Source organism: Gossypium hirsutum, chromosome D12, assembly GCF_007990345.1.
Source record: "Gossypium hirsutum isolate 1008001.06 chromosome D12, Gossypium_hirsutum_v2.1, whole genome shotgun sequence".
NCBI classification, from domain to species: Eukaryota; Viridiplantae; Streptophyta; class Magnoliopsida; order Malvales; family Malvaceae; genus Gossypium; species Gossypium hirsutum.
The window spans coordinates 1,194,988-1,334,396 of record NC_053448.1 but is presented as its reverse complement, the minus strand read 5'-3'; the positions used below and the strand labels follow the sequence as shown (position 1 = coordinate 1,334,396).

At 32.3% G+C, this 139,409-nt stretch overlaps 11 protein-coding genes across 18 annotated transcripts; 2 read left to right on the top strand and 9 right to left on the bottom strand.

Annotated features, from left to right (window-relative positions):
* Positions 1–4,858: 4,858 nt before the first annotated feature.
* On the bottom strand, positions 4,859–6,281 carry LOC121224613 (desiccation-related protein PCC13-62). The gene is made up of 3 exons (XM_041108131.1): positions 5,903–6,281; positions 5,597–5,822; positions 4,859–5,508 (listed from the first exon to the last, which is right to left on the bottom strand). Exons 1-3 carry the CDS (start codon positions 6,220–6,222, stop codon positions 5,122–5,124), a joined length of 933 nt encoding a protein of 310 aa, XP_040964065.1. The 5' UTR covers positions 6,223–6,281; the 3' UTR covers positions 4,859–5,121.
* Positions 6,282–35,520: 29,239 nt separating this feature from the next.
* On the bottom strand, positions 35,521–37,605 carry LOC121224468 (desiccation-related protein PCC13-62). Its single transcript, XM_041107868.1, has 3 exons — positions 37,349–37,605; positions 35,979–36,214; positions 35,521–35,822 (listed from the first exon to the last, which is right to left on the bottom strand). Exons 1-3 carry the CDS (start codon positions 37,603–37,605, stop codon positions 35,521–35,523), a joined length of 795 nt encoding a protein of 264 aa, XP_040963802.1.
* Positions 37,606–59,240: 21,635 nt separating this feature from the next.
* LOC121224612 (desiccation-related protein PCC13-62) lies at positions 59,241–63,313 on the bottom strand. The gene is made up of 3 exons (XM_041108130.1): positions 62,940–63,313; positions 60,784–61,021; positions 59,241–59,735 (listed from the first exon to the last, which is right to left on the bottom strand). The coding sequence occupies exons 1-3, from the start codon at positions 63,260–63,262 to the stop codon at positions 59,361–59,363; spliced, it is 936 nt and encodes a 311-aa protein (XP_040964064.1). The 5' UTR covers positions 63,263–63,313; the 3' UTR covers positions 59,241–59,360.
* Positions 63,314–65,271: 1,958 nt separating this feature from the next.
* LOC121224611 (bifunctional protein FolD 2) lies at positions 65,272–67,372 on the bottom strand. Of its 2 annotated transcripts, XM_041108129.1 has the most exons (6): positions 67,161–67,372; positions 66,880–67,063; positions 66,576–66,733; positions 66,273–66,485; positions 65,641–65,872; positions 65,272–65,446 (listed from the first exon to the last, which is right to left on the bottom strand). In XM_041108129.1, the coding sequence occupies exons 1-5, from the start codon at positions 67,272–67,274 to the stop codon at positions 65,642–65,644; spliced, it is 900 nt and encodes a 299-aa protein (XP_040964063.1). In that variant the 5' UTR covers positions 67,275–67,372; the 3' UTR covers positions 65,272–65,446; position 65,641. The 2 variants fall into 2 exon arrangements, with proteins under 2 accessions (XP_040964063.1, XP_040964062.1); XM_041108128.1 differs by having other exon boundaries at positions 65,421–65,872.
* A 6,447-nt stretch (positions 67,373–73,819) lies between these two features.
* On the bottom strand, positions 73,820–75,380 carry LOC107944836 (heavy metal-associated isoprenylated plant protein 35). Its single transcript, XM_016878669.2, has 3 exons — positions 75,250–75,380; positions 75,061–75,136; positions 73,820–74,948 (listed from the first exon to the last, which is right to left on the bottom strand). The coding sequence occupies exons 1-3, from the start codon at positions 75,298–75,300 to the stop codon at positions 74,182–74,184; spliced, it is 894 nt and encodes a 297-aa protein (XP_016734158.2). The 5' UTR covers positions 75,301–75,380; the 3' UTR covers positions 73,820–74,181.
* A 5,420-nt stretch (positions 75,381–80,800) lies between these two features.
* LOC121224609 (dephospho-CoA kinase) lies at positions 80,801–84,983 on the bottom strand. Of its 7 annotated transcripts, XR_005922191.1 has the most exons (6): positions 84,608–84,983; positions 84,257–84,423; positions 84,032–84,177; positions 82,491–83,524; positions 81,697–81,778; positions 80,801–81,594 (listed from the first exon to the last, which is right to left on the bottom strand). XR_005922191.1 is itself a non-coding variant. In XM_041108125.1 (4 exons), the coding sequence occupies exons 1-4, from the start codon at positions 84,672–84,674 to the stop codon at positions 83,086–83,088; spliced, it is 819 nt and encodes a 272-aa protein (XP_040964059.1). In that variant the 5' UTR covers positions 84,675–84,983; the 3' UTR covers positions 80,801–83,085. The 7 variants fall into 7 exon arrangements, 2 of the variants coding, with proteins under 2 accessions (XP_040964059.1, XP_040964060.1); XR_005922190.1 differs by having other exon boundaries at positions 81,697–83,524; XR_005922189.1 differs by having other exon boundaries at positions 80,801–82,249.
* A 565-nt stretch (positions 84,984–85,548) lies between these two features.
* Positions 85,549–87,319, bottom strand: LOC121224610 (glutathione S-transferase F6). Its single transcript, XM_041108127.1, has 3 exons — positions 87,024–87,319; positions 86,875–86,923; positions 85,549–86,231 (listed from the first exon to the last, which is right to left on the bottom strand). The coding sequence occupies exons 1-3, from the start codon at positions 87,171–87,173 to the stop codon at positions 85,783–85,785; spliced, it is 648 nt and encodes a 215-aa protein (XP_040964061.1). The 5' UTR covers positions 87,174–87,319; the 3' UTR covers positions 85,549–85,782.
* Positions 87,320–102,144: 14,825 nt separating this feature from the next.
* LOC121224608 (autophagy-related protein 18a) lies at positions 102,145–105,188 on the bottom strand. The gene is made up of 4 exons (XM_041108124.1): positions 104,187–105,188; positions 103,750–103,948; positions 103,014–103,140; positions 102,145–102,417 (listed from the first exon to the last, which is right to left on the bottom strand). The coding sequence occupies exons 1-4, from the start codon at positions 105,027–105,029 to the stop codon at positions 102,327–102,329; spliced, it is 1,260 nt and encodes a 419-aa protein (XP_040964058.1). The 5' UTR covers positions 105,030–105,188; the 3' UTR covers positions 102,145–102,326.
* Positions 105,189–107,498: 2,310 nt separating this feature from the next.
* Positions 107,499–108,748, bottom strand: LOC121224607 (protein SRC2). Its single transcript, XM_041108123.1, has one exon. The coding sequence runs from the start codon at positions 108,495–108,497 to the stop codon at positions 107,640–107,642; it is 858 nt and encodes a 285-aa protein (XP_040964057.1). The 5' UTR covers positions 108,498–108,748; the 3' UTR covers positions 107,499–107,639.
* A 7,767-nt stretch (positions 108,749–116,515) lies between these two features.
* Positions 116,516–121,006, top strand: LOC107936824 (potassium transporter 5). Its single transcript, XM_041108122.1, has 6 exons — positions 116,516–116,801; positions 116,888–117,113; positions 118,724–118,972; positions 119,065–119,115; positions 119,187–119,870; positions 119,954–121,006. Exons 1-6 carry the CDS (start codon positions 116,610–116,612, stop codon positions 120,865–120,867), a joined length of 2,316 nt encoding a protein of 771 aa, XP_040964056.1. The 5' UTR covers positions 116,516–116,609; the 3' UTR covers positions 120,868–121,006.
* A 14,746-nt stretch (positions 121,007–135,752) lies between these two features.
* LOC107936818 (zinc finger protein GAI-ASSOCIATED FACTOR 1) lies at positions 135,753–138,437 on the top strand. Its single transcript, XM_016869590.2, has 3 exons — positions 135,753–136,451; positions 136,701–137,097; positions 137,178–138,437. The coding sequence occupies exons 1-3, from the start codon at positions 136,271–136,273 to the stop codon at positions 138,091–138,093; spliced, it is 1,494 nt and encodes a 497-aa protein (XP_016725079.1). The 5' UTR covers positions 135,753–136,270; the 3' UTR covers positions 138,094–138,437.
* Positions 138,438–139,409: the final 972 nt, after the last annotated feature.

Genomic DNA, 139,409 nt, shown 5'->3' with positions numbered 1-139,409 from the left:
AAAATAGTCACTAATGTTATCGAATTGTTGCATTTTTCTTACTCGATTTTTAACTTTTGTTAAAAAGTTAACGTTGCACCTTAATTCAAAGGGTTAATAGCTAATTTGGTTCTTGAACTATAATTAAAAAATCATTGTGATATTTTTAAAATTTTCTTAACAATAATTGAAAAAAAATAATAAAAAGGAGGGTTAAATTTATCATTTTACCAATTTAAAAAAGGACACATAACTTTTTGTTACTAACTTAACGGTTGCGTGACCAAAAAAGACAAAATTAAAAACGTGAGTGATCATTTTGTAATTTTTCATAATCGGGTGACTAAAAAGAAACTTATCAATAGTTAGCTGGCTACTGAAGTAGTTTACTTTATAACTAATTAGTATTAAAATAGTTAAAAAAATGATAAATATCAAATTTATACATGAATTTTGGTCCAATGTATACATAAATTTTAATTTCGTGCAATTATACATATGAAACTTGAACTGAGGTTCATATGTGCACATGAAACTTTGATTTTGATTCAATTGCATGCATTTAAAAATTGAATACATGCATTTATTTTTATATTGGATTAATATAATTGTTTGCGTATATAATATATCAATTTTTAATTTGTTTTGAAAGATAAACGATTCTATTAAACAAAAGAGATAATACAAGTCAACCCAAATAAATGGGATACGCGAAAGATAAATCACAACACAGTAAAGAAGATGATTCTATCTTGCATACATATCTCATATATATGCATCAATATATACATTTGCAGTCATATAATTATCATTATGCTTATCCATATAAAATAAAGCCAAAGTTTCCATGATTCCATCATAGAAAAATAAAAACAGCAACGGACTTTTGTTGCGGTTTCGGTTCACGTTTCTGTTGCCGCCTTCTTTTCGCCACCATTTTCTTGTCACCGATGCCATCGGCCACTGTCGGGCCGCCGTCAAGCTCCACTAGGTTGATTTTTTTGTCGTCTTTTTTTGGATTTTGCCGGGAAAGAATTAGGTTACAAAATTTCTATGTCCGTTTCTGGCTTACATATATTTTATTCTAAAATAATAAAATTAAAATCCTACGTGGAGATGATAGCCCATGGTCTAAAATATGCATGCCCGAAAAACAAATTAAATTACACATAAATTTCTAAGAATCACAATTTTGGTAAAATTACTTTATCATCCATAACAATAAAATAATTATAAACATTCATTCAAATACATTCCTCTAAACATGCGAATAATTACAAGAATGTCACATATTATCAAATATTAATCAAATAAGATGAAGAGAGAGATTCAATCTTGGTTTACACTATAAATGTAGCACAACCTAGAGTTCAGATACCAATTGTTTAAAAAATTTCAGTTTGAAAACAATTTTCTTGCAAAACGGAAAATTAAAATTTTGAAAACGACCTAGTTTGTGATATTTATAGCAATAAACCATAGATCAAAATTATATATGTGTTTTCAAATAAGTGAATCTTTGATGTTTTTCGGCTTTCAACCATACAATCTTCTCTGCTATTCACGTACCACAAATTGCTTTGAGTGTGGGCTCAAACTAATTGAATCAAAATACAAAACTAAAAAAAGTTTTCTTTCCTTTTTGGGGTGAAAACAAAAATTCTATCTTCTTTAATAGAAACCGACATAATTTTTATTTTGCAAAAATATATTTAATAGTTTAAAATAAATTCTCTATATTTTTCGGCAGAGTAACAAATATCTCTCAAAGTTTTGTGTATAGCTCTATCGGTGTCATCTATTTATAGGAGGAGAACGTAGAACCCTTGTTGAGTTATAATCGTTTATTTCAAATAGAAACATAACTTCCTACTTAGAGCGGAAGTATGGTGGATGACGTACCCTAATATTCCTACTAGGGTTGCGATCTGCCACAATTCGTGGCGGCAAATTATAGTCTTTTTGACACTTACCAAGCTTGTTTCCTAGCCTTTTATGTTTATTTATTGCATTTTTAGTTTTATTGGCTTAGATTTATTTTATTACAAAATAAGTATTTTTACGCATTTTTTGTTGTTTTAATGACTCATGAGGCAAACTTAGGCCTTGAGAATGACTAATAGGCTATTTGAGTGTGCAAAGTGTCATTTTAGGCCTAAAATCACAAAGGACGACAACCATGTCGCAACACAGGCATCCAGTGTCGCGACACCAAAGGTCGAAGCAAAAAAAAAATCCTAGAGCAAACCAGGCATTGATGTTGCAACACCAAAATTTGGTGTCGCGACACTGGCATGTTGCAACACCAAAACCCTGTGTTGCAATACAGCCTAGATGATATCATGATGTAGTGCTAACGTTAATAGCCATATTTTAGACAAATTTTCTTAGATTAATTTATTTCTTACTTACACTCAAAGTATCAAGGGTATTTTAGGCACCTAAAACCCTAATATTTTCCTATATAAACACCTTTATAACCTTATTAGAGGGGAGTCAACTTGGAGATACACTTTTTTCTTTAGTTTTTAGTTTTAATTTATTTTTATGTTCGCTTAGTCGAAACTTTTCCTCATTAAGAAAATGAGTTTGAAAGATAAACGTGTACTGGTCGATTAGTTTGGCAGTGGAGGCCGAAAGGTAATACTATCTAGTTAAGAGCAAATTCCTCATTAAAACCTGAGTTCTTCTATTAATTACAACCATTGAAGCAAGTTAATCTTCTAGCCATCAATCGAACATAGGCTAAAGCTCACATCATTAACACTAGGAATAGGAAATTCCATTAGGTTATTTTCGGTTAACTAATTTAATTAGTTTAATTAATCTTTTAATTTGGATTCACACTACGAACTTGTAAATAGATTAGATTAGTACTTATTTTCTGTAATTAATTTAATAATAAATTTCTCCAATTTGCAATCCCTTGGATACGATCCTCAGAATACTTAATAGTGTTCCGTTATAACACTTCTATATTACAATTTGATATGTTCGCTTGCAGATACCACACTTAATTATATATATAATTTGCACGATTTTTACTTTAAACGTTCACACGTTTGGAGGCGGTCAGGTTGTTGTCCCCTTCATGTTACATGAGAGGATTTTGGGTTTCTCTCATATCGGGTCCAATTACGATTACTTCTTGGATTTTTTGACCAAATACTTTGTAATATGGTCCAACCCGATTATGTTTTTCTATTTCCAAAAATAAAATTTAATATATTTATATTAAATCATTCTTAAGTAAAATTATGACGATTTTATCCCAGGTAAAATTTTTAAAAAAATATGTTTAATATTTCACCACTCAACATGTTCACTATAACCGAATGATTATTTTTTTATTTTTGGGCTTTAAAACAGCTCAAAAACATAAACTCGTTCTTCCGATCATTTCTGAGTAATCCATGTACATTTGCAAATTAATCATTTCTGATTTCTCATTTTCATTTCCATTTCCAGTTTGAGAAAACCGCACATTCATTTTCAAATTATTACATTTCTCTATTTTAGAGAAAACCATAATCATTTCTGAATGTTTCCTATTTCTCTATTTCAATTTGTTTCATTCATTTCGATTCAAACACACAATTCATTTATGGTTTCAACAAGTTAGTGGAGGGAACGATTGAACATATATAATTAGGGCTCAAATGATTTATAATTAAGTTCCAGTTGTCGCCTATTAATTATAAATTTATTTAATCATGAAGTCATTCCACTATAGTATCATAATTAAGTTCTCCCTAATGACATACCATTATGAAAACAACTACTTAATGCTCATCCAATGACCTTGTCATAAGTATGTTACCCTCATAGGATATTCTTGATCTCTTTGGGATGATATCCACTCTCCCAATTATATGATTCTATTTTATCTCATGGTAAACATTACATTTTTTTTCATGAAAAGTCAATTACTATTAAATAGTAATCTAGTCGTCCATCACAAAGACAAACAACTCGTGAACACATTTACTTTTCATCAACCATGTTTGAATTTCATTTTACTCATAATTTAATCTATTTTTTCATTTTAATATTGCACATATTTTATGTGTTATACAATTTTTTATAAATATAATATACACTAAACATGATTATCACATTAAAGTAACTTCATCGTCTATGAAAGATTGTTAGTGTTGCGAAAATAATAATATATAAGATGGAATATTAGTTATAATTTAGCTAGTGAGCTAGTAGAATTGATCACAGCCAAGGTTAAATCTAGTTCTATAGTTGGTATTATGATATTTTTAGATGAATTTTACTTTCTTATACGATTCAAAATCAATCCTATACGTATTTGAGAGGAGCTTGGATTCCTTTTGAAAAGGTTCTCGAAATGTTATTTTCTCATAATTGATGGGCATTTTAATAGGTTAATATTGTCTTCTGATTGGGTTGATGTTTTGCTTTTTGATTCCATTGAGAGCTCGAGTCAAAGGTGAATTCACATAACGAGAATACCTCATTAGATAGGAACATGCATGATGTACAAACCATCTACCAAGGGGATGCGTGTCGTGCTTTTGGCAAGGTTCATGCCCTCAGATGGAATGGTTTAAACTCTTGCCAATAGCGTGATATGTACATTCCCTAATTAGAAGGTGGCCCGTGTGTCACATACGGTCCAATCTAACAAGGAGCTCTCGCTTTGTGAACTCCATCTCCAACTCGACCTCTTGAAAGGGTTAAGAGTCAAAACCTAATCCGACCCAATGATAATGGTGACTTGTTGAGGGAACCATCAAACTCTAGAAGAAATTTGATCTTCCCTTAACGATATTTTTTAAACTTAGTTTAAACAATTTTACCTTTTAAATAAGAAATAATATATTAATCAATTGCACATATGACAAATTGATTCGATTAAAAATATTAATAGATTAATTCTTTTTAATAACTTATAATATTGCATATTAATATCATAATTCTTGCTCAACCACCATAGGAGGAAGGCTTACAACATAATCCCAAAGCTGTGTTATTGAATATTGTTCGAAGTTCGAACTAGCATATATCTTTCTATCTAGTGCATGGTTTTTTTTATACCATGCATGGTCTTATTTCCAAACTCTAAGCTAGCTTTCATGGGATGTTGTTGTGATGGCTAATGCTCCAAAGCTCTTAGGATAGTCGTAAGGGAACAATTACTAGTCGATAAAGTGTCCCATTGGGACCACTTGGGAAAATTCCACCGGGCCTGGTGGCGTTGCCAGTTCCATGTAAGATCCTCAACGTCTCCCTCTCAGTACGTCGGGGTGATAGGGAATTGACATCACCCGGTATGACGTTGGTGGTAGTTCGGTTCTCGGCTCCGAGTGGTAGTGGCACAATCAAACCTTCGTTTTTCACACCGCACAATCCCAGTAGGTTAACTGCTGTTGCAGTAGTGTTGGTGAAACTAGCTACTGTTATCGTATAAGGTGGCACCGTTATATTGACTATGGCGTTGAGTCGTGTTCGGAAATACCCATGTTGTGCTGCGGCATTGAGTCCGATTCCAGTTACCAGCTAAATAAGAAAAATGAAGGCAGCGATATGTGATATTTGCGAAATTTTAATTAAACCTCCAAAATTTAATACCAAGATTCGTAGTTACCTGCTGTTGAGGAATGCCGGCAATCGAAGGGATAACTTGAGCCAAATAGTATTGTATAAGAGAAGTAAGGGGTTCGGCGACCAGAAAAAATTGGGTTTGGCCTCCGTAAACATTGAATGGAGGAGTCAAAGCAGAGAGATTAAGAATATTGGCAAAAACTCCAGCGGTAAAATTCAACTGTGGCCTTGGGAGCGGAGCACGGAGCAATGTAACATTCACAATCGCCCTGCAAAAATAAAAAATAATTTAAAAGAAAATGTTTTTACAACATTGACTGCATTATGGAAAAATATGAAAGTATCGAACCTGAGATTCCCGACCAGAGCTAAGCCAAATTGCTGAACAACGGCACGGGTAGGGCTATCGAGAGTGGCAAGGGTGGCTCCGATGGGAACGGGACCTTGAACCAGACCTGGTGCTATATCCTCGATTCCAGTACCATTCGAAGAACGCAGAAAAAATTCTGCTACTTTTATGAGAAGGTTAACAAGGAATTCAATCCGTGCTAAGGTGGCAGCCGGTACGGGTCGGCACTGAGGTGGAACAACAGGAACAGTAGCCTTAATCACGGTGGATTGAAATGCTAGAAGTAGAAGAACAACATACAAACATGATCGGCTAGCCATTTTTGTTTGAATTATACTTAATCCAACTTGGTTATACGAGATTGAAGATGGGTTGTGATGATTATGAGCGGCATTGTTGGTCACCTTTTATAGAGGGGAAAATCTGGTATATCCCTTGATGCATGCGACGTAGAATAGATCACAAGTTGCGCTAATGTTAATTGCTTAACAAATGCCATGTACGACGATTCCGAGATCCCTAATCTAATTGTTCAATTATTATTATTACCACTAAAAAGGGAATCCATTTTTATACACAAATATTTTTCCAAAATGATTTGTTGCATAAAATTTAACTCTTATTATTGAATTAGCTACTTCAACTATTTTACTTATTATTGTTACTATTACCAAAAAAGGGAATCAATTTCAGTCTCTTGCATTTCTCCTTTTTCCTTCTAATGTATAATCTTATATAAAAATTTTAATTAATATGAAAATAATGATTAAATTATTTTAAATTTATATAGATACTCATTAATCGAAAGGAATAAATCAATATTTAATATTTCTAAACTTAATTAGTCTTTCAAATTTTTTTGTTCATATTAATTTTCGAATTTGGTTCTATGAAATAGTTTGGTCTTTCTTTTTGTTAGTGTTATATCGTTCATTGGCTTGTTTTTTTTTTTTTGGGTTAAGGGTACTGTAAAAAGTTTAATTGCCCTTTTTTTCAAAAAATATTTAAAAATAAAATATATAAACAGTAAAATTATACAAATTATAGGAAATCTATAAAAATAGATAAATTTTCAAATATATAAGAATTTATAAAAATTATACAATTTAATAAAATATAGAAAATTACAGAAATAAATAAAAGCTATTAAAATATAACAAACTATAGGAATTTAATAAATTTTATTAAAATTTGTAAAGAAATTTTAAAATTTATAAAAATCAAAACAAAATTATAAAAAAAATGAGTTTCTTTAAGTTTTTTAAATTAGGAAAAGCCTAAAAGATGCTTTATTGTCCAAAAATTACGTCCAAATTGAGCTATGAGAAATGAATGTCCAAATTCAGAATGACCTGAATGTTTTATTGTCCAGATTCATTTTAGATTTACGTTTTTAATTTCTTTTATATAATTCTTTAAAAACCAGATAATAATATGGCATTGTGTTTTAAAAAAGAGATTAACAGGTTTAATGGAATTTAAATTCAAGAATTGATGTGAAAAAAAAATCGAAACTAAATTAAGTTGATAAATTTAAAAATATTTTGAAAAGTGCAGAAAAGCATTTTTGTTAATGAATTATAAGAGGAGGATAAAATTGTAATAATAATGTGATTGATGTGACTCAAATCTACGATGAATACCTTAATTATTAAATTAACAAATAAAATTTTGATTTTGGGAAGAAAATTTTTGAAAATGGTAATTAAAACAAATCTTAAATATTACTTTTATGTCTAATCGAAACTTTTGAAAGGAGAAATGGTTGACTTCACCACTTGCACACTCAATTAATTACAAGTAAACGAGTATTTAAAAGCATTGAAAATCATTTCTAATATGACTGCCCGGTGGCGGAGAGGCCAAATTAGCCAAAATGCTTGTTAAGGTTAATCTAGTTACTAATTTTATGGATAAATTCCACGAATACTCACTTAACTGTTTGGTCATCTAATTTCATATATATTTTTTGATTTAGTCATTAGCATTATCGATATATGATATTTGGTGACTTTTTCGTTAAATCACTAACAAAATGTTGATGTGACTTTTTAGACATAGTAATAAATTTGGTCCTTTGATATTTACAAATTTTATCAAAATGTTGTTTCGGCAGTTCTTATGGGCAGTTTTGAGGGATATACTTTTATCAAATCAAGACTAAATTGACAGAATATGTAAAGTTAAAAAAAGTTAAATTTTTTGAATTCTTAGAATTATGACTAAATTTATAAAATTTAAAAATATTAGGGGCTAAATTTATTATTATGCCAATATAGAATGATGGCATCAGTATTATTTAACGATAAGTAACTAAACTATTAAATGTTGATGATATTAGTGACTAAATAAAAAAAATTAGAGTTGTGTAATCAAAATAGAAACATGCTAATAGTTAGGTGACTACTGGTATAGTTTACCTATTTTTTATAAGATAAAAACTGTATAAATAATCACCCAACTATAAAAAAAAATTTCATTTTAAGCATTCAAGAATAAATTTACAATTGAGACACTTACATTACAATTTTTATTTTCCATGTTATTAAGTAAAATCCATGTATTTATTATTCATAAAAAAATTATCATTTGCCTAAACTTTTAATTTAATTTAAATGAGGTAAAACCTTAAAAAAATTTGGGACATTTGCGCCTCTCGCAGGGGGTGGAAATGGCCACCATCGCCTCAGTCAACCACCAGGCCACCACCTCAAAGAACCCACAAAGGAAATGCAGATAAAAGAAGAGTTGGAAGAACTCTAGTTCCACTTCTAGTGTCTGTAGGAGCTGCGGGGTTATGCTGTTCTTGTATGTGCACAATTGTTCATTGAAATATCCAGATGTAGATGATGGTTGTTTGAGCCAGGTGGGTAGAAAAACTTGCAATATGTTGATGTCATTCTTATGGCAATCGAGTGGTTGTAATGATGCCGTGGTCCTTTTTTTCTTTCCATTTTCGTGGAAGCGCCGCCAATGGGGAGAGACCTCAAGTCTATGGTGGTTCTGTTGGGGGTTAAGTTGGTAGAGTTGTAGATATTGTGGAAGAGATAAGGAACAGCTTATAATGCTCAGAAACGATATTAACTTGATAACTCTTATAATAGTATACATCTATCTCATAAAAATTCAAAAAATATATAAAAAATAATTAAAATTTACATAAAAATTTAACATTTTAATCAGTTTCATCAAAAAAACAATAATTTATGTTTATAGGCATTTTATGATATAAGATGACAGTAGTTTTATTTAAAATAGTAAATAATTAATCATTAAACTAAAATATTCACGGCTTTTACGAAGCCGTAGGATACTAGATTGTAATTAATTGACATTTATGGCAATCGAGTGGTCCTTTTTTTCTAATTTCCATTATCGTGGAAGCACCACCAATGGGGAGAGACCTCCAGTCTATGGTAATTGGCCAGCGGTTTGTAAAGATGAAGCTAATTTTATTTGATCAAAGCAAAGGTTTTGGTTCTGTTGGGGTTAAGTTGGTAGAGTTGTAGACATTGTGGAAGAGAAGGAGAAGAAGAAGAAGAAGAAACAGCTTATAATGCTCGGAAAGGCCAATCTTTGTCAAAACGAGTGGCAAAATTTTCTAAACAAAAATATTCACGACTTCTATGAAGCCGTAGGATACTAGATAGTAATTAATTGACTTTAGATGCTTCTACTTTTTGATATAGAAAAGTCATTAATGTCGAAAGCTTAATATTGAGACAAAAAGGCATAATTTTAAACCATATTAATATACATATGGTACGTGGATTCTTCGGTTTGCAACGTCAGTTAAATAAGAATTTTAATATTAGCACAAACTAATTATTTAAACTAATTTTGATTAAGAATTGCTTTGTAACAATGTTGACCATTAAACATGGAAGAGAATTAGGTATATGACCAAACCATAAAGTTAAATACCACTCAAACCTATTACTGCATCTTTAATTAATTTGGAGCCACGAGTTAAAATTAAGAATAGATTTATAAATTATTTTAAAAATAATAATAAACATTAGAGAAATTATTAAATTGGCATTTCCTACCACATCAGTCATGATCCCATCGGATAATTTAATGTCACATAAACTTATTTTTCCATATCATTGTCAACTCATTTTTTTTATTAAAAAAATTCTTTCCAAAAGTTTTGCAGCATTCTCGTGGAGAAGAGCAGAATATATGAAATCACAATGTCCAGTACCTATTATTCGATTCAATTCTGAATAATCGTAAATTTTATCTTCTTTTTTATTCGGAAAATCCGAGTTATTATTCACTGAAAATCTAGAAATATATCTTCGTTCGTTCGGCAGAAAGATAATGAATTCTAACCTTTCTTCATTGTTTCCATTCATAAAATTTGTGTCTTCATGATTAAAAACTCAATTTTTACTTTGCAATTTTTTTAAACACCATTGTATTAACAGAACACCCATCAATACTAAATTGGTAACGATTCATCTTCGATACAAGTATTATATCCATTATCCATCTTATAAAAACAAATAAAAAGCATTTAACCATCACATCGATTTTGGATTTAAGTTCACCGAGCCATGATATGGTGTTTTCTGTCTGGTTTCGAAAACTGGAAAAAATAAAAATTACAGATAGTTAAGAAGCAAGGCAGTGAAGGTTGCAATGGCAATGGATGGTGATTCATGAAGGAAACAAATTGGGTATGTATGTATCTATCTTCCATAGCCAATTATTACCCTCTGTTAGAGTTGTGTGACCCAAATTCTAAGAGATTGCTTGCAAGTCAAGTTAAACAAAATATATCTTCTTTCTAGAAGATTTAGTATTTATGGGTATAATATATTTAGCTTTTATTAGCTTAATATATTTGACTTTGATTTAATTAGGTTTTTTCAACCTATAAATAGATGTAATCGAAACTCCTCTTGGAATTATTCAAATTCAACATAATGAATTTTCTTCTCCTCTGCCCGTGGTTTTTTCTCGAAGGGTTTCCACGTAAAAATCTGTGTGTTCTTTATTTTTATTTCTCTTTTCTTTGCGATATATTGTCATTACCGACGTTCTATTTTCACACCCTCTAAACTTAATATCCACAAAACCAATTAAAAATAAAACAAAGACAAGTGCACCTATCGATAAATAATATAGCTATGGTAAGCAAAGATATCGTTCCCACGAGGACTAAAAGTACTAGTAATTACCGTCTTTCTATTATTTAACTGACAAGTTAAAGTGATTGAATTAAACTAAAATTAACTAAATTAATTAACTAAGAACTCGACAAAGAACAAATCAAGAAAATAATCAAATAATAACCAAGAAGTGAAACAATACCCAAGAAAGAATCTATCTAGACTTCATCTGTAATTATCAATATGAATTAAACAATTTATTCACTTAATATCTTGATCCGTAGAAATTCCAAAATTATGCTAATATCTCTCTTCAAGACTAAAAACAATTGACTCTAGGTGGATTAATTAAAAAAGTTTCTAATTAAAACCCTTATTAACTAAAAAAATTATAATTAAGTCACTGAACTATTCAAAAGTTTTTATTTAAGTCATTGGGCTGTAAATATCTATGCTAATGGCTTTCTCTATTCGCATTGCCTGCACCATCGAAAGCTCTCTTTCTCCTTCTCTTCTACAATTCAATTTTTTTTCATGAATTAGGTTTGGATGCCATGGATCTGCAAACTAAAATTCAAACATTTTTTTCTCCGATCTTTGACACTAACCGTCAGATTGATTTGAATCTAAGTCATGTTATCTTACTTGTTGATGGGTACTGATCCACCATAACGATCATCAAATCGTTGCTTGGAACTCACTTGTGGAACTTTTATTTTTCTTAAGAAAAAACTTAACAGTCTAGTAACTTAAATTTTTTTGAATAGTTCAGTGATTTAAATTAAAACTTACCCATGGTCTAGTGACTAATGGTATAGTTTACCAAACATTTATTCCATTTCTTAAAGTTTAATAAAAAGCATCACGTTAAAATATACTCCAAGCCCATGTAATCTTCATGCATTTAGAATTTAGTCTCTTTACTTTTTTAGATTTAAAAACTCAGATCTAATTGTTAGCATCGTTAAAATTCTTTCATTAAATTTGATGGTGTGATATTTTGAAATAAGAAAAATACTCACTTAATAACAAAGACAAATCTAGAATTTTTTTTAGGGGGCAGAATTGAATAATAAATTTTTGAGAGATCAAAATATAATTTTATCATGTATTAATTTATGATTTCATCTTTTTAAAAAGGACTAAATAGATTTTTTTTTCATTTTTTGAGGGCCAAAGTGTAATTTTACTATAAATTAATTTTTAATTTAATCATTCATGAGGGGACTTAAAAAGCAATTTTTTCCTTTTTTTAGGAGGTCATGGCCTTGCCTACCCGGTCAGATTCGCCCCTACTTGATGCCATGTAACAAATAGAAAACATTGTAATGAACTTGGAAAGATAAGTAAAGGGATTATATTTCAAATGAATGAAGAGTATAGGGACTTGGAGCAAATATTAACCAAAGATTATGGAAAGTATAAAAGGGTCGGAACCTGAGATGGCCAACAGTAGCTAAACCAAGTTCCTCAATAACCCTACGGGCGGAGTTAGTGATATTGGCAAGGGTGGCTCCAATGGGGACAGGACCTTGGACCAGACCTGGTGATATACCATTGATTCCAACACCAACTGAAGCACGAAGAAAAAATTCTGCTTTATATATGAGCAAGTTCATAGAGAATAAGATCTTATCCTTGGAGGAAGCTGCTACTGGTCTGCATTGAGGTGTATGAATAACAGTATTGGCCATAATCATAGAGGATTGAAATGCAACAAGTAAAAGAAACGCATACGATAAGCACGATCGATTAGCCATTTTGTTTGAATTACTTAATAACCAGGCCTGCTTATGCGAATTTCAGACTGGGGTTGATGTTCATCAGCGGCTGTGTTAGTCTACTTCTATAGAGAGGAAGATGAGAGAAAATTCGATATCAATGCAAGCAATATAGCTAGGTTGCATGTACGTTGGGGCTAACATTAATTGCTTAATTAATTCTATACGAGTGGCATGTGCGTCATTAAATTATTTATCCTTAAATTCTTATTTAATTATTGATTTAAGGTAAAATTTATCCTTAAATTTTAATTTAGTTTTTATTTTTTTATTTATTAAATTTTGCCATCAATTTTTAAAAAAAGAGTCAAATTTAACCATCAACCTTTTAAATCCTTTCAAGAAGAGTTGAATTATTTTTTTACCGAAAATACTAACTAAAATGTTAAGATTTTAAACATAGCAGCTCACATGGCAATCCATGTGTACTTCATGTTTTTTTTTTAATTATAAATTTTTTATATATCCTTTTCTTTTTTAAAAATCAAGCATTAGTTATTTCTTGAGTATTTACAGACTAACAATCACAATTTATCTAAAGTTTTCCAAAAATATCAATAATTAAAGTAGGACCGACATCAGAGTCTCGAATTTAATTTTCATACAAGTCACTTTGTTATATTTTATATATTTTAATTTTCATACAAGTCACTTTTCTTTTTGTGTGTTTATACCCTTCTTTGGTTTTTCTTGGATGAATATTTTCATTTCTAAGTATAATTTGCTTTACTCATTTTGTAAATTTTTTTTGGTAATATTTTTATACTGAATTTTTTGAACTTTGTTATAAGTACGATGAAATGAAATAGGATCCAAGCTTCATTTATTTATTTAACTTTTTGTATGTATTTAGTAATATTTTACATTATTCAGCATAAAATTATCATTTTTATGCTTTTTCCCCCTTCTAAATGTCCTTATAAATGGGGTGTGTCCATAGGTGAATCTAGGCTATCTAATTTTTAAAAAAATTTTAAATTAGTAAAGGTAAAATTACACTTTGACCCTCAAATTATAAAAATTCGATTTAATCATTTAAAAAAAATAAATATATAGACTATAAAAAATTAAAATTTCATTCGGTTCTCTTAAAAGATTGTTCTGACTTCGCCCGTAACTGTGTATGTATGTTAAAGGAAAGAAACCTTACAACACGATAAACTGAACTTTTTTAAAGTTAGAAATGTGAATAATTTTACAAGTATATTATTACACTATAATTTATTTAATTCAACTTTAAAATGCTTTCCCTTTACCCATGTATCAATAATATTTTTAATTTATTTAATAGCTAATTAAATTTCTTTTTCTATATATTATATTACAAGGTTTAAGATCTAAAGTTGATGCGAAAAACTTAACTACAAACTCAAAATTGTGGCCTATTAGTCGGATGTTCACTTTCTCAAGTAAAATTTGAAATAGTTAGATAAATTTTGAATATTTTACATAATTTTTTATCGAAAAATATATATTGTACAAGCCCAAATTTGCTAGAGGGCCCAAATAACCCTTACAATGGCCCAAACCCAATAATCCAAACCCAATACAACACAGCCCAAACAAATTTAACCCTAAGCCCAAATGGCCCAAAAAAAAATTTTTAGGCCAATTTCCAGCTAAGGGAAAACCCTAGGTGCGTCGCACCTAGGTCTTCAGCCTCCAGCGCCGCAAGTCACGGCCACCTGCCCTTCTGACGTCGCTCCACCTGCTCCACCTGCAAGGAGAGAAACAAACACGCAACAAGGAGAAAAAGAAGCAGACAACACAAAACAAGAAAATATTAAATCTTTTTCTTTCTTTTGGTTCTTTCGCTATAAAAGCCGAACATAAAGAGAAAAGAGGGGATTTTTTTTCGGGAACAGTGGGCTTTTCTTTTCCTTTTGGTAGCATTTACAGAAATAAAAAGCAAAAAGTTTAAAGGTGATAAGCAGGGTTCTCTTTTATTTTCGATTTCTTCTTAGATATATATATTTTTTTTCTTTTTTGTTTATTTACTTATATACATATATAATATAAAGAGAAAAGTGTAAAAAAAATATATACCTTTTTTGAAGTTTTCCGGCCACCGTGTACGGTGGCCGGCGCGACGCCGTCAATGGCGGAAGATCGCCGGAACCCATGGCCGGTCTTGGGCCTGAGAGAGAAGGAGAGAGCTCTCTCTCTCTCTGTTTTTTTTAAAGATGAAACTGATTTGTTTTTTTTGGGTTTTTCTTATTATTTATACTAAACATGAAACGACGTCGTTTTGGTGGGGAGGATCCGCGCGTTGACCCGACCCAACCGCCTAGGATCCGCGTGTTTTCTAGCGCATGGGTAATTTGCGCACGCGGTCCTCCCTCTTTTGTGATGGTTTTCAATTTGGTCCAAGAACCATGCGCCTGGGCCTTGGCAGAACGGCACCATTTGGTTAACATGGGAATATTTCCCATTTGGCCCTTCTACTTTTCGCGTCCATCACAATTGGGTCCCTTTCTTTATTTATTTATTTTTGATTTCGCCCCAAATGTTGCTCTTTTATTATTCTAGTCCTTTTCTAAATTTTTTTTTACTTTTATTTTATTATTAAACCTATTATGTTATTTACTGTTATTATTATTATCCTCATATTTTGTTTATACTTATTATGTAAATTTTATATATATGCTTCATATTATATTATTATTATATAATTGCTTATATATGTATATAGGTATATGTATATGTATGTTTTTTTATATACAAAAATACTCTTTTTTTCATATGTGTATATTTATATATATATATATATGCTCTTACATATCCATTATATTTTCAAAATATATTGTTTATATTTTTTGTACTTTGTGATTTATATATATAATTACATATGTATTTATATATATTTGATGATGGTTTTACACGTATACATGTACGTGCATATATGCTTATGTATTTTCACGTCCAATAGTTTTAAATAAGGTGTACATGCGCATGCTTTTCATATTTTCATGCTTATATGTATACGTGTTTATGTATCTTTATAATTATATGATTTTGTTGATTTTGTTCATTTATTTATTTACATGTTTATTATTGTTTATTTTCTTACTTTAGTTTTTTATCGTTTGTTATTTCGCCCGTATAATTGTTTTTATTGTTTATTATTTTGCTTGTATCATTTTATTTACATTGTCATCATTATTATTATTTTGCATTCATTTTTACTCGGATTTATCAAAAACAAAAAAATCTAAAATAAAAGTAACACTCGGTATTTTAGATCTTCGAGAGAATCGAGCCCTAACGTATTGGGTTCCGATTTTCTTCGTTGAATTTAAATAATCGAGATTACTCTTTTAAAAATGATATAAAGCTCGTTATCAAGAATTCAATACGTTGTGTCCTAACGCATTGGATGTGACACGTTGTTTTCTCGAGACGAGGATTTTTCGAAATAAATGCAATATTCAATGTTTAATATTTTAAGAAATTGTGCCCTAACGTATTGGGTTGCGATTTCTTCACTTGATTTTAAACAATTGAATATTCTTTTAAACTTTATTACACGATTCTTTTAAACTCAAGTTTTAAATGATATCGGGAGTTAAGAAAAGATTGTGTCCTAACTTACTGGGCATGATCCCTTTCCTAAACCCGAGATAATAAAATATCTTTTTAAATAAATAAAATTTTGGCATTCATTCGCGTATCGGAAATTCGAGACATTGTGTCCTAACTTACTGGATATGATATTTTTTTTTCTCGATTAACGCGGAATGTGTCCCCTTTTCCCAAAATTTTCAACTTTTTAATACAAGGAACGTATTTTTAAATTTCTTTAAAGTTTTCAACTTTTCGACATTAAGACATTAAGTAATCAACTAAGGTACCAATTTTGGGCGTATCGAGGGTGCTAATCCTTCCTCGTGCGTAACCGACTCCCGAACCCGTTTTTCTGAATTTCGTGGATCAAACCTGTTGTTTTAATAAAATCAAACCGTTTATTAAAAATAACTACTTTTAGAGGTGATCCAATCACACCTCATAGAAAAGGATTGGTGGCGACTCCCGTTTCATTTTTCAAAATCCAAGTCGACCCCGTTTTCATCAAAAAATGGTGTCTACAGCTTGGCGACTCCACTGGGGACATAAGAGGGTCAAGCCACGTGGTGATTACTTTTTGTCTTTTGTCAAAAATTGAAAATTCGGTTTAAAATTACGATCCTTTCATCGCATTTTATCTGTCTTTATCATAATCATCATCATTGGGGTTTATAATTGCTCCGATTGTTTAAATTTTGGTATCTTTCCGCATTACATTGCATGACCGTTGGTCACACCTTTTTAAGTGGGAGTGAGAAACTACGCCTTCGTGAGGTTTTCACCTCCGCATGGGATAGTGAATCGCTTTTGGGATACATCCGTACCTATGTCTTCGTGAGATTTTCATCTCCGCATGGCCATAGGGAAATGTATCCCCCTGAATCGAACTTGGTCCGTATGAGCCTATAATGGGTGAGGATCGAGGAATTTGCTGGTTCAGGTACCCTACTTTAGAACCAAACCACATGTAATGAGCCATAGGAACCGACCTAGGTAGAGCTACTCCAAATTTTTAGTGCTTACCTAAATGAATGTTGTATTTATTTGTCGCTTATTTTAAATCTTATTCTGTGTTTAATGCTAATTTACTTTGTTTGTGATTGCATGGCATCTTCATTCTAAAAGAGGTGTCGATTTACATTCAGTTTCTCAGTAGAAAGCTTATCATGGAAAAGGGGTTTGTTGATAAAATAGAGGATAATGCGGCTGTGCGAATATGGGCTGAAACGACACAACGGGAGAAAGGCGATAGTCTTACAGAATGGTACGTGTGAGAATTGTGGGATTTTACCCGTATCAGTGTAATCCAGAATGACCTTCGAGAAATGAAAGAAGTCTGGGATCAATGGGATGTCGAGGCCAAGCAGCTGTTCTATTGTAACTACGGTGACCTACCTTATCTGCTTAGTGTCAAAGTGGACAAGTATTTATTCCGAGCCCTTGCTCAGTTCTGGAATCCTGCCTACAGTTGTTTCACTTTTGGGAAAGTAGATTTGACGCCTAATGTGGAGGAGTATACGACCTTGCTTCGGTGCCCAAAGATTCAAGTCGACAAGGCTTATTCCAGAGCTGCTTGTGTCCCTCCGTTGTTAAAGAAATTAATGAACATCACTGGGATGAGCGAGCAGTGGGTTGCTGCCCGGATCCAACAGAAAGGCGACAGTAAATGTGTTCCTTGGAAAAGTTTGCGAGATTTGGTGCTTGTACATCCTGACTTAAAGAAAAGGGTCGATGTCTTCGCTTTAGGTATCTATGGACTAGTGGTTTTCCCCAAAGCTTTAGGACACATAGACGAGGCTGTATCTGATTTGTTTGATCGGCTTAGTAAAGGGGTGACACCGGTTCCGGCAATACTCGCTGAAACTTTTAGATCCCTGAATGCGTGTCGAAAAGCAGGGGAGGGAAGGTTTATTGGATGCGCGCAGCTCTTATTGGCATGGTTCCATAGCCACTTCTGGAAGGTCGAAAAGGTCTCTTATCGGGTATTCTCCGATAGTTACTCCCCTCTAGGAGAATCGGTGGCCACACCCAGACGGGATGATATTTCAGAAGAAAAATGGATAGAGATACTCCAAAATCTCCAGGATGAAGATATTGAATGGAGGGCTCCTTGGTTAATTCCTGATGAGATATTGTACCGATGTGGAGGTTTTGACTGGGTTCCGCTGCTCGGGATATGGGGAGCTATCGGATATGCTCCTCTACTCGTATCAAGACAGTATAGATCACGACAATTTATACCAGCAACGCAGGGGTTGGCTTATAGTGATTTTTCCTATAGGGAGGACAATTACAAGAAGAAGGTTCGAGAAATATCTAGTGCCTGGAACCAGACTCATCGAATGAAGATCTTAGCCGTGGGTCCGACAATTACCCCCGAGTATGGTCAGTGGCGTGATCAAAGGATCAACGACAACATCCCGGCGTCAAATTCAGAAACTGCTCGATCTTTAGAGGAACACTTACAAGTTTTGCCTTCTGAGATAGAAATCATCAAACAAGAATTTGAAAAAAGGAGTTTAGAATTGGGGAAGAAGATAGAACAACTAGAAGAAGAAAAAATGCAGTTAGGACTGGATGTGGACATTCAAAGATTAGAGGCTGATAAATTGAGAAAAGGAAAGAACAAAGCAGAAGAAGATTTGGACAGCCTGAAGACAGATTACAACAAGTTGCGTAGGTCGGTAAGAGCTGCTGGCTTGGGTAAAACGCCAGAACAATGGCGACAAGAAATTCAGCAGGAAAAGATGAAAGCTAATCAATGGGAAAAGAAATTTCAGGATACTCGGGCTCGAGAAGTCGCATTGGGAAAGAGTCTACTAGTTTGCCAAGACGAGAAGACGGAGTTGAAGGTCCGGATAACTGAACTAGAAAGAACGCTTCACCAGTACTGTAATCGTAATGCTACGGTTGAATTAAGGGCGAGCTTAGACAAAATTGAAGAATTAAAAAGACAAATAGGAGGGCTAGAGAATGCATTGCAAAATAGTGAAATCCGGATAGAGCTTCTGGAAGAAAATAATGAGCAGTGGCAAAGACAATTCCGCCAGTCTCAGGAGCAGATTAGAAAAAGAGATTATATTATGGGAGAGGCGGTGACTCAAGTGCGCGAGGTAGCTGATCATCTGCAAACTCTAGCGGTTCAGGCTGATCTATTAAGTTTGAAGTATGAGTTAGAGTCTGACAGGGGCCGAGAGTTAGCTTGGCTTCTTGGAAAGGTTAAGGCTTTGAGTGTAAGGGCAAAGCCATATATGTAGTCTATTTTATGTAAAGAAACTCTTTATCTAGTAAAGTTTTCTAATGAAGTTGAATGAGAATCAGTGCCTCTTTTTCTTTGCATTCTTTTCATGCATTGCATCACATCATATGCATTAATGACCATTAAAAAAACCTAATCGAATAAAATCATTTCAGTTAACCTGGAAAACCAACAAAGTTACGGTACCCGAGCTAGGACAAAAATTATGGACCAAAGGTTGGAGAAGCTAGAACGACTTCAAAAAGAAATGCAAGACCAGTTGCAGGTGCAAATGAAAGAGCAAATAGAAAAGATTCAGCGTGACATGGTGCAAAAGATGGAGGAGTCCCAAAATGATCTGGTGGCTAAGATGACGCAATTATTGAAGGGAGTAGATAAGGGTAAAGGTCCTGTGATTGTTAGTGAAGAAGAAAACAATGGTGAACCACTTTATCCTCCAGGTTTCACGCCTCCGCATGCGCAAGTACAGACTGAGCTGCATCCGCGGAGACCCTCTGTGTCGGTTAGGCCCCAGCAGTTCCAGGGCGATGCTTCAATCCCAATGAATTTTCAACCCGGAGCGGGCTTTAATCCCGGTGATAGCCCGAATAATATTGCTGTCCCAGATCTTGACGAGATGGTTGAAAAGGACAAGGCGAAGGAGGAATTTCCAAAACAATTTGAGGAGAAATGGAAATGGATAGAAGAGAAGTTTAGGGCAATAGAAAGCATCGAAAGCTATGGAATAGATGCAAAAGATCTGAGCTTGGTTCCGGACTTGGTGCTCCCTTACAAATTTAAGATGCCGGAATTTGAGAAATACAACGGGACTAGTTGCCCAGGATCCCATATTACTATGTTTTGTAGAAGAATGACGGGGCATATTAATAATGATCAATTATTAATACATTGCTTTCAGGAAAGTCTTACGGGAGCGGCGTCAAAGTGGTACAATCAGCTGAGCCGAGCTAAAATTGCTACTTGGAGGGATTTAGCACAGGCTTTCCTGAGACAATACAATCATGTCTCAGAAATGATGCCTGACAGGATAACTCTGCAAAATTTAGAGAAGAAATCGAACGAAAGCTTCAGACAATATGCGCAGAGGTGGCGAGAGGTGGCGGTTCAGGTCCAACCACCGCTTTTGGAAAAAGAGATGACGACGCTTTTTATTAATACTTTGAAAGCCCCGTTCATCACTCACATGTTGGGAAGCGCTTCAAAAAATTTCTCGGATATAATCATGAATGGTGAAATGATTGAGCATGCCATTAAAAGTGGAAAAATAGATGGAGGAGAAAATAATAGGAGGGCACCCCCGAGGAAAAGAGAAAATGAAGTGAATAATGTGAATGCTTATGGTAGGTCAATTACCGTGAATCAACCAAAGAAAGTGGTTGCTAATCAACAGGGATCATCAAGACAAGAGTCAGGAGCTAGGAAAACTACTGAAAAGCCCCAATTCACGCCAATCCCGATGTCATACAAGGAGTTGTATCAGACTTTATTCGATGCACATGTTGTTGCTCCTCGTTACTTGAGTCCTCTACAACCCCCGTATCCAAAATGGTATGATACGAACGCGCAATGTGATTATCATGCGGGAATTTCTGGGCACTCGATAGAAAATTGTACTGCCTTCAAGAAGGTAGTAGAAGGACTTATCAATTTAGGTGTTGTCAAACTTGACGACTCACCTAACGCAAAGAATCCGTTACCAAATCACGCAGATAAGGGGGTGAATATGGTTAGCGAAGGTACGGGAGAAGAAGTCAAGACTGACATTGCTGAAGTAAAAACTCCATTGAAACGGGTCTGGAAAGAAATGGCGAAAAGAGGTTTGGTTATTTCAGATTCTGAGGAAGGGCATGAGATGGGAAATTATTGTGAATTTCACCATAAAACAGGGCACGAAATCCAAGAATGTGAAGGATTTAAAGCTTTGGTTCAAAGCATGATGGATAACAAGGAGATGAGGTTTTACGAAGATGCGAAAGAAATGAGGAGTATATGCGCGACAGAGTTGGGAACAAAGGTTCCAAATCATCCTGTGGTCATTATCTCACGCCCTAAGGGTAATGAGGTTAGGGCTCAGGTAACACCGAAAATTGTAATCCAGAAACTATCAAATTTCTCTTATAGGGATAACAAAATGGTGCCGTGGAATTACGGGTGTAATGTGACCATTTTGGGAAAAGAAGCAGAAAGAAATCAGGAAACAGGTTCTTACACGCGCAATGGAAAAGGATATGACGCTCAAGCAGAGTCGTCCAGGGAAGAGAATTGGAAGAAAGAACAGAGGAAAGGGAAAGCAGTAGAAGTTGAACCATTGGTAAATGAACCAATAAAAGAAGAGGAGGCAAAGGAGTTTCTGAAGTTTTTGAAACACAGTGAATACAGTGTTGTGGAGCAACTACACAAACAGCCAGCCCGCATTTCTGTATTAGCTTTACTCTTAAACTCAGAAGTACATCGGAATGCACTATTAAAGGTGCTAAACGAAACATATGTGGCTGACGATATTTCGGTAAACAAGCTGGATCGGCTGATCAACAATATTGGTGCTGACAATTTTATCTTCTTCAGTGATGATGAAATACCATCCGGAGGAAGAGGTTCTACTAAAGCCCTACATGTTACTGTCCGATGCAAAGGGTACACACTCCCGGGGGCCTTGGTTGATAATGGATCTGCACTAAATGTATTGCCTTTGTCCACTCTTAGTCGACTACCAATAGACAGTTCGCACATGAAAGCATGCCAGAGCATAGTAAGAGCATTTGATGGAACAAAAAAGGAGGTTATGGGGAGAATTGAGGTACTATTAAGGATTGGCCCAGTCAATTATGAGGTGGATTTCTTGGTGATGGATATTAAACCCTCCTACAACTGTCTATTGGGGAGACCGTGGATACACTCAGCAGGGGCAGTACCTTCATCATTACATCAGAAGGTGAAGTTGGTATCGGAGGATCGGTTGGTAACAATAGATGCAGAGGAGGATATTATCGCAATGATGACTAGCGATGCACCTTATGTGGACATCAACGATGAGGCACTAGAATGTTCATTTCGGTCGTTAGAATTTGTGAACGCGATGTTTATTGCGGAGGGAAATAGAATCTCAGTACCGAAAATATCCAGGACCACTGAGATGGGATTGCGATTGATGGTAGGAAGAGGAGCCTTACCCGGGAAAGGATTGGGAAAATATCTTCAGGGAAGGATTGAGGCACCAATGCCGAAGGAAAAGTTTGATAGATTTGGTTTAGGGTACAAGCCAGACATGAAGCAGAAGAAGAAAGAAGTAGAGAAGAGACAAGAGAGAAGAAGGGCGCGTTTGAATGGACATGAAGCTAAGTGTGAGCCTTTAACCTTTCCCCACATATCTACATCTTTTGTGTCGGAAGGATTTATTCATTCTGAATGTGGAGTGTCCGGTAGCGGCATGGGAGGAATGTTGGAAAACGTTTATACTAACGCCATAGAAGCAACGGAAAGGAGGGCTTTGTTGGAGATCTGCCCTTATGAGCCTGGAAGCGAGCTAAACAATTGGACTGCTGAAGAAATCCCTGTAGTCTTTAGGGCTTATTCAGAGTAATACTCAAAACATTCCTGTTGTTTGTTGGCCTAGAAACGATATGAAATCTTTTGTGAAATAGGCATTGGGCCTAAATATCATTATTTTAATGAAATACGTGTCTACGTTCATCTCGATCAGTCATTTTTTTTTCCTTTCATATTTTTCATTTGGTTGATTGTCTTACAAATAATTCTTTCATTTGTAATTCTTTTGCACAAACATATTCATAAATTTATATTCTTGGTATATTCTTTGATCTGCCCACATAGGTCTTCAGATATCAATGACATGAGTGACGCTGCCTCAAACGCGGAACCTATTTTTGAGCAAGAGGTGTGTTCAGAGGGATCCCATGACTTTGAAAATGACGAAGATTATGATGCATCTCCGGACTTGTTAAGAATGATGGAACAAGAGGATAAGCATATCCTACCTCATAGGGAATCGTTAGAAATAGTGAGCCTAGAGGATGGAAAGGAGGTGAAAATTGGAACTGAAATCACCGCAAAGACAAGGCAAGACCTCATTAATTTGCTCCGAGAGTTCAAGGATGTTTTCGCGTGGTCGTACCAAGATATGCCTGGGCTAAGTACTAACATTGTGGTGCATCGTCTGCCCATAAAGGAGGATTGTAAACCCGTTCAACAGAAGCTTAGGAGAATGAGACCTGACATTGTGTTGAAAATAAGAGAAGAAGTCAAAAGACAATTCGACGCTGGTTTCTTACAAGAGGTCAAGTATTCGGATTGGGTAGCCAACATCGTCCCTGTTCCCAAAAAAGATGGAAAGGTACGAATGTGTGTGGATTATAGGGATTTAAACAAGGCTAGTCCAAAGGACAACTTTCCACTGCCTCACATTGATACTTTGGTAGATAACACGGCGGGCTATTCATTGTTTTCTTTCATGGACGGTTTCTCTGGATACAATCAAATAAAGATGCATCCTGGAGACATGAGAAAAACCACATTCATTACCTTATGGGGAACATTCTGTTACAAGGTAATGCCCTTCGGGTTGAAGAATGCGGGAGCAACGTATCAAAGAGCTATGGTGACTTTGTTTCACGACATGATGCACAAGGAGATCGAAGTCTATGTTGACGATATGATCGCGAAGTCTAGAACGGAAGAAGAGCATGTTCAGGTCTTAAAAAGGTTATTTTTGAGATTAAAGAAATTTTAGCTCAAGCTCAACCCGGCCAAATGCACGTTTGGAGCCAGATCAGGGAAGTTATTAGGCTTCATAGTTAGCAAAAAGGGGATCGAGGTTGACCCAGACAAAGTAAAGGCAATACGAGATTTACCTCCCCCGCGCACTCAGAAGGAGGTCCGAGGTTTCCTAGGGAGGCTGAATTACATTGCTCGGTTCATCTCACAACTGACAGAGAAATGTGATCCAGTATTCCGGCTCTTAAAGAAACATAATCCGGGTGAATGGGATGAAGAGTGTCAGAGGGCTTTCGATAGGATAAAGCAGTACTTGGCTAATACTCCAGTCTTATCACCTCCAAGTCCAGATAGGCCATTGATATTGTATCTAACAGTGTTGGAGAATTCCATGGGATGCGTATTGGGCCAACATGATGAGACGGGAAAGAAAGAAAAGGCAATATACTATCTCAGTAAGAAATTTACCGATTGCGAAATGAGGTACTCATCAATTGAGAAGTTGTGTTGTGCTCTAATCTGGGCAACCCGAAGACTGAGGCAGTATATGTTGTATCACACGACTTGGTTGATTTCAAAGTTAGATCCTTTAAAATATATGATGGAATCGACTGCTTTGAACGGGAGAATGGCTAGATGGCAGATCTTGCTCTCAGAATTTGATATAGTATATGTCAGTCAGAAGGCCATAAAGGGAAGTGCAATAGCCGATTTCTTAGCTAGTAGAGCCTTGGAGGACTATGAATCTTTGAATTTCGATTTTCCAAACGAGGACTTGATGTATGTGGCGAATACTGAAGAAAATCCTCAAATGGATCACGTATGGAAGTTAAATTTTGATGGAGCTTCAAATGCTACGGGTAATGGAGTTGGGGCAGTCTTGGTATCCCCAAGTGGAGATCATTATCCTGTTGCTAGCAAGTTGGACTTCGATTGTACAAATAACATGGCAGAATATGAAGCATGTATTATGGGCATTCGTGCAGCCATTGAACGGAACATCAAAGTACTGAGAGTATACGGGGATTCAGCGTTGGTGATATACCAACTCAAAGGGGAGTGGGAGACTAGAGATCCTAAGCTAATCGGTTATAGAAAACTAGTTCTTGAATTGGCTGAGGAGTTTGACGATATCACCTTCTATTACCTCCCACGGGAGGAAAACCAAATGGCTGATGCATTAGCTACTCTAGCTTCGATGATTCAGGTGAATAGACTTGAGGCAATGAGGCCTGTTCAGATGAGTATCTCTGAGACCCCGGCTAATTGCTGCAATATTGAGGAGGAGGGAAAAGATGATTGTCCTTGGTATCGAAGTATCTTACAATATGTGAAGAATCGGGAATACCCTGATCAAGCGACAGAGAATGACAAAAGAACTCTGAGAAAGATAGCCATTGAATATGTCTTAGATGGAGAAGTGTTATATAAAAGAAGGAAAGATCAAGTACTGTTAAGATGTGTGGATGCTGTGGAAGCCAAGAAAATTTTGGAAGAAGTCCATGAGGGTATTTGTGGGACGCACGCCAGTGGTTTCACGATGGCCAGACAGATCATGAGATTTGGGTACTATTGGCCCACCATGGAAGGAGATTGTATTGATCATGCCAGGAAGTGCCACAAATGCCAAATTTACGGAGACAAAATACACGCGCCTCCTTCACCTCTTCACGTCATGACCTCTCCTTGGCCGTTTTCCATGTGGGGTATGGATGTTATTGGGCCAATATCACCAAAGGCTTCTAATGGGCATCGCTTCATCTTCGTAGTAATTGATTACTTTACCAAGTGGGTGGAGGCTGCTTCATATGCAAATGTCACAAAAGCAGTAGTCAGCAAATTCTTGAAGAAGGAGATCATTTGTCGATATGGGATGCCTGAGAGGATCATATCCGACAATGCGATGAACTTGAATAATAGCACAATAGCTGAAGTTTGTAGCAAATTTAAAATTAAGCACCATAACTCATCGCCGTATCGTCCCAAAATGAATGGTGCAGTGGAGGCGGCCAATAAAAACATTAAAAGGATTGTGGGGAAAATGACTGAAACCTACAAGGATTGGCATGAGAAGTTATCATTTGCTCTCCTTGCCTATCGAACATCTGTTAGAACTTCTACTGGGGCAACGCCTTTTTCTCTGGTTTATGGAATGGAGGCAGTATTACCCATTGAAGTTGAAATCCCTTCTCTACGGGTGTTATCTGAGCTACAGTTGGATGAAGCCGATTGGATCCAATCTCGGTACGATCAGTTGAACCTAATAGAGGAAAAGAGGCTAAGAGCTATTCACCATGGGCAAATGTACCAGAAACGAATGATGCGAGCCTATAATAAAAAGGTTCGCGCCCGAGAATTTCGTGAAGGGGACTTGGTACTAAAAAAGATTCTTCCTATGCAAAAAGATTTTAGAGGAAAATGGATGCCAAATTGGGAAGGCCCTTATGTTGTGAAGAAGGCCTTTTCCGGTGGAGCTTTGATCCTAGGTGAGATGGATGGTAAAAGTTTACCAAATCCTGTAAACGCAGACTCCGTCAAGAAATACTTCACTTGAAAGAAAGCAGAACCAAAGTGAAAACCCGTGAAGGGCGCTTTGCTTCCTAAAAAAAAAAAACTTTGGAGAGGCTAAGGTGAAAACCCGTAAAGGGCACTTTGAGACCAAAGAGGGCTTGAGTCGAAAACCCGGAAAAGGTGACTCAAGTATTGGGCAGGATTGGAACATCAGGATTTGAGCGGATCAAATTTTGATCGGGGGCATATGATGATCTTGCTTCACTTGAACCAATAAGAAAGGATATGCAACGTCTTGGAACATTGACAGAGTATTACAGATCTCCTGAACACATGTCGAACTTAGAAGGGTCTTCGGAAAGTTTGTACAGAGAAACTCAAGCGGCGATAACTGGGGCACCTAGTTCTTATGTGTATTCTTGAAAATACATATTTTTTTATCTTCTTTATTTCTTCCTTTCCTTTTGTGAAAACACACATTCTCAATCCACTTCTTTGTTACTTTTCTTCCTCCATCTTTGATGTTTTATTTGAGTTATGATCAGAACTAGCTTTATTCTTATCCATTGTTATGATCTTTTTGCAAACATGTTGCATAGGAATAATGATTAACGAACTAATAAAACTTTCAGGAAAGAAGTTTTGCACATTACTCTGAAATTTCTAAATAATATAGGGACCTGAAACATGACTATTGTTTAGAAAATACCAAGTTTAAAGGGTGAAATAGCTAGGAAGGAAGAGTCTAAGTTAAAGACTATCCTTTCAGATTTTGTCGTCTAAACATTGATTGAACAAAATGACAAGCTGTCGTGTTAATTACAAAGCTTAAATGAACAAGCAAGCAATGATCATCAGGCAATAGGAAGAGGTTACCTCGGAGAAGAAAGCCTTCACTTGCGCATAAGACTTTGGTACGACACCTTGAAAATGGTGTAAGAAACCAGAACGGTTCAGATCCTATATCCCCGAATTGTGATAAAAGAGGACAGAGGAAAAGCCACATATTTCTACCCTTAGATTACTGTGAGAGAATGATGGTACAAATTTTGGCGTCCCAGTGGATATAACTTTGAGGTTTACAATGGGGACAGTCTGGCTAAATGTTTCTTCAGAAAAATCAGTCAAGCGAGAAGGCGTTGTAGCACATCAGTCACAAAACCTTGATAAACTTCGAGTAGTGATAACCTAAGCGAGATCATTCTCAGAAAAATAAAATTCTGCATTCATGCAAACACCATTCACATATGTCTAGTTAGGAGCATTTGTTTCATTTTGATCATGTCATCCTAATCATTAGGCATAATTAGGTTTATTATACAGGTCTTATCTCCCTGAGATTACAGTGGAACAGACCAAAGAATTTCAGATCTTATCTCCCTGAGATTACAGCGGAGCAGATCAAAGATAGTAATCCTATCTCCTTGAGATTACAATGGAGCGGATTAAAGGATCTTATCTCTCTGAAGTTACAGTAGAGAAGATCACATCAGGTCTTATCTCCCTGAGATTACAGTGGAACAGACCAAAGAATTTCAGATTTTATCTCCCTGAGGTTACAGTGGAGCAGATTAAAGCCAGAGATCTTATCTCCCTGAGATTACAGCGAAGCAGATCGAAGACACTATCCTATCTCCCTGAAGTTACAGTGGAGTGGATTAAAATAAAGGATCTTATCTCTCTGAGGTTACAGCAGAGTAGGTCGCATCAAGTCTTATTTCTCTGAAGATGCAGTGGAATAGATTGAAAACAACGAATCTTATCCCCCTGAAGTTGTAGTGGGGCAAGTTGAAGATATGAGTCCGATCTCCCTGAAGTTGCAGTGGAGCGGGTCAGAATGATGGACCTTACCCCCTGAAGTTACACCAGAGTGGATTGAAGCCACAAGTCATATCTCTTCTTGAAGTTGCGGTAGAGTAGATCGAAGAGACAAGACACAGTAGACCGGATGAGGCTACTTGAAGAAGAGAAGCGTCAAGAGAAGTCAAGACTCGACGAGACTGGACAAATTTGGTCTTTCTTAGTCTTTGCTCTGTTCTCGTTACACGACAACGAGCAAAGAGGGGCAGCTGTACAAGCCCAAATTTGCTAGGGGGCCCAAATAACCCTTACAATGGCCCAAACCCAATAATCCAAACCCAATACAACACAGCCCAAACAAATTTAACCCTAAGCCCAAATGGCCCAAAAAAAAAATTTTAGGCCAATTTCCAGCTAAGGGAAAACCCTAGGTGCGTCGCACCTAGGTCTTCAGCCTCCAGCGCCGCAAGTCACGGCCACCTGCCCTTCTGACGTCGCTCCACCTGCTCCACCTGCAAGGAGAGAAACAAACACGCAACAAGGAGAAAAAGAAGCAGACAACACAAAACAAGAAAATATTAAATCTTTTTCTTTCTTTTGGTTCTTTCGCTATAAAAGCCGAACATAAAGAGAAAAGAGGGGATTTTTTTTCGGGAACAGTGGGCTTTTCTTTTCCTTTTGGTAGCATTTACAGAAATAAAAAGCAAAAAGTTTAAAGGTGATAAGCAGGGTTCTCTTTTATTTTCGATTTCTTCTTAGATATATATATTTTTTTCTTTTTTGTTTATTTACTTATATACATATATAATATAAAGAGAAAAGTGTAAAAAATATATATACCTTTTTTGAAGTTTTCCGGCCACCGTGTACGGTGGCCGGCGCGACGCCGTCAATGGCGGAAGATCGCCGGAACCCATGGCCGGACTTGGGCCTGAGAGAGAAGGAGAGAGCTCTCTCTCTCTGTTTTTTTTAAAGATGAAACTGATTTGTTTTTTTTTGGGTTTTTCTTATTATTTATACTAAACATGAAACGACGTCGTTTTGGTGGGGAGGATCCGCGCGTTGACCCGACCCAACCGCCTAGGATCCGCGTGTTTTCTAGCGCATGGGTAATTTGCGCACGCGGTCCTCCCTCTTTTGCGATGGTTTTCAATTTGGTCCAAGAACCATGCGCCTGGGCCTTGGCAGAACGGCACCATTTGGTTAACATGGGAATATTTCCCATTTGGCCCTTCTACTTTTCGCGTCCATCACAATTGGGTCCCTTTCTTTATTTATTTATTTTCGATTTCGCCCCAAATGTTGCTCTTTTATTATTCTAGTCCTTTTCTAAATTTTTTTTTACTTTTATTTTATTATTAAACCTATTATGTTATTTACTGTTATTATTATTATCCTCATATTTTGTTTATACTTATTATGTAAATTTATATATATGCTTCATATTATATTATTATTATATAATTGCTTATATATGTATATAGGTATATGTATATGTATGTTTTTTTATATACAAAAATACTCTTTTTTTCATATGTGTATATTTATATATATATATATATGCTCTTACATATCCATTATATTTTCAAAATATATTGTTTATATTTTTTGTACTTTGTGATTTATATATATAATTACATATGTATTTATATATATTTGATGATGGTTTTACACGTATACATGTACGTGCATATATGCTTATGTATTTTCACGTCCAATAGTTTTAAATAAGGTGTACATGCGCATGCTTTTCATATTTTCATGCTTATATGTATACGTGTTTATGTATCTTTATAATTATATGATTTTGTTGATTTTGTTCATTTATTTATTTACATGTTTATTATTGTTTATTTTCTTACTTTAGTTTTTTATCGTTTGTTATTTCGCCCGTATAATTGTTTTTATTGTTTATTATTTTGCTTGTATCATTTTATTTACATTGTCATCATTATTATTATTTTGCATTCATTTTTACTCGGATTTATCAAAAACAAAAAAATCTAAAATAAAAGTAACACTCGGTATTTTAGATCTTCGAGAGAATCGAGCCCTAACGTATTGGGTTCCGATTTTCTTCGTTGAATTTAAATAATCGAGATTACTCTTTTAAAAATGATATAAAGCTCGTTATCAAGAATTCAATACGTTGTGTCCTAACGCATTGGATGTGACACATTGTTTTCTCGAGACGAGGATTTTTCGAAATAAATGCAATATTCAATGTTTAATATTTTAAGAAATTGTGCCCTAACGTATTGGGTTGCGATTTCTTCACTTGATTTTAAACAATTGAATATTCTTTTAAACTTTATTACACGATTCTTTTAAACTCAAGTTTTAAATGATATCGGGAGTTAAGAAAAGATTGTGTCCTAACTTACTGGGCATGATCCCTTTCCTAAACCCGAGATAATAAAATATCTTTTTAAATAAATAAAATTTTGGCATTCATTCGCGTATCGGAAATTCGAGACATTGTGTCCTAACTTACTGGATATGATATTTTTTTTCTCGATTAACGCGGAATGTGTCCCCTTTTCCCAAAATTTTCAACTTTTTAATACAAGGAACGTATTTTTAAATTTCTTTAAAGTTTTCAACTTTTCGACATTAAGACATTAAGTAATCAACTAAGGTACCAATTTTGGGCGTATCGAGGGTGCTAATCCTTCCTCGTGCGTAACCGACTCCCGAACCCGTTTTTCTGAATTTCGTGGATCAAACCTGTTGTTTTAATAAAATCAAACCGTTTATTAAAAATAACTACTTTTAGAGGTGATCCAATCACACCTCATAGAAAAAGATTGGTGGCGACTCCCGTTTCATTTTTCAAAATCCAAGTCGACCCCGTTTTCATCAAAAAATGGTGTCTACATATATAAAATCATCATAAAGATAAATATTATTTCTATTAATATTTAAATTTGTTATCATTATACTTTTTAAAAAATGATCATAAAATATGTATGATTTAATTTGAATTTACATTTAATATTAATAGATATATAATTTTTTAATTCTTAAAAATTCTATATAAATGTCCACAACTATTGTTAAAAATTATTTTAAAGAATATTATTTTTAATTTCTTCATTTTCAACATTTTTTTTGGAGATCGACCCGATTAAGCAGCGAACAAGTAAAAAATAGAGGAAGAAATTGAGAAATTAAACACATACATTTAACGTGGAAAAACCCCTCCAAAGAGGATAAAAAACCACAGGCAAAGATAAATTTACTATAATGACAAAAGAACGAAAAGTACAAAAGATGGAGATAAAAAAACTAAATCCCGAAACCCGAAAACAAAGAACCTTCAAAACGTAAACACAAAATTCTCCAAAAATGTTATGAGTTCTAATCTTTTAATGGATGTATTTTCTAATATTATAAAAGAGTCTATTTATAAGCTAAATTCATAGATCAAATAATAATATAATAATCTAGAGTAATCAAAATTCGACTGAAACAAATAAACAGAAATTAACTAAGTGATTATCTTTCAAATTTGACTGAAATACGTGTCCTACTCAACACTTTCTCTATTTTGTTAATTTCATCTTTTATGTGTCATCAATTCTTTAAATTTATAATATTAAATTAAAAATAAATTGTACAAGCAACCCCTAATGGGTGTCTATAGATTATATTTAGGTATAAATGTGCATTTAATATTTTTGTAACTAGATGATTTAAGTTATAGGGGCAAATAACCAATAAAAGGCCCTTTATTTTTAAAATTATCGAAATGGGCCAGGTTCTGAATTAATTACCGAAATGGACCATTACCCCCAAAAACGCGTCCACTCAGCGCGTTGTCAGGGGATAGAGCAAGAAAACACTTTTTTAAGGAAGCGCTTTGTCCACGTGGACAAAAAACGCTTCCTCAAGGAAGCACTTTGTCCACATGGATAGAAAACGCTTCCTTGAGGGAGCGCTTTGTGTCTACGTTGACAAAGTGCTTCCTTGAGGAAGCACTTTCTCCGTCTTTTAGGATTTAGGATTTTTTGCAATTAGAGTTAGAGTTTTGGGGGTTTTGAGTTTTTAAATTTTAGGGTTTTAAGGAAAAATTAAATAAATAAGGGTTTAAGGTTTCTTAATTAAATTAATTATAAATTTTAAAAAATTAGATTAGGGTTTAGTGTTTATGGTTTTTAAGAAAAAAATTAAATAAATTAGGGTTCAGGGTTACTTGAGTAAATTAATTATAAATTTTAAAAAAATTAGATTGGAGTTTAGTATTTAGGGTTTTTAAGAAAAAATCATATAAAACTAGTTGTTATTCGTTATATATTTTAAACTCTTCTAAAAAAATAAACTAATAAAATTAAATATTTTTAGTAAAAATTAAATTTATTAAAAGAATTTTTTAATAATAAATTAAAAATAATATATATAATGAATTTTTGTATTTTCAAATTTTAAAATAGAAAAAGAGTTTTTTTATGAAAAAGAGTTAAAAGTTTATATATATTAAATTTATCTTTTGCTGTAATTTTAAATTTATAATAAATTAAAAATATTAATATAATGTGTAAAAAATACATGAAATTTAATATAATACAATCATATTAATAATAGAATATTTTAGGGATAATAATTCCTTAATTAAGGTCTTAAGATAATGGGTAAATATTTTATTGATTGTTAGTGAATGATTTATAAATAAGTATTAATAACTTTTGTCGAAACCATTTTTTGATAAAACAAAAAATTTAGTTGTTGACTTAAAAATGAAAATTGGAGTCACCATTAATCTTTTATCGAGGTGTGATCGGTTCACCTTAAAAATGATTTTAGGTCTACGAATTTTGAGAAAATAGGTTCGGGATTCAGTTACGCACGAGGAAGAGTTAGTACCCTCGTAACGCCCAAAATTAGTACCGAATCAATTGTTTAATGTCTTAGTGTCAAAAGTTTGAAAAAATTTTAAAATACGATCCTTGTATTTAAAAACTTGTATAAATCAAATTACATGTTAAAACTCTCTCATTTAGGGAAAAGAAAATGCCACACCCAATGCGTTAGGGCATGATATTTCATATCTTCAAGAATGAGCTTGCCCAAAAAGAATTCAAGCGAAAAAAGGATATTCAATTGTTTAAGTCAGAAGAAGAAATCGAGACCCAATACGTTAGGGTACAACTTCTCAGAATCCCAAACATTGAATATTGTCTTCATTTTTTAGGAAAATCTTCATCTCGAGAAAACAGTATGTCATACCCAATGCGTTAGGACACAACATGTTGAATTCCCGAAAATAATTTTTTATTTATGTGTTTTAAATAAAGAATATTCTCGATTATTTAGGTTCAACGAGAAAAACTGGAACCCAATACGTTAGGGTTCACTCCTCTCGAAGATCCCAAATACCGAATATTTTGAAAATTTATAAATAAAGCAATTTCAACTTAGTAAAATGTAATCTTTTACACAATGTATTGCGGTTGAATATTTATGAATCGAAATATGCATTTATATATATACATATGTATAAAAAATTATATTTTGTTAGCAGACTCGCAAGCCAATTTGTTAGCAGACTCGCAAGCCAAGGCAGGTGCACATAGAAAACATATATATATATATTGTTGCTTGGTATTAACTGTTGTTTTTTATTTGTGTATGTTCTTGGCTTTGGTGTCGTTCCCTGTATGCTTTGTGGATTTGACGTTGAACTCTGACTTTTCTGTAATTTGTTTTCATCCAATAAAATTGCCTTAGCAAAATTGGACCCTCTTTTGTTGGATTTTATATCTGTATGTACAAGGATTTTGCTTGCAGCAATCTAGGTTTTCAAACAATGTATGATTCCATCATCACCGAGAATATCCTTTCACATATTCTTTCATAAGATAACAACTTGGTCAAATAATGAAATGTGGCTAGCTTGCTTGCTTTGTGGGAGGGGGGGGGTCACTAAAAAAAGTTAATTGTATTAGTCATCCCTAAATTATGACCCTCATTCTAAATTGATACTTAAACTTCATATCATTCTAATTACATTCTCAAACTACCAATGTTAAATCAGTCAATCCCATCCATTATTGAAACCCTTAATTTAACCATCAAATGACATGTAAAATCTTATTTGAGATAATTTAAAATAAAAATTTTAAAGAAAAGTAAAATATTGTTGTATTATTTTTAAAATTAAAAACTAAAAAAAAAGTAAAATTGAAAAATGAGAGAGTGAATGATAGTTTCTATAAAAGCTTCAAAAACAGCAACCAAGATTTTTACAATATTCATTTTTCTTTCAGTTTTTTATTTTAAATTATGTCACGTAAGATTCGGCGTCTTATTTATATAAAATCGATAGTTTGAAGATGCATTTAGAATATTTTAAAATTTGAGGACCAATTTAAAATGAGGGTCATAGTTGAGGATGTTTGATGCAATTTACTCCTAAAAAACATCTATTATTCTTGGGATTTTATTTTTATTTTTACATACTCAGGTTGAATTGTTTAAAGCAATCGATATTACAATTGCCAACATTCCGTATTTCAATGCCCAAAAATCAGTATATGTCGAATTTTTTGGTTGGCTCTGTTCTCAAATTTCTTTTCCTTTTATGTACTGTAATTTTTGTTTTTACATGGAAAGTTGGAGACCTACAAGGCATGCAATTTTGTTATAATGTGCAAAAAGATGAGACGAAATAGGGGTGAATCACATAATCCCAGTGCTCTATTATTTGATTAATGTTCCAAGTTGGAACTAACATACGACGACATATATAGTGCATGCATGTGTTTCTTCATAACATGCAATGGTTTTTATTTATGATAGAACCTAGTGTTTCTCCAATATAATTATCATCATCAATGCTTCAAAAGCTCTTAATTAGCTAAGTTTTAGGTTAATAATGAGTTGATAAAGTGCCCCAATGAAACCATCTGGAAACAGTCCACCGGGCATGGTGGCGTTGCCGGTTCCAAAAACGATCCTCAAAATCTCCCGTTCAAACCGTGCATGTGCAAGGGAATTGACATCCCCCGGTACCACGTTACTGGTACTTCGATTCTCTGCTCCGAGTTGGAATGGCACAATCAAACCTTCATCCTTCACACCGCACCCCCCAAGTCGATTAACCACTTCTGAAGTACGGTTGGTGAGTTCCGCCATTGTGAATGTGTATGGCGGCACTGTTGAATTGACCCCATCGTTAAGTATTGTTCGGAGAACTCCAAATGCTGCTGCCTCGTTGAGCCCGATTCCAGCCACCAGCAAAATAAGAAAAATAATGAAGGCAATGATTCGAGATTAGATTCAAAAGAATGAAAGGAGGAAAATGTAGTCACCTGTCGTTGCTCGTCGCCTACGATCGAAGGTATAATTCCGGCGTAATATTGTACTATAAATGCAAATAGCTTCCGCTGCCAGCCCAAAGCTGAGAGTGTTGGCGTAAATATTGAATGGAGGAGACAAAGTAGAGACATTGAAACCCAGGTTCACAAATCCGGCAAACACTTGTGCGCTAAGATCCAACTGTGGTCCTGGAAATGGAAGATTGCTCCGGAGTACTTGCTTGATAGCCCTGCAAAAATCAATTTCATTAAAACATGTAAACTAAATTAGTTGCTAAATTACGCGTAAGTTTTCATTTTGGTCAGTTAACTAAAAAAAGTTATAATTAAGTCATTGAACTATTCAGAAGTTTTTATTTAAGTCATTGGGCTGTAAATATCTATACTAATGGCTTTCTCTATTCGTATTGCCTACACCATCGAAAGCTTTCTTTCCCCTTCTCTTTTACAATTAATTTTTTTTTCATGAATTAGGTTTGGATGCCATGAATCTGCAAACCAAAATTTAAACATTTTTTTCTCCGATATCTTTGACGCTAACCGTCAGATTGATTTGAATCTAAGTCATGTTCTTTTACTCGTTGATGGGTACTGATCCACCATAACGATCATCAAATCGTTGCTTGGAACTCACTTGTGGAACTTTTATTTTTCTTAAAAAAAACTTAACAGTCTAGTAACTTAAATTTTTTTGAATAGTTCAGTGATTTAAATTAAAACTTACCCATGGTTTAGTGACTAATGGTATAGTTTACCAAACATTTATCCCATTTCTTAAAGTTTAATAAAAAGCATCACGTTAAAATATACTCCAAGTCCATGTAATCTTTGTGCATTTAGAATTTAGTCTACTTACCTTTTTAGATTTAAAAACTCAGATCTAATTGTTAGCATCGTTAAAATTCTTTCATTAAATTTGATGGTGTGATATTTTGAAATAAGAAAAATACTCACTTAATAGCAAAGGCAAATCTAGAATTATTTTTAGGGGGTAGAATTGAACAATAAATTTTTGAGTGATCAAATAATTTTATCATGTATTAATTTATGATTTCATCTTTTTAAAAAGGACTAAATAGATTTTTTTTATTTTTTAGGGCCAAAGTGTAGTTTTACCATAAATTAATTTTTAATTTAATCATTCATGAGGGGACTTAAAAAGAAATTTTTCCTTTTTTTTAGGAGGTCATGGCCTTGCCTACCCGGTCAGATTCGCCCCTACTTGATACCATGTAACAAATAGAAAACATTGTAATGAACTTGGAAAGATAAGTAAAGGGACTATATTTCAAATGAATGAAGAGTATAGGGACTTGGAGCATATATTAACCAAATGATTATGGAAAGTATGAAAGGGTCGGAACCTGAGATGGCCAACAGTAGCTAAACCAAGTTCCTCAATAACCCTACGGGCGGAGTTAGTGATATTGGCAAGGGTGGCTCCAATGGGGACAGGACCTTGGACCAGACCTGGTGATATACCATTGATTCCAACACCAACTGAAGCACGAAGAAAAAATTCTGCTTTATATATGAGCAAGTTCATAGAGAATAAGATCTTATCCTTGGAGGAAGCTGCTACTGGTCTGCATTGAGGTGTATGAATAACAGTATTGGCCATAATCATAGAGGATTGAAATGCAACAAGTAAAAGAAACGCATACGATAAGCACGATCGATTAGCCATTTTGTTTGAATTACTTAATAACCAGACCTGCTTATGCGAATTTCAGACTGGGGTTGATGTTCATCAGCGGCTGTGTTAGTCTACTTCTATAGAGAGGAAGATGAGAGAAAATTCGATATCAATGCAAGCAATATACGTTGCATGTACGTTGGGGGCTAACATTAATTGCTTAAATAATTCTGTACGAGTGGCATGTACGTCCATATAGAGCTCTTATTTAATTATTGATTTAATGTAAAATTTAGCCTTAAATTTCAATTTGGTTTTTATTTTTTATTTATTAAATTTGGCCTTCAATCTTTTAAAAAAGAGTCAAAATTGACCATCAACTTTTTAAAACATTTTAAAAAGAGTTGAACTATTTTTTTACCGGAAATTCTAACTAAAATGTTAAGATTTTAATCATAGCAGCCCACATGGCAATCCGTGTGTACTTCATTTTAAAAAAAAATTATGAATTTTTTATATATCCTTAAAAAATAAGATTTAAAAAAAAATCAAGCATTAACTATTTCCTGAGTATTTACAGTCTAACAATCACAATTTATCTAAAGTTTCCCAAAAGTATCAGTAACTACAGTAGGACCGACATCAGAGTCTCGGATTTAATTTCCTGTAGAAAATCTGTTTTTCAAAAGTTTGTGGCATGATTTTTCCCAAAATACCCCTTTCTATGACATGCATGCAAACTTTTTTAAATTTTTACAATCCGAGTTTTGTAAATTTGTAGCTCTAATACCACTAAATGTAACATCCTCAACCCGGCCTAGACGTTAGACCCAAATTTGGGAGATTACATCAGCCACCGCGATGGCCTAGTATGATTGGAGTTTTTAAAATAGTTGTTTTAGAACATTTATTTATTTTTGAAGAAAACTTAGTCTATTTTCAAAAAACTCACAGGTTATCAAAAAAACCAATTTAATTTAGCTTTCCTATGTAACGGTGACTACTTTTAAGAAAACTTAGTTAATTTTCCGATTTATTTACTACTCAATACTTATTTATAAATTAGAAGCGGAAAAGTGATAATAGTTTAAACTTTTAATAAAAACCGAAGTTCATGCATAATTAATATTCATATTTCGATATCCTAAAATCAATTGCAAGATTCTCGTTAGATAAGAATTCTTTAAAGATTCAAAATCTAAACATCGGGATTGAGATGTACTTACCGATTCTTGGTTAAGTTTTGGAATATTTCTAATAACAATTTCGATTCTGGTAGATAAACGAGTTAACGAAGATTGACTTTGATTCAAGAAAGTCAATAATAATTCAGCAATGGATTAAAAATATGATGAAAAGAAAAGATGAAGATATAGAGAAAAGTGGGAGGAATTCTATTTTGGAATGAAAAATAAAATAAAATCCTAATGCAATAAGGACAGAGGAGTAAATAGTTAGGATTTCAAACTTTCAAGGGGCAGTAGGGTAATTTATCCTTTTTGCCGAAAATAAAATGAGAATGTGGTTGGCATGCTTTACCATAGATTATTACCTAATCTACCATAAAGTAAAATATTAAATGTTGAAAATTTTCGTTTTCAATGAAATGAAAATTTTTAATAGCGTATCAAACACACTTCTAATTAACTATTTTAAATTTATTATTATATTTGATTTATTCTTATTTTTCAATTAGTTTGAAGTTATGCTTTATATTATTTATTTAAATGAATTGTGTTTTAAATATCATATTTATTATTAAATTATTTTTAATAACTTAAACTCTTTTTACTGCATAACTTTATTATTTTTTAACTTTTGAAAGTTATATTTTATATCTTTTAATTTTCATACAAGTCACTTTTCTTTTTGTGTGTTTATACCCTTCTTTGGTTCTTCTTGGATGAACATTTTCATTTCTAAGTACATTTTGTAATTTTTTTATACTGAATTTTTTAACTTTGTTATAAGTATGATGAAATGAAATAGGATCCAAGCTACATTTATTTATTTAACTTTTTGTATGTATTTAGTAATATTATTTTACATTATTCAGCATAAAATTATCATTTTTATGCTTTTTTCCCCTTCTAAATGTCCTTATAAATGGGGTGTGTTCATAGGTGAATCTAGGGGGCTGGCATGGGCCCTGTCCTCCTTAAAATGAAAAATTGTTATTTAGGCTCTCTACATTTTTTAAAAAAATTTAAATTAGTAAAGGTAAAATTACACTTTGATCCTCCCTAAAATTATAAAAATTTAATTTAATCCTTTAAAAACTATAAGTATATAGACTATAAAAAATTAAAATTTTATTCGGTTCTTCTAAAAAATTGTTCTGACTTCGCCCCTAGGTGTATATGTATATTAAAGGAAAGAAACATTACAACATGTTAAATTGAATGTTTTTTAAAGTTGGAAATGTGAATAGTTACAAGTGTATTATTACACTATAATTTGTTTAATTCAACTTTAAAATGCTTCCCTTTACCCATGTATCAATAATATATTTAATTTATTTAATAGCTAATTAAATTTCTCTCTCTCTCTATATATATTATATTACAAGATTTAAGATCCAAAGTTGATGTGAATAACTTAACTGATAAACTCAAATTTGTAGCCTATTAGTCGGATGCTCACTTTCTTAAGTAAAATTTGAAATAGTTAGATAAATTTTGAATATTTTACATAAATTTTTATAGAAAAATATATAAAATCATCATAAAGATATAAAAAATTATCATTATAAATCAATTTAAATTTTTTAAGATTTTTTTTCTATAAAGATATAAAAAATTATCATTATAAATCAATTTAAATTTTTTAAGATTTTTTTTCTATTTTTCATTAAATTTAAAATGATCATAAAATATGTATGATTTAATTTGAATTTACATTTAAGATTAATAGATATATAAATTTTTAATTCTTAAAAATTCTATATAAATGTCCACAACTATTGTTAAAAATTATTTTAAAGAATATTATTTTTAATTTCTTCATTTTCAACATATTTTTTTAGAGATCAACCCGATTAAGCAACGAACAAATAAAAAATATAGGAAGAAATTGAAAAATTGAAAAATTGAACACACACATTTCACATGGAAAAACTCCTCCAAAGAGGATAAAAAACCATAGGCAAAGATAATTTTACTATAATGGCAAAAGAGTACGAATAGTACAAAAGATGGAGATAAAAAAACTAAACCCCGAAACCCGAAAACAAAGAACCTTCAAAACGTAAACACAAAATTCTCCAAAAATGTTATGAGTTCTAATATTTTAATGGATGTATTTTCTAATATTATAAAAGAGTCTATTTATAAACTAAATTCATAGATCAAATAATTATAAAATAATCTAGAGTAATCAGAATTCGACTGAAACAAATAAACAGAGTTTAACTAAGTGATTATCTTTCAAATTTAACTGAAATACGTGTCCTACTCATCACTTTTTCCGTGTTGTTAATTTCATCTTTTATGTGTCATCAATTCTTTAAATTTATTAATATTAAATTAAAAATAAATTGTACAAGCAACCCCTTTTGAATGCTCACTTGGAATTGCATAATTTCACATTAACTTTTTACCCTTTTGAATGCTCATTGTTTCAATGATGATAAATAATAATTTGAAATATTTTATACTATAAGCTCACCTTTAATTAAATCATTCTATATTTTATTTAAATTGCTTCAAGTAGATAAGTATGGTTTGTGCCAAAGGTTTATACATCTAAAAACATCATTTGATATATGAAAATGATGATTTTTAATTTTTTTTGGTTTTATTTTTTTAATAAATTGATATTCAATATTTTTTTTGTTTATTTGTTAAAAAGCTCTTAAAAATGTGAAAAATTGCTTAAGTCCTTGTATTAAATTTGCATATAATTGAACCCTGTTGTTAATTAAAATAATCAATTAATCCCCTTCATTAAGGAATCAGTAGTTGACCATTAAAATAAATTGGTTGACCAATCAAATGGTGACAGGTGGTAGCTTCTGGTTTAATCTAATATTTTATCATAAAAGTGATTAAAAATCATAAAATATTTTTAAAATTTTGAAAAATAAAAATTATAAAAATTATTAAATATTAAATATATGTATTAAAATTGATATAAATTTATAAAAAAAATATAAAAATAATAAGTAATTTTTAAATATTATAAAAATAAAATATTAAAAATTCTAATAAATTCTAAAAAATTAATAAAACATATTTAAAACTTTATAAAAAAAAACCTATAAAAATTCTTAAAAACTTATAAGAAATCATAAAAATATTAAAATTGATATAAAGATATAAATATGATAAAAAAACCTTAAAATTTTAAATTGGACCAGATCATTCAGGCGCACCAGTTAAATCGAAATCAACAAGGGTGCCAGTTCGAAGAAAGTCATTATGTCATGCCCCCTAGTTGAAATAATTAATTAAGAAATGAATTAGGCTTGGTGGTTAAGTAGTTAATTTAGGGGGCCTAGACGTTGGGTTGGAGGTTACATCGACCACCAAGATGGCCTAGCAGGGTTATCGGGGTTTTGAAAATAATTAATTTAAAATATGTTTAATTCAGTAGAAAATTCAGTTATAAATTGTTTTATTATCCTCAAAATCTTAATTTTTTAAAGTTGACAACAACGATATCTATTGGTTTTAAGGAAAATCAAGGGTTAATGTCAAATCCCAAAAATAGGACTAGAAGAAATAGGGATAAAAATTAGATTTTTTTTTAAAACAAAGGGTAAGAGCATTTAGTATGCCTTAGAAATTATTTTTAAGAGTAGGTAACCCGTTCCCTGTGTCTTTGTTTCTATTGCATTCTATCTCATCGTATCACATTCTGTTCTGCGATATTTGAGAATCACCATCAATACCTCGGTGTAGGTGTCCGGGATAATCCTTTGTTCCATAGTCCCGAGGCTATTTACAACCAGCCAGTTAAGAATTCTCAGATGGACTAGTACTAGCAAATGCCTTAAAGATGCAGTCGTCGATTCTCCCGAGAGGCCACAATTACCGCGAGCAAACACATTAATTTAATGACAAGGAGCGCATTTTTTCTATGCTACTAATACTTGTACTTGCCCTGCTATTCTGCCCAACCCTGGCTGAGGAAGAGTTATGAGGCGTAAAACAAAAAAAAATATGCTTATTTTGTTTTGGCCGATAATACTATATATAAATATAAAATAGAAAAGTCTATTGGTTCGATGGTAAAGCCTTAGCACTCCCTTAAGTCTTAAGTTTGAAACCCCTAATAAGCATTTAGCTAAAATGTTTTATTTTCTCATTTTTACCCATAAAAGTGTCAAATTTACAAAATAGCCCAACCCAAAACTTTTTTTTAATTTAGTCCATGATTTAAATTAGTCATAATTCTACATCAATTTTTACAATCTCTTTCAATTAGGGAAAGAAAGTATTATAAATAGCCAATTTTAATCAAACTCTAGAATTTTTACCTAGCAAGTTTTCAAGAAAAACACCCTTAAACTCTTTTGTTTCCAAATCAATTTTCAAAGCGAAAGGAGTCAAAGTTTCAAAATCATCCCTCTCCCTGAAGTAGATCTTCAATCTCCTCTTCCAAATTAAGGTTTTTGTGTTTTCTCAAATCAAGTGTGGGATCTAACATAAATCATTATGTATGATTATTCAATTAAGGAAGTAGGAATTAAGGTAGTTTGTAATACGAAACATTAATACATGTATGCGAACCCCCGAGTAAGAGGATTGTATGCTAACCCTCGTTATATATGAATTATTATACGAAACACCCCATATATGCAAACCTTAAGTATGTTAACCCCTAGGGGAACATATGTGTGATCCCTTAGTGCATACGTGTGAACCCTGTAAGTTTTATTCATGTGAACTCTACATTCTACTATATGCGAACCCTTCATGTTTTAGGTATGCGAACCCTACATATTGAATTATACGAACCCTTTATGTTTTATGCGAACCCCATAAGTCTAATATATGCGAACCCTATAGGAAATATTATGCATATCACATATATTGTTGTGATGAGAACCGCCAGTTATGCAAACATATGCATGCAAACTACCTATATGTGCGAACCCTTACGCATGAAAACCCTAAGTGTGAACCCCTTATAGGCGAGCCCTGTAGGCCAACCTAGAAAAGCAAACCCTAGGTGTGCGAATCCTGTATGTGCGAACCTAGGTGTCTCCCCTACCTTAATAATTACTTAAAAATCAAACTCAATAAGGTTTAACATCCTCACTAAGATTCACTCAAAGCACTCAAAGTGTTTAAAGGATAATTAATATGCATTGTAACACCCCTAACCCGTATCCACCGCCGGATTAGGGTTACGAGGCATTACCAAACATATCACAATTGAACACAAATAAATACAAAATCATAATTTACAAACAGTTCTAAATAAATAATTTTTTTATTATTCACTTATTTAAAACATCTTGCATATAAACAATAAAACTTATTCTATACTTGTCGAATTCAAAATAATACAAGTACAACTTATAATTTTTTTTTACCTTATAAATAACATCCTGATATGATATATATATATAGATAGATATAAACGCACAAATATTCTGATCACATTTAATTTTTTTTAAAGGTACAAATATAATTCACATTATATAAAATTTACATTACTGTACTTAAAAAAATGCTAATTATACATAATGAACTATTTAAATTTGAACAAGGTTGCATTTCTTATTAATTCAACTAACATCAAGTTATCTAGGTATGTTCAATTGAAATATAATACATTTTACTTAACATTAATCTATAACCAAACCAAACATACATAATCAAACATCATTTTAATCCAAAATATTATATACCAAAAGGCTAAACTTTACTTAACAAATATATATATAAATACTAAGACCGCATATGCATACTTGTAATTATCTATACAAAAACCATTTGCAGAGTTTTCATTTCATTAACTTATAATAATGCATTTCATATCTCATTTTATACATATATACATTCATATAAAATCCAACCTCAGGAGTTTAACTTTTTATTAGCATTCATGACCAAATTCAATTCTAAAACAGTGCATACTTCCATCTATAATCATGTTATATATATATATATATATATATTCAGCTTATAACTAAATCAAACAACTACACATAACATTCATTTATAAGACATATTTCATATAATGCCAAACCACTACCATAATATGTAACACCCCTAACCTGAATCCGTCGCCGAAACAGGGTTACGGAGCATTACCGAAATTTACAAATTAATTTTCAAACATTTCATTTCATCTAGCATTCATATTTAAAACTAACCAAAATTAAAACATTAATAAGCCAATGTTGGCCAAATTAATTTATACATGCCATTATAACCAGAATCAAATCATCCAAAATTACCGATAGAACCATTGGATAGTGTGATATATCTCTGACAAGCTTCCAACCAAATCGAGCTTTCTATAATCTGTAGGGTAAATAAAAAAAACAAATACGTAAGTAATGAATGCTTAGTAAGCTCGAGAAATCTTTAATCATATTAGTTCATCTAAAATATGAAATCTATACATATCAAGAATAATCCAATATTAATACCATAATACTCATGAAGCTATATTCATCAACTTACGAGGTGAATAAATCCACAGTATCACTTAAACATATTATTCCAAGCTTAGTAGGATTTTATATAACTTTAACTCTTCATAATTTCTTTATTTTCATTTGCATTTCTTTACTTTTCACGTTTATTCCATATGCGTGATACACAAGTCATAAACATATCATTCAACCACAGTCACAAGCTAATGCATTTAACCACAGTCTTTTTCGAATTGATCACATGATAAATCATTTCTTAAGAAATTGCATAATCTAAACCTTACCATTTTTTTTGTGAGCGCTAGCATATTTTCACTTAAATACTTTCCAATTCAATGCATTATATGAATAATCATAATACCATTCAACCAATAGCTGGGCACTTGCCTAAGCATCAAGCAAGAATACTGGTTAGTGTACTTGCGCACATTACATATAAACTCACCATGCATAATTTTCTTGTATCAACATATTAAAGACATTCATACATTTACATGTCATGATACATTTCATTCTCTTGTCGTTTCTTCATAGACATATATAATTCATTTCATTATTTCGATATTTCATGTACCATCATTTTCTTGAATTTCATATATACCAGTACTAGTTCATTTCAAATTCATGTTATCTCACTTCAAAACTTTACACGTTATATCATTTAAATATCAATGGTTACATTTACTTCAGATCAATACCAATAATAACCTATAAATCTTTCAATTCAATCACATAAGTCTTTTAACGTTTCTTTCTGAATCGAAGAACGAATTACAGATATGAGTACATCGTTCTTTGGTGTCATATTCCAACTATGGTCTTGCACATATAAACACTACCATAGTCCGACCATGGTCTTACATTCATAGTGCCATAACCCAGTTATGGTTTTATTCGTCAATTCACCTTTTGCCACAGAACTATTGTACTCAATCCCGCGTTCAATCCAAATTGAGTACTAAATTCGATATTATATTTCCAATAATAATTCAATTCATTGTTTTCTATTACCCTTATTATTTTCCCATATTTATCCCGTTGAATTTCTCAGAAATTCGATGGATTTTTAGATGTACACTTTTAGTGTACAATTCCGGGTCCGTCAATTCATATACATGTGCGCATATTTCCATTTCAGAGAGCACACTCCCGCAAATCTCATCCTTACAGCGGGATTACCAGTCCAGGCTAAATCCCCTGCAAGAGAGCACACTCCCACGAACCTCATTTCTTACAGCGGGATTACCAATCCAGGCTAAATCCCCTGTAATATAAACTCATAGAGTATTGTCGGGATTACCAGCCTAAGCTAAATCCCCTGCGACGATAATTACTCTAATGAGCTTGGATCTGAATTACCAGTCCAGGCTAAATTCAGACCCTAATTCGGATTACCCGTCCGGGCTAAATCCATTTTCCACATATTCTTCGAGACGGCTATATCAAGATCACCCGTCCGGGCTAGATCTTTTTCACACATATTCTTCGGGAGGGTTATATCAGGATAGGATCACCCGTCCGAGCTAGATCCTTTTTACCGTCAATTCCTTTTCAGAGATCCATCGAATTTTCCTTCCATTCAACTGAGATTTATTTTCCCTTTTTATCAAATATATCAATGTTTCATCAATTTTCATACAATGAACATTCAAATCATATTCACATCAATAACATACATTTCAAGCATTTAAGAATATAATTCAAGTTACATGAACTTACCGGGCTAAATTGCAGAAATATCAAAATTTAGGGACATTTTGGTAATTTTTCATTTTTCTCAAATTTCCACCCAAATCTTGATCTAAATTAATATTTCATTCAATTTATTAATTTAAATGATAAAACAATTCATTTCATGCAATTTGGTTATTTTTGACATTTTTACAAAATTACCCTTAAAATTTTACTTTACTCAATTTAGTCCCTGAACCAAAAACATGTAAATTAGCTATTTTAAAATAAACTCATATTAGCTGAATATTCATATATATTATTTTTCCTCCTCCTCCACTCCATTCCACATCCTTGATACATATATTACCACTATTTACTTGTTTACTCATAACAAGCTGTTCACTTGAGTCATAGTCACTAAATTAATTATATCTTAAGCTAAAGAACTCCGAATTGAAATCTGTAAATTTTATATGAAACTATACTCACAAATATTATTACCATAAAATTTTCAAAATTTTTGGTTTATCCAATAAGTACAGTTTATGCTTTAAAGTCATCTCTATTCTACTATCTGACAGTTTCGACCCTTCCTCACTAAAAATTAATTATCTCATTGTACAGGATTCAGATGATGTTCTCGCTTGTTCCTTTTGAAAATATACTTATTAAGGATTCTAAGAATATAAATTATAACTCATAATAATTTTTTACAATTTTTAATGATTTTCCAAAGTCAGAACAGGGGAACCCGAATTCATTCTGATCTTGTCTCACATAATTTATTATATCTCAAAATTTAAAAATTCCATTGATTACACCATTTCTTCTATGAGAAACTAGACTCAATAATATTTAATTCCATATTTTTTAATTCTCTATTTCAATTTCCACGATTTATGGTGATTTTTCCAAGTTAACCTACTGTTGCTGTCCAAAACTGTTTTAGTGCAAAATGTTGATTACTAAATTTATAACACCCTTATTCCCTTTCTCTATAGTATTTCTCATCACTTTCTCTTATTTTTCTTCACTAAGATATCAAGAACATAGAACCTTATATAATAAAACCCTAAATTAACATCAATTTCATACTTTTTCAATAATATCAAACTCAAAAATATATTGAAATCTTGATGTTCTTACATTGCTCTATTGATTTCAATCTTTAACTTGATTTTCTCTCTCCTCCAGCCTCTATTTCTTGAACCTAACTTGATATTCTAGCTCCCCATAGTCTTCTTGTTATCTTTCTCTCTTGATGGATATGGAAATTCTTTTGATTTCTAGATGAAAATGGTGAATTTTCGGTGAAAGAACCAAATTGTAAAGAAAGCAAAATTTTCTTTCTCTCTCTCTTTTTCTCACGTTGGTGCAGGAAAGAAAATTGGTGGGTTGCATGATTCTTCATCTTTCTTTTCTTATATATATACTAAATAAAATAATAAAATATCATTTAAAAAATCAAATTAAAATCCTAAAATATCTCCAACATCATCATTATCTTCTAGATTTCTCTCTCTTCTAATTGACCATTTTGCCCTTTATGATCTTTAAAAATTTCATCCTTGAGTCATCACTTAAATTGGTAAAATTACGACTTAGTCCCTCAAAATTCTTCACATTTTTCAATTTGGTCCTAATCCATCCATTTTCCTTAGTTTCTAGATCATTCCACCCTTAAAATATTTACACCATTGATCCTTCAAATTTTTCATATTTACACTTTAACCCCTCAATTTTTGAGTATTTACTCTTGGGCAACAAAACTTTTCTCACTTTTGCGATTTAATTCTTTCTTGAACTAATAAGTCATAATATACTTCCCAATGTTGACATAACTCCAAAATTTCCCCTTTTTGTCGCTTTATTTCCTTATTTATTATATCAAAGATAATATCTTAGTGTAAAAATTTTTAGGGTATTACATAATATGCGTAATCTTTAATTCAAACCAAACCAAGCAAAACAAGTTATTTAAGCCATATTCGCACGGCTTTAATACATACATACTTTCAAAATAAACAATTTCAAAGCTAGTCTATACATGTCGTAGTCTCAAAAGAAACCTCAGTTACGAATCCCCGAGCTCGTAACAACCTCAAAATCTATAAAACAAAAATAAACAAACACAAACACATACAGTAAGCCATTGAGAGCTTAATAAGTCAATAGCATAGATAAAATTTTAACTAATAAAATGAAAAAGCATTTAACTTATTTTATAAAGACAATATACATCTCTTTGTTATACTTTTATTTCCATATACCTTTCTATTAATCCAAACATACCTTAACACATATGTATAAATATATAAGCCTTCTTTACAATAACTTATTTATCAACTAAGCCGATTCACATTTATAAGGAAACATGATAACTTACAATATTATAATCACTTATTTCCTTTCATTCATTAAACTAATACATACTTGCAGACAAAATTCATTCACACGTCCAACTGCATCTAATTTTACATTGACAAGAACATTCTAATCACATGTTTTGAACAAAATCACCGGCACATAGCCTGCTAGGCTTGAAGCCTGATTCAGAACACCGGCATTAAGCCTGCTAGACATATAGTCCGAAATATTTCACCACCATTAAGTCTGCTTGGCACAAAGCCTGAAAATCTCATAAACAAAGATGATCTTTCATAAAGATCTTTTTAATTACATAAGTCTTACTTAACAACTGTATATCCGTAACATTGAATTATATTCGATTCTTCTAAGTAAACATGCATTCGAACCACATAAGTATAACTCAAAAACATTAAATTCAGCTCAAAAGACTTTACAACCTATATTCGAACTTCCTTAGATATATAAAATTCATACCTTAATTTTTTCCAACTCAAGAACTTGAATATATATATGTGTGTATGTTTGAACCACACGCATATTAATATATGTAATTCATAATATTAATTTTAGCTCAAGAACTTGTATTATACTTTCAAACCAATATTTATAACTCAAAACTTTAAATTCAACCCAAGAAATAAGCCTTACATTCGAATTACATATATATATATTCTACTATTAGTTTCATATCATTGAACTTAAAGTATATCTAGCTAACATATATATAATTTGTGTCATTAAAACAACCTACCAAGATCAACTCATATATTTGGTTATCAAATAGGAACATAACAATGTTTTAATCAACTTACATATTTTAAATTTCAACTTATCATATGTATGATAATTAAATATATTTAAATTCAATTTAGATGATATTTAGTTGCTAATTGACTTACCTTGGATATCGACGGGCACGATCGACTATTCGATTACCTTCGTTTTCTCCCGATCCAATTTTGGTTTCTTTGTTTCTTGATCTAAACATATTCAAATTTAGCCTTTTAATCATCAAATCATTCAATTAAATCCAAAAATACATAAATTGAAAAATTACAATTTTGCCCCTGACATTTTACACTTTTTTGCAATTTAGTCCTTTTTGCACTAAACATAAAGTACACAAAATTTAAACACACCATGCTAGGGCCGAATATTCCTAGTGTTCATACAAGTCCACACATTTCATTTATTTCACATTTTAGTCCCTCAAAAATTTATTTTCACAATTTAGCCCTGATTACTCAAATTCACCAAAAATTCAAAAATAAAACATGTTAATCTTTCACATATCTTTCATTTTTCATCATCAACTATCACCAAGCTCAAACATTCATCAATGGCATATCTCAAAATCACTATCAAATTCTAAAATTAAAGCATGGATCTTGTAGTACACAAAGCAACGATCTCAAAAACGTAAAATTTTTCAAAAATCGAACAAAAACGAACCTTTAATTTGGTATGAACATGGCCAAACCTTTCCAAGCTTTAATGGCTTCTTTACTTCCTAGTTTCGGCTAAGGGAGATGAAAATAATCCTAATTTTCATGCTTTTACTTATCATATATTATAATATATAACTATTTACTTATTTAACCTTATTTACTAATTATATAATATATATTTATTAACGTTAAATTTGTCCTTAATCGCCCTCTATCTATATAGTGGTTTAATTGCACCTTTAAGCCTCCCAATTAAAAAGAGATCAACAAATTGATGCTTTTAAATTAACCCCCTAAATTTTCATTTTACGCGTTTAAGTCATTTTATTAAATTGAGCACTCAAACGATCAAATTTTCATACGAAATTTTCACACATAGTAATTCACATACTACAAATACTAATGAAAATTTTAAAATATTTTTCTAACTCGAATTTGTGGTCTCGAAACTACTATGTCCGATTAGGGTCAAAATTGGGCCGTTACATGTACTCAATAGTTAAACGAGAAATGTTATTGCCTTAAGCTTGCTTAAAAATGAAACTCCACCACTAAAAATATAAGATTACACAAAGATCAAAAGGTCTTTATAAGGGTTACAACGGGGCTTAGATTAAGGGTATGAAAGGGTGATCACAGTCGAGAGTTGAATTGATAATCTACTTGACCAAAAAAATAAGATGCTGAATTGCAAAGAATTGACATGAGTAATAAACAAACAATTGAAGTGAGCCTTTATACAAAATATAGTAGTGATGATTTAAGCTCAACAAACAATATAATGGGGATATAACATGAAGAGTGATCTCACAATTAAACAAGATAGCCCAAAGTTTTTCCATGTTTTTATTTCTTTTTTTTCGCTTTTTTTTAAACAAAGGAAAATTCAGCAATCTGAATGGTCAAACATGGTTAGACAACTTACAAAAATCTAATCTCAACTAAAGGAAAGAAATAGAAAGGTAATTAAGGGTTAAAATGAATGAATGATAAATGAACAAAAAAAAAGAATTAGGCTCAAAGGGGTTTACTAGTGGACAATAAAGTGGGGAGGCTATTTAAAGGCTAAATGGGTTAAATCTTAAGTGTCTCTATCATCTCAACATATCACATCATTAATGTGGTTTTGATATTCATAACAAAAGTAAGTTCTAGAATAACGGACTTATTTGACACACTCAAAACCAAAATATAATGAGGATAAAAGGATAGATGCTCTAAAGGCTCAAAAGCTCACAAAATTATGGTTTTGATGTCAAAGCTTGTAAAGTTATAATTCATTACAAGTATTAAATTCAAGGAGAAAACCTAAAATAAGTTTTTTTTCTGAAAATAGCTCATCATGCTTGGCTCTCTCATGTATTAAAGTATAAATGAAAAATACATAAAAATCTAAAATTATCACAAAACAGAATCAACAAAAATTTTAGATTTAGAAAAGATAACTCTCATGTAAAAATTAAGAAAATTGCTTAAGCAAACATGCAAAATTTCAAGGACTAAGTCGAACGAAAATATAAAATTCTCTCCACACTTAAGATGTACAATGCCCTCAATGTACAAACAAATATAAACACAATATACTGAATAAAATAATAAAATGAAGAAAGAACTGAAACCACCTTAAATTGGGATGAATGGATGGAGAGTGTGAAATCTTGGAGCATTAGAGATTCGAAGTTAAGTAAAGTTATCCTTGCAACAATAAAATAAAAAGTAAAATAAAATAAAAAGGTAAAAAGAAAGCAAAATAAAAAGAGAAACGAAAAAGGATCTAGTGAAGGAAAGAAATGGTCCACAGTCTGTACATGGTTGTGTCGTTGGCTCGTATGGCTCACACGGCCGTGTTTTCAGCCTACGTGGTTTTCGCTAAGATAAAATTATGCTCTAGTATTCACACGGTCGTGTCGTCAACTCGTGTGGGTCACATGACCGTGTTTTCAGACCGTGTGCCTTTTGGGAACCTTGTGGTTCCACGTAATATCACATCCAATATTCACATGACCGTGTCTTAAACTCGTGTGGTTCACATGGTCGTGTCTTCAGGCCATGTGGCTCACATGGTTGTGTCCAACACTGTTTAAACTGAATTGACCAACTTTACACATATTAAATATGATTTATATTAAGCTCAAACTCAATAGTATTGGACCAGTAGTCCAAAATACCAACCAAACCCAAACTTAAATCCAATTTAAAATTTATTCAAAATCCAACCTAAATAAAAAAAACTCAAATCAAATTAAAAATTAATATAAAATAATAATTTTAATAAAATTTAATATTAATAAAATAATAAATATTAATGAATAAAACAACTTTTAAATTTTCTAATTTATATTGTTATAGATAAATTTTTTATTAAAAGATATAGGGCTTAAAATTAAATTTATTAGTAATATTATTGTATAAGAAATCATGTTTAATCATTTGTAATATGTATTACACAAGTTATTGTATTATTAGATTAATTAATTGTATCATTATATATTTTATATTATCATTAAATTTTATTTTTATATATTTTAATAATTATATATTATACATATATAATTATAGTATTAAAAATATTTTATATTAAATTAATATTTTTAAAATTTTATTTCTTTTTATAACTCCATATTAAAAATATTATTAATTACTTTTCCTGTTAATAAAATTTTAATATAAGTATGCAGTGCTTATGGATAAATTTTCAAAAAAAATAAAAAATTATCATTTATTTATATTTTATTTTTAGTTTAAGTGATATCATAAAATCAGATTAATTATTAGTGTCTATGTTGCGGAAAGGATCGATTCGAGAACTCCGATATGACTACAAGTAAATTGACCGGAACGAAAAATAAAGTGAACACAAGGATTTACGTGGTTCGGCTTTAATGCCTACGTCCACGGGCAGAGGCGAAAAGAAATTTCACTATAACAAGATGAAGATTACAAGTGTTTTACACTCAAGACACAACCCGAGAACCTCACAACTCTCAACCCCTATAGAAAACCCGAAAGCTAAAATCCTAGCTTTCAAAGAACAAGCTTTGCTCTCTCTTGGTTTGGGATGATTAATATGGCTAATGAACCTCTCTATTTATAAGAGAGTTCAAGGACATAATTGTCCAAAACTTTGGCAAAGATTTGTGGTTGAAAATGGACACCAACAACCATCCACTAATCCACTACCACCAACAACCCACTACCAACAACAACAATCCACTACCAATTTTAAGCCATTTCTTAACAAATCTCCACCTTGGCTTGAAATTTACCAAGCTGAACATCATAGTGAATTCCTCGAACTGGATCACCTCTTCCAAACGCCTCTCTGGCGCTAATCAATCCCGAATACCTATCAAGTCCAAGCAATGCTTGAACTTATATGCAGGGATCACCTTAGTTAACATATCTGCAGGATTCTTCTCGGTAGCAACCTTGCTGATAACAATGTCACCTTGCGTAACATGTTCCCGAACAAAATGATATCTGACATCAATGTGTTTGGTCCGTTCATGAAACATCTGATTTTTAGTCAGATGTATGGCACTCTGGCTATCGCAAAATACAACAGTGAAATCCTGTTGTAAACCCAAACTGCTTACTAGACCTTTCATCCACAATGCTTCTTTCACTGCTTCTGCTAACGCCATATATTCCGCCTCAGTCGTAGATAAGGCTACGGTAGACTGTAACACAGCTTTCCAACTAATGGCTCCTCCAGAATAAGTGAAAACATAACCCGTCAGAGATCTTCTTTTGTCCAGATCTCCAGCATAATCAGAGTCCACATAGCCCGTGACACTGCTAGTGCAGTCACTCTGATCATATACCAAGCATAAATCTGCAGAACCTCTCAAGTACCTGAGAATCCATTTCACGGCCTGCCAGTGTTCCTTGCCAGGACAACTCATGTATCTGCTGACCACACTAACTGCATGTGAAATGTCTGGACGAGTGCAAACCATTGCATACATCACGCTTCCAACTGCACTCGAGTATGGAATGTGAGACATTTGCTGCTTTTCTTCATCAGATTGTGGTGACAACTCTGCAGAGAGTTTGAAATGTGGTGCCAACGGAGTACTCACAGTTTTCGCTTTATCCATGCCGAAGCGTTGAAGAACCTTTTCAATGTAGTTCTTCTGCGACACACGAAGCTTGCCCGCCTTGCGATCTCTGTGAATATCCATGCCCAAAATTTTCTTGGCAGCACCCAGATCCTTCATCTCGAACTCACCACTCAACTGCGACTTTAACTTGTTGATTTCCGACATGTTTTTGGAAGCAATTAACATGTCATCAACATACAGCAACAAATAAATGTGCGAACCATCTGAGAGCTTCCGATGATAGACACAAGCATCATAGTCACATCTTGTGTAACCATGCTGAATCATGAAGCTATCAAACCGCTTGTACCACTGCCTTGGGGATTGTTTCAATCCATATAAAGACTTCTTTAATAGACAGACATGGTCTTCTTTACCAGGAACTGTAAAACCCTCTGGTTGACGCATGTAGATTGTTTCCTCGAGCTCACCATGCAAGAACGCCGTTTTTACGTCAAGCTGCTCAAGTTCTAGATCAGACTTGGCCACCATGGCAAGTAATACACGAATGGAAGAATGCTTTACGACTGGGGAGAAAACTTCATTGTAGTCAATCCCCTCTTTCTGAGTGAAGCCTTTAGCAACCAATCGTGCCTTGAATCTAGTTGCTTCAACCCCTAGGATGCCTTCCTTTTTCTTGAAGACCCATTTGCAACCAACTATCTTCTGGTTACTTGGCGGCTTAACCAACTCCCAAGTATGGTTCTTGTGAAGAGATTCTATCTCCTCACTCATAGCAATTGCCCACTGTGCCGACTCATCACACGTGACAGCCTCATTATAACTGGAAGGTTCTATACCAATGGACTCCGCCACACTGAGCGCGAAAGACACCAGATTAGCGTAACGCGGATTTGGTTTGATTTGTCTCTTCGTTCTTCCAGTGGCAATGCTATATGGTTTTTCTTGAGGTGACTCATCTTCATCGGAATCTTGCACCTCAACTTGATCATCCTGGACTGAAGTACCTTCCGTAGGAATTGGAGCGTCCACCTGACACTCCACCTGCTTCTCAACACCGTGATCTCCCATTCTATCTGACTCCTCCTTTTCCCGGGAATTTGTGGTGGATCGAAGCATGGATGACTCATCAAAAGTCACATCTCTGCTGATGATGAACTTGGACGAAACCGGATCAGGACACCACAACCTGTATCCTTTCACCCCTTGGCCGTATCCAAGAAATATGCATTTCTTCGCCCTCGGTTTGAGTTTTCCCTCATTTACATGAGCATACGCAGGGCAGCCAAACACTCTTAAACCAGAGTAATCAGCAGGAGAACCAGACCATACTTCCTCAGGAGTCTTCAGCTCAATAGCTGTTGACGGAGATCTGTTAACCAAATAACAAGCAGTATTAACAGCTTCAGCCCAAAATTCTTCACCGAGCCCAGCATTTGATCGCATGCAACGAGCTCGCTCCAAGAGAGTTCTATTCATGCGTTCTGCAACTCCATTTTGTTGTGGTGTTCGACGAACAGTGCGGTGTCTCACTATTCCTTCATTTTTGCAGAACTCATTGAATTCACCTGAGCAAAACTCCAAGCCATTATCCGTCCGGAATCGCTTGATCTTCTTTCCTGTTTGATTTTCGATCAAAGCTTTAAATTGCTTGAAGTTGATGAGAACCTCATACTTGCTCTTCAGAAAATACACCCAAACCTTTCTCGAGTAATCATCGATAAAGGTAAGCAGATATCTGTAACCACCTTTAGAAATTGTCGGAGAAGGCCCCCAAAGGTCAGAATGGAAGTAATCCACTGTGCCTTTTGTCTTGTGAATCCCAGTGCTGAACTTTACCCGAGTCTGCTTACCGAAGACGCAGTGCTCACAGAAATTCAACTTTCCTGTACACTGCCCAGACAATAATCCTCGTTTGCTTAGCACCGATAAGCCTCTCTCGCTCATATGCCCGAGCCGCATATGCCATAACTTCGTGGTGTCAGAATCTAGATCATCTGATGATGACACTCCCGCAACACCTGTAACCGAGGAACCATCGAGGAAGTAAAGGCCCCGCTCCAAATTACCACGTATCACAGTCAAAGCACCCGAGAATACCTTGAGAACTCCACCTTCAGCAGAGTACCGAAAGCCTTTCTTGTCCAACGTACTCAAAGAGATCAAATTTTTCTTCATTTCTGGAATGTGCCGAACATCAGTTAGAGTTCTAACAATACCGTCAAACATCTTTATACGAACTGTGCCAATCCCCATGACTTGACATGCGTGGTCATTTCCCATTAGTACTGAACCAGAATGCTTCTCGTATGTTGAGAATGCATCTTTCGAAGTACTTATATGAAATGTAGCTCCCGTATCAAGAATCCATCTCCCACCAGCGTAAGAGTCGGATACTGCAAGAACGATCTCGGCATCACTTGAAGAATCTGCATCAGCTACATTCGCACGATCATTTTGTTGCTCCTGTGATTCTGATTTCTCCTTCCTTTTCGGACAATCTACCTTCATGTGCCCGTACTTCTTACAGTAGTAGCACTGTATTCTCTTCTTGGACTGCGATCTAGGATGGCTTTTACTTGAACTTCCACCCTTTGCCTTGGATCTTCCTCGAGCAACCAAGCCTTCGCCTTCATTGTTTTCGACCACCTTACCAGTGATTTTCTTCCTCAACTCACTGGAACTTAAGGCATTTTTCACCTCCTCTAGAGTCAGGTCATCACGACCGTACATCATTGTATCAACAAAATTCTCATACGAGGGAGGCAAAGAACACAAAACAATTATTGCTTGGTCCTCATCATCGATTTTGTTATCGATATTATTCAAATCCATGATAATGGAATTGAATTTATCCAGGTGCTGGGAAACAGGTGTACCTTCCTCCATCTTCAGGGCATAGAGTCTTTGCTTGAGGTAGAGCCGGTTCGTCAATGACTTCGTCATGTACTTGCTCTCTAACCGGAGCCACAAACCGGACGCGGTTTTCTCATCCGCTACTTCTCGTAGCACTTCATCTCCTAGACATAGCAGAATAGCACTATGTGCTCTTTCTAGCATGTCATCCTTTTGCTCTTCCGAAAGCGTGCTTGGTAATTTATCTTTACCAGACAATGCTTTTAGCAATCCTTGTTGAACCAGCACTGCCCGCATCTTGATGCGCCATAAACTGAAACTATTTTTCCCGGTAAATTTCTCGACATCATACTTAGTCGATGAAACACTTGTAGCCATAATTTGGAACCTTTGAATGAATGATAATATTTTCTTCCTGATGTGAAAGATCAGACAAAGCTGCAGTCACAGGGCAATTCAGAAAATATTATCACTCCTTCAACTACGCTCTGATACCAATTTGTTGCGGAAAGGATCGATTCGAGAACTCCGATATGACTACAAGTAAATTGACCGGAACGAAAAATAAAGTGAACACAAGGATTTACGTGGTTCGGCTTTAATGCCTACGTCCACGGGCAGAGGCGAAAAGAAATTTCACTATAACAAGATGAAGATTACAAGTGTTTTACACTCAAGACACAACCCGAGAACCTCACAACTCTCAACCCCTATAGAAAACCCGAAAGCTAAAATCCTAGCTTTCAAAGAACAAGCTTTGCTCTCTCTTGGTTTGGGATGATTAATATGGCTAATGAACCTCTCTATTTATAAGAGAGTTCAAGGACATAATTGTCCAAAACTTTGGCAAAGATTTGTGGTTGAAAATGGACACCAACAACCATCCACTAATCCACTACCACCAACAACCCACTACCAACAACAACAATCCACTACCAATTTTAAGCCATTTCTTAACAGTCTATTATATTTGTTCAATTATAAATTTTGGCTTTGGGTTGGATTTACCTCGGGCTCAACCTAGATCGATCTTGAGCTTGAATTTGTTACAGGTTCAAGCTTTCTTGGGCTCAAATTTTCTCCGGCTTGAGATTTTTCAACTCGAATCTATTACAAGCTTGATTTTTTTGGAACTTGAATCATTACGGGCTCGAATCAACATGACCAAGTTTTCATGCTTGGGCATGTTTTGCCAACTTTAGCAGGATAGGATGCCTAGGGGCCACCTATGCCTAGGATCATGGCAAAAGGTAGAGGAATTTTGAGGGTAGTCCTTTTGTATTTAGAAAAGTGTCCCCACTTCAAACGTCTTTATATATTCTAGTATCATTTCTACAAAAACATTTTAACATCTTTACAGGGGTGGATAGTCGACAATTGTTGGGTTGAGCCACCAGTTAGGGTTTATAGTAGGTCATCATTGAGGGTTGCACTTTAGGCCCATCGATGGTGTGTAAGTCCTTTTTTAACCCTTTTTTAATGTATTCTATATAATAAAATCATTTTTCCCTCTAGAGAAAGATGAGGTATACTAGTGGCAGTCGTTATGCCTTGGTGGGGCGCCATGCAATTTTGTTATGATGTGCAAAAACAAAATAGGGCTAAATCACATACATAGTGCATGCATGTGTTTCTTTATTACATGCAATGGTTTTTATTTATGATAGAACATAGTATTATCATCGTCAAAGCTTCAAAAGCTCTTAATTAGCTAAGTTATGAGTCACGATTGCGTTGATAAAGTGACCCAAAGAAACCACGTGGAAAAAGTCCACCAGGCATGGTGGCGTTACCGGTTCCAAATACCATCCTTAAGATCTCACGTTCAAACCGTACAAACGCAAGGGAATTGACATCTCCCGGCACGACGTTACTGGTAGTTCGATTCTCTGCTCCAAGTTGCAATGGCACAATCAAACCTTCAGCTTTCACACCACATCCCCCAAGCCGGTTAACCACTTCTGAAGTACGGTTGCTGAGCTCCGCCGCTGTGAATGTGTATGGCTGCACTGTTGAATTGATCACATCGTTAAGTAGTGTTCGGAGAACTCCTAATCCTGCTGACTGGCTGAGCCCGATTTGAGTCACCAGCTAAATAAGAAAAATGAAGGCAATGATTTTATATGAAGTCAATGTTAAAAATAAAGTAGAAGGAAAAATAATTAATACAATGAAGTTATAAACAGGCAGTGAAAATTTGTTTAAATAATATAAAATCCTATACACAAATCACATACTTTTTAGGGTAGAATTTGGTAATTATTTCCATATTAGGATCTAAAGTTTGTTGTTTGAGTTAGTCTTTGAACTTGATAATTGTTCCCACACTAGGGTTTGAATTTTTTTTTTGTTTCAAGTTAGTCCTTGAACTTGATAATTATTTCACATTAGGGCTTGAACTTTTTTTCCCAAATTAGTCCTTAAACTTGACAATTGTTCCCACCTTCGAGTTTAATTTTTTTTGTCCAAGTTAGTCCCTAACATTTCTTTGTAAAAAAGGTTAGGAAAAAAAAGTCAAGGTGCTAATATGAGAACAATTATTAAAATGAACATATTGAATGAATCTCAACAAATTTTGAAACATCATAATTAAAAAGTTAGGCTAAAACTATATATATATAAAAAAAAAGTAGAATTAAACAATGCATCGAAATATGTACAAAATTATAAAAATTAAAATAATTTTTTTTAAAAAGTAAATATTTTTTTTATTTTTTTCATTTTATTTTTATATAATTTTTATATTTTATAATTTCTAAATTTTTATAATTTTGAAGATTGTCCAAATTTAGTTGAACCTAAACAACTATTTGTCTAGGTACATTCTAACGGCACATTTTTATTTTTATTTTTATTTTTTATACGTTTTTAAATTCTTTTAAACTTTTTTCATATTTTATTTTTATGTATATTTTAGAATTTTTAAATAATTAATTCTATATTTTTTAAAATTTGGAGGTTCTTTTTAATTTTGCACTCATCAAAAATGAATCTAGACAAATAATTATTTCAGATTCATTTGTATACATATTTTATTCAAGTCAGCATACTGCCATGTGATAGTTTTTTGATAACTTTAGCCAACCACGGTTTTACGATCAAATCTATCGACTAATGATTTCCATTCAATTGAAATTACCTGCTGTTGATCGTTGCCCACAATCGAAGGTATAATTCCGGCGTAATATTGTTGTATAAATGCAGAAAAACCTTTCGCTGCGGCCACAAAGCTGGGGGTGTTGGCGTAAATATTGAATGGAGGAGTCAAAGTAGAGACATTGAAAGCCACGTTCACAAATCCGGCATATGCTTCTGCGCTGACGTCCATTTGTGGGCGTGTTATTGGAGCATCCAGTATTCCGGCTTGTACGAGAGCCCTGTAAAAAAAAATTTATTTCATTTCTTAGGGTAAAAAAGGAAAACCTTCTAACCAAATATAATTAGTCATAATGTTTACTTTTCCCTTAATACACATTTAATCTTTAATGTTTATAGAGGTGAAATCAGAAAATGTTTTAAGGATCGAAATTAAATTATAATTTTATGATAATAAAAATATAATTTTACTATTTGAATAGTTTATATTTTTATCATTTTTAAGGAAGGCCAAAGTACAATTTTACCTTTACCTAAATAGAAATTTTTTTCATTTTAGGGAGCCGGGACCCCTGCTAGCCCCCTAGATTCGTGTCCCTAAATGCTTACACCTTTTATTAATTTAGCTCTTTTTTTAGTTAAATTTGACTCCAATCGTTTTTTAATGTCGTTTAAAACATTTTTATAATTTTTAAGTAAGTTACACCGATAGTTACTAAACTATTAATAAATTTACATTTTAATCATTTAATTTTTAAAAAATAAAAAATAAATATTCAACAATTAAAAAAAATTGATGAAATCTGATGTGGAATTTTCTAGATTTTTCTATTGATATAAACCTCTAAAATGTTAAAACCTAATTTCTCTTCTTCATTTCGTTGAACAACAGCATAAACTTCTCTCCTTCACTTTTCAGGCAAGAAAAGGTGAAGACATGACTATATTTTAAGCCACGTACCCAGCTGGAAACATGGCTGCTAAATATTATACAGGTTAAACAATAAGTTGACAGCCAGATAAGGAAATCTGTTAGTAACATAATACCAGTGATGATTTTATAATTTTTTAAAATTGACTAAAATGTAATTTTATAAATAGATTAGTAATTATTCAATTTGGGTGCCTCTAAATAATGTGGCCGCATCAAAAAATAATTTTTTATTTCATTTTGGTGTCTCCAAGTAACGTGGCGGTACCACAAATATTAAAATATTTTTTTTTCATGTAACTTTAAAAATACGGTTGAAAATACTACATTTTATATCGGTGCTACCTTGGGAAGTGGCGGCACTATGAAAAAATTAATTTTTTTTCGTTTCTATCATTTTTTGTAATGATGATGCAATGATTTTGGGGTGGTGCTGCCATTTGAGGTGGGGGAACCTACTTTTACTGTAGAAACTAGGTTATTTTTCTAAATAATCTAGTATTAGGGTCATTTTTATAAATTTTTTATTTTTTTAGGTTATTTATCTAAAATACCTTAATAGTTCGATGGTCATTTTATAATTTTTTAAAGTTAAGTGACTAAAATGTAATCTTATCAATAGATTAGTAATTATGAGTGTTGTTTACCCTAATTTTTTTTAACAATATTGATATGGCAATTTATGTATACCTCGACGTGAGACCATTTTGTTTTATATGTTGCCTAGACAAATACTTTATATTTTATAGAAATTAAAATTTTCAAAAAATCATAAAAAAAATTCAAAAGCTTTAAAAATTAGCCTGAAATAAACGCAAATTATCATGCGGGTCACCTTGTTTAAGAATTTAATGTTTTAGTTAGTTTTTTTTTTTTAAAAACAACAATTCAACTCTTTTTAAAATGTTACTTGTCAAATTTGACTCTTTTTAAAAGTTGAGAGTTAATTCTTGCTCAAAAAAAGAATTAGAGCTAAACGAAAAGATATAAATATTAAGGACTAAATTTATCATTATGTCTTTAGATTTTTTGTCATTCTACCTTACTCTCTATTGGTATAATAACAAAATTAACCTTCGGTGTCTATAAATTATGTCATTTTAGTTCTAATTGTAAAAGAATTCAACAAATTTAATCCCACGGTATCAAATTGAAAAAAAAAAGGGTGTAAATGTTTAAGGGATAAATCTGCTGAAATCAGAGAGATCTTTTCACCATTTCCTAAACTCAATAAAAAGGATTATGAAACGTATGAAAGAGATCGGAACCTGAGATGGCCAACAGTAGCTAAACCAAGTTCCTCAACAACCCTACGGACGGGGTTACTGAAATTAGCAATGGTGGCTCCAATGGGATCAGGACCTTGGACCAGACCTGGTGATATATCATTGATTCCAGCATCAACTGAAGCATGGAGAAGAAACTCCGCTTGATATAAGAGCAAGTTCACAGAGAATATGATCTTTTCTCTGGAGGAAGCAGCTACTGGTCTGCACTGAGGTGGCTGAATAACAGTATTGGCATTCATCATAGTAGACTGAAATGCAACAAGTAAAAGAAACGCATACAATAAGCATGATGGGTTAGCCATTTTCTTTGAATTGCTTATACTAAATTCAAAATGGGGTTGATGTTCATCAGCGGCTGTGTTAGTGTGCTTTTATAGAGAAGAAGATGGGAGAAATTTTGGTATACTATAGGTTCCATGTATGTTGGGGGTAATATTAATTGCTTCATTACTTCTCTGCAAGTGGCGTGTACGTGTGCTATAGTTGAATTCTCATTTTCATTTACTTCTTCATATAATGATAAGTTTAACGTTCCTTTCCATTTTGTGAATCACGTACCTAAGTTGTCACACCAACATCGTTGAAAAATTAATGTATTAATTAATATTTTCATTAAAGAAAAGTGATTCGACTTTTTTTAAAAAAATTAATGATTTAGGTTATTCATGTAAATTAAAAGTTTTTATAGTGTAATTAACACATATTTTATTGATTTTCTTTTAAAGTGAAACGTCTAAATATTCTCATATAATATTATTTATTTTAATTATAAAAGAATTTTTTAATCAAATTTTTAAATCCCAATGGGAAGCAATCAATGGATGAAACTTAGCAGGAGGTGGTGGTAGGGTTGGTTTTCTAGTTAAATGACTATATGTAATGCACCAAAAATTCAAAGTAGAAAAGACGTCCAGATCAAGCAATTTGTAGAAACATTGGCCAACTTGGTTATTCCCCCATCCTTGCCTATTCAACTACAAAAAAACGTGTGACTATTAACTCTTTAATTATACAGTAGGGGCAACCTCAATATTAGCCGACATCGTCTTGATTTTTAAAAAATTTAACCCTCAATATTTATACATTGTGTACTTTGGTCTTTTTTATACTTTTATTTTTCTTTGTAACATTGAATGTTCATTTTAAAATAACTACAAAATATGCTAATTATTATCTTAAAATTTTTAGTATTTTCATTTTTTTTTGTATATTTTCAATCTAATTTAGCTGATAAATTTGTTTTTTAAACTTTTTAAGCGAAAGGGTCACAAAGCAGAACCAAAGTGCAAAAAAGACCAAATTACAAAATGTGCAAATGTTGAGGATTAGGTTTTTTGTAAAATCAAGACTAAATTGACACAATATATAAATGTTGACAGGTAAAGTTGTTATTAAGCCAATTTTAAAAATTGCCACCGTTAGCCAACTGGTGACCAGAATGACAAATTTGAATAGTCGAGTGACCCATTTTGTTATTTTTCATAGTTGAATGACCAAAAAGTTACTGATAATTGAATGACTTTTAGTGTAATTTACCCGAAAATATATTGATGATCTAGATTCCTAGATTTGGTTTTTTGTACTCAAATTAGTATCGTTCAAGAAATGTAACATATATTTTTTAAATTTAAATGATCATCTCTCTTCCTCGATTTATATTTATTTATTTGAGAAAGGAGATATGAAATAATGTAGTAGAGAAATACGTAAAATTGATTTCTTACATTAAATAAATCAGGAATTTTTCTTCCATTTCGAGTGATCCCATTAATATAAAAGAAAAACCCACACTCCTAATAAAGGATTTCTGTAGAAATTAAGTTTCTTTCTTAAGAATTCAATCCCACATTCTTATCTAAACTTAAATATTCATTCTTATCTATTTCTAGACTACCCTACCATCACAGTAGTGTTCCTATGCTTAAATATGTTAAAAATTATATAATGAAAAAGTCAATAATAATCTAAGAATATTTAACAACATAACTAAGTATGATATTGAATACCTAGAAAAATGATTAGTTCTACGGGCAAGTGTGATCCAATGTAGACCAGTGTTCCATCACAGTTCATTTTTGTACTTCCAATATTTCTTGAATATAAAACATTCACAATTTTGTAGATTGAATTTTTTTTTTTTTGGTACCTGGGTTTAACCTTAATCTCTAATTCTTCTGTTTTAGAGCACACACACGGTGCCATTTAATCTGACCACCATGCAATGATGTGGGTACCAAACTGAACAAACTCAGATATGAAATAGTATTACCATCAAAATTTGCCATTAATGCATCCATAAAAGCATATCATCTCCAGAAGCAAATACATAGTAAACAAATTTTGATGAAAAATATTAACAATATAAATTATTTAACTTGAAATTTTAAATCCAAAAGGTAAGAAATTTTAATTAACCTATGCTTAAATACAGAAACTGACAGCATATTTGGAACCTTCATGGAAAGAAAAGGTGAACATGTTTAAACCTGCAACAGACAAAATCCCAAGTCCTAAAACAGCTCTGTAAAGCTTTCTGAAATTGATTTCTATTACACTTTTTGAGTATGGGAGGGAGGCAATGATTCCTTACACTTTTTTTGTTTGAAGTCAGAGATGCAACTCAGAGGTTAAACTTAAGCAAATTTTATTATGAAGTAAACAAGTGATGGAAATGAGATACCTCATTCCTCAATCACACGCTTTGCACCATCTAAGGTATTCCGGAGCAGCATTGCGACTGTCATCGGGCCAACGCCACCAGGAACAGGTGTTATCCATCCAGCAACCCTACATGCTGCTTCAAAATCCACGTCTCCCACTAACCTGTATCCTGATCGCTTAGTTGGGTCATCGACGGCATTGGTTCCAACATCAATAACCGCAGCACCAGGTTTGATCCAACTGCCTTTGATCTGGAAGTCAATTAGAATAACTTATGGCCAAACCATACCATTACAAAATAACCAAAGTAAATATAAATGATGAAGCCCCAAAAGGATTTGAGGATCAATCATTTAACCCACAGCAAAGCAAACAATTATTAAGGTTCACTTTCATTACATTTCAATTTTCCAGACAAGGTTATATTATGGATATTTGGTGTCGTGGAGTGCTTAAAGTAAAGTGCTTTCTTGTAATTCACAATCATGTCATAATCTAAGAGGACCAACACTATTACTCAACAAAATTAAGCTATAAACTAAGCCTAAATGCTAAAATTTAATGGGAGAAGCAAAGCAAGGATGAATAATTGACTAGGCTAAACCAGTACAGAAAACTTCAAAATGTTTGCGCAACCAAAAATCGAATTACCATCATAGCTTGTCCTGCTGCAGCTATAACAATGTCAGCTTCACGAACTAGCCTTTCGGGATCTGGTGTACGTGAATGAACAATGGTAACAGTAGCATCAGCCTTGAGAAGCAGCAAGGAAACAGGCAATCCAACTATGTTACTTCGACCCACAACAACAGCATTTTTTCCCTTTACACTTACACCACTACGAGATAGCAGTTCAAGACACCCCTGTAGAGAAAAGGGGAAACAATTACATACCATCTTAGCAAAAAGAACAAAGGCTAAATCATACAAGATTTGACAGCATTGTAAGATTGCCTTGGGAGTACAAGGTTGAAAAAGGGGTTCTCGGCCTTTCATCGCAAGTTTGCCGATATTCAAAGGGTGAAAACCATCTACATCTTTTTCAAGACTGATTTCACCCAAAACTTTCTCTTCATTTATGTGCTTTGGTAAAGGAAGCTGAACCAATATGCCTATGAATTCATCAAAACAATACATAATTAAAATATATATATACACAGGAAACCTCCATATAAGCAGTTGAGCTACAAATTACAATAAAGCTAAGATACTTAAAAGTAATGGATCTATAAATAACAATAAAGCAAAATTAACGAACCATGTACATCAGGATTTGCATTTAGCTCGTGAACTTTGCTGATCAACTCGGATTCAAGTACTTCTTCAGGGAGATTCATATCAAAAGATCTAATCCCAACTTCAGCACAGGCTTTTCTCTTCATTCCCACATAGCTTAAAGAATCTTTCCTGTTCCCAACAATTACAACAGCTAGGCCCGGCACCTGATCAGGATGTTATCAACTTTACCAATCACTCCTTAATAAATGAAATCAAATTAATGGGTGCCCTTCGCCAAATCAAAGTCAATGCAACCATTACCTTGCCGTATTTCTGGGAGAGATGACGGACCTCGTCGGCGATTTCAGACCTGATCGTCTGAGCGATGGCTTTGCCGTCGATAATGGTAGCTTTACGATCAGATGGCGATGCCATTTTTTGCGGTGAATGATGAGCGGTCTAAGATTTGGCTTCAACGACTCGTAAAAGACTTCATCACCAAAAACCACCTCACTCATACCACTTCGGTTAAGGCACGCAGCTGCTGACACCTGGCCTTTTGGATTCTGTCTCTCGGGCCGAATCTCGAGGACCCGCCCGCTCGTTCTTTCATTTTCCATTTTTGTCCCTTGTAGTTCAGATTTTTATACATACATCCAAGCGTCAGGATTTGAAAAACTTAAGACTTATCTTTTTGCAATCTTTGGACACAATAGTGTGTTTCTAAAATGCTAGTAAATATCTGGGATTTAATTTTCAGCGCAAGAATTTACTTTAAAAATAAAAGTATATGGACTAAATTTTAAATTCATAAAAAGTACAAGGTCAAGTTGTAAATTTATCAATTATCATTTATCTTACAACACAAAAATTTTGGTGGATGTACCTTGCAGGTCCCTCTACTATAAGGATGTGATCAATATGTTTGCCTCCTCGAATTTTGAAAATAGTTATCACTTGGTGAGAACTGAAATTTTAAAATATAAAAAATATAATGACTAAAAATGATCAAATTAACGTATAGAGACTGAATCCACCCCTTTCACAAAGTATAGGGACTAATGACAAAATTTTAACTAATTTTAAAATGCTAGCAATTTTATATTTGGGTCCAGCATAACCCATTAACGCTCAAGCCCAAAGTCAAGCTCTTATACAGTATGGGCCCTTAATATAAATAATTTAATATTAGTGTTGTTGGAATTGAATTAGATTAGATAGTCTGATCGGTTGGATCAGAAATAAATTGATATACTAGTTCTAAATAAGGAATCGAACTGACTTACGAGCGAACTACTCGAAACCATTAAAAATTAAAAGTCGAGATAAAAATCAATAATTAATCAAGGGTCATTTCTTGTTGGGCTGGGGAAATAGGTTGAGTTGAGTTGAATTGAATGGTGCGTGAATTACAAAATAAAAGTGAGTTAAGAGGTAGAGACGTTCTTTGATACTTAAGTTAATATTTTAATACAAGCATGCGCGAAAAAGGTCATAACCGATAAAATATTGAAATTTAGTATTTATGGTTGATTTGTGGGTTGTTCATATGTTGCTCGTTGATTGACTAGTTCCAGGATCTCATTCTCATATGAGTTTATTTGGGTATTAACAAGCTTTACGAATTTTTTTTATTTGTTTATTTAGTTACTGTTGGATTGATGATAAAAAAAAACGATAGTGTGACCACTGATCTAATTTTTAAAACATTATTTAAGACCAACTTTAATAATTCATGACTCTTTATTGAAACTATAACGTGTATGAATAATAATGTATTGGATTGATAATGAGGTATTGACAGTATTGGCAAATGTTAAAACCTTGGATCATTGAATATCCAGATTTGAGTCTTATCATGTACAATCATCATATATGAGGGGTTTTTTTTTTGTGAAAATAAAAACAAATTTACATCAAATTATAATTGTCAAAAGTACCACGCTAGCCTCTAAAACTTCATCAAGAGCCTTATCAAAGACTTGTAAACTTGATTGCCACGCTAAACTTAGCTTAGCCAATTGATCTGCAACTGTGCTATCTTCTTTAGGCAGGGTGAATGAAATTTTAATTTTTTATAGTTTATATATTTATAATTTTTAAAAGATTAAATCGAATTTTTATAATTTTAGGGGGGGCCAAAGTACAATTTTACATTTACTAATTTAAAATTTTAAAAAAAAAATTAAAAGGCCTAGATAGAAATTTTCTATTTTAGGGGGCCCCTGTATCCGCCTCTATCTCTAGTTATATACTAAATCCGTTGGACCCTTCTAAGTACAGTGATACTTGAATCTTCCAACTCATTATCAGTCAAAGCTTGGACCACATTCGGATTGGCTTTGTATCTTTTGCTGAGTAGAACAAATAATCCATTTTAAAATACCCCAAAGTTCAACCTTATAAAATATGTACCTACTCAGATATCGATTAATATTATGTTGTCACCCCACACATATATATATATATATATATTTCCATCACTTGTGATCCATAAGCATATATGTTAGAATGTTTTCTTTTTTTAAAATTTTATAAAATAGGAAAAAAATAAAAGTAATTTTAAGAGACAAATAAAGTGTAAGCAGATGTTATTTCCATGTCCAATTCTAGCTTTTATGTTTCACTTTAATTTTTGTTGGCAATTAATGAATGATTAGCCGTAAATTATTGCATGTTTCTCGGGATTAATTGAATAAAAAATTCTTTCAACAATTACCTTAATCATTCCATTTGGCTACTAAAACTGGGCATTGCAATGCCTACTAATATTAGTAACTTAATAAGAATGACTAATTAAGTTAATAAACAAGGGACTAAACAGCCCCCCCCCCAAAGAAAACAGATGACGTGTCTGGTTTTGAACTAAGATTCCCCTCTGCACTAAAATTATTTTTCTCCATCGTTATAATGAACTGTCCTGCATATTAGCAGTTCCATTTTCCATTTTTCTGGCTTTCAAATCAAAAAATCTTACAATATCTTCATCTTGTCCTAACATTACTACTACACCTACTACCCTTTCATTTCCTCTCAACTTGGCATGCATTTTGTCACCATATGTATCTCAACCCCAATCACATTTTTATATATATAAATAAATGAGCTTCAACTGGGTTAATTGAATGCGTTTTCCCAAAACCCTAATTTTATAACATGTAATCATATCGTCGGGGTAGTTGATGACATTATAAGTAGTTTGGTTTTTACATGGTAATAAAAGTAATTATTGGTTAGAAAGAGAGAGATTAATTGCATTCAAAGGTTGGCGGAAAGTATGTGAGACAAATTAATAAGGGTGGGTTCTTGTCTAGATTTTATAAATCATTGTCCGGTAAGAGGGTCCCAAAATATCAGCATCATGCATGCTATCATTCCATCTTTGACATCTAAAGGGTGTAAATGCCAAATATTTGAATAGTATATATTGTTCTAACTTTATTTTTTGTTACTATTGTGAAACCAACTTCTTATTATCTTATAATTCTAAAAATGGTGGGTTTGATTTTAATCTTAGGGTCTTTTTGGATGTACGGTGTGTAGCGACTTAAAAATTGGGCACGGGCGCTAGTCGAAGTAATTATTGAAAATTTGAAAACTGAATCTCGATTTTATTTGAAAAAGGAGTCGCCACCGATCTTTTTTTTTCTAGGTGTGATCGGACACCTAATAAATTCTCTTTTTAGAAGAAAATTTTATTTTTAAATTTTCTAAAAAAGAGGTAATTTTGGTCTACGTAAGAATCCAGAGAAAATTCGAGTTCGGGAGTCGGTTACGCGCGAGGAAGGTATTAGCACCCTCGCGACGCCCAAAACTGGTATCTTGTTAAACGCGTGTTATCTTAATTTTCAAAAATACGAGTTCAATTTAATATTTAATCGTGATCCGATTGAAACACGAGAATTTCTTGTTTTGAAAACACGAGAATTTTAACACATAATATTTTTTTAAAAACCAAAATTTATGAAACACGAGATTTTTTTTTGAAAACACGAAAATTTTCAAAACACCGAAATTTTTGAAAACAAGAGGATTTTTGAAATACGAAAAATTTTGAAAACACGAAAATTTTTGAAATACGGAAATTTTTGAAAACGAAAATTTTTGAAACACAAAAATTTTTAGAAGACACTAAAAATTTTGGAAAATGGATTTTTTTTTTTGAAAACACTGGATTTTTTTACACAAAATTTTTTATTTTTTATTAAACACGTATCGTATTTTACACGAATCAGTGATATTCACTCAACATAGCAATGAAATCAACGAATTAGTGTCAAATCGATTCATTGTCTTATTTTTAAAAACACGAATATATTTTTTGAAACACGAGAAAAATTTTTGAAGGCACGAAAAATTTTGAAAAATAGAATTTTTTTTTTTGTAAATATGAGACTTTTTTTAATATTTTTTATTTTAAAAAGGGCGTATCGATTTTAACGCGAACCGGTGATATTCACCCAACGTAGCGATGAAATCAACGATTTTATGTTAAATCGATTCGTTGCCTTATTTATTAAAATTATCTAAAATAAAATAAAATTAAAATTGAATTAAAAATATAAATACCAAAATATAAAAATATAAAGATGCATAAAATGTTAATAATATTATAAGGAAACAACATAAAAATACGATGGTTAAATTTAAAATAAAATAAACGAAATTACCGAAAAACTCCCGAAACACGAGCTTCGTCGAACGGGTTACATGAATTGAAACTCTTTTTTTCTTTTTTTCTTCTTTTTCCCTTTTTTCCTTTTTTCTCTTTTCTTTTTTTCTTCTTTCTTTTTTTATTTTTCTTTCTCTCCTTTTTTCCTGGCCTGCTTCAGATTGGGCCGGGACTGCTGGGCCTGCTGGGATTGGGCCGCGCGGGCTGCTGATGCTGGTGGGCTGCTGTGGCCTGCTTCTTTTTTCTGGGCTGTTTTTTCTTTTCTTTTTTTTTGTGTTGTTTTTTTTAATTAAATTTTTTTTGGGCTGTTGGGTTTGGGTTTGGGTTGCTGCTGGGTCTTCTTGGGTCACGGGTCGGATCGGGTCGGTTTGACCCGATTGTTAAATTTTTTTCTTTTTTTTTCTTTCTTCTTCTTTCTTCTTCTTTCTTCTTCTTCTTCTTCTTCTTCTTCTTCTCCTCCTACACGAACCCTAGCCGCCACCACCGCTTGCGCCGCCACTACCTCCTCCGACGCTGGTACTCTTTCTTTTCTTCTCCTCTTTCTCTTTTCTTCTCTTTTCTTCTTTTTTCCTTCGAAAAAATCTCTCTTTTTGCAAGTTTTTTTGATTTTTTTCGTGGGTGTGGGGGTTTGATTTTGGGGTTTTAAACCCATTTTATAGTTGATATTTGCTTCCTTTTTGCAGGTGGTAGGTGAAGAAGGAGCAGCCACCCATGTTTGTGGCCTGAAAATCTGGGAAGTGGGTGCCCCAAATCACGTAACCTGTCTGAAGGACCAAATCACAAATGCAGCAAAACTTCTGGAGCTAAATGTAATTTTTAGAAAATTTAGGATTAAAATGAAATTTAATGAAAGTTTAGGGATCTAAGTGAAATTTAAAGAAAGTTTAAGGGTCAAAATGAAATTTAGGAAAAATTTAGGGGTCAAAATGTAATTTTTATTTTTAAATTTTTTTTTTGAAATTTTGAAAATTAAACACAAATTCTAGTCGGACAAAAATTTAGTGCTTACACGGTGGACAATGAGTTTAGATACTGTAGCGTGAGATAAAAAGAAAGCTAAACGCTCGTTCAAAGAAACCCTTAGTTTATTCGATAGAGAAGAGTACAGTGCAACATGTGATTAAGCTTGATAAGAACATCCTTAATTAATGAGTGGGAATGGTGAGAATGATGGATTGAAGTAACCAATAATTCAAACACTGAGGAAAGATAAATTATGCTTAGGTATTGTATTATATACGTATATTCCCCAACTTTCCCTTTCAAGATATGTAAAACGTAAGTATAATCCACCATGGAAATTCTGCTTCAAGATAAAAGGTAAAGATGTGGAATGGGGGATATCACGAAAATTCTGTTATGACCTATTGGGTTAATTGAAACAGGCAACCTTAAACTAGGGTTTAGATTTTAAATTGGTCTATGGATTTTAAAATATTTTAATTGAATCCTTAAATTATCAGTTTCATATCAATCTAAACCTAACCTTCCATCAGTTTAACAATTAGTTTGGGCATTAAATGCTAGCTTAAATCTGATATGAAATATATTAAAATTATTTGGATCAAATTGTAAATGTTTTTGTACCTAGCGCATCAACAATTTGGACTTGGCGAGTTAAATATAATCACGTTTACAATTTGATTAGTGTGTTTTGAATATGCTTTGCAATATATCCAAACTACCATTAAACACCCGGCTAAGTTGATGGAAAGGCCCCATTAATACGATACTGGTTATATTTTTTAGTATTTAATTAAAGCGTTTTGAAAATTTAAACAATAATTTAAGGATGTTTGGTGCAATTAACGGGTTTTTAAGGTTCTACCTTCCCTTTTTTTTTCAAGGTAATTGAAACAAAAGCTTATCTCTTTGTTATGTGAGGTACCGTACATACATAATCATCCGAATCCAAACATGGGTTTTCGAGCATTTTAAGTGCCTAATTAGCTAAAGTTTAGGGTTAAAGGATTAAACAACAAAAACAAATAGACAATTTTTCAAATTAAACCTAAATTTTCTTTCTTTAGGGAGAAATGGGAACCTACTAATATCCCCTTAGCGTTGAAAGCAAAAGACATACATACAATACAAGCATGTCTTAACCAAAACAATATATATATATAATTAAAATAGCTTCCTAAAACTACATCTTTAAGCATTTCTTAATATAATATATATTTGGTTAAAATGTGCTTTACTCCCTATACTATTCATATATTTGGATTTTAGTCCTACTTTTATTTTTATATTTCCAAAATGAGAGCTTTTATAGGGGAAAATGAGATAGAAAGAGAGAGAGGCAAGATGAACAAAATTCTTCTTTTCATAAAATAACAAAGAGGGGGAAGTGAGAGATTTTTTTCTTCAGGCCCTACAATACCCCTTTAAAAGGGCTTTTATAGTGCTTAATAACGAAACCCCAAAAACAGTAGCAAAAATATTACAGACAGACAACATAAATAAAGACAACCTAATAACTATAAAAACCCTACAAACCCCAATAAAAAGCAGAAACAGCTTTTTATTTCTCCCTAAGCATAAAGTACCCCTTTTGATATTTTTGTTTTTTAAAATTATTTTTGCATCTTACAAAATTAATCCCTTCCTATATCCTCCCTCTTCATTAACACAAAATTCTTCTCTGCATGTACCCCATTTTTTCAACGTTCACATGATTGAGCAGCCACTCTCATCGTCATCGTAAGAATCATCTTCACTGAATTTATTGATTGGATCAGACGGTGTAGCTGGTGGTCCGTATGGATTTGAATGCATGGTGGGAGCATAATATGAAGAGCTTGAGCTACGGTAAATGGTGTTGTAACTTACCCCACAAAATGGAGGTCCATAGTACATAGGTGTGTAAGGATACATTGGTTGATTTGGAGGATTTAGATCGATTGAAGCATTGGGTGGTGGTGGTGGTGGTGGTGAGGTATGGTCTGGGACTGGGACTGGGAGTGCCACTGCCATGGCTGACTGAGTCTCACTGGGTGGTGGTGGTGTATCACCGTTGGGACCAGGGTTGCTTTTCTGCCCTTTCTTTTTCTTCTTTTTACCACCAGCAGCAGTACTTTGGGTAGGGTCAGGTTCTTCGCTTTTACCTCCCTTTTGGTCCCCTTTTGGATGCTGGTTATCTTTAGCAGAACCTTTATCGCCACCAACACCGCCATTTTTGGCAGCGGCTGGTTCAGGCTTCTTCTCTGCTGAATTATTCTTTGGACCATGGTCATCATCACCAGCTTTTTCTCCGCCGTCTTTTTGCTTGTCACTTGTTTTCCCAGACTTTTTGTCTTTCTTCTCAGGCTTTAATTCCGGCCAAAGCTCAACGTATTTCCCAGACTTCGTCAGCTTCTTGATGAGTGTTTCTGCATCGACGCTGCTAGTGACTGTCACCTTGTGCTGTTGAGAATCTATTTTCGTCTCATAAACACCTGAAAAGAATAATTAAAAGTGAAACAAAAAGAGACTGAAATAAAAACAGTATCTCCATTTCTTATGAAATACGTACATACATATATCTGTATATATGTATGTACGACGTACCATCAATGGCTTGAAGAACTTTCTTGACTTTCTTCTTGCAGCCTTCACAATGGATGAGGACTTTCAAGACCCATGTCTATAAAACAGTAAAGAAAGGGGGGGGACTAATTTAGAAAATTAACATTAAATGCATCAAATATGAGCAAAAGATGAAATACCTATTAGTATATATGTAAGTATATGTCTCACCTTATATTTCAGTGCTCCAACAGGTTCTTCATCAGCAGCTTTAGTAGCCATCTCTGAGTGAGAGAGTGGAGGGAAGAGGGGGGGGGGAGGAAAGTGTTGAGAGAAGGGGACCAAAAACCTCTTTATAGAATAAAATGAGAAATGATTATATTTATAGGAGAAAAATGGAACTGAAAATGTGATGTACAGTGCAATATTATTCGGCGTGAACTCTTACTCCCGGCCTTAGCTTAATCACGTGACTTTCAATTTTTTATGTTTTTTTTTCAAATAAAAGTTTTTCTTTTTACATTTATCATTTGAGTCCCTGAATTTAAGAGGGGTAAATTAATGTCAACTCAAACATCACAAACAAACGCCCTACAACTCAAGCTCACAAACTGAGTCTTTGGGTCAATGTCTAGTACCGCTAAACCAAATGTTGGCATTCAATAAAACTTCATTACTAAAAGCACAACGAGCGCAACAAATTGGGTATTTGAAAATAATAGTAACACAGGCCATAAATCATCTTAAATCTTATAGGCTAAACAAAACAACCCTAAAGCAAATAAAAGATCAATATCCTCCAATCGAGACTCACACAAATAACACCAAACCTAATAGAGGAGGCTTCAACCATTAGATCAGAGAGATTTCGGGTTAATGCATCGGTACTGACAAAAGATTGAGTAATAAAAAGATGAGAAATGGACAATGAAACAACACCCCATAAGTGGTGACACCAAGGTAAAAAAATCGTGGAGGACACCAAACTCACTCCATCCTTAGAACTACTTCCAATAGCTGAAGCACTAGGGAAAAGGCAAGGGATAAGGAGCATACATTATCTTCAGATGGTAGTTATATGTTCAATTTGACCTCTAGGCTATGTGGCATGCATGTATATAAGGGCTTTAGTACACAAATTATCATTTTGAAATGAAAGTCTTATGTTAGTTGTGGTAATGGTTGATTTTGATCATACCATTTGGTATATAACTTAATGGTACATATTTTGGTTAAGTTTGATGCTATATAAATAGTGATTTTGCTTTTGAATGTTTTGGTATGTTTAAGCTATCAATTAGACTATATGTATTAGTTAAATTGGATTAAGGATGTAGGAACGGTAAGCTAAATGTTAAACATGCTTTATAGCTTAGTCAAACTCATTGAATGGTTTAGTTTCCAATAGGTAAAATGAACTTGTTTTGAGATTGTAATGAAAGCATTTTTGGCGTGGATAGGTGAAATGGATTTAAATATGTTTAAACGCTAAATTGTTGGATTGTATGTTAAAGATTGGTTGGATTAAATGATTAGATACTTGAATTGGTAGTCATTGACTTGGTCTAATAGCTTAATTCTTGTGTAAGGTTGAATGAAACACTTAGGAAATGGTTTGATACAATTGAATTGGGTACCAAATGTGTATTTTTGCCAAAAATAGGGCAACATCGTGACGACGGGCTTTTGACGTCGCAATGTTGCCTGACAGAGAGTGACGTCGTAGCGTTCACATCATATATTCGTGACGTGACTCATGAGATGACCACACTGCAACGAGGAGATAACGAAGTCACGACATCGATTCAAGAATTTTAAAACTTCACAATTTGGTCCTAGTTCAAGCTCGGGTTAGCATAAGAGCTTTCGTAAGTTAAGTTCGTGTAAGACCCAGAATTGTTTTATATCATATCATATGCATGTTTTTCTCATATTTAATGTATAAGAACATAAATTGAGTATATTTTCGTTCATTGCTACTTTGGCAACGAGTGTAGTATTCTATAGCTCAGACCCAACGATTGGGTCGAGCAAAGGGTGTTACAATGAGCATTTGTAGAAGCAATTAAATGTTGAACTTCCTATTGCAATATGTATGTTTGAATGTTTTGTTGTGGTACCAATAAGTATACATTGGATGGGCACTTAGGTTTTGTTATTGGCATGTTTTTTATATGTTTGAATGTGTTTTAACCATGTGAAAGTGATTGGAAAAATTTTGGTTTGGTGTCCAAGAAATGGATGTTAAATTGGTTTGCATTAGGGGTCATTTTGGGTGCACACAGGCTATCACAAGGCCATGTGCCGCACACGGTCTTTTTACACGGCTGTGTGAAATCATTTTGAAAGTTACATGATTGGCCACACGGCCTGGGCTATATCGCATGGTCTGGCCACACACCATTTGCGTCAACATTGAAATTTCAAAATTCGAAAAGGATAGGGACTTAAAATGATTCAATTGGAGAATATGGACTAAATCTACAATTGTGTGCATAGTACATGACTAGTAATTGAATTTAACTAAACATGTTTAACTACTACTATTTAGGTTTGGACTCAAATTTTCAAAATTCAAAAAATACAGGGACTAAAGTGGACCAATACAAAAAGCACAAAGACTAAAAATGATCAAATTAAAGTAAAAGACTAAATCCACAACTTTTATAAAGTATAAGGACTAATACTAAAATTAAACCAAAATACTTTAAGCCACAAAATTTAATATTTGATCTACGAGCATGTTAATAAAATAAATAATAACACTATCATCTAAAATTTTTAAAATAATCTTTTAATTAAAAGTGTATTCAGTTCGGTTCAGTTCAGTTCTATTTTTGGATAAAAATTGAATCGAGCTGTTCTATTTAATTTTTAACTTTTGATATCGCAACCATATTGAATAAAAATCGAATATTCAAAACCAATAATTACGGTTCGATTTGATTCGGTGGTATTTAGCAAATTTGGGCCTTGTAAAAAAATCAATATCACCTTATTTTGGACCAAAAAAATCAATTATTATAATTATTGATTTTTTCACAACATAATACATGCTCTATATTCATTTATACATGTACAAAGTGAATTAAATAATTAAATTAATATCATAATGATCCATAACACTATTTAAAAAATATTTTAAGTTAAATTATTCGAAGTTGTTAAAAAAATTAATATTAAATCATTCGTATACCTATTTGGTTGTGTCATTTCTTTCAACTAGTTTAATTAATTATTAGTTTCGATTAATTATAACTGGGTCATTGCATAATCGATTAAATTTTTAACAATCAAATATATATAATTGACAACTTGTGAATAATTATTTCTTTTATAAATAAAATATTATAAAATTTCATAAACTATTTTTTTAAATTTAGAATTATGCATATGCTTATAATTATAATTATTAAACTTAAAAAAAATTCACTTACTATAATATAAAACTACACTTTCATAACCTTTTTTATGAAATATTTTCCTAACTTTAATTTTTTCTATGATCGTATCTAATTTTTAATAATAATAATAATAATAATAATAACTATTCTATTAGGACAATTCCTTTAAACGTAGATTTTTTTTATTCAATTTGATTTAAATAAAACGGATTTCATATGAAAAATTAAACCCGAACTGAATTGTGCGTTTTGAGTGATAACATCAACCCATTACCGAACCAAATACATTGGTCGAATTGATTTTTTGGTTTTCTCAATTTTTTTGCTCAACCTTTAACAAGACAAAACACATAATTTAAAGATGTAATATTCTACGACCGATGCTATTAGATTAAGTATTTAAGCACTATTTTTTAACCTTAAAGGTGTTTAGACAGTATAGAGTAATTGAATAAAAGTGCAATTACAAGGGTGATAATTACACTCTCTTGTAATTACAAAAAATTGTAATTCTCTAAACGTGTTTGACTGATGGAGTGTAATTACATTTTAATTTCTTATATCATGTTTAGTAGTACAAATTGTAATTATATAGTCATTTTTAAAAAAAAATTATTAATTACTATTAAAAAATTATTACCACGATAAAAAAAACTAAAAAAGTAACAAAAATTAAAATCAAATCATTATATGTATCATGTTAATCTTGAAAAATAGTTGATAATACGATTACTAATAAAATTAACAAGAAAAATAAACATTATATACAATTTTATCTTACTTTTCTAGTGTTTCATATTTATTGGGTTATTCCCTCACTCATTTTATTAAATATTGGTCCTTGATCGAGTTCATCATCATTTGAATTGATATCATTAAAGTTATCAAGACCTCTTTCTTCTATGTACTTTCGAAATATGAATTATCTCAAATCCACCTATGAATAAAATTATGAAATATGCAACATACTAGTACGATCTAATCTTATTTTTTTTTATTCTATACTAATGAGATGTTAATATAAGAAATAATTCTTTTAGAACAACAAATGTCCTCTCAGCTACACTTTGAAACTTTGAATGTCTCAAATTAAAGAGTTTGCTAATCGCTTTTAATGCTTGTGTCTAACTCCATTTTCTCAAATAATATCATAATTTATGATATGATGCAAGAAAATCTTTTGTTTTTGTATAATCAACTTCCACCCTATATTATTTAAGTTCATGGTGTAAATAGTAGCGTTAATTATAAGAATTTATACAAACTTAGGATCTGTTTGATTGAAGGAATTGATTTTCCGGAAAATCATTTCCAACTTTTTCAGCGTTTGATTGGCGGAAAACATTTTCCATTTGGAAAATGAACTCCAAAACAAGAGAAAATGAGTTACATTTTAGGGAAAATGTCTTACCCTTTCAATTTCCGTAAAACATTTTCCGTGCTCTCATCTCTATCGCCTCCTTCATTCCTTCCTTCATTTCCGGTAAAAAATTGCTTATGTTTATCGATTTTTCAGTAACTTGTTTTTTTAATTATTCAATACTTGTTTTTTTAACACAATTACAAATAATTTATTTGATATTAATTTTTTTCAATTTATAACGATTAATATTGTAGCTTAATAATTGAGTATTGTTATAAATAAATCATTGCAATATATGTAAAAATAATTTAAAATATAAAACTTTATTAATATATATCAATATATGTAAAAACAATTTTTTTGAAAAATATTTTCAGGAAATCTGCCAAACAGCCGAAAATATTTTACACAGATTCAATCAAACACTAGAAAATATTTTCCAGTAAATCATTTTACAGAAAAGTAAAACATTTTCCCGAAACCATTTTACGAAAAATATTTTACTGGCAATCAAACAGACCCTTAATTTGGAGAAAAACTACACTGAAGAAAAAACTAATATAAAGTTCATAAAATATAACTTTTATAAAACAATTATAAATTATCCAATAACTTTCATAACACTTCTTATAAATAATATAATTTTTTGTCATAATTTTAGATTTTTTTACAAATAAATTATGATAATTTTTTTTTTGCAAATAAGCATGTTATTTTTATAACATATAATATGAACACATAAATAAGTTAATTTTTAGACCATGTAAATTATTTTTTATAATAAACTTTTTGACCATAAATTTAAAATATTTTAAGATTTAAATAATATAAAAAATTTTTGTTATAACTTTATAAAATACAAAAATTTTCTAAGATTTATAATATAATAAAATTTTGACCATAATCATCCCAAACACGAATCCATGCTTATAATATAAAAAATTATAATTTAAACTTGTAAAAAATATTTACATAATTACTCAAATTCTTGCCCTATTCAAAAAATTGAAAAATATAATTAAAATACTCCGATTAAACCGAATTTAGTAAAATCCATCGAGTAATGTAGTTATCCAAATATGCCACACATATATAATTACAAACAAACCTACCTGAAATCATAAAAATCAAGAGTGGCTAATAATTAATAATAACCATTGTTGTGCCTTTGCTCTTCTTGAAGCTGCTTAAAAAGGTATAGTGAAGACCTCGCATATAGTTACAGTTTTGTCATAAGCGGCCGGTTAGCGGGGAACATTAATTATTTCTCCAGTCACACATACTTCAGTTATTTGCAATATGCCACTAATTACAAGGACCATAAAACAGTTTAATTATCTCTTAGTCCCTCTACCCTTCACACATTTGAAATTTAATCCCTCTACTCTTTTGATTTAAATTTTGAAGTCCAACAGACAATACCAATAAAAGACTTACGTTGAATTAAATTATATGAATAAGAAAATAAATTCATTTTAGAAAAGCAAGTAGTGAAAACCGATTTTTCTTATTTTTTATTTTTCTAGTCATATATTTTACCATTCATAGCCCAATCATGACAGCAACTTTATTTATTTACATGGTTTCCACAAGGCTTCAAATTGGTCATATGATCAAATTTATTTTTTTACAAATGCCACCTAATATGATGGTCTCTAATGGTGTTATTAATTGAACCTTAATTTTTAAATAATAAAAAAAGTAGGTACAAAGAGTAAATTGAATAAAAGCAGAATTAGACCTCATAAAATCAGACATCAAAAGAAGCAAGTGTTCCTTCCCGTCCCTTGCTTTACCCCCATTTCTACTCTGAGAATATCTTATCAGTTTTGGTTCTCATTTATGTCAAACATCTCAATGAAAAATAGTTATAAACCAACAAATGATAGCATAAGAAAAACCTAGACGTACCTGTATGAAGATAAATCTCTCGATTTGTCCAGTTCATGCTTTCAACAGCCAGACATGAAAGTGAACAACGACCGCAAGTGCCCTTAACGGAAGTAGAAATTAACAAAGTTCAACTACAAAATAAATTATATAGCCATTGTAACCTTGCTAGCTTTGAACAACCTAATTCAGTGGTACGAGCACCTTTGAAAAAGAATTGGAAGCTTTTAAGTTAACTGGTATGTATAGATATTTACCCCAGAAAAGAGGATAAGAAACTTTAATGGACTTTGTAAAACACCACCCAATACACTTAGTCTAAGCCAATGGCTCTACCATGCTAGACTTGTGACAACACTTGGCACTCACAATTCATAGGTCTTGCTTTTATGCCCTTTGTACAGAAATAGTGCAAAAGGAACAGGTTTATTATCATTAAAAGTCTTATCACCCAAATCTTAAAAGAAGAATTCAATAAAATCTGATGGCGGCAACAACCTTAATGCAGTATACAACCACACTTAAGGGGACTTATCTCAGCGAGTAGACCACTCATTATGGTATTTGCCTTCAACTAGATCAAAAGAAGCTGTAGATTAGGTAAGGCAGTAAAGTATGAAGCATATTATACCGGGGAATACTAAATGAAGGACTACCACAGATGATGAATGCTAGGTAGGGAACAATCAAATCATAAAACAAGGCAATTCAAAAATGTAGTAGTTAAATTCAAGTATATTATTCAAGTAATAACAGAAGAATCTGATTTAATTATGAACCCACGGAAGGATGAGGTGGGGATGGAAGGAACTTACAGAATCAATCAAAGAAAGTAATCAGCAGCCAGGAGTTTTATGGAACCAAGCGAGCTGAAATACTTTTCCACTACAATCAATGAAATCTCTTCAGCCTGGTGTGAACCCAGTAAGCCTGCAGTAGCAACAAAAAGGTACCTACTTCTATGGTCCTAAAGTTAAAAGTAAAAACAGAAACCAATTCCATAATTTCATTCTATGGCATGAAAATAATCAGAAGCAAGTTCAATTTTACATCAGGCATCTTTAGTCTCGGTAACAATATAGTCAGATTCACATCTAGATTATTAAATGATTATTCAATTTATACCAAGTAATGTAAAGAGTTTGAAGGTAAATCTAAGTTTCATGGTATAAAAAACTACGTATATCACAGTTAGCAATCGAAAGAAAACCAACAACATTCTACAACCTTTAAGTAAAAGGTACAATAGTGAATTCTTAAATATAAAATTGGCAGGAGTAAGCATAATTCATCTTATTTGCTGTTATTTATACCTACAACAACATCACCTCCTCATCAAGAAAAGACTAGATTTATTACCAGTTTGAAACCACAAGTTGGTGCCTCGGTGGTGATTGCAGTACCTATAAATTACCAAAAAAAATTCTTGCCTGCAAGAACACCAATTATCACACCAAGTAAAGCTGTCAAGGCTCCATCCCTTGAAAGCCAGAATTCAGTCCATGTCAAGGGCCTTTTGACCTGCGACAGTACCTCACTGAACCTTTCCTGCAAGTCTTGACGTGATCCAGTGTTATCTATCACAATATCTGCTTGGCTCTTCTTCAAATCTAGAGACATCTGAGCATTAATCCTGTTCCTGGCATCCTCCTCTGTCGAATTATCTCTTTCCATAAGTCGTCGAAGTTGTGTTTCAGGATCAACCCATACAACAACAATGGGTCTTGTCCACTTATCCATCTTGGCCTCAAACAACAACGGAATGTCAAGAATGATCACCTTATGACCTTTTAACCAAAGCTTCAAAATTTCTAAAAATATGCCAGAAGATATATAGGGAGCCAATAACCTACGAGAAGAAAATTAACCAAACTAAGGAATCAATACAATCCGCAGTTTCAAGACAAGGTAAATGACAGATGATAGTAATCAAGCCTCCATCCAGATTACCTCCAGGGACAAAAGGGCACTTAGATTTTCCACCATTTAGCCTTGGCAAAAATTAAACGTCAAAGTACTAGAATTTAACCTCCATGACTTGAGAACCACAAGGCAACATACATAACTTCCAATAGCCTTTAAATCGTTAAAAAGCAACCTCCTAGGAGATCATGATATCAATTTGCTATAACATTGAGAAAATCATGCATACAAAACGAACTAAAGAAAGACCAAATTTTACACTAAAAATGCTAATAAAATTTGCAATTTGGAGATAAAATTCTGACCTCCAGGACTACTATAGACTACCGGATAAGTATAATAGTAGAGAAACAAAGCTTTAAAGCTATTCCAAACATGAATATGAGTTTAAAATATTTAAAAAGGAAGAGGATGAAATGAATGAAAAATCAACCGATTAAGGAGTTGACGTTTGGAGGCATCAGAGAAGACAATTCGTCCCAATTTCAAACGATCAACTTGGCCATCATCTTGTAAAATGTCCGGTCCGAATGCCGCCACCACTTTTTTGTACCCGCCGGAGTTCTTCTTCAAGGCATCCTGCAAAATAAAAAATAAAAAGCACCAGTTCGTAATTTCATCAAACAGGTGATAGGCCCCAAGAAAAAGGGGAGAGTACCCGAGCAACGATGTCAGCATCGACGACGGGAATATGGCTGTGCTTGAACATGGAAGAGACGGTACTCTTCCCTGAAGCAATCCCGCCGGTCAGCCCTACCAACCTCATTTTCGCTCCCTGTTTCAGATCTTTCCCTTTGACCAATCCCCTGTTTCCTTCGCCGCCTACTTTATTAAAAAAAAAATTTATCAATCTCCCACTCAAACTTAATTAACAAAAATAGAAGAAAAAAATGAATTCCTTTTTTTTTAAAGGTAATTTCATATTTGAAAATATTTAATTCCAATTACAAATTAAATTGGATTTCTGATTCAAAAATACAAACGTGTAACATATGAAATATAGAAATACCGAAGATAGAGAGACAAAACTGTTGTGTCACCGACACCTTCTGGATCCCAAAAGAACCCACCAGCATTTGCCTTTATTTCTGCCCAAAATGGCTCAACTTACCACCTCGTTTCCACAAACCTGAAAGTGGAGCACACCACACTGCCCTAAATTTGCTACTATTTTTTATGCTATCTGTTATGTCTTACTCCTGAGTCCTGACCTAATTCCCCTGATAATTTCTTTACTTCTTTAATTTGAAAAATAGAATCCCAGATTTTAGTTAAATCTTGAATAAGGGAAATTTAAATATTTAAAATTTGGGTAAATTACATCCAATATCACTTAACTATTAATAAATTTACATTTTGATCATTCGACTTTAAAAGGATAAAAAATATCACTAAATTAACCAAAAGTTTTCTTATTTAAATCAGTAAACTATTCAAAAAAATTTATTTAGATCACTAAGCTATTAAATTTTTTTTTAAAGTTCAACTAGCAAGAGCTCTAAACAATGACTCGACGATTGATACAGTAAATTAATATCCATTAATCAGTAAAAAACATACTTCAAATTCAAATTGATCTATCAGTCAATGTCGAAGATAAAAGAAAAAATATTTAGATTTTAATTCGCAAATTCGTGACATTTAAAATTATTTTAAACAGAAAAAAAAACTTACAAAAGAGAAAGGGATGAAAAACTTTCGATCAGTAAATAATTTTAACAACCCAATAAATTTTAATTATTGTTTTCGAAGATAAATGACCAAAATATAAATTCTATAAATTATGTTACTCTTAAAAGGTATTTAAATTTAATAAAATTCTTACATATTTTCATTTTCTGACAGCTTTTATATTTTAGATTCTTTTTGTTTAAATAAATATTGTATTCTAATTATACTCATACCATAAAATAAAATGAAAATAATTAAGAAATCATATTCAACAGCAGGTGTAAATTATTGTAGTATATTAGTCGTAGATGAGCGATGAACCAACCACAAGCACAAAGTCAATCGACACATAAAAGGACAAAAAACATAAGAAGAGGGCCCCAAGAATGCAGACCACACTCAAAAAAAGTCTATGCGAATTAGACTTTAAACACCGAAATAAACATGCGAAGGACTTATTCAACATTGGACTACTGATATCAGCTCGGGTGGGCGCCAAATCGCCGAAACCTTTCACTGTTTTTGCATAGCGAGGACCTTAGACCAAGCAGGCCTAGCAGTGATCTCCTTCACCCAAGCACAAACATGCGGACGAGAATCAATCAGCTTCTTGGCAGGTGTAGCCAACAAGCATTGAATGTTGGGAATGTGATGCAGGTCGGCCAAGGTGAAGCAGTCACTTGCCAAGTATTTTGACTGTGTCAATCGAGCCTCGTACACGTCAAGAACTTTGGCAAGCTTACCTTCATTTTCCTCCACAGCCGCGGAGTCGGTAACCATGCCGAAAAATGGCTTGTAAAACGCCTCCCAGGCTATTTTTGAAGATGGAGAATCGAACTGGTGGGCTTCCACTTCCTTCCATAATTCTAAGACAGCCATATCCTTGTTAGAGCCAGGGATTAAGAGTTGGGTCCCTTTGTCGCTGTATTCATGAGCAATGTAATGGGTGATTGCTCTTGACTCTGCATTGTACAAAAGTTAAGGTTAGCTAATCATGAAAAGAAATGATAAGCAACTCAATATCCGTTTAGCATAGGCATGAAAAATGAACTAAAAAATCAATTTAATCTCTTTTTGCCATTTTATGAAAGGAAAACTTCGACCCTCTCAAAATTTAATAATTTAATTTAAACTATTTTAATACAAAAAATTTTAATTTCATCCTAGCCCCTGACTGGCTTCGCCCCTAATCTCATACTAATGAATTAAAAATTTTTACCTTCTCCTTCAATTTTTTTGAGTTCATTCTGGCCCCCAACAAAATACCTATTCTCAAGTGAGTAGCTAATCCACTATTTGTCCCACAATAGATCTAACAGTTGTTTTTACACTATCCACTATTTTTATACTATAAGATACACTCATAGCCCATCCAAATCCACCCTAAAATTAATTTATTACTAACTACCTCGTTGAAAAATTCATACTCAAACCAAGCCATATATAGCAGTAAATCCGCAACACCGTTGCTATTTTAATAATCATCACACTTAAACGCCTATTTTTCTCCGATTCAAGAGTTTAAGGTTATGAGTAAGTAACATCGTATTAAATAAAACAGTAGGACTGCTAAGAAAACTAAGGGTTTGGGTCAAAAAAATGCACCGAAGAGCTTTAAGTCCCCGTCTTCAAAAGCTGGAACTTGACCGAATGGCTGTATCAACCGGACGAGAATTATTAGATTCATGGAAAACACGGATTACTAGATAAAAAAGATTAAAAAAAAACAGATCTGTGATTATCGAAAAACTTACATTGAGGGAAAGGTAGTTTTCGGATTTATGTTCACCGGCAGCCATGTTTATGGGAACAAACTGAAAATCAGTACCTTTCTCGTGAAGGCATGCAAGAACCCTCTGTGTAGCAGTGGACATAGGGCTTCCGTGGACTTTGATGGCTGCCATAGTTGTTCGATGAGGACGACTGTAACTTTGCTAAAAATGAGACACTTTTTTTGTTTGTGGGTTTTTGGGCGAATGGAACGCTTTATGCACTTAATTTATAAAGCGTGGTGGGAGGAGACACCTTTCCGTCCTTCTTGAAGTCTCCATTTTAATTAATTTTTGGGTAAACTAAATAGTTGGTCATCCAACTTTCATAATTTTTTTATTTCGGGCACTGAAAACTAAAAATTTTCATCTTAAGCACTACTCTTACAAATCATTTTCATCTTAGGCACTACCGTCAAAAATAATTTTCATTTTGGTCACTCCTGGTCAATTCAATGTTATTATATGTTCATTTTAGTCATCTAACTTTAATAAATTTCCATTTTAGTAACTCGTTTCTCTTTTTTGAATTGTATTTTTACAAGAATTTGAGTTATTCAACTACATAGATGAGACCAAGTTTTTCCTTGATACTAAAAAACTAAGTTTATTTTTAAAAGTGGGAAAAAAAGGAAATTAAAAAGATAAAAATAGTTTTTTCTTATAACCCCCCCCCCCAAGTTTTCCTCATAAAAACTCAAGTTTTCCTCCTTTATCAATAAAAATAAAATGTATTCTAAAAAGGAAAATTTAAATTAAACTAAAAAAGATAAAATCATTTTTTTCTATAAAAATTATGTAATTCTCTATAGAATTCCAATTTTTCCCTTTCAATGGAAAAACTTAAATTAACTCTAAAAATAAAAGATTAAATGATTTTTTTATGTAAAAACCCAAGGCTTTCTCCATAAAAATCAAGTTTTTTTTTATTTTTTATAAAAACTAAAATTAATCTTAAAAAATAAAATAAGTAAGCAAAACGAAAATTTACTGAAACTAAAGGGTTAAAATAAATATATAATAATATTGATTTAACGATGAGTGACCAAAATAAAAATAATTTTTAAAATAGCACTTAAAATAAAAAAATTTGTTGGTTACCCAAAATAAACATTTATGAAAGTTGGATCAACAATTATATATTTTACTTTTAATTTTTTTTTTAAATCAATAACTTTTTGGAGTTATCAGGACATTTTTACTTCAATATCCTACTTAAATAAAATCAGTGTAAAATGGGTGGAATCAACAACTTGTAATTTATATTTTAGCGTATATAAAAAATTTGTGATGAAATATTAAAACATAATTGTCGATTGAGTATTAGCTCGATTAGTATGGGTATTGGTAACAATATAGAAGGACACAGGTTCGAGTGTGCTGAAGTACATTATCTTTTTATTTATGAGTTGGGAGAGGAACTTATAATGAAATTGTTAAAAAAAAACTTAATTAATCTAATTTATGTTGTTTTTCATAATTTATATTGAAAGTTATAAGAAAATTAAAATATATTATTCTTACAACACTTCTTTTATTAGAAAAATATATATGGAAGTTTGGGTAGTTCAATAGATTTTTTTTTAGATTAACTTTTTAGGAGATTTTAATAATTTATGTGATGGAGTAGTGGCGGAGTTAAGGGATTGGTAGGGCTCTCAACCTTTTAAAATAATTTTTTTTCATTTAGGCTCTTTATAGTTTATCAAATTTTAAAATAGTAATGGTAAAATTATATTTTGGTCCCCTAAAAAATAATAAAAATTTAATTGAATACTTTAAAATTTATAAAGATATAGACTATTATATACCAATAAATATTACATATTATATTTTTAAAAAGATAATTTGTATATTAGAGATTAGCAACACTGATCTAAAAAAGTCAAACAAAACCATATTTAAAAATTGGAGTAGTTGTGGTGTAATGATTTAGTTTTTCAAAGTCCAAACCCCCAAGAATAATGGTATGAGTTGTGTGAAATAGACTTTGCTTTTAGGTCAGCTAAATTACCAAACCATTTCTTTTAGTCTTATATAATAAAATAACTCAATTTTCTTATTTCACTTAAATTACATAAATTTCAATTTAGAATAGATAAAAATATATAAAAAAATATTATTTAACAATCTCATTATAGGTTCTGATTATACTTGTTCTTTTTTATACAATGTTTAGAACTACCCATAGCTCTTCCTAACCCATAAATAGAAGGATAATATGTTTCAACACACTCGAACTCACATCCTCCTGCATTGTCAACAATGCCCGTACCAATCTAGTTAAGACTTAATCGGCAAGTTATGTATCAAGTTTATTTATTAAAATATTAGTCATGTATATACAAATAAAATCCTATCAAAGTAATAATCTTGCATCAGGTAAACGAATTTCTTCAGGATTTTTTCTCTTAAAAATTCCTCCAGCTGAATAATTGAATGGCACTGAGTTAGAGACAGAACATCTTGCATTATAAAAATCTAGTGCCAACTTAGGATTATTCCTTCACTGGTATAATAATTGAGGAATACTTGATTGCATGTTAGTGTGTCTTTTTCTTATTAGGTGAATATATTAAATGAGTGATTCAACTTAACTAAATAAGTCTTCATAATTTTTTTAATATGATAAATATATTTCTCATATTGATTTTTTTGAGGCTTGACTCGTAGTTGCTCCTCTTAATAATGTTATCTTTAATATTCAAACTATAATTCTCTTTTTAAAGGTATAATGTGTCTTACGAGTGCACTTAGCACTTGTTGGTAGGCCTCATACTTTTGTTACTATTACCACCTAAAATAGTTAATTGCTTTAACTATCAAAGTTGAATGGAAGTATCTGATTGCAGTGGTCATTACGACTTGGCACTATGAAATTTGTGTAAACAAAATAACAAATAACACAAGTTTGTTTACGCATTTCAGTTTCCCTATGTTTGTGGAGTCTAGCTCAATGAGTAATTCTACTATCTTTAGTCCAAAATACAACAAGTGAATCACACTCTATTGTTCCCCAAGTATAGAGATATCACCTTTGTACCTAAAGGTTAGAGCACTCACCTCTAAATTCTCCCACTGAGAATTTAGACTATAAACTCTAATAGTTTTCAATCCAATTGGACTCTCTCAAAACAATTCCAGAATGAATTAAACAAAGTGCTCTCAATAAATCTCTATTCTAAACCTAGACAAACCATATATATGTTTCGACTTGCTAACATAGAAATTAAATAAATACAAAGCCACCCCTTAAAAATAGCAATTTCATAATATACTAATAAAAGCATAATCTAATAAAGATATGGTCTCTTAAAATCAACGGCACGATCTCGATCAAATCTCCACATAACATAGGTTGAATTGATTCACTTGAATCCAATCCAATCTTCAATAACCATAGATTTCTATAGATAGACCATAGTATCTTCGACATATCAACACATTCACTAGTCCAAAGATTTTCCTTCATTAAATTGCCAATTCAATTATGAAAAGTAACTTCACTGCCTTAGTGGCAGCTTGCAGTGGGTACTATCGAGTGCCACTCAACTTATTCAGAACAACTTGCCTCAACAGTCAAACCTTTATGTAATAGGCCATTTTTGCTCGGGCCCAAACCAAACCAAACCAAATAAAAATAAAATAATTACAAGTCCAATTACAAAATAGGCCCAAATGACCCAAAATAAAAGACAACCCTAACGGTCCGTTGGCCCAACAACTTAAACATTTTTAGAAACCAAAAAAACCCTAGACCCCTTTGCGTCATTCCTCATGCTACATAAGCATGCTCGTCCCAAGATCTGCCCCTGCCGCTATTACACCAAAGTGGCAAAGGTGCATGTCCTATCGCCCTCTGTTAACTCCGCCACTTGCAAGAAAAGAGCAAAAAAAGGGACAGAGACAACGTGCAAGAACAGACGCAAAACAGTAATGAAATAGGAAAATAAACAGTAGGACAACTGTGTAAAATCGACTATAAAAGCCATCAACAACATGTGATTTTTTTTTATAAATGTACACAGAGCGAAAGCAATTGAAAAAACAAAAAACAAAATTTGCAAAGGTGATTTGCTTCATTTTTATCTGTTATTTATTTTTTTTATTTTAAAAAAGGCATAAAACATAAAATCAAAATCAAAACTTACCAAATCGTTTTGGATCCCACCGCCGCAAGTGGAGAAGGACACCGTCCCCGATGGTGGACAGCTCTCTTTGGTGCAACAGCGGAGAAACCGAAGGGATTCTCTTGGATTTTACCATTTTTGGTTGAGTTTTGAGGAAAATCGCTCCCAGATCCCGGATTCTAAGAGCCAGAACACTCAAAACGGGGGTCGTTAGTGTTTTTCAGCCACCAAGGACAGCGGAGCCCGTCGCCGGCAATCGGTGGCCGTTGCGGGGATTCGCCGAAGCCAAAGGCCGACCAAGGGACGATTTTTTTTTAAAAAAGAGGGTTTCAATTTTTTTTTGAATGAAGGCAGAAATGAGGTTTTTTAAAAAATTTTGGGTTTAAATAGGCATTGTGAAACAGCACCGTTTTGGACTGATGCTCATAGAGGCCAAAACGACGTCGTTTTGACGCGACCCGTGGCCCAACCCAAAACACCCCTAGGATCCGCGTGTTGTTTTTCTCAGAGGGATATTTACAACTTTAGTCCTTTTGCCTTTTGAGTTGTTTTGATTTAGTCCTAATTTCACTATTTTTCTTTTTAGAAATTTTACCGTTCAATTTTACCTCGCTTTCAATTAAGTCCTCAGTTCGATGATCCCTGGAAAAGGGACGCGTGTCCTGAGGATTGGGATAATTTCTCATTTGGTCCTCGCTTGTTTTCGCGCTTTTCATTTTAGTCTTTTATTTATTTATTTTCTCCTAATTTATCCTTTTAATTTAATTTAAGTTACAATTAAGTCCTTTATTTATTTTAATTCTTTTATTTATTTATTTGCTTATTTGCTTATTCATTTTTCCTTTACTTTTTGTTATATTTACTCTCTTTTTTTATTTTCTTTTCATCGAACATCTATTTATTTTATTTTACTATTTATTGTTATTATTTTTTTATTATCTATTTATTTATTTATTACTCCTTTTTTATACATACTTAAGAATTGGATTGTATACATGCTTTTATTGGTACATTTTTTTGTTTATTATTATCATTTATTATTTTATTTTTATTTTTTAGTGTGTTCTTGTTATTTTATTATTTCTCTTATTATTTTTAGCATTCTCATGTCATGCTTGTTTATCTTTTAATCATTTTCCGTTACCTTATTTATTTCATTATTACTATGATTCGATTATTAATATTATTATTACTATAACTACATTAGCATCATCATAGCATTTCCTTATTTATTTATTATATATCATTTTAATATTCTACCCATTTTAAAATTACTACATCATGCATTATGTTTAAATATAATTGTTCGTTTTTATACTATACCCCAAATAAGATAAATACACATTGTTTCAAATGTTACGTTTGTTATTGTTTAATGAAGGAAATTTTAAAATTAAGGCTGTGTCCCGTATTTGGAGATTCGAGAAGTTGTGCCCTAACTTACGGGGTTCGACTTTCTCCTCGAACCTAGATAGCCAGACATCCCTTTTAAAATTAAAATACATGAGATTTAAATAGTAATTAAATAAAGAACAAGCTTATTTTCGAAGATTTGAGATGTCGTGTCCTAACTTACGGGATGCGGCATTTTTGTTACTTAAAGATAAGAAGGCCTTTTACACACGTTTTGATTTATTCAAGTGATTTTAATTAAAAATAACATTATTGCAAAGTGGGATCATGTTTTTTTAAATTCTCTTCAAATTTTCAATTCTCGACACTAAGACATCAAGTAATTAACTAGGTATCAATTTTGGGCGTCACGAGGGTGTTAATCCTTCCTCGTGTGTAACCGACTCCCGAACCCATTTCTTTGAATTTTGTAGACTAAAAATCATTGTTTTAATAAATCAAACATTTTATTAAAACGATCAAATTACGAGGTGATCAGATCACACCTCATAAAAAAGGATTGGTGGCGACTCCTATTTTCGTTTTCGTTTTCTTAAAAAAGGTCGATTTCAAAAAAAGGTTTTGACACTTTATATGTTGGAAAAAATCATGTTCGAAAACGGCTTTTTTGCACAGCGAAAAATAAAAAATTTGAAAATCGAGCTAGTTTCTGATTTTTATAACAATAAACCCTTTATTAAAATCACACTTGTGTTTTTGGCTAAACAGATGATTGCCATTCTTGACTTTCAACCGAATGGCCTTCTCCACTATTCATATCACAAACTGCTTCGAGTGTGGCCTCAAACGATTCCAATCAAACATAAAATCAGAAATAGTTTACTTTCAGTGTGACAACAAAACTTCTCTCAATAGAAACCGACAAAATTGTTATTTCAAAAAATATTTTTAATACTTAGAGAATAAAATCTAACTATTTTTTAGCAGAATAACAATATCTTAAAGTTTTGTTTTTAGCCTTACCGATACTATCTATTTATAGGAAGAAAAGGTGAAAGCCCAGTTGAATTATAAAAGTTTATTTTAATTAGAAAAATGAACTCCTAGTCTAACTAGGGGTATAGGGCGCGACAACCCTAGTTCAATAAACTAAGGTTTGTTGTCCCTCTCTTAAACATGAGGACTCTTATATCTCTCTTATATCAAGTCCAATTATAAGTACTCCATGACTTTTAACCCAATACTTTTTAATTCGATTCAATTCAATTCAATTCGATCCGATATGATATTTATTTTTCTATTTCTCAACATAAACACCTCAAATTAATTTAAATTAATTAATTTCTCAATTAAATAATTTTCTCATTCGAATTTTAATTTCGTTAAAATCATGATGACTTTACCATAAAAGAATCTATGAGAAAATATATTTAATATTTCTATACTCAACGGATTCACTATGACCAAATGATTTATTTCTATTTTTGAATTTCATTTAATTTGAAAACCATAAATTCATTTCCAAGTCATTTTCATTTTGGAGAAAACCACATTCATTTCCAAATATTTCTCATTTCTCCATTTTTACCATTTCTATCCATTTATGTTCATTTGATTCAATATGCAATTCATTTCTAGTTTCAACGAGCTAGAGGAGGGTCCGATTGGACATATGCAATTAGGGCTCAAATGATTTATAATTAAGTTCCAACTTTTCGCCTATTAATTATAAACTCATTAAGTCACGAAATCATTTCACTATAGTATTATGATTGAGTTCTCCCCAATGGCATACCATTATGAAAGCAACTCGATTAGTGCTCGTCCAATGACCTTGTCATAAGTGTGTTACTCTGATAAGATATGCTTAATCTCTTTCGGATAAATCCATTCTCTCAATATGATCCTATTTTAGCTCATGGTAATTATTACATCCTCCTTGATGAAAAATCAATTACTATCAAATATTAATCAAGTCTTTCATCACAAAGACGAGCGACTCGTAGCTACATTTACTTTTTATCAACCATGTTATACCAATAAAAGGATATCATTTACCCGTATCTCGGGCTATAAATTCCACTGTTGTAAATGATGCTACATAATGCAGAAGTCGTATATCGAACGCACCAACTTTCGATTCCTTATCTATTTTAACTCAGGCTTTTACTTACATTAAAGTATACGAGTCACGCATACATAGTCTGTCATCCACTCACGATTTAGGTGTGTCACACTTTGAACATCACAAGTGAATAAATCCATAAACGGATTCAAGATCTATTTTTCTTGGGTCCAGTTCGATGTACTGTCAGTCCAGTCAGTCACATCTATATCTTTATCTTTTGGGAGTCATCTGCTCCAATACCCAAGACAAGGCATCTCCTCAATTGAACTTGATAGATGACTTATTAGTATTGTAATCAGTTTGCTCATTTCCGATTAGACCAAGGACATGTTTGGGTTTATCTACTAATATAAGCATTCTTTCCATATTACGACTTGACCACGTAATATCGCTTAATATTAGTTTAAACATTGGACAACTAGTAAGCTAATATTTACTTCTATTTTGCTTTGCATGCAAAAACCACATGATGACATTATACAAAGTATATTAATGAAATCCATGAGTTATTTTATTAACCAACCTGTTCGAAAAAATTACAAATGTACATAGATGAAAATATTACACTTAGAGCACCAGATCTGACACTATCAAGGTTGATCAAGCCTTCCATATTTAGAGCACACATCCATCTTCGCAAGGTAAGCTTCAATCCATTTTGATCTTCCCAAATCACATCAAATCAATTATCCTTAATATAAGGATACAAAAGATCATAAAGTTAACCCGTAACTCATTGGATAACATATCTCAGCATATAAGGTAAGTAGATCACATAAGAATGCTTGAAAAGTAATCTTGCTTGATTCAATCTCTTCTCTAATGATAAACACAAGATTGGCTACACAAAATCTTCAAAAAGAGACAAGCAAATCATCAGAATATTTTGATCAAACATGCCAATAAATAAGACAAGTTGATTGACCGAAGTAGGCACTTCCATCAACCACTTCCAAAACTTGCCTCAATAGTTACATCCAAATAAGCCTTTAAACTGTGTCACTTTATTTAAATAAGCTCTTATACTTTTATTACATTTAAATAAGTCCTTAAACTTTAACTGATACCCAAATAAGCCATTAAACTTTTGAATTGTATCTAGCTAAGCTATTATTATGTAAAAGTGGCTATTGTAAATTATATTATATTTTAAAAATTCCTAACACTTGATATTATGTAAAACTAAATTTATTCCTCTTTTTGATATTTTCATTTACTATATATCTTCGGTTTTGATTTCCATCTCAAGTGAAAGTTTAATTCTTGAATTGAAATTAAAATAACTAAAATAATTTTAAATATAAAAATCTATTGAATTTATCAAGGAAAAGAATTTAAGAAAAGAAACATGTAAGCTTAATTAAATACAAATTCGATGAAAGATTAAGTAATACTAAAATATAAATTAACATAGACAATCAATCATACTATATACATTTTTTTTAACAATCTCATTATAGGTTTTGATCATATTTGCTCTTTTTGACATAATGCCTAAAACTGTCAATAACCCCTCCCCAACTCATAAATAGGAGGATAATGCACTTCAGTGCACTCGACCCCACGTCCTCCTGTATTAGCAACAATGTCCATACCAATTGAGGTAAGACTCGAGCAGTTTGGAAAAGGTTAGCTCCTGATGGTTTGTCTAATGGTTTCTTTACCCTTGATTTTGAACATTGGTTTATGGTTAATATCAAGAATAGGATAATTTGTTAGTTAATGGGGTAAGGTGGAAATTCATGTTTGCTAATGTTGTATGGAGGTTGTGGAAAGGTAGAAACTTTGCGATATTTGTTGACCAACATCTGAGTACAAATGACATTGTCATGACTAGTTGGTCTTAGGATAAGGTGTCAATGAATTTGGGTGCGACCTTGCAGCAACAAAATTCTGTGTTGGGAAAAACCTCAAATTGGATGGGTTAAATTGAATACGGATGGTGGGGTTGATGTTAAGTTTGGTAATGCTACAGTTGAGGGTTTGGTGAAAGGTCTTAAGGAGGATTGGGTGTTTGGTTATGGTCGTAATTTAGGGGTCAGAATAACATGGGACAAAGGGGCACGTCGGTTATTAGTTGAGAGTGATAGCAAAATTGCAATGGATTCAATACTTGGAACATGAAGGATTCGAATGCTATAAAAGTATAACAATTTTTTTTTTGTGAATTATGAGAACAAAGTATAGCCCAAAACAACAAACACAATTAGCGCGACTTGAACCCAGACCACATGTGGGACGATGAACATCTTGACCATCAGGTCATGACATGGGATTCAAAAGTATAACAATTTATTTGAATATAATAAAAGTATAATGATTTATTGAAATAAAATAAAATAAAAAGTTGAAAGGTTTATTTAATATATTAGCCCTGCAATGGACCAACAAACTTCGCCAAAATTCATTCTTTCATTTTTGGTTTTTTATAAAAATGATCCTACAATTTTGATTAATTACAAAAATGACTCACTTTTTTGATTATACACGTAAATTACTTAAAATGAACAGTAAAAGCTGGTGGAGCCAAAGAGTTTGGCGCCATTAACATACCACGTCAGCCACCGGAATAAAAAATAATAATTTTTTTGATAGAACATGTATAATGACATCACATATATAAATACCAGGGAAATACTGTTATTTATGAAAAATTGGGAGGTTTTAAAAAAATCTATTTTTTGGTGGAGCCATCAAGTATCCACCACTTTTTTAATGTGGGTATTTTCTTTTGGTTTTTTAAATTTAAAAAAATTATAATTTTATTGGGTGTTTCCAATTAGAATGGCACCACCATTTTATTTATTGTGTGCCAATTTTTTTTTTAGTTTTTAACTTCTTTTTAGTTTATTATAGTTATTATTTTTTTTAGTTTTTATTATTTTAATTTTTTTAAATAAATTTAAAAAATACTATTTTATTGGGTGGCTCAAATAACTATCAATTTACATAATTCAAAAATTATATTTAAAAAAAATATAATTTTACATTTCCCCCTGTAAATACTCCGCCGGTATGAAAAGTTTTTAATGTTAGTTGCGTTCCCGGTTCTCCAATGGATTGCCCCGCAATAATACCTACAGCTTCTCCCAATTCAACCAGGTCACCATGAGTGGGGCTCCGACCATAACATAATCGACAAATCCAAGATGTACTCCTACAAGTAAAGGGAGTTCGAATAGATATTGAACATTCTAAAATAGTTTCATTTAACTTACAATATATAATTTTACAGTACGAGCAACTTTCTCAATACTAAAAAAAAAATTAAACAATTTTGTTCAAGACCGACAACATTGTGCCTTACAAACAAAACATGATTAAACTATTTTGTTCAAAATCGATAGCATTGTGCCTTACAAATTGAAAAATAAATTGTTTCATTGCAACGGGAGCAAGTTTCTCGATGCTATTATCTTGCAGCTCGGATGCTGCTAATATTGATGATCTCACTCGTGCGATTGGATTTGGGATTCCTTAAAACCTTCAAACATCTTGTTGACTTAGAGAATCCCAAATAATCTACATGTTGGCTGCATAACCAATTTGAACCCATTATTGAATAAATAACTGGCAACCGAAAATAACCATTAAGCATAAAAGCATAAAAAAAAACACTCCTCATCTCTCTCCCCTTCATCCTCTAACATGATATAATTAACAAAAAAAATTCTCCAACTTAAAGTGATTAGCCATTGGGTTGGGGTTATATATAGCTATTTGATCACGCAAAAGAGAATTATTCCACCAAATAAAATATTATTTTTAAAATTTTAAATTAAAAAATACATTTAAAAAAAACATACACAGTACACAAGTGGCTCTATTCTATATGACTCCACCAAATAAAATATTATTTTAAAAAACACATTTAAAAAAAATCCCTACAATAAAATGGTGGTGCCATTCTAAATGGCTCCACCTAATTTTTTTTTTAAATTTCGAAAAACTAAAAAAAAAAAAAGAAAAGCCTTGGCACCATATTTACTAGCTCCGGCAAAAAATGGAATTTTTAAATCCCATATTTTTATAAATAATAATATTTTCTTAGTATTTATACAGGTAGTGCCATTCTACAAAATTCCATCAAAAAATAATTTTTTTATTCTAGTGGCTAACGTGGCATGTTGGTGGCACCAAACATTTTGACTCCACCAACTTTTATTGTTTGTGTATCACAAAAAAATAGGTAATTTTCATAATTAATAAAATTGTAAGGTCATTTATATATATATATATATATAAACCTTCATTTTTCTTCTGCTTTTGACCAAAGCACCAAATTCTATTATTTTATTCAGCCAACAAACCCCTTATTTATATAACAAATAAAGTAAATGAAAAAGGACACATGGTATTTTTTTATTAGATATTTAAATCACAAGTCATCCCTCACAGAACAGTTGAATCGAGTAAATTATTTGAGTTAAATTAAGATCTTGTTACAATATAATTAATTTAATGTTAGAGCATATAAATTTTAAACCATATATATTTGAAAAAAATTTCAAAACAAAATAAGAAAAAAAAATTACTTCAGTATGATAAACTTTAATTATTAATTAACTTATTTAGGTTCCCAAAATTATTATTTTAGAAAATTTTTAAAATTTTAACTTTTTTTATATATTTTTTAGAATTTTTTTTAAAATTTTTTTAAAATTTGTAATTTTTGTTGAGAAAGACTAATTTGTTTATTTTCAAAATTGACATTAACCAAAAGGGTATTTACACTAATCTGTTATTCAAATTAGAAAATTTAATTCGACTCGAACTTGAAACTCGAATTATTTATTCAAGTTGACTCGAAAAAATCAAATAACTAGATTCGATTAATTCAAAATTTAAAAAAATTAATTTTTTAAAATCAAATCAAGCTTTATTCACCCATAAATAAAAATATTTAAAATAAACTTATGGGAAATTACATTATGAAAAATTGGTAGAAATATGTAAGTAAAAGATAAACAATTTTTGGTTGTGTAAAAAATCTGAAGGCAAGACTCAAGAGAAGGGTTGGGTTTCACTTTTAGGTTTTACAAAAAAATTACCTCATGAAATGTAGTTATGAACGCCCGAAGAAAAGAGTTAAAAAGTTGGGTTGGTAGTAGATTTTTGTTTGTTCGAATAAACTATTAAAATAGTCATTTTTGTTTATTTTAGGTTATATTTTAGTTATTTATATTTGAAATGTTATGTTTTAGTCACTTATGTTATCGCGTTGTAATATTTTAGTCACTGAGTCGTTAACAGTGTAACTGTAAGCTGACATGACACGTTAAATTATTATTTCAAACAAAAATTTTAGGATAATTTATATAATCGGTCCCCATATTTTTTTTGTTTTGAGTAATTTAATTTTTTCTTTATTTTTCATTTTCTTCTGCTTCTCTCTCTCTTTTCCTCCATTATCCATTTCTTTTAATGTGATTTTTTTATACTTTTCATTTGTTAAAACTAGTCCCTATACTTTTATTTTTGTAAATAATTTAACTTTTTTGAGTGAGGCGAGTTTGTGGACTAGTTTTAACAAATGGAAAATATAGAAAAACTACGTTAAAAGAAATGAAAAAGGGAGGAAAACAGAGGGAGAAACATAAAAAAAGGAAAAAAATTAAAATTAAAATAGCATAAAAGAAAAAAATTAAATTGCTCAAAATGAAAAAAAAATAGGAACCAATTGTATAATTTAACCTAGAATTTTGGTTTGAAATGATGATTTAATGTGCCACGTTGGCTTACTGTTACATCATTAACGACAATTAACGACTCAATGACTAAAATGTTATAACACAATAGCTTAACATTTCAAATATAAGAGACTAAAATGTAACATGAGATGAATAAAAATGATTATTTTAATCATTAGCTCATTTGTATCGGTGGCATATTTGAAGCTTTTTTTTAGGAAAAAAACCTTTTAAGTTTTATTTTATTGAATTTTATTTTAATTTTGTAATTTTATAATTTCCCCAAAATACCAACATTTATGGGTAATTCACCCTCCAAATTATTCCATTACATCACTAGTCCAACCTTGTTGTGACATGGGAGAGGCAACGGCAGTAGCATTGGCAGCGATGGCTAGGGTTTATTGTGGAGAAAGAAAGAGAGAGATAGATAAAGAAAGAAAATAATTTTGGGTTTATAACTTTTTTAGTGTTTAAATGTGTAAATTAAAAATATTTTTTTTTGTTAAAAAAATTTATTTTTAAATGATTTTGACCTTATATGTCCATTTAATTTTTTTCCTATTCACCATGCCTCGTGGCACCCTTTTAGTGGTCCACATGTCAAGATACATCGAATTTAACACCGTTAGATCGAAGTATTAAAAGATTGGATGGAACAAAAATATAGGTAACAAATCAAACAAATTAAAAATATAGGTACCATATTAATAATTTTTCTTTTTTGGAGTGTGTAGTCATTAGAAATAATTTAAAATTTTTTAAATATTGTGTAGTCCTCTCTACTTTTGTTTGGATAATTTTTTTTAATTTTAATTTATTTTAAAATCTCTCATTTCAAAGTATTAATCTATTTATATTATTTATTTAAGTGTTTTATTATATTGGTATTACTCTCTCAGAGTCATCAACTCAATTGTTAAATTAAGAAGATGCTTTTCAGTAATTAAAATAGATTATATTATTTAAAAGTATTTTAATCTTTTTTTATTTAAAAAATAATAAAAATATGTATATGGTGAGATTTGAATATTAACCAATTATATTAGTAAAATCTTTAATTTACCACTCAACTAAAATTTTATTTATTTTTATACATATTAATTTTAATATCGTATATATTTTATGTATGATTATTATTAATTAATTTCAAGTCATACATTTCATTATCTATTATATATATTTTTAAACACATATTTTTATTCTAAACTTGTGATTTTTAGATGCATGCGCATGTGATAAAATTTCTAATCTCTATAATTATTTTGGTTAGTTAAATACTTTAAAATAAAAATTCTGTTATTTTATGAAATAAAATTATATTTATAAAACATGATGATATTAAAAAATTAAAAATACATATATAGGAGAAAAACATGTGGATAATAATATAAAATATAAAAAACATATATTAAAATTAATAAAAAAGATAATTACACAAATAGTCACCTAATTAGAAAAATTCTCATTTCATGCATATGAAATAAAATATTTATAATTTAAGCACAAACATTAAATAATTCGTTCATTTTGGCCACTCCCATTGAAAACTCTAACGAAAATATTGCATAACACACAACACATTACATCCAATGATTGATCAATGTGCAAAACAAATATCATGTCAAAATTCAATTTGACATGGAACCACGTAAATTAAATGAAATTTAAAGAAATTTTCAAAAACCATTTTCGAGGTGAAATTTGTGTTTATTAAAATTTTAATACAAAAAGGTCAAATCATTTATGAAAATTTAGAAATCTAATGAAATCCCTCAAATCTCTCTTAAATAAAAGGAATCCAATTATGAACAGCTGAAATTTATTTACTTTTTCTTAAGAACAGTTGCGAACTTTACAAAACTATGCTTAAATATATATTTACAGATTGGGAAAGGAGGAAGTGGACCGTGGAAGATGCCAAATATTTGACCCAATAAAATAGAGAAACATATATTTGTAAATATGTAAATATAAATGTAAATCTTCAGAAAGCTGCCTCTGGCTTCAGAAAGTTGTGATATTCCAGCTGAGTCATTTCCCCACCATTCACCGGATCAAATTGGCATCGGTAGAAGCTGCATTCCATTATATATATATCCCATAAAAATTTTCCCCTTTAATAAAAACTAACATAAAAAATGTAATAATGTACAAGACCAGGGAAAAGGATGCAAGTCAACCCCATGCCATGTGCATTTTAAGTACATAAAACAATTCGTGTACCCATATCATGCGGCATTTTATCGGTTGCATTTGTACTACCTTGTGACCATGTCGTTTTTAAAATTGCTAGCTAGAGGAGGAGAGAGAGAAAAGTCGATATAAATATTATCAGAGGTTTTGGCAACCTCAAAGGGGAACATTTTGAAGACATCTCACCTATATGCTTCAAGGAAATTTCCTAGGAAAATTTACTCCAAGCAAATTTTACAAATTATGCTCTGACAAACAGATAACTATTGGAGAGTGGTGGATCAACAACTTCTATGTTAAGGTCATGTTAAGTCACATGATACTTCCTAAAGTTACCCTAAATGTTAGTTTATTGATTCATCAGCATATCAAAATTAGACTTAAACAGCAACCATAGAAAATTTTATACCGATTATTGATGGTTGGTTCCAACCAATTCTTTTGATACCATTATTGGTCTTTCTTTTTTCCTTCTTACCTTCCATCAATGCCAAGAATTACCACTGTATTCTTTTGGTGACCGAAAGCAACAAGGTACTGAGAACCTTCAACCAGGCGGAACTGAGCCACTGACCATTCTGAACTGAAGTACTTTGGTAACACACCTGCAAGCAGAAAACATATTTACATGATTACCATGGTACACTCCCCAAAAAACAAATAAATTTCTCAAACAACTAATCTCTAGATATGTTAGACACAATCTTGTTAAGGTCTGCTCAAGTGCTAGTTTCTTTGCTGCCTGAAGTACTTGGTTAAGTCTCCAATATGCAGAAAACCAGTTTTGATGCTCATCATAGTTGCTCAAGAAATTTTTGAAGACAATAACCTCAAATGCCTATTTTCTAGAGCTAAAACAGCCACAACTTTCTTTCATGCTATTAGAATGATAACTTGCTGAGAAGATATACTTGTCATCCAACCGAAAGTTGTATTGTTTCTCAGGCCACGAGTAACTAGTACCTCAGATATAAAAAAAAATGGAAGACATCAAAGCTAATTCACATGGATGTTCTTGTTCCATGGCTTCTATTAATATAATTCAGTAAAGGGAAGCTTGAGCATTTGCATAATCTAATAATTCTACGGAAAGAAAATGAAATAGTTCAATTGTCAATTTCACAGATACCCAGTGAAGATTAAACACAAATAGAATTACATTGTTTAAAACAATGAGAAGAGCAAATGCATGGGACAAAAATAGGGCATTTTACCTTTGATAAAAGAAAGAGATGAATGGGAAGATACAACAGGCTCCGATGTACTTCGTGATTGGGTAGTGCCAGGAGATCCGGCACTAATTTTAAGGCTGAAAACATGGACAGTGCCTTTGTCACTTGAAACTGCTAACCATTGGGCATTTGAAGAGAATGCCAAACTGTAAATTTCAGCTCTATCTGCACCCCTCCTTACCTATGTTCAAATACAAGAGAACTTTCAGAACATCAAAACATTTTAGGAGTAATCTACGAAAGTGAGATATTATTATGTTTAATTCTTACATCAACTGCACATTAAAATTAATACAGTGCCAGATGATAGTGCAATAAAAAGCCATGGAAGAGTGGATTTTTTCAGCTGCATAGAGTGCGAGAAAAGACCCTATGATGAACTGAAAACGGAGTGGTGTTAATAGAATTGAGTAACATACCTCTTGCAGCAAGCTACCATCAATGGTATTATAAATGCGAACCAGCGTCCCTTTAGTGCTAGCGGTAGCAAGCAACTGGCCATCCTGCGAGAGCGCAAAGCACGCAATTCTCGAATCATGAGCCATGATGAACTTAGTCCTCTTCGAGGCGTAATGCTCCACCCTAACCTGCCCCTTTTGCAATCCAGGGCAAACCAAAACCAATGATCCTGCTCCCTGAGACACCGCGCAGAGTCCTTTTGGATTCAAGATGGTCTCAATCTGGTGTAGGAGCTTCAAATCCACAAAATTGTAAACGAAAATTTTCTGTTCCAAAACGACTATGATTCGGTCCCTCCGAAGCCGAACCGATCTCACTTCCGAACGAAACGAAAGCTCGCTGATGCACCGGCTTTGGTGATCGTCCCAGATCATAACCTTATTAGGCGGGTACTGCGGATCGGGTCCACCACCAACAAGAGCCAAAATATTACACCGAAAAAGCATCTCAACAACCCCGATACCGCCACCGCAATCGAAGTCTCGGCGAAAGATCTCCCGGAATGGATCGCAATTGTAGATTCGGAAGCCATGGTCAGTGCCGGCGGCAAAGCAGCCATGATCCTGGTTGAAGGATAGGTGGAGAAGAGACGACGGAGCCACGGCTGGAGGAACCGAATCGGGCGGGTCCAAAAGTGGGGAGTGAAAATTAGGGTTAGCATCGGAGTCCGGTTCGGCAGAAGGGTGATTTTGCATGGGAGGGATAGATTCCCGGTCGTGATTAGATTGATCGGTGGGGGAGAGGAAATTGGTGTTAGTGTTAGTGTTAGTGTTAGTGTTAGGATAAGCTGAGAGGGTGGCCATTGTAGGGATCTAGAAAACAATTATGGAGGATTCTAGGGGCCGACGGCGGTAAAAACTAAAAACTAAAAACAAGCAGAGCAAAAGGGAATAGGGAAGAAAAACAGAGCAAATTACGATGGGGTCCTACTGGAAGAAGAAGGGGAAGGACAATTGTGTCCTTTTCTGAGGTTATGGTCCGGTTTGGGAACATAGAAAAACAGTAAGAAATTTCTCTTGATGACACGTGTCCATATAAAATAGAGAATTTTGCTTCGTCGCTACGCCAACTTCCTTGAAACTGAAATACGGAAGATTTCTGATTAGAGTGAGTTTGGATCGAGAGTCCGTTTATTGTAGTTAGTGTAAAAATAGTGGTGGCGGTGAAATTAGATATTATAGTGATACTGTAACGTGAGATAAAAAGTAAACTAAACGCACCGCATTGTACCCAATTATCCACCCAAATTCATCCTTAATTTTGTTGGAACCCGAAAATAAATATAGGATTAAATTCTTTTTTGGGTACATTTATCAATAATATATATTAATTAAATTTGTAAATCTTTTAAATATATGAAAATACATTTTATTATACTCAATATGTTTTTAATACTAAAATTAAGATTTATCCTTATAAATTATTTTTACAATTATATTATTGGATATTATTTTAAATTAATTACCATTTAATTGATATTATAATTATATATTAATTAAAATTAAAATCTATCATTATAAATAACCTTCAATAATATTTTTTTTAGTATAATAGAATTTTTATTTATTTGAATAATACAATTGAGTATAATATTTAATTAATTAGTAGATATTTAATGTTACACTGATATATATATTTAAATTAAAATTTACGGTTATAAATCATTTTCAACATTTAATCATTTTCAAACAATAACATCCACATTATTCATGCAACTCCACAACTATAAAACGAAGTTTAAAGATTGAACTTGTCCAAAAATACGTAGTTATACTACCTCAACTTGTCCAAAAATTTATATTTTTAAAAGATTTTCATATTGAGAGACTACCACTTGCCACTATAAAGTTAGCCATTAGTGCCACATCAACACACACTAATAATGTTAGCGTAGAGGTACCAACTTGGATGACGGAATACAAATTTAAGTCAATACAGATGATGCGCGCAACACCGAATGGGGACATGCTGTTGCGAGGGTGTTGTTTTGTGTTTGATGTTGAGTTATAGGGGGTATACGACGGATTGAAGGTTGCATGGAAACTGGGAGCAGGAAAGGTTTTATTGGAGGTCGATAATCTCGCGGCTGTGAAGGTCCTTGGTGGCTGCAGCGGGGATGAAACTGAACTGAATGTTGTATGCCGGTCTATAAAGGAAATGCTCAAGCGAAATTGGGAAGTACAAGTGCACCATACCTATTGGGAAGGCAATGCATTAGCTGTTGTGATGGCGAACATCGCCTTTAGCAACCCTTTGGGGTCCAAATTTATAACGAAGAGCCGGTGGAAGTGTCAGATGTGGGGCGATGTGATCGGGATGGGTTGCGGAGACCAAAAATGATAATGGATTGGTGTAGTGATTGTTTCTCCTTGTTCTATACCAAAAAAACAACATTAAATTTAAAAATTAATAGTTAATTTGAATAGATTATCTAAAGAAAAATATCGGCGATGGAACATGAAAACATTGATAAACTAAAAAGGTTCGCATCAGGGAGATGAAGGGTGATCCGGATGTGGTCATGGATTTAGTTTCGACTACAGGAAAACCTTTGTCATGAAAAGATTGTTTGCTGGGTACTGGAATTCGGCCCGACGAACGAACAGAAGCCATGATAATTTTGATAGTGAAGGAGACTTTGACCTGTTGAAAACTGACATCGTACATTCATCGGTTAATGGGATCCCATCAATTCACTTTTCTGAACAGGTGAATCAACTCATCATCAAAGATATGGCTTGCACAGTGGTAATCAAACTCCTTGGAATGAGCATTGGATGCTCAGTGTTTTACAATAAGGTGTGTTCCCTTTGGAAACCGTCCCGCCTTTGGCGAAATTTCAAAGCTCAGACCTTGGATTGTGTATGAGTAGTACCTTACGGTCCAACCTTGAACCGTGGATTTCAATTGTAAATTTTTTTTTCGATTATATAAATAATGTGAACAGGAAAAATTATATATCATTAATTTTAACGGTTTAATGATTTAAATAAAAATTTTAAAATAATTAATTTGTATAAGCGATAAAATAAATATAAAGTATATACTAATAAAAAAGCTACATACTATATAAAAAATTTAAAATAAAAAATTTGTATAAATGCTAAGTTTGGTAATTAGTCGTCCCTCGATTGAATTATCCAAAGTCAACAGCATGTCCCAATTGCTAAAATCATAAGACTATATGTTATAATTTGAACGACAAATAGTTTAATAAAATAATAAAAAATTATATTATATTATATTACAAGGATAACCTCAAACTCCGAATATAAAAGTTAAATCGAGTCGCGTTTTAATAAATCCTTGATACAAACACATTTTTATTTTTGGTGCTCAACTTAAATGCAACAGCATTTTATCAAATGAACCATATTTTCAGCACCAATGTTACAAACAGGGAGGTAGCAAACTTAAATGTAATCAGCAGCGTTGGCATATGGATCACAACCAGCTTCGTAACTAGCGGCTGCATCAGACACCATATCCCCTAGCAAGATCCCACCAAGCAATCCCCCCACCAATGCTGCGGCTCCCAATGTCAACCCATCACCACTCTCATTCTTTCTCTCCGGCTGAACAACCGGCGGGTACCCATTTCCCGGTCCCATTTGTGGATACCCTGCCGGTGGTGGTGTAGAATACAATCCAGGCCCCACAGGAGGATACCCAGCGGGTGGTTGTGGAGCTGGTTTGTACCCTTCTTGAACTGGTAGCTGCTGAAACCCTAGAGGTGGATAACTATAACCAACGGTAGGATAAGCCGGCACAGCTGCATTATGCGACGGAGGGTACAGTGGATTCATTGCCGTCATAACCAATGGATACGCAGGGACTGCATTAGCTGCTTTCTCCCCAAACCTATACACAAAGTTGAGCTTACCTTTTGCCTTACCCGAGGGTTTCTTAACCGGGTACGTAGTGTACTTAGCAGAGTTACCGTTACCGGCGCCGTCGAGTAGCTCCTTTATGGGAACTCGAGCTTCACCAATCTCTTTGTCACCACGAAAAGTGCGGCAACACATGAGCCTAAAAGTGATGGCCAGATCAGTAGTATTTGTTTGAGCAAGTGACTCGTTGAAGCTAAACACCATGGGATGGTTCCACTTGGGACTGGTTCCACCGTCTTTGTGCACCGGCGTTTTCTGCTCGGTGGTCGACTCTCCTCCTGAGACTTTAACGACGACGTATACGTCCATCTTGGAGAGATGTTTCACCTTTTTGAGACCTTCTGCGGAAACTACAGTTAACTCCAAGGGTCTCTGCTCCATTATTGTTTCTGATTGTCCCTTAATGTCAATAGTTGGCGATGATGATGGTGAAAGTACTGTGTGTCTATATATGTATATAGAAGGTACGGACAAGGGAGCTTAGTTGAAGTTGGAGGATGAAATGAAACTTCTTGGTTTCCAAGGGGATTGCTTCGTTAGTTGATAGTGGAAAGTCAACGTGGAATTTGTTATCCCAAGAAAAGTCAATGTCTGAATAAGTCAGACAGACAGCTGCATAAGATCTAGAGTCAAGGGTCAACGCCTCTCCGGTTGAAGGCCCCAATTTTGGACAGTTAAATGGGCTTGGAGGCCCAATTATGGACCTGGGTTAAAAAAATAAGAAAGTTAAAAGTCAATATATTTGTCCCATTCCATCGTGTTCATCAGGGTTAGACTTGGTTTAGTTTTTCAATCTTAGGTTGGTCCAGCTGGCCTAGATTTACTGTTCAAAAATTTAAACTTATGTAAACATTTATATATTTCTATAATTAAATTTAAATAAAAATATTTTTTATTATTTTTAAACAAAAAAATTTATTCAAGCAAGCTGGATTGAGCCGAGCTCGATCTTGAAAACTTTTTTTAAATTGAGCTTAAGTCTGACTAGGACCATGAACACATATATCATATATAAAGTAAAAGAAAGAAAAACATACTAAATAATTACGTTGCATTAGCATATGTCATGTTCATTCAAATCATGTCATGTAATCATATTTATAGAAAAATTAATTATCATATGTGTTTATGTGACATGATTTGAATGAAAATAATATAGCATATTGTTTCATATTATTCTCTCCCTATGATTTACCTATAACACTTATTAGTGTAGAAAAACCTATATATATAGATTTTTTTAAATATTTATTACATTATAATTTATTAGCCTTCAAATTTTTTTTTCAATCCGTTTGTTTTTTCTCTTTTGTTTTGCTTAGCGATTGTGCTAGTCCGGAGGTTGACTACCATCCGTCTTTTTCTTCCTCCCATCAACCCTCTTTTTTTCTTTTTTCTCATTGTTCACTCTATGTGCCTTTCCTCTTTTTAGTTTGCAGATATATTTTGTGGTTATCTTTGTTGTCTTAACAAGTTGTGATGGACAGATAATGATGCTTGTTGCCACCAAAACTCCACCGGCCACCAACAGTTTCTCTTGAAAAGTGGATAACTCTTCATCAACTTCTTAATCTGTTTCTATTTTAAGAGTATTTCAGAATAATAAATGATTTCACCAGCCACTTTGGACTCGTGTATATATATATTGTTTGTTTGTTTGTTTTCCATTGTTTACTTTCACTTTTAGAAGTTTTTGTCTGCAATTATAGCACATTTTTTTGTCTTATTTTTGCAAGTGATTTTAAGGATGATTTTGTCACTGCCCTCTCAAGTTTGGTGGACTCGGTTCTTTTGCCAAATTTTATCCGTTGCTTCAAACCATCCAAGGTTGATGTTCTTATCATATTAAATGCTTACAATCAATCCAAATTTGTCGTACTTAAGTTGTGACAGAGCCAATTGCCAACGTGTCATAATATTTTATTAATGTTGAGGTTAAAACTTTTGTTCTGTTGATAAAACATGTCATTCACCACTTACGTGTTTATTGTTTATTTCTTCAAATTATATTAGTCTCATATATGAATAAGATCCTATTACTTTTATTTTATACCCAAATCAATAAATGTTTAACTTTTAACATATGTACTCAAATAATTATTTAACATGCTCATTAAATTTAAATACTAATTTAGTTGACAAAAACGTGTACACACAAAATTTTTGAATAACTTTTATTTATTATTTTAGGCAAAATACAAAGTGCATAAAATCCAACCCTAGGTGAAGTGGATGGACAAAAATGATTGGATCTTTGTTTGTACAAATATGATTTAGAAATTTTCGTGACAAACAAAATACAGGCAGATATAATTGATCTCATTAGGGTTTCCATTTCGAATATTCCTTGATTTCCTACCATATTATATATGCTTTTAACATAAGGTCAGTCCAATTTAATTGTTTGATATTATTAATGAAATCAAGCAATCAATTTTAGTAGAGAATTCATTGAATAATCCAACATCATACTGACAAACTCGATTGAGGTGATAGCAAAAAAAGTTTTAGCTGAAGCAAGTGATTACGTTTGAGGTTTGAAGTTTTTAAATATTGAGAGACACTGGATTTTGTTAATTTTAAATTTAATTAAGGTTGAATGTGGTTATTGAATATTGAGAGTTTAAGACAAAAATAGAGTAACAATCATCGAGCATTATGGTCAAATCAAGTTATATGCATAAATACTGTAGCGATATTGTAGAGTAGGACAAAAAGTAAACTAAATGCATCCATCTAAACCCACACTAAATATATATTTGTTCATTCGGGAGCCCTCTTGTATTTGCCTTGGTTATGTGTTTGAGCCCACAAGTGCCATGCATGAATGCTCACATCCCCTTAATAGGTAATCTTGTACCATGCACGATTTAATTTGACAAGACATTCTAATTTTATAAACTCGTATTTTAAGCGACAACACTCAAACTCTCGTTAAAGTTGGAAGACAATGACGAGAATAATAAAGATGTAATAAAGGGCTCAATGATATCTTTGAAAAGAGTTGATGTTATTTTATTATTATTTGTGAAAATAATAAGTTAGGAGAAAGAGTGGTGAAAATGACGCAGAATAAGACGATGGAGAAGGTAAAAGGGGAATGTCGAAGAACTTCAGAAAGCAATGATCCGATGGGACCTATAAGGACTGACCGGGCATCGCTCATTGCCGTTTCAGTAGAAAAACCCTAAACTCCATAATCCAAAACTATAATTTTTTAAGTATTAATTTTGTTTTATTCACTTAATTTAGAAAATACCAATTTTGTCACTAACTTTATTAATATTGATTTAATGTTATGATGCCAATTAGGAAAATATATTCAATTAATCATTTAATGAAAAAGTGAAAAAATACTGGTGAATAACAATCAACGCCGATCAACGTACCACATCAATGGTTTCAAAAATTTATTTATATAATACATAAAAAAGTATCTCCCTAAATAATAATTTGTTATAACAACTACAAAAATCATAAATTATTTACTTCAATTCTTAATGAAAACACGGTTTTGTAACCGAACACACTGAAAGTTCTAAATAACAATATTTTACAACAACTACAAAATTCATTAACTATTTACTCAAATTTATAATGAAAACACAATTTTGTAACCACATGTTCAAAGTATTAATAAAATTTAATATTTGGTTAGAAATATTGGAAGTTTATAGAAATAATCGGTTAAAAATTTTGTATTTTATTAAAGTTTACCAAAAAAAACCTTTCTTAAGAAGAAAGGATTGTACAAAACTGTGATTCCACGTCATCTCTATTCCTTTCCAATAGGAGCATGACAAATCAAAATTTTCCTCTTGAAAAAATTCACATCCAACTAAAAATACTAAAAATCGGGAGGAAAAATCTAATTTGTCATGCTCTTATTGGAAAAGAATAAGGATGACGTGGAATCACAGTTTCATACAATCCCTTCTCCATATTAAGAAGCCTACCCAAAAATTTCTATAAATTTTAAAATTTATTTTTGATCATCATGTTTTATTTTCATTTACAACCTAAAAAAAGGACCTTAAAGATTCACCATTCTTTAAAACCGAGAAAAAAAAATTTGCAAAAAAAAAATTTCCAATCATTAATTTTTAATTTAAGTTTTGATATATTTTGTAATGATTAATTCAGATGAAAATAATTCATATACATTATTTGTACTCGTAATTTTAAAAAATATAATAATTATTTTAAAAATAAATTTACATAAATCTAAATGAAAATACCAAATTTATCCTCAAATTTACATAAAAATAAGTTCATCATGTAGGCTTTTTTTGTTGAAAGGGATTTGGGGTAATTAAAATTATACCCCTAATAGTTTAATACATAATGATTGCAGCTCTTTATTACTTTTTGGGTAATCAATGCTAGATCCATCACTACATGGCATATATAAATGAGAAAATAAAGTCAACAAAAAAGACTATGTAGATGATAAAATATACATTTATGCCATCCTTGGTTGAAGTGTTATTTTTTTCCTATATAAGTTAGTAATAAATTAACGCATTGGTAATATTTAGTTATTCTCGTGTTTTAATTTTGTTCAGGAATTTTTAGTTATCTTTCTAATTTTAAGCTTAAATTTGTATTAACTATTTTTTATTTTATGTCTAATTATTATAATACATATGTAGTAAATAAGTTTTTTTTTTTCCTAATGTTATTCCACTAGCAGAGGCGAAACCAGAAAAATTTTTAAGGGGCTGAAATTAAATTGTAATTTTTATGATAGCAAAAATGTAATTTCACCATTTTAATAGCCTATATCTTTATAATTTTTATATTTATAAGGGGCTAAAGTGTAATTTTACTTTTATTAATTAAAATTTTTAAAGAATTTAAATAAAAAATTTTCATTTTAGGGGGGCCGAGACTCTTGCCAGGCCCCCAGTTTCTCCCTTATCCACTGGTAACTAAACGAAACATTAAAGTATATTGAAATTAACCTATTAAGTTATTCCTCAACAAAAATTATCCATGTTTTTTTATGTGTTTTTTTAAAAAATTAAATTATATAATGTGTAAAATAGTACAATAATGAAAGTTCACATGCTAGGGATGAGAATGAGGGATAGGGCTGAAAGCTGCTAGAATAGAAGTTTAGAGGTTGTATTTTAGCAAAGTATTAGAACTATTTTTGATATATGTACTCCTCTCCTCTTATCTTTGTGCTAAAGAGGGGTATTTACGTCAAATATTAGTTTGACGTGGGTTCGAATTATTGAATCGCCTACTCTATAGGTTTGAGCAGTAGAGTAGTGGATGTCAACTAAGTTGAAAGGATTAGATGAAACGATTATATAATTAGAGACATAATCGATCAACATGTGTTATCAAGAATTATTTCACATGCATATTCTAATAATTATGTGGGTTTATCATTGTGATAAAATGTTTGAGCGTTACATAATAGATTTTATTGTATTCCTGTAATTATTGGATAATGAGACAAAAGTAATATGATTCAAAAAGTTGGTAATATTTCCAAAGCATCGACGTAATATAGGGATATTGGGACATCGCCACTAGTTTAACCGGCGGCGACGACATATTAGGGTTCTTTCTTTGATCTCCTAAACCCTCACAGTCCTCTCATCAAATACGTACTCATGGTCTTACAAGCCAATGATACCGGAGAAGGTAACCTACATTTTCTTCTACTTCGTACAAGCATTCACCATTTCCATCTATGGTGACCCAAAAGCGGTGAAAGCCATTAACCCAATGTACAGAGGAACAAAAAGAATGCGTGGGGTTCCCTTGGTGGTCGCGTTGTTCTTTCCATAACAGTGTACTCGCCATTGACCTTTGCTGCGTTTCTAATGGTCGTGAGAAACATTTGGAACGACATATATCGGAAAAAGTACTATTACAAACTCGACCATCATGGTTTCTGCCGAAAAGTTCGAGCAGATAACCACGAACACGAATTTCAGTACAATTCCGGGACTTGCCATCTTCAAGCATTATTCCAAAAAAATAGATAGTTTTATTGAGTTCGAGTTGAGTATCAAACTCCGAATTTCAATTTGAACTCAAGCTTGACATTATTCAAGCTCGTCTCAACTTAGATTAATTACACCCCTAGAGTCAAAAGAACTTTGTATGTTTCATTTAAGGTTGTTAGATCAGTGAATCGAAAATTAATCGGTACACCAGTCTAAAGAAAGAAGTTGAATCGATTAACTAACGAATTTATGTAAAATAATTGAATTGAATTTTTTATCTTTTTATAAATATATTTAATATAACCGGATGAAAGAATCAGTGGAGTAATCAAGGCCACTACTAATCCGATTACGAAAAGATTGGTTCCGTTGTGTGATTAGATACGGGTGCACCAACGCCACGAGCGTGACAGTTTGGACCCGAAGTTGATGGAAAGATTGAAAGAGTTTCATCAAACACGACACTGGTGATCATCAAATAATGGGGGCAAACATTGGTGATAACCCGAAGTACTTGTTTTTTTTTTTTTTGTTTAAGTCATTGTATATGTACATATTTATAAGTCAAGATGTATGATGTCTGAAAATTTATTACGCGATTGCACGTGTAGAATATTTGACTCTTTTTGAAGGGTTAAATTATAAATTTATAAACTTTTAACTTTTTTATTATACGTTATTTATTTATAATTTTGTCTTTTGTTGAACTTTGGATCTAATTTCGAAGTTTGGTTACTCCAGTAACATTATATATTATTTATCTACTGATCCCTTGGGTTTTGAAGCCAAGTTTATAATAATAATAATAATAATAATAATAATAATAATAATAATAATAATAATAATAAGCTTGTATTACAATTTGATTCCTTAAACTATATATATTTTTCATTTTAGTATTTTAATATTTTTTTATACTTGAATTATCATTTATCTTTAATTTACTTAAAAAAAGTTAACAATAATAATATGACAAATGGCATATTTTTATTGAATACCGCGATGATAATTGAAATAAAAAGAATGTAAATAGTAACTCGGATATCAAAATGAAAAAAAATTGATAGAATTTAGAGTCAAATCATAAAAAACCCATAATAATAAAACTATTGTTAATTCTTTTCCATGCATGAGAGCGTGATAGTCGACCCTTTTTATAATAGTCTCGTTTGTCTGTCTAGATCTTGCTTGCTATAGAGAAGTGGTTGTTACACATTTATGACAACATGTTATTGAGAGTTAATCGTTGTAAGCTTACCGTAGAATATATATCGTGAATTTTAATCAAACAAAGAAAGTAAAAATTATGTTCAAAAAAAGAAAGAATGTGAAAATCAAATCAACAAAATTAAAAGACATGCAACATGTGCATGTGTTATTGCTTTTATGTATATTTTATTTTACATTCTTTTACCTGATTAATTATAATGTTCATAAATTTAACAACTTCAATTAATTAATTTATCATGAAATACTAAATTCAAAATATCAATTTATAGGTTTATGATGTTCGAAATTGATGGTAGAATATGTAATTAGGAAACTTAATAGTTTATTATTGAATTGATATCTTTAATTGCACTCAAAGTTATTTTCATTTAATAAAATATAATTAACAGATTTCTTCATGTAAAATTTAATTTTTTTATTGAAATGATATTTTAATTAAGATCATTTTCATTTAATAAATGATAATTAATGGTCTTAATTATATAAAATAACTATAATTTTACTTAAAATTTTAGACCATATGCTGCTATAGAAAACTAATTTAATAAAGAACATATTTCATAATTATGGATGTTGTTATAAGTGAAAAGTTGTTATAGATGATTAAATCTAAAAACTTAACTATCATAACGAAATGATAAAATAGCGCGTGATTGTTTTAGAAAAGTTTGATTCTAGTATTTAATTTGATCGCTAATGTTTTCAGAATTATTATTTTTGGTCAACCGACCCTATATAAAAATTATAAAAAAAACCTAAAAATATTTTTAAAAATAGAAAATTCTATATAAAAATTCTAAAAAAATTAAATCCTAGAAGGTGTTATTGTTGACGAACTAATATGTATATGAAATAAAAATTAAATGCATTCGATATTTTGATTTTTTTAGAATTATAGAATTTTATATTTTTTTTGAATATTTTTGTAATTTTTATATAGATTCAACATGAAATTGATAAAAAAAATATAAACATTTAAGTGCTAAAATTGTTATTATACTAATTATAAAAGTATTTCATAGAAAAAAAAGAGAGTAAAAAACGTTAATGGTGAAATTGTAACTTTTTTTAATTAAGTGACCAAAATGGAAATTTACCTATAATTAAATAATTAATAGTGAATTTATCCTTTTAAGAAAAGTGCCCAACTAGTGAAGAGGAAAGGAGAATATTCTCCTAATTAGTAATAATATAAAAACCCCATCCCCCACTCTCAGATTTGGGAGCTAAACTCTTCAATCTTTCACTTACCCCAGCGGCCCTTCCTTTTCTGTTTTCTTTTTCCCTTTCACATACTATGCCTACTGATGACTTCGTTCAAGAAGAACCTATTGAACAAACCCACCATAACGATGATGACTCCGAGGATGTCGAATCAGCCGACACCCATCACCCTAAAACCGACCCATCATTACACAAGCTCCACAGGTCCGATTCCATGGACTTGGAATCCACCAAGGTCCCCAGCCATCACGTTCGTGCCTCTCAGGTATGTGTATATACATATATATATATAAAGTCTCAGATTATATGTATATGAGTAGTTTGTAATAACGTTGAACAATTTGCGAGTAGGCTGTGGAATGGTCGGTGATACTGCAACTAGCATTTCAAAGCATCGGAGTTGTTTACGGCGATATAGGGACGTCGCCGCTTTACGTTTACGCGAGTACCTTCGCCGACGGTATTAAAAACAGCGACGACATATTGGGTGTTCTGTCTTTGATCTTTTACACCATCACTCTCATCCCTTTGATCAAATACGTCTTTATCGTCTTACGAGCCAACGACAATGGTGAAGGTAATTAAACAAAAAAATAAAAAGACTTTAAAAACATTTCATTTATTACATGATTAAGTTATTGCATGGAAGCTGTTTTTGTTTTTCTCATTACCTCGAAATTAATTCATATTTATATTTATATTTAAATATCAACAAATCCAATGAATACTGAGATCTTAAACATGACATGATTCATGAACTTGTTGTGTGGTCTGAATATTCAAATTTTAATTAATTAATTAATTATATTTTGGTCAGTTTGAACATGGGTGATTAGAGAAGTTAAAGAAGCCAATTGGCTGTTAATGTACGAGTCTTATAAAATAATTACATAACCATCTGGGGGAGAACTTTACTTGGGGGAAAATAGTCTTTGATTAAACAAAAAAATCCATTGCTTGCGTTTTTATTATTTGTTTATTTATGTGGTCATGAGAAAATTATATTTTAGTCCTTCAATTTTTAATTAGAATTAAAAAAATTATAATTTAATTTCTTGAAAATTTATAAAATTATATATTAATACTTTAAAAAAAATTATCACTCGGGGTTGGCATAAAAACGTTGTCACTCCCAACTTGTTGGGGGAATTGATTAATGGTAATTTCAGAAACAAGTAATCATAAAATAATATTTTTAGAAAAGTTAATTTAGAAGTAATCAAAAAGCATCTTGATCCCTAAAATATTGCTTTACATAAATTAAAAGAAAAGAGAGAGGGACTTTCCTATGAAAATAAATTAAAATAAAGGGCTAATTCATAAAAGTCTTGGTCTATGTGTTCAATTTTAGTTTCAAATATGATGCACAACTTATTTAAATTTAAAGTGGTAAATCTTAAAATTGTACATAAATTTTAGTTTTATGTGTAATTTAATACATAAATTTTAATTTGGAGTAATTATACACATGAAACTTTGATTGTAGTTCTAATGTATACATTTAAAAAATAAAAATATCAATTTATTTTTATATTAAATAAATATACTTATTTATGTATGCAATATATAAACATAAACTGATGCTATATCAACAATTGTGTTAATAACTTGTATGAATTGGATCAAATCGAAATTTTATGTATACAATTGCACATCAAACTAAAGTTCATGTATAGTTTTGAGAGTTGTCCCTATACTAAATACATGTATACTTATTGTATCAACAATTCAGATCTAACGTGTTACAGAATAGGCCGTCAATAAAATCTAGAAATATTATTTTCAATTTGATTTATGTGTTTCAAAACTACTATTTAACGTTTAAATTGACAATTAAGTTTAACAAAATAACATGATTGATATATTACCGATACTTCAAATACTTAATTAGAACCAATTTAAAATCCGGGTGCAAATGAGAATTAATAAAAGGAATTAAAATTTTTAAATTCAAACCGATAATTAAGCCGATCAAACCATTAATTTTCAGTTTGGAATGATTTGATTTTAATTAACTAAATTCTTCAAAAATCATTAAAAATTATTAAAAATAGAAAAACCAAGTTTTGAACTGTTAGCCCAAAATTCTTCAAAAATCATTAAAAATTATTAAAAATAGAAAAGCCGGTTCAGAACAGTTCCAAAGACCTTCGAAAGAATTATGCATAATTGAATGATATTTTTCAGGTGGAACATTTGCACTATACTCACTAATATGCCGATACGCGAGGGTGGGTTTAATCCCAAGTCAACAAGCCGAGGATCGTGATGTATCCAATTTCCAGCTTGAATTACCCAGCAACCGTTTACGTAGAGCTTCAAAGCTCAAGTCCAAGCTTGAAAACAGCCGGTTCGCTAAATTTTTTCTCTTGATCATCACCATGCTCGGCACTTCCATGGTCATCGGCGATGGCGTCCTCACCCCTTGCATTTCAGGTTACCTCCCATTGCCCCCCATATACTTTCACCATCCATTAACATAAAACGATCATCTTACCTTTTTAAAAAAAAAAAACTCTCCATTGCAGTTTTATCAGCTGTGGGTGGCATCAAGGAAGCTACATCTGCAATGACAGAAGGTCCATATATCAACATATACATATACTTATATATTTGGAACATTGCTAACATTTGGTTTTAATACGTACAGATAGGATTGTTTGGATTTCAACAGCAATTTTGATCTGTCTCTTCATGGTTCAAAGATTTGGAACAGACAAAGTGGGGTACAGTTTTGCTCCCGTAATCTGTGTCTGGTTCAGTCTCATTGGTGGCATTGGGGTTTACAATTTCATTAAATTTGACCCAACAGTGATCAAAGCCATAAACCCAAAATATATTGTGGATTACTTTAAGAGGAACAAAAAAGATGCATGGGTTTCCCTTGGTGGGGTGGTTCTTGCCATAACAGGGACCGAAGCCTTGTTTGCTGATGTTGGCCATTTCACGGTTCGTTCGATACAAATTAGCATGTGCTCGGTGACTTACCCAGCTTTAATCATGGCCTATACGGGACAAGCCTCTTTCCTTCGTAAACACCAAAGTTTAGTCTCCGATACGTTCTTTAAATCGATTCCGCACTCTTTGTATTGGCCGATGTTTGTGGTGGCGGTGGCGGCTGCGATTATAGCAAGTCAAGCAATGATTTCGGGGACATTCTCTATAATCCAACAGTCGCTGTCGTTGGGGTGTTTCCCTCGTGTTAAAATCGTTCATACATCGGCTAAATACGAAGGTCAAGTTTATATTCCGGAGGTGAATTACTTGTTGATGATAGCTTGTGTAGGGGTAACTCTTGGATTTAGAACCACGGAGAAGATCGGCAATGCATATGGTAATATTTTCATTCAGTTCAGATTCATGCAATGCAATGCAATTTTATTTCATTTCTTATTGAATGTAATGTAATCTTTGCAGGGATTGCAGTGGTGTTTGTAATGACTCTAACATCATCCCTGTTGGTTCTCATCATGATCATGATATGGAAAACCGATATACTTTTGGTGGTGGCCTACGTTGTCATCATCGGCTCAATTGAGTTCGTCTACTTGAGTTCCGTCCTTTACAAATTTGATCAAGGAGGCTACTTGCCTTTGGCTTTCGCGGCAGCTTTGATGACCGTGATGTACGTTTGGAACAACGTATACCGAAAGAAGTACAATTTCGAGCTCGAACACAAACTCTCCCTCGAAAGGGTAAAGGACATTGCTTCCGACACAAACTTGTGTAGAATCCCGGGACTTGCCCTGTTTTACTCCGAGCTCGTTCAAGGCATTCCACCCATATTCGAGCACTATGTGGCGAACATACAAGCATTGCATTCGGTCCTTGTTTTTGTCTCCATCAAGTCACTACCTATCAGCAAAGTTCCAGCCGAAGAACGGTTCCTATTCAGAAGGGTGGAACCAAAGGAGTTAAACATATTCCGTTGCATCGTCAGATACGGGTACACCGACATACGCAACAAAGTAGAACCGTTGGAACAGACTTTAGTCGAGAAGTTGAAAGAGTTCATCACGGAAAACATATATTTGGCTCACATTTTAGATGGAAAGAAAGGTAAGGAAGATGAAAACGGGGTGATGAACGGAGAGGAGTGGCAAGAGAGAGTGGTGAGCGAGACGAGCATGGTGGAGAAAGCATGGGAAGGTGGGGTGGTGCATTTGATAGGTGAGAATGAGGTGATTGCAAGCAAAGGGAGTGGGATAGGGAAAAGATTGTTAATAGATTATGCTTACAACTTCATGAAGAAAAACTTGAGACAAAGCGAGGAAATTTTTGATATCCCTCATAAGCGCATGCTTAAGGTTGGCATGACTTATGAGCTGTAGATTTAATATATAAATTCTCATGTTTCACCCATTAGTTAAGGGTTCATATTGTGAGATCCGATGATAAACATTATTTGGTGTAGAATTAATTCCTAATATTAAATTTAAATAATAATTTACCAATTCTAATTTTGTTTAATTGCGGAACTCTTTCAACTTTTGAAATTTAAAATCTCTGTCTTTATTTTTAGAAATCTAGAGCGTTCAAATGATAACATGATTTATGAACTTTCATTAAATTATATATGAATTTTGTTTTAATATGAAATTTGATACATGAACTCTGATTTGGTGCAATTATGCACTTAAAACTTGAATTATGGTTTATATGTATATATGAAACTTTTTTTTTACTTTAATTCAAATGTATACATTTAAATAAATAAATACATTTATTTTTCATATCGGATCAATATAATAGTTATATGCAATATATCAACATAAAATAGTGCTAATTTGATAATGCCGTTAGTGATTTCTAAAAATTGAATCAAATCAAAATTTAATGTATAAAATTACACAAAATCAAAGTTTATGTATGACAATGCACATTATATCAAAGTTCATGTATAGTTTTGGTATTTATCCCAATTTGAATATGTGATATTTTCATTTTTAAATATTTGATTTAAAAAATGAAGTTTAATTAATAGCATATATTCAAATCTAATAAAATTAAATTAATAGTGTTATTAATTAGATTTTATTTTTTTAAAAATTGAATAAGTAGGGGACTAAATTCTGGAAATTAAAAAGAAAAGAAAGATTAAATTTCAAATTTAGAAGAGTATAGGGACTGGAGACAGTATTAGACCTAGTTGTTTCCTTTTTTTCATTAATTAGTTGGTTATTGCTTATAATAAAGTATTTTTATTTTTGACGGCTGCTTTTATACAATTACAAACAGGATCGGGGCCGTACATTTCATGGCCCGCGGCCTTACATGCGGTGACCCAATTAGCTTCCGATAATGACTCAGTTTTACAACGCTGGTCAAAATAAATTTAATTTTAAACGAGTATATATCTCACTTGTGTGTGGAAAAATTACTTTGACTAAGCGTGCGAATAATGGTACACAAAGTTTATTATTGTTTATAGATTCGTCAAACTTAATTGAAGGAGTTCTAGATGAAGACATGAATGTTTCTAAAGAAATCAACAGTTTAATGTAATCGCCTAGAGCTGTTATTTTCTACCAAAAAAATTAAAATAAATTAGTCGAAAGCAATATAATATAAGTAGATGCATCTCTTAAACAATATTGCATGCATTCCAATTACTTTCCCGCTTGTTTAGCAATGTTTCTAGTCAAAATGAAATACATATGTTATATTACAAGTTGAAGAATGCATACATATTGCATTATTGAATTAGCACAATTATGCTAAATATAGTAAACATATGTTACATACCGTGTTATAATTTTACACATTTCATCATATTTTGACCTTTGTATATTTTTATTTTGTTTGAAAAACTACAAAATTATTTTATGATCATCAGATTCCTCATCAAAATGTTATATGTTGCATTATATTGTTAGTATTTTTATAATCTCACATTTATTATATAATGTAACACTTCATACCTGACTCGGTTAACAAGTTTGAGTTACAGGATGCCACATCCATTGTCGGAGCAACTACGATAAATTATAAACAATGAAACTATTTACATATGCAGATACGTATATTACATATTCACAATATATTACATAATCATTATCCGGTCTTATGCGAGCTTTCGAAAGCTCTTATACTAACCCAAGGTCGAATTATGACCAAATTGCAAAATTTACAAAATATCGGGTTGACATCGCAACTTTGGAGGTTCCTCGTCGCGACGTGAACCCTATTTCCAAATGGTTCCATTCACCTTTCTAGCCAAAGATACATCTCCAATAGGTTCACTTCTAAACCTTAACACATTATATACATCTGCATTACATCAATTTCATCATTTCAATTCAAACACATAATCAAATTTCATGATACCAATCATTTGATCACTTGGTAGTAGTTCACCTACATGCCACAATTGTTATATCTATTCATCCAATTCAGAACTATATATCATTCTCAAACATGAAAACTAACCATTTGGTCATATCAAATTTACTCTTTCTAGCTTTACATATCAACAAAATCTCATACTATGCTAAACCGACTCAAACCTAGGTACATGCCATACATTAAACAAAAAAGGACTATACAAGCATTTTCGAGTCGAGGACCATGGGTTGGATGCTGAAATCACCTCCCAAAACTTTGAGTTCCACCTATACTTGCGCACGAAATAAACAAACCATACGCTGAGCGATAACGCTCAATGGTACTTTCATAATTCAAGTCAATATAACACAAATATTATTCAAAAGCATATAACCAATTCAAGCTCAATCTTTAGCCATATTACAAACACTTACATGCCAAAAGCTTTCATTATCATATGAAATATGCATATATTCATTTTGTACATCAATTCATTTGATATTAACATTTAAATTTATCATATTATGCCATTCAACATTTCAATAGAATTGACTAAATCATAAAAATTGTCAAATGTTAATCTTTATGCCAATTAAACATTCAAAAGTATTTATGTATCAACCATGTATGCCATTGACATTAAGCTATTCAATATTCATGTTCAATCAAAACCATTTAACCATTTAACTTACCATTCAAACCTTTTACTGGAGTCTGTTGGCTTATTCGTATTCCACTCGTCCCCCAAGGCTCGGATCTAAATGGATCACATAATCTTTTATATACTTTTATATCGATTTTCATATATCCACTCCTATAGTTCTATATTATCACATCAATTCATATACTAATATCAACCACAATTTCATACCATTTCAATTCAAACCATACATTATAATAGTTACCAAAATTCAATTTATTTCATTTTCCAATTTCAAGTTTTGATTTCAATGTTTCGCCCAATGGAATCCTAGTAAACTGCACCACACCGATAGCTTGTAGGAGCTTAAACTACACTACATCAAGGCACCAAAGTGCAAAGCCCGTAGGCATCAAAGGTATAAACATTTTCAAATACATACCTCCACCATACCAAAGTTTCTGTAGAGACATATAATACTCAATGATCCGCAATAGATGCTAGATCTAAATATAACCTGTAATAATCTTTGTACAATCATATATTCCGTACAAGCGTGTATATGACCCTATTGACATGTCAATCATATCCTAACCTTTTACTAAGTTCATAATGGCATCAATATTCATATTTATATTATCATACATGTAATTACCCTTATTCGTATATTCGTACCCTGTAATCATTTACATTTACCTGTCAAACCCTGTGTTCGGTCACATTTGCATTTTTGTCCCCTGTACATTGTTTTATCGCATAACAGTCATTTATTTCATTTCAATCCAATTCATATATATATGTATAATTTCACATTAGATTTTAGGATCACATTTCAATTAATCATCAACACACAATATTTTATTTTTTTAGCATGTTTCAATCCATTCTCATATTACAAAACCTGCTCCACTAAATCATACTACTTTCCATTTTATTTAATTCAGTCCATTATATACTCGCAACAAATCAATTCACACAAAAATTATATACTCGCATCGATATTTAATCATACAATTAACATGGATATGAAAACAAATAATTTGATCTCAAATCATAAAAATACAAATCAAAATCTTACGACACTCGTTGGCGACTCTCGCTTTTCCTTTCTTTCTCGATGACCCAATGTCATCTTTCTCTACGACTGATAATTCAATAAATAAAACAATATCATATTTCATTCATTCTACATCCAAATAAAAATCCACACATATTTTACATTTTACTTAATTTAATCCCTAAACTCGCGATAAGCATATCTTCCGATATTTAGCTTTGGATTAAAATCTGATTTCACATTTATTAATTAAGGACTCTATACTTTCCATTCCTAGCATAATTTCATGACGTATTTTCATTTTATTCAAGTTGGTCCCCAATATAACAAAGTTTGTTGAAAAAAATCCTGATTTGAAAACGATTTTCTAGCACGGCGAAAAATTAAAATTTTGAAAATCGACTCGATTTGTGATATTTATAGAAATAAACATTAACCAAACATGTACATGTGTTTTCGGATAAGCGGATCCTTTATGTTTTCCAACTTTCAACCAAATGATCTTCTCCGCTATTCTCGTACCATGAACTGCTTCGAGTGTGGGCTCGAACCAATTGAACGAAAACACATAACTAGAAAAAGTTTTCTTTTTGAACTGAAAACAAAAATTCTCTCTTCTTAATAGAAATTGGTAAAATTGATATTCTGGAAAAATATATTTAAAAGTTGAGAATAAATTCTCTCTATTTCTCGGCAGAATAACAATATTTCAAAAGTTTTATAAATAGCCTATTGGTGCCATCTATTTATAGAAAAAGAGTTTAGAACCCTTGTAGAGTTGTAGATGTTTATTTTAAATAGAAAAACATCTTACTTAGAGTGAGGGGTGAATGACTCACCCTTATATTTCTACCAGGGTTGCTGCCCTTTTCATGTTATATAAGGAGTTTTGAGTCTCTCTCTCATCGGGTCCAATTACGAGTACTTCCTAGGCATTTTTTACCTAATACTCTATAATATGATCCAACCCGATTCAGTTTTTCTATTTCCCAAAATAAAATTTAATATTTACATATTAAATAATTTTCTCATCCCAATTTTACCCCAATAAAATTTTGACAATTTTACCCCCGATAAAAATTTGACGATTTTACCCCCAATAAAATTTCGAGAAAATTCATTCAACATGTCACAATTCAACATATTCATTATGACCGAATGGTTTATTTTCATTTTCGGGCTTCAGAATAATCTAAAAATATAAACTCATTCTTCCATCGTTTTTTAAGTAATTTTATATAGAATTGTACATTTCTATTTTCATTTTCATTTCCATTTCCATTTCCATTTTTGGAAATCTACATTCATTTCCAAATGTTTTCATTTCTCCATTTGGGAGAAAATCGTAATTATTCCTAAATGTTTTCCATTTCTCTTTTTCTATTCATTCCGTTCATTTCTATTCAAACACGCAATTCATTTATGGTTTCAACGATCTAGTAGAGGACCGATTGGACATATGTAGTTGATGCTCAAATGATTTATAATTAAGTTCTGGCTTTTCACCTATTAATTATAAACTTATTTAGTCATGAAATCTTTCCACTATAGTAACATGGCTGAGTTCTCCTCAACGACATACCATTACGAAAGCAACTATTCAATGCTCATTCAATAACCTTGTCATAAGTGTGTTACCCTCATAGGATATCATTGATCTCTTTGGGATAATATTTACTCTTTCAATATGATCCTATTTTATCTCATGGTAACCATTACATCTTCCTTCATGAAAAATCAATCACTATCAAATAGTGATTAATTTATTCATCACAAAGACGGACGACCCGTTGCCATGTTTACTTTTCATCAACCATGTAATGCCAATGAGAGGATATCACTTACCCATATTTTGGGCTATGAATTCAACTGTTGTGAATGATGCTACATACTATAGAAGTCGTACACCCAATGCACTAACTTGTAGTTCGTTATCCATTTAAACTCAGGCTTTTACTTATATCAAAGTGTACGAGTCATATATACAAAGTTCGCTAGCCACTCAGGATTTAGGTATGCCACACTATGAACATTACAAGTGAGTGAACCCATAAACGGATTCAAGATCTATTCTGCTTGGGTCCTACCCAATATACTGTTAGTCCAGTTAGTCATAGCTATGTTTTTATCTTCTGAAAGTCATCTGCTCCAATGCCCAAGACAAGAAATCTCCCTAATTGGACTTGATACACATTAATCTTTCAATCGTTTTGATCATTTCTATTTAAACTAAGGACATGTTTAGGATTGTCTACTAATACAAGTCTTTCTGTACTACGATCCGACCACGTAATACTAGCTTAGTATTAGTTAAACATTAGACAACCAATGAGCAACATTTGCTCCCATTTTGCTTTGCGTGCAAAAACCATATGAGGACAATTATACGAAGTATATTAATATAATCAATGAATTTGTTTTATTAACCAATCTATTCAAAAAAAATTACAAGTGTATATTGACGAAAATACTACACTTAAGGTACCAGATCCAACAAAGTTAACAACCAAGTTTATTAAGCTTTACAATTTAGTCCTTATCATAATATAAGCTTAATTTCTATCAGTTTCAAGCCTAATTCATCAATTTATCAACAATGGAAACTTTCTAAAGCTTTAACAATTGACCAATTTGATGCATAGGCTAGCTAAATCAAGCTCTTATGATTACAAATCTATAAAAAAATACAAGAAAATGACTTGATTTTCATACCTGTTTGAATGGACTAATGGTTAAACCTTAAAATGGTTTTCTCCTTTTCTTTCTATGGTGAAACGGTTAAGTAAGGATGGAGAATATGATGATTTTCTCTTTCTTTCCACTTAACTTGTTATTTATAGTCCAATTAATATTAATTAATCTAATAAATTATGTTTAATTATCTTAACCAAACATACTTATGTAATTTTAATCACATAACTGGTATAAATGGATGTTAACATCAGCATCCACTAACTCATGTTATTTATTGGTTAAACAACCATTTTATCCCATTGGGTTAATTGCTATCTAGATCCTCAAGCTTTTTCTTAATTAAAACTACATAGTAATTATACATTTACAATTTAGTTCCTGAGCTTTAATTAAGTATTCTATGGGCTAAATTTTTCGATCATTCCTCAATATATTTTTATGTTAACTTCGTAAATATTTTTATTTTATATTTATAGACTTGGTTTATGAAAATGGGGTTTTAAAACCGCATTTTTTGACACTACTAAATTTTGGGTTGTTATAGTAAACTTCCTCTTTGATGTCATTTTTGCACATAATTAGATTTTTCAAATATAAATGTTGATCATAACAATGATCTATTATGGCCAGAAATTAGAGGTCTATATGATTAAAAATTAGTAGAGAATGTACCTATCTTTAGATGTATTTCTATGAAGTCATAGTCTTTTATGCATATTTTTCTATCATTCTTTACCCAACTATAGTACATGAAATTTAATATGTTAGTTTAACATGTATTTTTTGTGGTCTAATTTGTTACTAACACATAAATGCCATACATTTGTACCATCTTGCTCAAACTTTGAAACATTATCATTCCTATCAATTCGGATGTAATTGTTATACAATTAGGTATTTTATCATAAGAAAAAAATGTCGATAAGAAGGGAAAAAACTTAATTCAATCTTTACCATTATGACCTTTGTGTTAATATCTCCCTTTTAACCATATTCTAGAAATGTGTTTTATCGGTATGTATGATATTACTCCTGTTAGAGTTGTGTGACCCAAATTCATGTTAAAAAAAATGACAAGATAGGGGGATCTGTGGGGGCGAAGGCCGAGGGCCAAAGAAGTCGAATCCGTATTGGACTTTGATTAGAATAAGGTTTTTAATCCTATAAATAGACGTAGTCATCTCTCCTCTTATATCATTCAAATCCAACAATTAGTGAATTTTTTGCTTCTCCAATGATACCGAACATCAATGAGTTTTGTTCTCTCATGAAACATTTGATATTTCATAAGGAATATGACACTCTGACTATTACAAAACACTATACTGATCTAAAGGTCTCTACTGAGTTCATCAAAGAGTCCCTTTAACTAAAAGCTTCTTTACAAGCCTAAGTAATCACAATGTGCTCAACTTCAGTAGTAGACAAAGCAATTGTAGTTTGCAAAGTGGCTTTCCAACTAATTGCGCAACCCCCAATAGTAAAGGCATACCCTGTGAGAGATATTTTTTTATCAAGGTCTCCAGCAAAATCAAAATCAACATACCCAATGACTTCATCTCTAGTTCTTTCCAACTGTAAGCAAACATCAACAGTACCTCGTAAATATCCGAATATCCATTAAACAGCTTTCCAGTGTTATTTACTAGGATTCGTCATGTATCTACTAACTACTCTAACTGCATACGATAAATTTAGACTTGAGCAAACCATAATATACATTAGAGATCCCACTACACTAGAATATAGAACACATAACATGTAGTTAATCTCATCATCTGATTATGGAGACAAAGTAGATGAAATTTTGAAGTGGGCTACTAATGGAGTACTAACAGGTTTGGCACTCTACATATTGAACGTGCAAAGAACTTTTTTAATGTACCCTTTCTTACTTAGGTACAATTTACACGATTTTTTATCTTTGAGAATCTTCATCCCAAATATCTTCTTTACTGCTCCCAAATTCTTCACTAAGTTGGGCTTTAACCTTTCTTATCTCTCATTTATCTTTGGTTACTATCAACATGTCATCAATATAAAGGAGTAGATATACAAAAGAACCATCACTTTTTTTCTTAAAATAAACACAACTATCAAAGTTGTTTCTTTTGAAATCATGAGTAGTCATAAATGAATCAAACCTCTTATACCACTACCTTGGTGACTATTTCAAGCTATAAAAGAGACTTTTCAGCAAGCAAACATAGTCCTCTTTTTCTGAGACTATAAAACCCTCTGATTGTTGCATGTAAATATATTCCTCAAGTTCTTGATGTAAGAACGTTGTTTTTACATTTACTTGTTCAAGCTCCAAATCATACATGACCACAATACCAAGCAAGGCTCAAATTGAACTATACTTCACAATTGGAGAAAACACATTTGTGAAGTCTACACCTGGAATTTGATTGTAACCTTTTGGAACCAGCCTTGCTTTATATCTGGGTTTTTCAACTCTTGGAGTCCCTTTTTTTTTCTTGAACACCCATTTACAATGAAAAACCTTTTTACCCTTAGGAAGTTTTACTAGGTTCCATGTTCTATTCTTATGAAGCAATTCCATCTCTTCTTGCATGGTAAACATCTACTTTCCTAAATCTTCAACTAACTGCTTCGAAATAAGTAGATGGCTCTTGATTTGCATCTATATCTTCAATCAGGTTTAAAGAATAAGCTACTAAATTAACCTTGATGTACTTTTTTTGAGGTTTAATTTCTTTTCTAGGTCTATTCTTGGCAATAAAATATTGTGGTACTGATTGTGGTGAAGAAGTAGACTTTCTTGTATATCCTGGATCAATCTAAAGCTCCACATGTTTCAAATGTGTGTTTGAACTTTTCTGGTCATTATTGGAAGAGTTTTTAAGAGGTAAATTAGGTAGCATAACAGTTTCATCAAAAATAACATCTCTGCTAATCACAACTTTTCTATTTTTAAGACACCATAATATGTACTCTTTAACACCAGCCTTATAACCAAGAAAAACACATTTAATGGATATAGGTTCTAATTTCTCATTATCAACATGAGCATATGCGTGACACCCAAAAATCTTCAAATCAGAATAATCAGCAGGGGTACCAAACCATACCACTTGTGGAGTTTTTTCTCAATGGAAATGAATGGAGATCAGTTAATCAAAAACATGTTGTAGAGGTCACTTCAGCCCAAAACAACTTCAGTAAATGAGCATTCGACAACATGCATCAAACTTTTCCCATAATTGTTCTATTCATTCATTCTGCAATGCCATTTTGCTGTAGAGTATGTTGAATAGTTAAGTGTCTCATAATCCCTTCTGATTTGCACAATTCATTAAACTCATCATAATAGAATTCCAAGCCATTACCTGTGTGGAGATGTTTTATTTATCTTTCTGTCTGCTTCTAGATCATAGTCTTCCAATTCTTAAGCGTGGACAGCACATCACTTTTTTGCTTTAAGAAGAATGCCCAAACTTTTTTTTGGAAAAATCATCAATAATCATCAGTATATAATTAGCGCCACCCTCAAAGGCACTCTAGATGGTCCCTAGAGATCAGAATGAATATAATCTAGCATTTCCTTCGTGTTATAGGTTTCTTTAGTGAATCGAACTCTCTTTTGCTTCCCAAAAACGCAGTGCTTACAGAACTTCAGTTTGCTAATGCCTTATCCATTAAAAAGTCCTATTTTACTTAGTTCTTTCATGTTGTTCTTTCTCATACGTCCAAGAAGCATATGCCAAAGTCTAGTAACATCATCATCTAATGAGGAAGAGGAAGCGACAATTGCATCACCAATAAGAGTAGAACCTTGCAAAACATATAACTTGGCAGTATTTCTCTACTCTTTCATCACAATGAAGGAACCCTTACTAATCTTCAGAACCCCACTTTCAATTGTGTACTTGTGCCCTTTTGAATCAAGAATACTCAACGAAATCAAATTCCTCTTCAATTTTTGTACATGTCGTACGCCATTAAGTGTTCTAATGACTTCATCGAACATGTAAATTTTGATCGTGCCAATACCTGTGATTAAACGACACATTCAGACACTATTTCATATGTTGTAAACCAGTCCCGATTGGGACTCATATGGAAAGTGCAATCAAAATCGAGGATCCACTCCTCATTCGCTTTAGAGTTGTCAACGGAAGCAACTAGGAGTTCACCATCATTGTAGTCTTCTACAACATCAGTTTCACTGGATTTTTTTTATTGTTTTCCCTTTTAATCCGCAGTCTCCCTTTTGATCTTGTTCTGCAACTTATAGCACTCAGATTAATATGCACTTTCATCTTTTAAAAGTTATAGGTTTTACCTCTGTTTGAATATCTCAATTTACCCTTAAATTTACTGCGAGGATTTCGTTCTTGTGTCCTTTCACGATTATCATCAGTATTTTGTTCTTGTCTCTCACGAACAATGAGACCCTCTTCTTGAGAGTCGGATCCAACTACAAGATGTTTCATCTTGTCATACGTGGTTAAGGAAACATAGACTTCATCAACTATGAGATATTCACGGCTATACATAATTGTATCTCTAAAGATTGAATAAGACGAAGGCAACGAATAAAATAGAATTAACCCTAAATTTTTTTTATCATATTGAACCTCCATGGCCTCTAGGTCTGAGATAATTTCTTTAAACATAGTTAAGTGTTCGTGCACAGATGCACCTTCCTCTAAACTATGGGCATAAAGACACTACTTCTTATGCAACTTGCTAGTTAAGGTTTTTGACATACATAGTTGCTCAAGCTTCTTCCATAATGCAATGGCGATCTTCTCCTTCAAGATGTCCTATAGAAATTCATTTGATAGATGCAGTTGTAATTACGTTAAATCCTTTCGATCTTTACGTCTCTTATCTTCATCCGTAAAATTCGAAAGCATCTTATCTAACCCTAACAGGGCATCCTCCATATCCATCTACGCAAGAACTATATGCATCTTTACCTGCCACAACGCGAATTTGGTGTTATGATCCAACAGCAGAATATCATACTTCATTTTCGCCATTACCGTGATTGAGACAAGCAACCTGAAAAGCTCTAATACCAGTTTGTAGAACTAACATCGATAATAGCAATATAGAACGATCACAGAGCAAAAGAAAAGCAAAATAAGAACACATAGATTTTACGTGAAAACCCTTTCGAGAAAAAAACCACGGACAGAGGAGAAGAAAATTCACTAATGTTAAAATCAAATGATACAAGAGGAGTTTCAACTATATTTATTTAAAGATTGAAAAACTTTATTCTAATCAATGTCAAATAGATGGAGTGTAGTAAGGTTGAAAAACCTTATTCTAATCAATGTAAAATAAAAGAAGTATAGTTCTATATGAATTTTACTTTTATTTTATTATGTCACTATATTTTATTTTAACAAGAATTTGAGTCATTGAACTCTAACAAGGCTCTCAAATGCAGGTCCTTCAATCCCAAGAGGAAGATAAAGCCTACAGAGGCTGCCCCAAATAACTACTGAAGAGTCTGTAGAAGGCTTTTTGTTAACACCCTTTTTAGAAATGGTGCTAGTAATTCCAACATGGAAGAGACTTAAGGATGGTATATGTCATGCCGGAAACTAGCCGGTCGAGAAATAAGCGAGAGAATTTCGATACACAAAGCTATTCTAGACAAAAAAAATGAAGAACCACACATCCCCCGTCGTATCTTCGAAAGCATTGTGTTTTTGGGTATTACTGCTTTTGATTTTTATCATATTAGGAAAACACTTACTTTCGTTCACCGCAACTAGTTACAGATTCGTGATGAGACCTTCTTATGATCGGGTGACCCGTTCAGGGCCTGAAAATAGAAGGGCTTAGATAATATACAAGACTCGAAAAATGTGCTTAAGTAAAATTTAATATCCGTTTTCTATATGAACTAGGACTTGGGCAAATTTTTTAACCCCAAGCTTGACCCGGCCCGAATATATTATGTTATAAAAATATTATATTAATTATATATATTTATATTAAATCAATTACCCAAAACCTTAAAAAATTACCTAATTAAATAATCCAAATCAAAATATAACATTTTAAAAATTATATTATACATTGAAATATTTATCATATTTACTTTTTTTAATATAATAAAATATTTATTATATTTATGGTAGTATTTTTTAATATGAATAATTTTCAATATTTTTAATGTGTTAGATAACTTTTATTTTAGCTTTTTAAAGTGCAATTAATGTATTGAAAATATGTCTTAGATTTTCTTGATAAAGATGACTGTTTTTTTTTCCAGTTAATTTATATCTTTATAAATTCAACAAAGTTGTCCTATTGTTAAGCAAAGTGTGTTTGGTTTTATACAAAGCATTTTTAGTTCTCGGTTAAATTCTACTGTTAGTCCTTGTATTTTGTTGTACTTGTGAATTTAATCCTTATATTTTAATTTGATCAATTTTAGTCTTTGTACTATTTGAATTGATCAATTTTAGCCCTTATACTTTTCAACTTTTGAAATTTTAATCTTCACCCAAACAGTAGTAGTTAATTTGTTTGATTAAGGTCAATTATTAGTCCAATAGTATATGCATATCTATAGCTTTGGTCTACATTCTTTAATAAGATCATTCTAAGTTCTTATACTTTTCGAAGTTTGAAATTTCGGTACTAACGCATATGACGGTCGTTAACCCCTTAACTAAAATTTTAATGAATAATATGTAAAAATAAACTGAACATAATATTACATATATGATAATATATTTGAGCCGTCAGATTAATAATATAATTTAAGTGTGTTTGAAGACATGGTCAAAGAGAGGGACTAGGGAGACCATAAACAAATACAAAGAGCCTTGGCCCATTTCCATTACCATTTCCCATAGATAAGACTGTGAGAGACCCCACTTTATACGGCCGGTGGTGAATGTGATTTGATGATAATGATGTTAATCATTTAATTAGAGTTTAGAATTGTTATTATAATTAATTAATGATTTTTTAGATTTATCTTTAATGAGTCAAAAAGGTGTTGGATTCCAAAAGATCTTTTGTTGAAAATATTAAATTATAGTAAAGGGATCAAATCCATAAAAAAATCACAGTATAAGGACCTATTATATATGAGGATAATTATCATGCACACTATTAATAGAGTAAAAAACCTTCACTCTACTAACGTAAGCGAGTTGAAGATGATGTAATACAATGTATTTTTGGTATAATAAAATAATAATAAAAACTTGATAATTAGAGGTGAGTTTGATTCAATTTGATCGAGTTTTTTTTTCCTTTTCTTTTTGAGATATTAGAGATTCTGATAATATTTATTCTTTTTAAGATAATGTTTAGAACTACTTCTAGGAGAAAAGATTGTATGAAACAGGGATATTATATATTTCCAATAGTTTAATGCCTCATTTGGATTTGATTTTTTTTAGGATGCCACACCAATTCGTTATGTATAGATGATGAGATTCTATTAATATATAGCCAATTCCAGTAGACTTATTGGAGAGTCCTGTTGGTGTGCATCCAGTAGGAATTGAATCTATGAATTCACCAATTATGAGTTGGGCGCTTTAACCATTCAACCATGGATGCTTAGCGGGGATCCTCGTACATGGTGAGTAACCAAATTCCAATTGAAATGAAATTTTTAGGATAAATCAATATAATTTAGGAGGAATCAATGAAATGACATTAATTCAAATCTTGGATTTTCAAATTGAGAGATGTCAAGAAACCTCACTATTTCTTAGATTCATGGACCCAATTCAATTCAATGGGATCTTTTATCCATATTTTTTCCACCAAGAATGTTTTATAAAACTCTTGGACCCCCGAATCTGGAGTGGCGTCACTGTTTTCCCCTCCCCAACTTATAAATAAGAGAATAGTGTATTTCAGCGCACTCGAACCTACATCCTTTTACACCGGCAACAATATATGCATGTCAAATTAAGACTCCATCGAATTTTTTAATACTAATTTTAAGTTTAAGGTTTTCAAACATATTTGGACAAAAATGGGTTTTCTTTGTAGTTGTTGGACATTATTTAATTAAAAAATTCAAAATATTTTATATGATACATTATTAAAAGAATAAAATTAATTAAAAATAACTCGAGTCAGTTTTCTTACATAAAAATTAAAACAAAAATAATTCTCCAATGAAATTACAATTTATTCCTTTTTCTTCATCGTAAAAAAGGCTCCCATTTCAACAAAAACAATTGAATATTCATCGGTGTTTTTTATTTACCGCCATCAAACATCACTTTCGTGTGAAAAATGAATAAAACAAAATACTTTAAAAAAGAAGAAGAATATAACGCCATGGTTGTCTTTCCTGTTGTTTTTTATTCATGGCAGGGTTACTTAGCTAATGTCAATATTTAGCAATAACTTGTTCAACATATTTGTTACGTTCCAGCATCTTAAAATATGGTGCTTTGTGTCGTCCTTTATTTGATAAAAATAATCAATATTTCTGTCATTACATTGTTGTGCTCATATGTGTTTGCTTCATAAGTTGTATCGATACTCCTTCGATGATAATTAACCTTCTTTTTTTTTTTTACTAATATAATTGGTCATGAAGATGTAGCAGATGCTTGCAGAAATGGGTTTTCTTTTAAATATTGACCAGAGTTTTATAATATTCTTCTTTCTGTCTCTTTGTTGCTTCTTATTAAAACTTTATGAAAGAGAATGGCAATGAAATTGAAAAAAGAGAAAAATAGGGGAAATTATCATGTAGTTTTCCTATTCAAATTTTGACCTTGTTCATATATAAAGCCAAAGGAGACAGGTTCCAATGTTACTCCCTATGTCAGCTAGAGTTCTCTCTTCTTTCAAATTTCCCTGGTTTTCTTTTTTGTCTTCCTCTAGAGTAGAGACACCCTGATTTTTATGTTCACCAAAAAACAAGCCAAGTCCCCACTTTTATTTATCACCACCCAGCAATAGAATTTGTAGCCAAGGCAAATCAAACCAAACAAACAAGCTTGTTTGTATATATATATATATCCCCTCTCTTTCAGTTCCAAGTATGTCAAATATCTCCGGGGATGATGATGATGGAAGCTTCTCTTCTGGAGATAAACAACAACAGCTGCAAATTAATAAATTTCCCGTTTCTGGTGCTTCTAATACCAATGGTTCTTCTTCTTCATCATCTCAACAGCCACTGCAAGGAGCCAAGAGGAAAAGGAATTTACCAGGAACTCCAGGTAAATCCCATTTTTGTTTTACCCCCCATGATTTTGATCGAGTTAGATGCATGGCTTTGAGTTCTTAAAAAAGCTGATGGCTTTTTGGAAGGGAAAAAAAATATAGTTTCTTAATTTGAAAAAAGGGTTCAATTATTGCTATAAGATTACAATAATTGCTAAGAAACTGTTTGCTTGATTGCACTTTTTTCACTTCTCTATGGGGGCCATACAAACAATGCTTTTTTTTTATTTTTGTTTGAATATCAGATCCAAATGCTGAAGTTATTGCTCTATCACCAACAACGCTGATGGCCAAAAATAGGTTTGTATGTGAGATATGCAAAAAAGGGTTCCAAAGGGACCAAAACTTGCAACTACACCGGAGAGGACATAATCTTCCTTGGAAGTTAAAGCAAAGGGCGACCACCGAGGTCAAGAAACGAGTTTACGTATGTCCCGAGCCCAGTTGTGTCCACCACAACGCGGCTCGAGCGCTAGGTGACCTTACCGGGATCAAGAAGCATTTTAGCCGTAAGCATGGTGAGAAGAAATGGAAGTGTGACAAGTGTTCGAAGAAATACGCGGTTCAATCGGATTGGAAAGCTCATCAGAAGACCTGTGGTACTAAGGAATATAAATGTGATTGTGGAACCATCTTTGCAAGGTAAATGTTTGAGAGAAATGTTGGTTTTAAGGCAATGTTGGCTGACAATTGATGGGGTTTTCTGGTTATTGTTTATGCAGGAGAGACAGCTTTATCACACATAGAGCTTTCTGTGATGCATTAGCTGAAGAAAACAACAAGGTGAACAACAACCATGGAGCATTGATGAACAATATGGGATCACCAAGCTCACAAAACCAAATTGCAGAGCTCATGTCATCATCAATGTCAATGAGCGGCAATGTATTACCTGATTTCAAGTCCCTTCCACAAGAGCTAGTGCCTATGCAATTTAAGTCCATGAACATGGGAGGCGGAGGGGGCATCTTTTCGAGCAGCTCGGGCACTTTATTTGGTGGTCCAAGAACCATTTCCTCAGCGTCCTCTAGCTTACAACTTAGTACAAATACCTCATCTGGTTTCAGTTATTTACAGGATAACATAAATGGCTGTTGCCAAGTATCCGGGTCACCCCACATGTCTGCAACAGCTTTGCTACAAAAAGCAGCTCAAATGGGTTCAGCTGGTAGTAATAGTATAAACTCTACCATGATGCAAAAAAGCTTTGAAACGCCATACGATCAGTTCCCAGTATCACAAGCCGATCAGTCAAACATGGTTGGTATCAGCCATGGCAGCCCCAATGAAATGACCCAACTTTTTAATGCTGCCACTGAAGCAATGAACGATATGGGAATGTTCACCACCACCACCAACATGTTCATCAACCAAGGAGGCTTGATGATGAATAACCACATGGAACATGAAGATAGTGCTAGCCCGACAGTGCCATCGATATTTGGAGTTAGCAATGGAGGAAGTAACATGACGACCCTTGATTTCATGGGGATTAATAATGAAGGGTCAAGGACAACAGCAGCAAATTTGCATGAAGAACAGTTTGAGCAACAAAGAATGCCAATGATGAACCCTTTTCAACAACAACAGCTCTCACATGGGGATTCAGCTATCGAAAAGCCCATCTGGGATGTTTGAGAGTTACAGCTTTTCTTATTTTGTTTTGGGGTTACTTTTGGCTGACAGCTTTGGCTGGAAGATCTTGTTGCTGTTGCATGGTGACAAAGCTGATTTGGCCACTTTAGGATTAGGTACCAAATAGGGTTTCTCAGGGTCCACTCCCCACTTATATATAACGTCAAGCAAAGCATGGGCCTTCAATTTTTAATTTTCATAATGACAGTACACTGTGCATGGTATGGGAGCCATTTATTGTCACGAAATAACCTGGAAGACTCGTTTTACTTCAAAAACTGAAATCAAACAAACCAATTTGTAATGGCAAAAAGGTAATTTTAATCTCAGGTTTGATATTTTAGATTTAAATAATATTTAAATTTATAGTAGATATAGATAGATATTCAAATATATTTATTATCTTAATCTACATTATTTTTTCAGATATCTGAATCTATTTATTACAAAATGGGTTTACTTTTGATTTTATATAGAAAGAGTTTGGGTTAATATGCAAATTATCGTTGACTATTATATAGAGGTGCTCATGGGCCAGGCAGCCCGGCCCGATGGCCCGCCCGAAATATGGGAGGGTTTGGGTAAAAATATAGGCCCAAAATATGGGCTTGGGCAAAAAAATGAGGTCCGATTAAAAAATGGGCCGGACCTCGGGTACCACTTTTTTAGCCCCGGCCCGGCCCGAATATAATAAATATTTTTATTTTTTATTTTTTTAATTTTAAAATACTTTTTTTAAATTTTTTTAATTTTAAAATACTTTTTTAATTTTTTTAATTTTAAAATATTTTTAAAATAAATTTTTTTAATTTTTAAAATAAATTTTTGGTATTTATTTAAAAAACGGGTCGGGCCCGGGCTTATGAATTTTTTCCCGGGCCGGGCTCGGGCCTAGGACCCGGGCTAAAATTTTTTTTCTGGGCCCAGCCCGGCCCATGAGCAGCTCTACTATTATACTTTACTTTACTTTTATTTGATTGGATTTTGCTATTAAAGTTAATTTTTTATTAAATTTTTCTATTCAATTTTTATTTTAAAATAATTTGGAAACAAATTTTAATAAAAAATATTGTTTTTATATTTTACTTTGATATTTAACAATAACAAGCTAATTAACATAATATTAAAATTAAATAAAATAGTTGTTTTATTAAATTAATTTTACAATATATGTATTTTTATTTTCCAAGTTTTATTTCATTAAATAAAAATTCTAATTTAATTTCCTAATTCTTAAATATTTATAAGTTAAATTATTTTTAATTATTAAAATAAAATATTTGAAAGAATTTTTCTTAACAACTTATGTTTTTAAATCA

Coding starts and splice junctions, on each gene's coding strand:
- LOC107936824 (XM_041108122.1), top strand. CDS start 116,610: ATGCCTACTGATGACTTCGTTCAAGAAGAACCTATTGAACAAACCCAC. Junction 117,114..118,723: donor AGCCAACGACAATGGTGAAG/GTAATTAAACAA, acceptor GATATTTTTCAG/GTGGAACATTTGCACTATAC. Junction 119,116..119,186: donor TACATCTGCAATGACAGAAG/GTCCATATATCA, acceptor TAATACGTACAG/ATAGGATTGTTTGGATTTCA.
- LOC121224607 (XM_041108123.1), bottom strand. CDS start 108,497: ATGGAGCAGAGACCCTTGGAGTTAACTGTAGTTTCCGCAGAAGGTCTC.
- LOC121224608 (XM_041108124.1), bottom strand. CDS start 105,029: ATGGCCACCCTCTCAGCTTATCCTAACACTAACACTAACACTAACACT. Junction 103,141..103,749: donor ATCTCTTTCTTTTATCAAAG/GTAAAATGCCCT, acceptor TTCTGCTTGCAG/GTGTGTTACCAAAGTACTTC. Junction 102,418..103,013: donor ATTCTTGGCATTGATGGAAG/GTAAGAAGGAAA, acceptor AATGGAATGCAG/CTTCTACCGATGCCAATTTG.
- LOC121224613 (XM_041108131.1), bottom strand. CDS start 6,222: ATGGCTAGCCGATCATGTTTGTATGTTGTTCTTCTACTTCTAGCATTT. Junction 5,823..5,902: donor GCTCTGGTCGGGAATCTCAG/GTTCGATACTTT, acceptor TTATTTTTGCAG/GGCGATTGTGAATGTTACAT. Junction 5,509..5,596: donor CCGGCATTCCTCAACAGCAG/GTAACTACGAAT, acceptor TTTCTTATTTAG/CTGGTAACTGGAATCGGACT.
- LOC121224612 (XM_041108130.1), bottom strand. CDS start 63,262: ATGGCTAACCCATCATGCTTATTGTATGCGTTTCTTTTACTTGTTGCA. Junction 61,022..62,939: donor GCTACTGTTGGCCATCTCAG/GTTCCGATCTCT, acceptor TTTTTTTTACAG/GGCTCTCGTACAAGCCGGAA. Junction 59,736..60,783: donor TGGGCAACGATCAACAGCAG/GTAATTTCAATT, acceptor TTTCTTATTTAG/CTGGTGACTCAAATCGGGCT.
- LOC121224468 (XM_041107868.1), bottom strand. CDS start 37,605: ATGGCCAATACTGTTATTCATACACCTCAATGCAGACCAGTAGCAGCT. Junction 36,215..37,348: donor GCTACTGTTGGCCATCTCAG/GTTCCGACCCTT, acceptor TGATTTTTGCAG/GGCTATCAAGCAAGTACTCC. Junction 35,823..35,978: donor TAGGCGACGAGCAACGACAG/GTGACTACATTT, acceptor TCAATTCAACAG/TGCCGCCATACACATTCACA.
- LOC107944836 (XM_016878669.2), bottom strand. CDS start 75,300: ATGGCTACTAAAGCTGCTGATGAAGAACCTGTTGGAGCACTGAAATAT. Junction 75,137..75,249: donor TTGGAGCACTGAAATATAAG/GTGAGACATATA, acceptor ACTGTTTTATAG/ACATGGGTCTTGAAAGTCCT. Junction 74,949..75,060: donor AGTTCTTCAAGCCATTGATG/GTACGTCGTACA, acceptor TATTCTTTTCAG/GTGTTTATGAGACGAAAATA.
- LOC107936818 (XM_016869590.2), top strand. CDS start 136,271: ATGTCAAATATCTCCGGGGATGATGATGATGGAAGCTTCTCTTCTGGA. Junction 136,452..136,700: donor GAATTTACCAGGAACTCCAG/GTAAATCCCATT, acceptor TTTGAATATCAG/ATCCAAATGCTGAAGTTATT. Junction 137,098..137,177: donor TGTGGAACCATCTTTGCAAG/GTAAATGTTTGA, acceptor TTGTTTATGCAG/GAGAGACAGCTTTATCACAC.
- LOC121224609 (XM_041108125.1), bottom strand. CDS start 84,674: ATGCTGGTGGGTTCTTTTGGGATCCAGAAGGTGTCGGTGACACAACAG. Junction 84,424..84,607: donor GTTTTGTCTCTCTATCTTCG/GTATTTCTATAT, acceptor TTTTTAATAAAG/TAGGCGGCGAAGGAAACAGG. Junction 84,178..84,256: donor ATGCTGACATCGTTGCTCGG/GTACTCTCCCCT, acceptor TTTATTTTGCAG/GATGCCTTGAAGAAGAACTC.
- LOC121224610 (XM_041108127.1), bottom strand. CDS start 87,173: ATGGCAGCCATCAAAGTCCACGGAAGCCCTATGTCCACTGCTACACAG. Junction 86,924..87,023: donor AAAACTACCTTTCCCTCAAT/GTAAGTTTTTCG, acceptor CGGTTGATACAG/CCATTCGGTCAAGTTCCAGC. Junction 86,232..86,874: donor CGGGGACTTAAAGCTCTTCG/GTGCATTTTTTT, acceptor TGTACAATGCAG/AGTCAAGAGCAATCACCCAT.
- LOC121224611 (XM_041108129.1), bottom strand. CDS start 67,274: ATGGCATCGCCATCTGATCGTAAAGCTACCATTATCGACGGCAAAGCC. Junction 66,734..66,879: donor TGCAAATCCTGATGTACATG/GTTCGTTAATTT, acceptor ATGAATTCATAG/GCATATTGGTTCAGCTTCCT. Junction 65,873..66,272: donor CAGCAGGACAAGCTATGATG/GTAATTCGATTT, acceptor ATTGACTTCCAG/ATCAAAGGCAGTTGGATCAA.